Source organism: Onychomys torridus, chromosome 8 (genome assembly GCF_903995425.1).
Source record: "Onychomys torridus chromosome 8, mOncTor1.1, whole genome shotgun sequence".
Taxonomy (NCBI): Eukaryota; Metazoa; Chordata; class Mammalia; order Rodentia; family Cricetidae; genus Onychomys; species Onychomys torridus.
In genome coordinates, this window is record NC_050450.1 from 87,161,178 (window position 1) to 87,303,613 (window position 142,436).

A 142,436-nucleotide genomic window follows, 5' to 3' on the forward strand; every position below is an offset into this window, starting at 1 on the left:
AGAGAAGCAGGGGCATGGAGATAAAAGGGGTTGGTACTTCCCTTTCCCTGGTCGCCTGGAATGGACAGGGTTAGCTGGTGGAGAGTGGTAACGGGGAGGGGGTGCAGCTGTGAACATCCACTCTTGAGGCTTGGCTGAGCAGTCCTTACCTCATGGGAGCAACACTCCTTGTCCCTGCTCTGAGGCAGAGCTCTCGGCTGTGGGTTGCTAAGCAGGGAATGGCCACTCCTGTCCCCGGGTTCCCTGGTGTGGCTTCAAGGGCAGTCTCCTCACCCTTGGCCTCCTTAGCTCTGGCAGAGAGGTTCTGATACAGGGCGGGGACTGGGGTGAGCGATCTGGAGCCTAGTGCCTTCTCTCAGAGGCTCTCTCAGAAGCTTAGCAGCTACACCAGTGCTTCTCCATCTATCTGCTTGCCTGGAGGCCTTGAGACAGACGTGACCCAGCTGGATGTGAGCTGCTCAACACACTCAGGTTGCTGAGAGAGTGAGATACAGTGGCAGAACAGCTGCCCAGGCCCACAGCAGGGGGCTGGCCAAGGCAAGCTTAGGTGCTGGCAGATGGGGCTAGGTGGAGGAGCTTTTCGTGGCTTCCTCCTCCTCCTCCTCTTCCTCCTCCTCCTCCTCCTCCTCCTCCTCCTCCTCCTCCTCCTCTTCCTCTTCTTCCTCCCCTCCTCCTGGTGTTTGAGCCAGAACTTCCAAGCAGGAGGAGCTCGGAGGGGAGGGGAGTAGGAGCCTTTCTCCACCCAGGGGAAATTAGACCAGACTGCTCAGGAAATCAATGCAATTTTCCAGCATCATGGAAGGTTAGTTGGACAATAGTTTTGTTTTGTTTTTTTAATTAATTTTTTTTTTATAAAGAGAGAAATGCAATCTCTTTTGGCCGAGTTGTTTTTCGACTTCATTTCTCAGCCATAGCTGAAGGCTTCTCATTCAATGTGACATGTGACTGCTTGGTGACCCTGGCCTGGTCTGTGGCTGTGCCAGGGGTCAGGCCAGGCCAGTTGGAACCCATGCTCCCTGGGTCTGTGACCACCTCTTTCTCAAGAGTCTTACAGTGGGGTCTGTAGGAGCCTCTCAGCTGCTTGTCCTCAAAGGAGAGAATGAAGTCAGGAGCTGGTGACTCCTACATGCCAGGCATAGAGGGGTTTATATGGCGGTGCACGCCTTTAGTCCCAGCACTCAGGAGACAGAGGCAGGTGGATCTCTGTGAGTTCAAGGCCAGTCTGATCTACAGAGCAAGTTCCAGGAAAGCCAGAGTTACATAGTGAGACCCTATCTGGAAAAACAAAAACAAACAAATAAAAATGTCTATAAATTAGGGCCTTGAAAGTACTGACAATGCTCCCCCACCCCCCAACAGTGAGTAGGAAAGCAAGATTGCCCCCGGAATGCAAATGGTCCTTGCGGTTTTTCATGGAGAGTGTTCTTGGGGTCCTAAGAAGGAACAGACCCTGCAGGCTGAGGCAGGGCCACTTCCGATCCTACTCTGTACAGATGATGGACTTGTGGGGGACACAGGCAGCTTCAGGGAGAGCAGGGAAGTGTCACCACGTCAGAGAAGAGACAGCCGGGTGTGGGGAGGTGGAGCAGGGCCAGCAGCTCTGTCTAGCTTGGTAGCCAAGAAGACCAGGGCTGGGAGCAGCAGCCTACGTGAGCAGTCTTTTTTTTGTAGTTGAGCCAGAATGAAGATGGGTGGGGGTGGGTGGGGTGGGGGCTGGGCACGGACAGGCCTAGACACCTGCTCGTCTGTGCCACAGATTAGCTGGTGGCAGAGCAGGTGAGGACAGACACCCGGCCAGGCCGGCAAGGCCGGGCAGTATTCTTATCCCAACAACTCACCACGCGGCTGGAGAGGGGATCTTTGGGCACCTGAGTCAACAGAGTCACTCAGGCATCTGGAAGGCAGCACTGGCAGAAGAAATGACATGGCGAGCTGGAAGGGGAGGCATGCAGCTTCTAAAGACGAGCCATGACCCCACGTGAAAGGTTCTATGGATATGTGAGCCTCTGGGAGGTGCCTGGGCCACAAACCTGGGCATTAATCCTGGCTCTGATACACTAGGCTCTGAAGCAGAGGAGGGCATCGGGAAGGATTACTCTGACCCTGTTTTATATACATCCACAGGAGGTTCCCTTTGATTGCCCCAGGTTTCTCACACACAGTTCTCCAGCCTCTTGACATCACCCATGCCGACCTCAGGGCCTTTGCACGTGCTGTTCCCTCTGCCTGACTCACTTCTTTACACTATCGGCTGCTCACACATTTACACACATTCTGCTCAATGTCACCTCCCTTGGCAGGTCCTCTGCCACCTATGAATAGCACCCCCCTTTCCTTTTGTTCTTTTTCTCTTTATTTTGTCCCCTCCTTTCCCTCCCTTTCTTCCTTTGACAAAGTCTCACTCTGTAGCTCAGGCTGGTCTGGAACTTACTCAGTAGACCAGGCTGGCCCTGAACTCCTGATAAGCCTCTTTCTCTGGACTCCTGAGTGCTGGCTCTAGGCGCCAGGCACCATGAGGGTACAATTCCTCCACCTTCCTTTTCAATGTCTGTGTGTTTCATTTACCATGCTTTTTTCCCCCGAAAACACGCACTTCTCTGCTTACCCAAAGCACATGTGTTCTTATGTGTTTCCCCTTAGCTCTCCTGAGCCCGGCACACAGTAGATACTCAGTGAGTGTTTGCTGAATGAATAAAAGAACGATAAAAAGAGAGACAGCTGAGCAAAAGCCTACTGGTGGATGTTAGGGCAGCAGAACCAGGGAATTCTTGTCCTCTCTTCTCCTCTCCTGGCCCTGCTGGGTCTCAAAGACAGTTTTGGTGGCAGGAGAGTGTGCTTCCCTAGGGATTCACAGTGGAAGGAGTGTTGATGTTTGAACGCCCCCAAGAGTGGGAGGCTCAGGGGCAGATGTGCGGATTTCCAGGTAGAAATAGAAGGGGTGGGTTTTTTGAAACGTCCTGAGCAGCTAGAGCTGGTGACAGAGGGTGTCTGTCCCCAGCAACCCCATTTCTTCATTCCCTACACTAGAGCTCAGCATGCAGTATTTTTCATCCTTTGGTGGGTGAGACAGGGTCTCACTATGTAACCCCAGGAGATTAAGCTGGCGGTCAACTGGAAGTGGACCCTCCCTCCCTGCTTCTGCCTCCCTGAGTGCTCTACCCACTGAGCAACCTCCCCACCCCCAACCCGTGTGCACTGCCTGGCAGGACCAATGCTTTCTAAGAAGTGTGAATTCTCTCCCCTTCCTGCAGTCACTGGGATGAACCTGTGAGAGCACATGGTGAGGAGGCGGCTGTCTTTGAGGCAGGGAAGGTATCCCACAGAGCCTGGCCATGCTGTACCCTGCTCTCCCCACGTAGCTTCCAGGGTTATTGGAAGTCAGTATCTAATGTCTGAGGCCTCGCAATGTGGTAGTTTGTTATAGTAACTCGTGCTGAGGTGACAGGATCTCCAGTCTGTTTTTTTCCACATGGTCCTCCGAAATTCATGGAGAAACAAGGACTGAGGCCCAGACCAAGCGGGGTTAGAACCCCTCTTCTGGGCGTTTCTTCTCCTGCTCTGAACTCCGAGTTCTCACAGATCCCTTACCCTCTCACACGACTCACAGCCCTGGCCTCAGATCCTGTCTCTTGCCCCATAGCCATACTTCTAAAGCACAGAACACATAGTAAATCTTTAAACAAAACAAGACAAAAGAGGTTAGCCTCAGGACCACTGTGTACTGTTGATCAGGTTGTGCAATGCACAGGCATCACAGCAACGCATTTGGACTTCACCCTAGAGGTAACAGGGAGACATCAAAAGGTTTTTCCACCAAGAGTAATTACTTTCTTTGGCCCATGTGTATGTAAGTGTACTGCATGTGTGTCTGGTGCCTGTGGAAGCTAGAAGAGGGTGTCAGATGTCCTGGAACTGGAGTTATCCATGTGTAAGCTGCCAACTTGGGTCTTCTGTAAGAATAGCCAGGGATCTTAATAGCTGAGCCATTCTTTAAAAATGGGGAAAAATCCTTCCCTAGATCTTTTTTTTTTTTTTTTTTGACCAGGCACTGAAGGTCCTGGTGGCCCTGGACCTCCTTCATCTGCTCCTTGTGGACTTTATATGTAGCCATGTTGAATATAACATGTTTTCATACTCGTGTGCTTCATACACACACACACACACACACACACACACACACATGTTTACCTGCCAAAGAATGCTGGAGAGGAAGACTGGCATGGACCAGAAATTCAGTCTCCCTGCTACTTATTGGGCAGGTGACCTCCGAGCCTCAGTTTCCTAATCTGAAGAATGGGATTAAACACAAAACTCCCTCCTCATTGCAATGAACACATAGGAACCCTTCCAGTAAAAGGTGGTTTCTCAAGGGTGGCGGCGGCACATGCCTTTAATCCCAGCACCCCAGCCCTCCAGAGGCAGATGAATCTTTGTCTTTGTGAGTTCTAGGTCAGCCTGGTGTACAGAATTTCAGGACAGCCAGAGCTTCACAGAGAAACTCTGTCTTAAAAAGAAAAGAAAAGAAAAGAAAAAAGAAAGGAAGGAAGGAAGGAAGGAAGAAAGAAGAAAAGGAAAGAAAGTGTTTTCTCACAGCTGGGTGTGGTGGTTCATTTCAGACCATCCTGGGCAACAGAGTGAGACCCTGTCTCCAAAACAAAATAAAAATTTAACAGCAACAACAGGGCAAGGGAGGTAGCTTAGTGGATAAAGTTGTCATTATGCAATATTGAAGCCTAGAACGTGGGTCTCCAGGACCCACATAAAGCCAGATGCAGCAGTCCACATCTGTAATCCCAGCACGCCTATGGGGGGATGGGAAACAAAGACAGGAGGCTCTTGGGAAGCTCTTGGACAGCTAGTCTGGTGTACAGAACCGAGAACAATAGACCATGTCTCACACAGGGTAGAATGTGGGGATTCACATCTAAGATTGTCCTCTGACCTCCTCACATACCATATGCCATGCGCGTACCCATACATGCCCGAATTCACACACCCACACTATTAAAAACAACAACACTACCATGGGGGCTGGAGAGACAACTCAGTGGTTCAGAGCATTGGCTCAAGAAGTTCAATGCTCAGCACTCCACAGTGGCTCCTAACTGTCTAACCCCAGGGGAGTTCCAATACCTCTTCTGGCCTTAGTGGACAGTACATGCACATGGTGTGTTCAAGTATGTCCCTACACTCTGTTGGGTCTCCCTTTCTACTCAGGACTCAGGAGGTAGCTGAGTGTCCAGGACCAGCTATCATGCAAAGAAACTTTATTTTCCATGAGGCACATGGTGGGGTGGTGAGGGGTGGTGGTGTGTATGTGTGGAGGACTCCCCCGACTAAGCCTAGAATTGGGTGCTAACTGGGAAAACTTTGCTAATATCCTTCGGACCCTGATCTAATGCTAGGAGGGCTGGTCTTAGCCTGTACCTCTAGCCTAGCACCCCCCCACCCCGAGTCTGATGTGCTTTGCCTGAGTGGAAATCATAATCCCTCAGGTCTGACCTTGGCCAAAGACGATGGTGCTCTGTGGGCTGATAGGAGGGACAGACACTTGCTCCACATTGAGTTACAGTGGGCTTCTTCTGTGAGCTTCCCCTCGCATGCTGTGGAATAGTCTCCTAAGGAGGCAGGTGGGCTGGAGAAGAGCAGCACCTTTTGCAGGGCTGGCTGGGTGCGGGAGGGAAAGGGTCCAACTTCTCCAACCAGCTGGGGAAGCCGCCTCTGTGCATTCTTGACTCTCTGCTGCCCCCTTGTGGTTGTAAGGCTGGCGATGCCACACGGTGCAGGGGGCCTCGTGTGTGTGTGTGTGTGTGTGTGTGTGTGTGTGTGTGTGTGTGTGTGTGTGTGTGTTGGGGCTGGAGGACCCAGCAGAATGGAGCTGGAGCAGAGAGATGCACTCGTATCTCTACTAAAGCAACAGGGTTTCTCTTCCCCATCCATCAGATGTGGGTTACAATGTCAGTGATACCTGCTCTGGGGCACCTGCTTAGCCAGAAATTGAAAGCACAGAGGGGGATGGGGTGGTTTTGGTATTCATTTGCAATGTATTGGGAAGGAGGGGCTAAACAGTGAAACTATGAGTAGTCGAGTCTTTTCTGACTATGGGGACAAGGGTCTTCTATTAAGCTAGCCCCACAGCCACAGCCAAGCGAGCCTTCAGAATCCTGGGCCAACATCACAGAATAGTTGAAAGAGCCAGACACGCGCACAAGCTTGTAACTGTAGAGACCAGGGATCTCTTATTATGCTCTTAGGAAAAAGATCCTAAGACCTCTGTAAATTATACCTAAACTCAAAGGAATCCAGAAAGTTCCACCAGATGGCTAGGAGTTGATCAGACAGCAGCAACTAGATCTCAAGATGGGAAGACATCTTGAAGACCTCACTAGAGAGGGCCACACTGACAGAATCTTGATTGCAGAAGGGAAGAAGCAAGGGGTACAAAAACTCATCCCCTGTTCTGTACTCAGGCTCGACTCTGAACACTTTCGGACAGGCTGCCTCCGATGGGTCCCCCAGAGCATGCTAAAGTGGGTTGCATTGTAGGGTGCATGCGCCGTGGCTGCCAGGGCTGCTCTGGCTGAGACCCTCGACCCTGTCTCCTCTTCATCATAGATTTTGGACCTTGTAATCGCCTACTCTTCCCACAGCAGCTCTTCTTGGAGTGGTACACCCAGGCCCGAGTTGGAGTATGGTCTCCTCAGTGAAGGCTTTGATGCTCATCGGGTGAGATTTGAGAACTACTGAAACTCACCCCCCCTCTCTTTCTGTGTGTGTGTGTGTGTGTGTGTGTGTGTGTGTGTGTGTGTGTGTCCACTTCTTTCTCTCAAAAGAGTCTCATGTAGCTAGACCGGCCAAACTCATTAAGTAGCTAAGAATGACCCTGAACTTCTTCTGATCAAGGATTCACCGCTGTGCTTGGTTTGCGGTGTTGGTGATCCAGCCTAGCCCTCAGCCATGTCAGGCAAACACTCTATCAACTGAGTTACATTCCCAATCCCTAAACCTTTCAGTCTTTTGAAAACAAAAGAATCCTGGGCAGGTAGATCTCCAGCAAAAAGAGGAAAGAAACAGGTGTGAGGGAAATGGAATCTGTCCCCAAACTGCACACATCATTACCAGCTTCCAGCCAGGAAACCTACGGGTTCTAACCCAGCACCTGCTGTTTGCCATGAGGCAGGGGTCATAGGTCTCTGGCTCAACCTGCCACGTAGAGAATGTTCAAGCTAACAAAGCCAGGAGGTCGTTGCAGGCATTCTACACAGGGAGTCTTGGATGTGGGTGGGCTTCAGCAGCACAGAGGAGCACAGTGAAGGTTCCCAGTGGAGTCTCCGAGGAACAGCTGTCCTGGGGATGGGTCTCTTTTGATAACTGAAGAGACGGAGGCCCAAGAGCTGGGTGAAGTCACAGCAGGTTCAAAGGCTTCAACTTGATTGATCCTCAGGTCCAACAGTCAGGTCTGTCCATGTGGCCATAGCTCCATGTCTAGGGCAAGTCTCTTGACATGTCAGGGAAGGTACACAGGCAACTCCCTTCTCCTATACCCTGTCTGTGTCCTGAAGTAGAGCAGTCACCAGGCTGATGACCTGGAAAGCTGGCTGGGCTGCGTCGTACTCTGCGAAGAGGTGGCACACGTTCTCTTGTGGCTCTGTCTGGCTCTTGGCCACAAACCCAAAGATCCTGGTGAGAGAAGACAGTTTGTGGGGTTGTGGGCTAGTGAGGCATCATGTTGAGGGAGGGCTGGAAGGGAAGGACATTCAGCCTGAGCCTAACTGTCTCTCCCCAAGCCAGCTGGCTTCAGCATCTAGCATCTGTGTCTTGTGTGTGTGGTGTGCACCTGTTTGTGTGGACATGGCATGTGTCTGTACATGTGCGTGGAGGCTGATGTTGAGTGTCGTCCTCAATTGCTCCCTACTAATTCTGAGACAAGGTTTCTCATTGCATCTAGAGTTCATTGATTGGCTAGGCTGGCCAGCCAATGAGCACTAAGGAGCTGCTTGTCTCTGCCTCCCTAGCACTGGAGTTATAGATAGATACGCTGTCTGGCTTTTTACATGGGTTCTGGGGATCTGACTTCATGTCCTCATGCTTGAGTGGCAGGCATTTTCATCACTGAGTAATCTCTCCAGCACTTTCAGCACCTTCTTATAATGGGACAGCTAAAGGAAGAAGGTGCCTCCCCTGTCAGACTGGGCAATCACTTATTTTAGGCTTTGGGGCTCCATTTTGAATGAGGCTTCCTAAGGACAAGACTTGGAAGCTCCATTAGAGCAAGGATGTACTTGACCATCATCTATATATCTCTGAGATAAAACCTGTACCTTTGGCATGACACCTGTGACTCCAGACTAGGGGATCTTGTAAGAGCCATACTACAAAGGCTTTTATTTTTTTTTTTTTGAGACAGGGTTTCCCTGTGTAGCTTTGCCCCTTTCCTGGAACTCACTTGCTAGTTCAGGCTGGCCTTGAACTCACAGAGATCTGAGTGCCTCTGCCTCCCCAGTGCTGGGATTAAAGGCGTGTGCCACCACTGCCCGGCACCACAAAGGCTCTAAAGAACAAAAGGGAAACTCCCTTTCTTCCTCTCTTCTTCTTTTCCTCCTTCCCTCCCCTCCTTCCTTATTTCTATTGAGATAGGGTGCTGTGGAATAATCCTTTTGTACACTGTGAAGATGTGTTGCTCTCATTGGTTTAATAAAGAGCCAACTGGCCAATAGCTAGGCAGGAAGAGGTTAGTCAGAAGAGACAGACTGGGAGAATGCTGGGAAGAAGAAGGGCAGAGTCACTAGCCGGACACAGAGGGAGCAGGACATGTAGAAAATGAGGTAACAAGACATGAGCCATGTGGCAGCATGCAAATGAATAAATATGGGTTAATTTAAGTTGTAAGAGCTAGTTAGTAACAAGCCTAAGCTATCAGCCAATCATTTATAATTAATAATAAGACTCTGTAGTTATTTGGGAGCTTCCTAGTGGGACAGAAACCTCCACCTACAATAGGGTCTCACTATGTAGCCCTGTCTAGCTAGCCAAGAACTGACTACAGAGACAAGGCTAGCATAGAACTGACTATATAGACCAAACTGGCCTTGCACTCACAGTAATCCTCCTGCCTCTGCCTCCTAAATTCTGGTATTACAGGCATATGCTACCACACCTGGCCCACCCTCCTTCTGTTTAGTCTGGGTCTCTGGCACAGGGCCACCTCTTAGAGCTACTGAGTGGTGGGAGGGGCTTACCTGGAAGCCTTGTGGTACTTTTGCCACCTGAAAGAAAGGAACATGATAGGAGTGAGTGACAGGGCTCTACCCTGTGCCTCAGGACCCCAGTAAACAGTGAGATCTGTGTCTCCACCTCCACCATGCTCCACTGGGCCTGATTCCCGACCTCTTAGGGTTCACAGGCTGTCTCTGCTATTTCGATCCCAGAGTCAGCAAATACCGTAAGGCCTGGCACGGCCTTCTTAGCTCAGCTCAACCTGGAACTTACTTCCGTTGCTCAGGGTCCATTCCACAGAAGCGGAGGGTGGTGAGTGGATAGTGGCGTCGGAAAAACAGCCTGGGTGAATGCAGGAAGAAAAGCCAGGCTGGTGAGGGCCTATTCTTATGACATGCCCCCATTTCAGGATTTCTAGTTCCCCCAAAGCTCCCCCATCCTGTCCTCGTAGGGTCTTAATACCTGTATGCTTTCTCTCTGACTACTGGTACTGGGCACACAGGCTGCGTCTTTCTCCTTCCACGGACTACACCTGCCTTATATTCTTATACTGGGGTCTTCTGCTGCCCACCCAGCCCATGCCATTCACTTTTACAGCTTGGTCTACTCTTGCCCTCCTGGTTGAATAAGGGAAGGCTTTGGCTAGATTGAATCCCCAAATCCTGGGGTGAGCTCATTCCACTCTGTGTCTGAGGAGTCACTAGTGTCTGGCCTACACACAGACTTAATCAGTACCCAATGGGAACTGCCTAACTTCATCCCTGTTGGTCTCAAAGAGGGAGGCCTAGGGAAGGCAGGGATCTTGTCTGGTATCACCCAGCATTTGCCAGCCCTTTCAGATACGGGGCCCTGACCTTTGTCCCCAGTCTTCCCTCCAGCTCTGCTCTGTTAGCTTTGCAGCCCAGGAGCTAGTAGAGGCCCTTACTTCCTCTGGACATCTGTCAGAGTGATGCCCTGTTCAGTGACTTTGAAATCGACCAAAGTAGGTGTGGGGAGGACATCCCGCTCCAAGGTGATTGAGATGGCCTTCTGCACAGCCAGGGCTCCGCTCAGGGTCTCCACACTCACAGAGTTCAGGTACAGCGTGTGGCAACCTGTGGGATACAGATATTGAGCTAGGCCTGTAGCCGAGGTTTTATAGTGTGTGTATATCACTGGGCTTGGATCCTTCCTGTGCCCAGGGAGAGGAACGGGGCAGAGGGAATGCCTTTCTTCTTCAGAAATCCAGTGGGAGCCTCTTAGAGCCACCAAACGGACTGCGAGTCCAGGGGTGGCCAAAACGTCTTTCCCTTTACCCATGGCTATCCCACCCCCTTGACGAGAACAGGGAGAGAAAGAAGGGACCGGAGGAGGTGAGCTGCTGTGCTTTGAGGGAGGGGAGCACAAAGCAGGAGCCATCACTGGTGGCTTGGCCTCTGGAAGTGGGGACCTTTGAAATCCTTGAGATTCAGACCTCATCCCCCACAGAGGGTCCAGACCTGGAGACCACCACCAGGGCAGGAATCTCAAACACAGAGAGACCCTATTACAGATATGTGTACAATATGTGCAAGGGTGTCGGCTTACCAGACCCCCTCCCCGTGCCCAGTCCTCTCTCCTCCCCCCCTGGCCCACGGCGGCAGCCTCTCATCTCTTGGTTTATGAGGCCGAGGCGGGGTGTGTGCAGCAGGCTGTTAAAGCTGCAGAAACAAAGCAGTAATGGGAAGCATGTGTGGGCTTGTGGGAGTGTGTGTGTGTGTGTGTGTGTGTGTGTGTGTGTGTGTGTGTGTTCGGAGGGCTGGGAAGTGGTATCCGGGCGCTGTGAGCCTGGTGCCTCCCCCTCCCCCCCATACCACTCACCAGCTGATATCTTTAGGCAAGAGGTCTGGCCGTGTGTGGGGGAGTCCAAGGCTGGTTCTGCGCCTCCCAGTTCTGAACAGAGGCAAAGGAAAATGCCCCCAGGGGAGAGGGAGGAATGAGTGGACCCCTCTCAGGGGAACAGCCCTCAAGAATCCCTTTGAACACCTCCCGCAGCCGCCCCCACAGCCAGGAAGTGACAGGCTGGGAAGCCAGGTGTGAGTGCCTCAATTAGAGAAATGAGGACCACTTTGCCTAGCTTGCAAGCCTTTTGATCCCTTCCCACCTCTGCCCACCCGCCTCCCAGGTCTGGGCCTGCTGCTCTGACCTTGCCCTCACAAGCTCCTGACCTCTTCTTTCGGACCCCGCCCCCTACCCCAGGCTCTCTGTAGAGTAGGGAGGCTGTGTCTCCATGGCTTGTTTAGGGCTCTCCCTGCTCCCTCTCCACTTCACCCCTGCTCGACTGAGATAACGCCCTTGGTCTGGGAGCTTGGGCTGCATCTTATGGATGAGGCTGCTGACCTGAGCTTGGGGTGGACTCTGTGGGCCTGTGGACCAGCTACTTAAGCCCAGACCCTCATGTGTTTTCTTCCTTCCTTCTTTTCATCAGCCTTATTGTAGTGTGCTAACTGGACTGAAACTCACTACACACAGCCTCAAGTTCCTGCTCACCTTTTCTGAGTCTCCCAAGTGCTGGGATTATAGGTAAAGACCATGACCTCATCATTACCTACCTATGAAATGGGGCTATGGCTAAGAGTTATTAGGGTGGTAGTAGTGGTATGTGTAGGGGGAAATAATATCAGACTTGTTCATCCAAACTGTTGGATTTAAGCCCTTTAATCCTTTCAAAGAAGGCTGTTGACTCCCTAATGCAGTGGTTCTCAACCTTCCTAACGCTGCACCCCTTTAATACAGTTGCTCATGTTGTGGTGACCCCCAACCGTAAAATTATTTTCGTTACCACTTCATAACTGTAATTTTGCTACTGCTTATGAATTGTAATGTAAATACCTGATATGCGACTTCTGTGAAAGGCTCATTTGACCCCCACCACCCCCGAGGGGGTCACGACCCACATGTTGAGAACCCCTGGTCTAAGGTCGATTCTGGGCCAGGCACTGTGATGTAAGCCTTGCCTGAACAATCTCACTGAATCTGGGCGCTGACACTTTGGGTGTGTCTAGAGATAGTTGTTCTTATTTGTGTGTGGGGGGAGGTGGGGGACGAACAACAGGGCCCAGAGGAGCGAACCACCTTAAATTCTCACAGGTGGGAAATGGAGAGACACGGACCTAGCCCACAGCAGGCACTTGTCATACTGACCCTAAGAAAGTTCGTAAACAAGGTTGAAGTGGCCACTTTTAGTGAGAGCCAACGGGTCCGACCCGGCCACCTACCTTTCTGTGGGATGGTGAGTCTGCAGGGCAGGGCCAGGGCCATGATCGAGTGCTGGCACACGAAGGCCGAGAGGCTCCCTGCAAAGGAGCAGGAAGCCCTGAGTGAGTAAGGCTTTCCCAGGGTTTTTCCAAACCCCATTCATGGTGCAGGAGACCATGCCCTGAGGCCCGGAGGCGCGGGGGGGGGGGGGGGGAGGGGGGGGTTGTCTTACCAAAGTAGGGCTCCTCATCCGCTCCTTTCAGGTGTACCCCTTTGGCTGAAGACTCGACCAGGAAGTGACGTATAAGGTCAGCATTGTCCTCACCTAGACAAAGGGAGGAGTTTTGTCTCAGAGCCCAGTGTTAGCCAAAGCCTGGCCCACATGACCCGACCCACTTCTTTGGGGTCCATTGCGAGGCTCGAGTGCTAGCCTCTGCCACCCTGTGGAGCTGCACGTAGGAAGCATATGTTCATGGGCTCCAAGGTGGCAGGGCATTCGCTCAGATGAGTCTGTGTTTAGAAACTCCCCCCAGCCCATCCCAGCTGCCATTATTTCCCTTCAGCTCATCCCTGCAGGAGCAGGGCTGTCTTTGACAGGCATCAGGGTGCCCTCTGACCCCGCTGTGACCACAACTTCCTCCTCCATTTGAGCTCATTGCCTCTTGAAAGGCTTCCTTGAAAACCATCACCTGCCCCAGAGGTCACTGATCCCCCTCACTCCCCGCCCCATGCTGTGGCTGTAACCCATATTAAGCAATCTTCTACCACTGAGCCAATCCCCCAAAACCCTTGCTAAGAACACAAGGTTGGGTGCTCCATCCTCAATCTATGTCTTAATTCCTCCCCTGGGGGTCCTCCCCTGAGACTCAATCACAGTTATGCTTAAGTGACACCTTGTAGCACTGTCATAACCATACTCAGCTATCTCCCCAGTGCGTGACTCCTCTACATGCCTGATTCCTTACACAGGGTCTGGTACGTGGTCGACCAAGCGGAGAGGTATGTGCTGAGTTACCAGATAAGCACGTGAGATCATAGGACAGCAAACATAATACCACACATATGTTATTAGCAATTACACATGTGATAAGCTCTGTCACACAGGATTAGTTTTTTGTTTTTATTTTTAAGACAGAGTTTCTGTGTAGCCCTGGCTGTCCTAGAGCTCGCTGTGTAGACCAGGCTGGCCTCAAACTCAGAGATCCACCTGTCTCTGCCTTCTGAGTGCTGAGTTTAAAGGCCCCACCCAGCAGAATGAGCTATTTATTAAACACATGATAAATTATTACATGAATGATAAGATATAGGACGTGTGATAAGCTCACACGTACATTAATCACATTAGGTTCCTGGAGGTAAATCCAGGCTAGACAGGAGAGCCCAGAAGACAGCAGGCTGAGGAGAGGCTAGGAGCTTCCTTCTCTACCCTTCTTCAAGGGTGGATCAGGGAATCTGGGGAGGCAGGAGCATCTCAGCCTTTCAGAGATGCTCCTCATGGTGCCTAGGTGCTGGAGGGTGGCTAGGGGAGTTAGGAGGTGGACTCTCCTCCTGGGAGTCATCCTGATAGTCACTGTCAAGCCGGGACAGACTCCACCATGGTGAGAACTCTGAGGTGATCAGCAAAAGGTACGTACCTGGTCGGTTTGGGGCAGATGCTGGCGTCTCCTGTACCTTCAGGGCAAGACCGAAGGAGCCTCGGAAAGAGGAACTGTCTCTGATGACGAAAGCACCTGGCTTCTCTTTCCTCAGCAGATCGATTGCTGGAACAGTCTTTGGTTAGAGGCCGGACCACTCTACACCGACACTCTCTTCTCATCCATCCCCACAGGGTCCTCAGAGAGAAGTCACACCACCTCCTGTCCCCAGGAAGCCCTTTCTCCTGTCTACTCTCTGCAGGTTTTGCTTACTTCCTATTTCCTACTGAGGCCAGCAAGTCACCCACCCTTCCTCAGGACGCTATTTGCCACTTTCTTCATCACATGACCCGGGGCCCCCGGTCTGCCTGCTGCACAGTACAGGCCAGTCACTGGGTCACTTGTCCCCTACAGCACAGTGCTGGCTTTACCTTGCTCTCGAGTGATGCTTGGCTTAAACCAGTATTTTGATGTGTCCATCACGAACTTCATGGTGGGCTGTATGTCTTTGGCAGGACCTGGAGACAGGCAGAGAAGAGGCACTCTGTAGGCTAAATAGAGGGTGGCTGAGAGACCACCAGAGAGAATGCTGGAGGCCTGTCTTGCTCCTCTTCCCAGAGATCCTATTTCACTCATCCTTTCTGAGCCCATCTCCAGGGTCTCTCCAAATAGCCTAAAGGAGGAAACTCAACTGGAGCTGTAGCTCAGTGGGTAGTGTGCTTGCCTAGCATGTACAAGGCCCCAGGTTTGACCCCTAACACAACATAAAACCAGGAGTGATGGTTCTTGGCTATAATCCCAGGAGTCAGGAAGCTGAGGCAGAAGGATTGCATTGAGGACAAAGTCAGCTTGGCTACAGAATTAGACTCTATCACAAAAGCTGGAAACAGTGTTGGCAGGATGGCCCAGTGGATAAAAGCTCCTGGCATGCAGGCCTGACAACCTGAGTTTGATCCCCTGAACTCTCGTAAAGGTGAAAGGAGAGAACCCACTTTAAAAAGGGGTTCTTTGAGTTTCACATGTGCCCTGTGGCCCGTGGGCCCCCAGGTGATAAAGTCTGTTGTTGTTAAAGGCATAGCTGAGGTGTGGATTTTTTTCCTGTTTGGGTTGCTTTCAGGGCAGTGAGCCTTGGACTATAGTGCACAGCTCACAGACACAGGAGTCATCCTGGGAACCCCCGATGAGGAGCCAGGCTCTGCCTGCAGATGGCTGAGAGAGGAGAGTCTGGGACACCGTCCCTGGGTCTCTGCTCATGGGAGGTGTGTGCCTTGAGGGTGCTGCGGCTCAGCTTGTATTCACCGCTTTGGGTTCTCTGGATGTCTACAGTCACAGGCTCCGGGAAGGAGGATGTTTGCTCTTTTGTGGTTTTCAGCCATCTGTGTTGGGATGCATCGTCTCCACTCCCTGCTTGCCTCCCACCCCCTATGTTCTTGTCATTCATGAACGTCAGAGTGAGGAATGATGCACCCTCTGGCTTTTCTCCGGATAGCCAGTTAGTCACCAAGCCTCTTCTTCAGATGGCCTGAAGGTTGTCTGGCTCCGTTTCCTCCCTCACCCCAACTGCCCAGCCCTGGTTCTAGCCCGGCAATCCTTCTGCCACACAGATGCCAGGGTAAGCCTTTACGTCTATACTGCTGACCCCACCTCTTCTTCCTTGCTTTAGTTTCTTAACCATAGGTCCCAGCTATCCATGCAAGGAATGCCTTTTTCTCCTTCCTCTGGTTGCTGACTAGCTCAGACATCATCTCCTCCATTCTTCAAGTTGCCTAAGCCACTCCATCCATCTGTCACCTATGAAACGTCCATACCTCTGTGAGGACCCTACTCTACGGTAAGTCTTGGTTTGGACCACTATTTCTAGATTGTGTCCATCTGTGTGTCCCTGTGTGTCCTCACACCCTGGCACAATGCTCGGTGTACCAATATTGTGGTAGTCAATAAAAGTGGGTAGTCAATGAAAGTGTCAACTGGCTGTTGCCAAGTCCCCTTGGTCTTTGACTAGTCCCCTTAACTAAACCCTCTGATGCTGAAGATGTTGGATTACAACGTACCCTCTGGAGATGCAGTGAGAGGACCATCTGGTAGAGTCTGGTTGTGGCTCTTGGTGGCCTGACAGGGGTGACTGGGAGATGTAGCCCCAGGCGGGACAGAACCCTGGTGTCCTGGTGTCCGCTGGGCCGGGGGAGACTGTGGTTCTGGGCACCCATTGATTAGCACAATGGGTATGTCCACCATGGAGTTGGTGACAGATGGGGGGCAGCTACTGGCTTGCTCCCTGGCTACTGGAGGACAGTGGGCTGCTTGAGACTTGGCCGTGTTCGGTATGGAGTTGTTGCTGGGAACCTGGGCATCACTGGGTCTCACGTACTGAGACCCTCGGTCCAGGCTGTGGAGGCTGGAAGCGGAGCTGGCTGGACTTCCCAAGGATCTTGAAGATGATTGATAACTGGAGAGGCTGGAGTGGAGGAGGGACTGACTGCTGCAGAGAAAAGTAGATGGGAATTAGGATGTTGGGTGGTGACTCGGGGCCAGAGCTATGTTCTGGAATCTAGCCCTCTGGGGGCCCCATCTTGAGTCAAATAGAGCATTGCATATACCTTTACCCCAAACTCAGAACAAAGAGTACCCCCATCTGAATTCCAAGGATGGAGCAGGGTGCAGAACCTCCCTAGGATCGAAGGATCTTTTGTCATTTAAACTAGGCAGTGGGATTAACCTCCAGCCTGGATTTTCTCAGCTTTCCCAGACAGAGTGGTCTAACTGAACTGTCACAGACAGCAGGATCTCCACTACTCATCACTCTCAAAAGGCCTGCAGAGAGGCTGCAGCACCTGGGCTGGACATGTCTGTGGCTGGTGCAGGCAGAATGTTCTAGCCGGAGGAGGTAAACACCACTAGGCCAGCAAGCATGGTGGTAGGATCTCTGGCTCCTTTGCCAGGGACTGCCTTGGCCAGTGCCTTTGGAGTCGGGGTGTGGGAGGGACTGAGGTCTGGTGGTTTGGTCATCCTGAAGCAGGATGGGCTGTTGTGCAATTCTACTGTGAGGCCTAAGATCAGAGACCTGGGACCACTGAAAATAAGGTTCAGGAGGTTGGCCCCTCCTACCAGGTTTTGCCAGTGGCCCAGGAAGGGAGACTTTCGTTTCCCCAAGTCTGTGTACACCCCTGAGATGTACTTATTAATTTAAAGAAATATTTTATGTGTGTGAAGGTCTTGTCTGCATGTACGTCTGTGCTCTGTGTGTGTACAGTGCCTGCAGGTGTGAGAGGAGGGCATTGGATCTCCCGGGACCAGAGAAACAGATGGTTGTGAGCTGCCGTGTGGGTGCTGGGAACTGAATCCGGGTCCTAGGCCAGAGCAGGCAGGCCACTAGTGAGTGCTCTTAACCATTGAGCAACCTCTCCAGCTCCCACCCCTGAAGTTTAATAACCTTCCCTCCAGATGGGTCATGTGAGGGCTGGAAAGAAAACAGGTGTGTCTCAATAATGGAGTACTATTCTCAAAAGGTCAACGGAAGCTGTGAACACTGAAGTATGCTCTAAATGCTTTGAGGAGAATTTGAGATAGAAATGGTTGCGATGGTAGAAAAGACGTGTATTTTTTTTTTTTTTTTTCTCTAGATAGGGTTTCTCTGTGAAGCCCTGGCTGTCCTGGAACTCAGAGAGATCTGCCTGCCTCCACCTCCCCTGAATGCTGAGACTAAAGGAGTGAGCCACCACAGCCCAGACAACATGTATTCTTTTTTTTGGAGCTGATGATCGAACCCAGGGCCTTGTGCTTGCCAGGCAAGCGCACTACCACTGAGCTAAATCCCCAACCCAACACGTATTCTTTTAACTCTTGATGCCTGTGCATTTTGCTCACAGAACAGGGTGCCCTTCTGTTGTGTGTGTGTCCATGTCTACGTGTGTGCTGCTGTGCACGCCAAGTCATGACCACAGAACTTACCTTCCAAACACATAGCTGACATCTGACGTGGGGCTGGCTGACAGCACAGAGACCCTGCTGCCCCATTGTGGGGCCCTCGGCCCTTTCTCCCAACCTGGAGGAGTTGCCAGTGGAGAGCCTGAGGTCCTGCTTTCCCGGCCGGGGCTGGAGTTGCTAAGGGAAGATGGGGTGTGGGGTGAGGGACCCCTGCCCTGGTTCCCAGAGAAGATGAGGCTCTCGCTGCTGCCTCGGGTCTCTCGGGGGATGTCTCTGGAGAAAAGGAGGCTGCCGTTGCGTGGGGAGCCAAAGGGTGGGGTGGCACATAGGCTGGAGCAGCGTTGGGGACCCTCGAGGCACCTTGATCTGGTGGAGGTCACTTCGATGTACTTTATATCTTTAGCGGGGAGGGAGAGAAAGAAAGCATTGATGAAAGCCAGGAGCCAGCCAGGATTGATGGGTGGAACGCTGTCTGGTAAAGGTGGTGGAAATTAGGGGTACACGAGCTGTCCCCCCTCTAGAGGGTAACGAGTCCTTTCCATGGCTTCCCAGGATGGAAATTAGGGTAGGGCCCTGGAGAGCACTCAGTTTACTAAAAACAGCTCATTCCTCCCCTATTCAAAACGGTGCAGCCCAGCCTTCCCCGGGTACTCATGGTTCCTTCCGCTGAGCCTGTGATGCCTGAGCCCCAGGGTACTGGGTGGAAGTGAGCATTAAATCAAGATACACAGGGCTGGTGGGCTGACTCAGGCTTGCTGGTTCGGGGGATGTAGAAACAGCCTGGTTTGCAGTCACACACACTTGGGCGTGGATCTTGACGTCATCACTTTCCAGCCAGGAGGCACTGAGTAACTTTCCAGACCTCTCTTGGCCTCAGTTTCTTTATCTGCAAAGCCGTGGTCTACACCCAGCCTTCTAGGGTGGTGCTGAGGCTCAAGCACAGGATGAATGGAGCCTGGTTCGTGGTGGGCCTTCTAAAGGAAGGAACATTCCTACCAGCCGCTCTTGGTGGTCCAAAGGGAGCCCCTCACTAGCTGAAATGGGTATCTTTGCTTAAGAAATGGAGTAACAGAGGTATTGGGGGAACTACACTGTAGGCTCTGAGAGAGAGCTAAGGGTGAGATAGATTTTTCCAGAATGCTGGCAAGTTTCTTTACTGCACTTACAAACAACAACAACAACAACAACAAATCACTGGGTGGTAGTGGTGCACACTTTTAATCCCAGCACTCAGGAGGCAGAGGCAGGCAAATCCTTGTGAGTTCGAGGCCAGCCTGGTCTACAGAGTGAGTTTCAGGACAGCCAGGACTGTTCCACAGAGAAACCTTATCTCGAAAAACAAAATGAAACAAAAATCTTTCAAGAAACAATCTAGCCCCAAACTCCTTATGTAGCCCAGGATAGCCTTGAACTGCTTCTGATAGCCTTGTCTCTACTTCCTCAGTGCTGGGATCCCAGGTAGGAGCCACCACATCTAGTTTTCTGTGGCGTCTGGAGTACTGGGGATTGCCAGGCAAGCCCTTTTACTGAGCAGCATCCCTGGCCCCAACTTCTCTTTTTATAAAGACGTTATACTGTTTATGCCCATAACCACCTCTGACCCTGACAACGGCCCTTGGGCAGGCCAGACATTGTTTTTACAGAGGAGGTAGCTGGTGATTGGAGATTAAGTGGGAGGAGATTTGAGGCTTCTTGCCTCACTTTTACCGAAGACAGGCAATTGCTAGCACGCAACACAGCTGCTACCTACCTGTCCTGTTGTAGCAGCTCTATTGAAATGCCATGGATCCCCATGTAACCAATGCGAACTCAAGGCTCAGCTAGGCTGAGTGAGCTGTTCAAGGCCGCACAACTAAAGGAGTGGAGGGCTCTAATTTCTGCCCCTGAGCTGTGTTAGTGGCCTCTTCCAGGATGAAGAGGAACTCTTGGGGATCCCATTCCAAGGCCCTTCTGGTGTTGGTCTTGGTGTGTGGGTCTCTTGACCTGCTGAGGCTCCTAGCCCCCAACTTCATGGGTCATAAAAAGTATCTAAGACCTTGCCTGGGAGCTGAGCAGGGTGGGAGGGACCTGAGTTGTGAGTCACCCCCCTCTAGTACTGAGGTGGATATGGCTGGGGAGAAGGAGGCTTCCACCCCATCCCTGGGGTGCAGCCGCTGTTTACAGGCCTGTGGGGCAAGTCTCGGCAGTGTAGGGTGGATGCAGGCGCCAGCCGCAGGCCTGGCCGGGGAAGGGAGGGCGTGTGGGTGGGGGGAGGAGAGACGGTTATTAAACAGCCTGCCCTCGGGACTGGCAAACAGCCTTGCCTGGCAGAAACTGCTGGAAAATGAAATGTGAGGCCATGATCCAAGGTTGGGGTGGGAGGTCGCAGAGAGGATAAGGGAGATGGTGTTTGGGTCTAGGAGCCAGGATCCCTCTGGGATGGAGACTCTGAAGGACAAGTCTAAAGAAAAGTGAACAGGAGGCAAGGGGGGTGAGGGTGGGGGCTGAGTTTCAGCGGAGAAGCACGTGGGCTTCCTCTAAGATTTCAAATTCCACTTTAGGGAAAGAAACAGGGAACTAGGGCTTTAAGGATTCCTGATCTGCCACTTGGTAGGGGGTGACTGAGGACCGTGGCGTCCTTCCTCAACCTCAGTTAACATATCTATAGAATGAAATCACCATGGTTTTCTTCATAGGCAGATGCAGGAACTATGCATCACAGGAGTTAATCCCCACCAAAAAAAAAAAAAAAAAAAAATCTACGCAGCTGTGCGGGTGGAGTCAAACGAGGATGGCCAAGCTCCGTGGCTGAGCTTTACCGAAGGGGGAGAAAGGGGCAGGGTGAACCTCTGCTGCTTCCTGCTTCCTGATGACAGGGTCCCTCAAAGGAGGATGGATGGGATGGCAGGAGTGAGTACGGGGGAGTGGGGTTGTTGAATCCACACTGAGGATGTGAAGATGTAAGGGATCTCACCCAGAATTACCTGCAGTGTCCTGGACCGTGAGCACTTTCTCATCAGCAACAGTGGCCCACAGGACAGTTTGGGGAGACTGAGATGGGCACAGCGGGCATCTGCCACTCTTGGGGAGGGAAGACCAGTCCCCTGAGAGGATGCTGACTTGGTCCTGCTGTCTTAGGGGGAAAGAGTTCTGGGGTGTGAGAAGCATGTGAGCAGGGGTTGGAAGAGAGGACTGTTTGCTTCTTACCAAAAGGAACAAGGGAGGTGAGGGTGCCTATAGTCCAGCACTTCAGACTGAGGTAGGAGGCTGCCTGGGTTCTGGCTAGCCTGTACTACCAAGCAAGACTTAAAAAAAAAAAAGAGGAGGAGGAGGAGGAGGCAGCCTGGCAGAGGCTGTCATGACCTTGTGGCCACTGCCAGCCTTTCTGCATTCCTTGTTCCTCAGAGTTGGCTTCTAGTGGCAGGCTGTACCCAGAAAATCTGATGGGGACCACTGCCCCGGTCAGCCCTCTGCTCTTCACCAGCCCTTAGGTGGAGGAAAGAACTAGCTGTATTCTACCCCGCACCCCACCCTATGCATGTGGACTCCTAATACCGATCTTGCCCCAACTAGCCTTGGCCGGGTGGAATCCCTGCCTTGGGGCATGAACATTAAAACCCTGGGCTGGCTCCTGCCAATGGTAAATTAGGGCGGTTCCCCCCCCCCCCCCGCCACCCCGCAGTGATGTGGCCATGACTGGCCTTCAGCAGCAGAAGGCTACTGTGGGAGAAGACAGCTCTAGGCTTGGCGGGAAGAACGGAAGAGATGGGGGGCCAGAGTCCCCTGGCGAGTGCCAGAGGGCTTGGGTGCTGAGTTGGCTTCTATCTCAGAGCGCAAACCACCCTGGGGCTGGATGTCCAGCAATCCCCCACTCTATCATGGCTCAGTGCACCAAGACTTGTGACCAACAGGCAACAAGTCCTTTCTCTTCATCTCCAACGTACTCTTGGAAGTCAGAACTCTTATTTTGTCCACTTTATAGATGAGGAATCAAAGACATTAGAGGTGATGTCAATAGCTTGCATAAATAAGGTCGTAAGGCCAGCCTGAACCCAGGGGATAGGCTAAACTGGTTCTTTGTTCAAGCCCACGTTCACTTAGTTTTTCATCTGTAAAATGGAGTCAAATTCTCAGCTCGGTGGGGTAGCCTAGGAAGATTCCATACAAGTCAGGCATGGCAGTTCACACCTAGCACTTGAGAGGAGAAGGCAGGAGGATGAGGAATTCAAGGTTATCCTGGGCTACTTGACATAATTGAGGCCAGCCTGGGCTACATGAGATCCTGTAGAAGATACTCAGCACAGAACAGGGCCTGGCATGCAGTAAGTGCTCAGTAAGTGGATGTCAATCCTGGGTTCTGTGTGCACTTCCTGTTCCTGCTATCTGACCCCTAGGGACCTGACCTTTCTGTCTGCCCGATGGATGCATCTGCTCCTCCCTCATTCCCGGAATTCACTGGAGATTTTTCAAGTGTGGGGAACCGAATCGGCACCCAGGGCTTTCCAGATTCCCCTGGCTATGTGTACTGGTGTCTGCTTGTACTAGCTTGTTACGAGCTGAAGATTGCCGATTTCAGATGTTGTCTAGCTGGTTGCTGAACTTGGTCATTATTAACAACCGCATTCTGCAAACTGATAGTGAAGTAACTTACATTCAAAACAAAAGCTGACCAGTAGCAGTGTTCAGGAGGGGAGGTGGAGTGGTAGGAACTAGTCTGGGCTACACAGTGACTCTTGTCTCCAAAACAAAACAAAACAAAACAAAAACCAAACTTATATGGAAGGTCAGACACACTCAAAACCCATACATCCCTATTATTTTACTATTATGTGTGCTTTGAGACTTATGGCTATTATATTGATACAGTAGATTTTATTGTTTTCTTTTTCACTGAGGACAGGTTAGTTTATCACTGAGCTGCATTCCCAACCCTTCTTCCATTTTGGAGATAGGGCCTTGCTGTGTAGTATAGGCTAGCCTAGAACTGAAGATCCTCCCTGGTGCTGAGGTTCCAGGTGTGTGCCGCTAGCCCTCTGATGTACCTCGCTGTTCTGCAAAGCAGTGGACTTCACTTTCAGTTCTACACTTGGTGACGTCCTGTCAGTAGCTCCGAATTGGGAGAATTTACACCATGGAAATGGGCAGATGCTTCAAATCAGGTCTTCTGCCTCCCAAACAGGGAGCCAGCATCCCACTTCCTGTGTTCTGTGTCTCTCTCTCATCCCATCTATTTCCTTTGGGCCTTTCCTATGAAGTGTTCCCCTAAACAGGGATTAGGGGTTACCTAGAAGTCCTACAATAATTTCAGGGGACCACAGTTAGGCTATAAAGAGAAACATCAAAAACTTAAGTAAGGCTCAGGGACTCTGCATTTATGAAGCCCTTACTATGTGCACATCATTGTGGGAACTACTTACACAGGCTAGCACATCAAGTTCTCATTAAAATAAATAAATAAATAAGTAAGACATGAAACTAGAGTCTATCAGTTTCTAAACTCAGGGACCAGACAGAGTTGGATAATGAGGGAAATCTGTATACCTTTTGGACAGCAGAGAAATCAGAAAGGTTAGAAGTTTTTTAGGGCTGCATAATACTCCCCATAGGCTAAGGACCCCTGTGCCTCAGCTTCCACAGAAGAGCCCTTAAGCTCTGTCTCCCAGTTCCCCTCTTGGTTGTGTCCCAAACCCTCACCTACGGCTTCAGGCTCCTCCTTCTTGCTCCTTGAGGTGACGCTGCTGGTATGCTCAGCCTGGGGACCAGCAGTCCCAGAGGGAAGCAGCTGGAAGGTGGGGTCTAGTTCCAGGATCATCTGGTTGAGGGTCTCCAGGGAGATGTCAATGCAGGAGTCGAGGTCCTGTGAGGTCCCTGAGGCCTGCTCCCCAGGATGCTGCAGGAAGCAGGGAGCTTTGGCCTCTGCTTGCTGGGCCTGCTGGAAGCGGCTGGAGGTGCCTTTGCAGGGTGTGGGGGCCATCAGAGGCTGGGTTCCCCAGCTCTCAGTGGTGTAGTAAGGACACAGTGCTGGGAGGCCAGGGCTGGGGGCTGGATGCACGGCCATCCTGGATTCCTCATGGGGAGTCAAGCTGACCACGTGACCTCCAGCCAGCAGGGAGCTGGACATGATGGGGCAGAGAGTGTAGTGGTTTACTTCTGGGTTCTGATCAGCCTCACTTCTATCCCAGAGCTGTATCCTCCTCGTGGGAGCTCCAAGGACCTGAAAGAGGAGGGTGGGATCTGAGTGACCTCTGAGGTGAAGCCCCTGCCTGGCTCTTCAGTGAAGAACAGAGCAGCTCATTCAGTTAAAGACTCTGTTGGCTCCCTGGCTCTGACACTCACTAGCTGTGTAAGTTTGGACAAAGGAATTATTTTTTTTTTCCTGTCTTAGTTCCCTCTTTTGAAAAATGAGCTAACATTAATAATATGCTGAGGACAATGCCTGGATAGCTAAGCCTATGCAAGTGATGGTTAAATGACTTAAAAGGATGATTGCTAATCACTTATTATGTCATGTGCATATTTCTAAATGCATGTTAGCTGTTTATGAGAACATAACATAAATGCATGTTTATGAGAACTACCAGGTTCAGAGGCTCTGAGAGTGACACATAAAGCCCTTTCAGGATGTTATAACAACCTGATGAGGTAGGTACCACTATTATCCCCTTTTGCAATGAAAAGAACAGAGATACAGGGGGCTGGCTCAACGATCATGTAGGCAACCAATGTCAGAGCAGGATTGGACCCCAGGTGGCCTGCTAGCTGATGAATGGATAAGCAAAATGGATAAGCAGGCAGGCAAGCAGCTGTGAATAGTATCACCGGGGACTCGGGGACTCGGGGACTTGGGGACTTGGGGACTTGGGGACTAGGGGACTCAGGGGACTGCTGGGAAGGCCTGGGAGGACTTCTGTGGAGAAGGAAGAAGACATGCAAAACCAGAAAAGAAGGAGCTAGCTGGTCATAGCAGGTAAGAATGAGGAGGAGAGGCAGTGTTCAAAGCAGTGTTTAGCATGTGTAAAGGCCCAGTGGCCAGATGGGAAGTCAAAGGTATCCAAGAAACAGAGGCGCTTGGGATGGAGGGACAGGGTGGGGCAGGTGGGCTAGCTAGATTCTGCTGAGACTCTTAGGCTCAGCTCAGGGCTGACAATTCAAACCCTGGAGGTAAGAGAAAGCCACGAGGGTGTTTTTTTGAACTGGGTAGTGATAGGATCGAATGACGGTCACTCCCTGGGGGCTCATCCAGAAAAGTAAATGTCCTAACTTTCTGTCTCCTTTCCTGTGGAAAGTTCTTCCTGTTGTCTAACCTTGATGCTACAAACCTGTTTCTCATAGATTGTGTGGGGGAGGAGGAGAAAGGTCTCGAGACAGAGCAGTGAGAAAACTGGGTGGGACCGAGACACGCTGACCTTAGCCCTTCTGGCTAGCTGCTTGCCTCCCATGTCAGAGCGTGAAGCCGCAAGGTGCTGCAGGAGAAACCACTGGACAGTTCTGGAGATGACTTAGACATTGTGGCTTACAGAGTACGGCACCCTCATAAGGGGTTCCCAGTTACAGAGCACCCATTAGGCACTGGTCACCATGCCATGTACAGCTGCACCTGGTAATTCAGCCTTCATGTATCCATAGCCTGTCCTCAGTCCATTGTGCCCCTGAAGACACCCAGACTCACCAAAGTCAAGAAAGCTCTGGGGACTGGGTATGGTGACACACCTGTAATCCCAACACTGGAGAGGCAGAGGAGGCAGGGGGATCAGGAGCTGCACAGTGGTTTGGAGGCCAGTTGGAGATACAGGAGACCCTGTCTCAATCCCCTACCCCCCCCCCAACCAACCAAATAACAACAAAACCCCCAAAGGAACCAACAGAGGCTTCATCTCTGGGATTCAAATCTAGGCCTTGGCCCTTTGTGATCTTAACTTCTTCAGCCACATGGAGTTCAAAGGTAGAGCGGCCATGCTATGCCGAATGACAAAAAGCTAGGCCTGTCTGCACCTCCACCCCACCCCTGCTCCTCACCCCAGGCTCCTATGGCTTTGTTATCAGACTTCTCGGCTGGGTCCTGGGATGGGGGTGCATGCTGATGTGGGGAAGCGTATCTATAAATGGCAGTGGAAGGGAGCTGGCCTGAGCGCCTTCCTTGGGGCAGCTGAGGACAAGGAGCCCAAGACACAGCTTTTCCCACATAGTCTCCAAGAGTCCAGGGAGCCAGGCGGAGCTTGCAGGGTTCACTGCCAGGCCCACAGAGGAAGCTGGGGACACCGGGCAGAGCACACTGGAAGTTGAGTATCCCCCATGACCAGGACTCAAGATTGCCCTCATGCTTATCTGGAGGTGGCCTCTGTGCTCCTGTGGATAGGGCACCTTCCTCTCTGGACAGATCATAGTAGTTTTATTTATCTGACAGTGACCTGATAGTAACAGACACTTGACCCTATTTCCCAACAGTTCTGAGCGGGGAGCACTGACAAGGCTGAGGGGCTTGCCTGGGCTACAAGTGGGTATCCAGGGGTTCATGGTGGGTATTCTTGCTCTCTGTCACAGGTGGGTCTCTCCTACCTCAGCTCCTTTTGGGATTCTGGAACCAGCCGGTACTGAGCATCCATGGAGAGGCTGAGGACAGGAAAACCTTCTGCAGGTCCTCATTTCCCCTTTCAAGTCAGCCCACACGGGCTCTGTCTGACCCTCTGGGATGTTGCTAGACACTCCAAGCAACTCCCAGGAGTCTAAGTCTTAGGTCTTAGGCAGGAGCGCCTGGGCTCAGTGTGTGTGTGTGTGTGTGTGTGTGTCTGTGTATGTGTGCATGTGCATGTGTGTGTGTCTTAGGAAGGATTCCATTTAGCTCTGCCCTATTTACAGCTCCCTCCTACCTTCTCCTCTTCAGATTCTAGCTCTTGCTTCTTTCCCTTCTCCCTCCCCCAAACTCTTGGGGCAGGGAACTCCTGCGGCCCTGGGAAAGCCTTCCGGTCATACTTTGCTTCACTCTCTGCTCATCCTCTCCCTGTACAAGTCCAGGTAGGGAAAGCAGAGGATGAAATCCCAGATTTCTCAAAGCACAACCCTAGGATCCCCATCATTTAAGTTTACCTCCTGGTTGTCCCTTGCTTCCCCAAGATCCAGGAAGCCTCCCGTGGGGCAGCAGGCAGGGCCTGCCGGACAGTGGACACCTGCCTAGTCCTGCCCGTCTCAAAGCTTAGTGCTCTGCCTGGGAGTTAGGAAGCCTGGGTCTGTCCAGCCTCTAACCAGGTGTCCAAGACCCCAGGCCAGCTTCTCCCCTGCACCCTGACTGCAGCCTTAGATCTCTTTATGAGCTGGACTGGGTTCCCCTACCCCAGTGAGTAAAGGCACTTACCTATGCACGGCTCCTGCTGCACTCACTTATGGTTCCCGGGATCAAACTGTGCCGAGCCCAGGTAAGTTACAAGAACAGGCGCCAGCAAACCTCAGGACCCGCCTTAAGAACAGCCCGCCCTCCACCCGCCCCCCCCTTCTCCCCTGAGGCCCTACACGTGGCCTTGACAGTGGCCGGCCCCGCCCCAGAGGTGTTCCAACTGCTCAGGTGGGGCAGTCACAGGCTGGGAGGGGTGTGTGTGTGTGTGTGTGTGTGTGTGTGTGTGTGTGTGTGTGTTTGGGGGGGCGTTGAGTGGCGGGCTGGCCTGGCAGGCGCCGGTTAGGGTGTGTGTGTAGGGGGCCCCAAGCTCCCAGCTTGGCCCTTCCTATGTACCATGTGATCAGGAGGATGCCCAGACCAAGGTGTGCGGCAGGCTTCCTTCGCCCTGTGGTGAGGAAACCGTGGGTTGGCAGAGACAGTGAGAAGGGGGAGCTTGGGTCTTGGTAAACAACACTAGTGGAGACCCTTCCCCAGACCTATCCTGTGGATCTGGACGCCTCTGTTAGGTTCACATGCTTGCTATCTTTCCTAACCTTCTATCCTGTCAGAAGGCTACCTCTAGCCTGGGAATGAGGCTTCTGACACTGGGGAGGAAGCTGGAAGGCCCTGGAGGGCTTCTTGTCCTGCTTCTCGATGATTCACCCTCCTAGGAAGTTCTGTTAGGTGGGGAGGCGGGAAGTCACCTCCTCCTTCCCCATGACTCCAACTCCCTCTCTGACAGGGTCTTCAGGATGTTGTGAGGCAGTGTCCAGCCAGGATGAGTGGCAGAGCCCTATCTGGGCAGGTTCTGAGCCTGGAGACACATGGTGACACAGGTGGGCTGATCTTGAGAGTGAGCTGCCCAGCGTCCCTCTTAGGCTCTGCAGTCTGCTTTCTGGATTGCTTTCTGATGCCCTGTGGTTTTGCAGAACCACCTTGAGCCTGTGTGCCCGCCACAAAAGGAAGCTGGACAAAGTGGTACAAGGCTTCTCTTCTTAAAGAGTAGCATTGAAAGGGGCCGGCAAGTATCCATATGATCCCTCAATCGCCAGCCTTGGTGAATACAATGTATCTATGAATGAAGAAAATGGCGAACTGCAAGCCAAGGCAGCCTTAGTCTTTAGGTGGGAGGAACAAATGCTGAGATTCTTGGGTGGAAGGAGGGTGGGCTACATGGAGGAGAGGCAGCCTGGAGCTGTATGTAGCTCAGTTGATATATTGTTTGCCCAGCGTGTAGGAAACCCTGGATTTGATTTTTTTTTTCTCTCTCTGAAGTTAGCACTTTTGATTCACAGGCAGCCACTTCTTTCAGCTTAACTAGCCCAGAACATTGATTTCAGTTTCAGTTGCCCCCAGCCCTTGCCCAGCCCCTTCTGCCCACTCCATGCGTTCCACACAACCAGCATTCTGAAGGGGATGCTGTCTATGTATTGGTAACTGTCTTCCTCACTCTGCTGCCCTGAAGGGTTATGTTCTATCATCTGCACACCTGGGGTAAATTTCTTGTTATGCTGCTTAGCTCTCTTTGGATGTGATAGCATTTTGGTGAAGGTTTTGGCACCTGTACTCGTGAGGGAGGGCTATTGATCTGTCACTGTTTTATGCTTGTAATATCTTTGGCTTTGGCATGAGGGTGACACCGGACTCATAGATGGAGTCAGGAGAGACCCCTCTGCGGCCATCTTCTGAAAGTGAGTGAGGAGAATTGGTGTGACTTCATCTTTAACTATGTCGGATCCTTCCTTCTGCAGCAAACTGGTCCTGATGCTTCCGCATTGGGAGAAAATTACAATCACCTCCTCCCGATCCCTGGATTCCACAACAACCAACTGAGGATTGGACAAAACTGTATCTGTACAGGCTTCTCGTCAATATCTCCTAAGCATAACAACTATTTTAAAATTTTACATTATAGTAGATATAAGTAATCTACAAATGAGTTGATTATGTAAGAAGATGTGTATAGGTCCTACACAAGTACACTGTTTTATATAAAGGACTTGAGCATATGCAAATCTGGGTAAGGGGAGGGAGGGGTCCTATGACCAACCAGTTACCCGAGGGACCGAGAGACAGGGTGATATTTCTTTAATACACATACACAGATCTTTCTCTTCTTTCTGATTCCCACCCCCCTCTTTCTCTCTTTTAACAGGGTCTCACTACATAGACCAGGGTGACCTGAAGCCCACAACCTCCTGCCTCAGCCTCCAGAGAGCTGGTATTATAGGCATGAATCAACATATTCTGATTCATCAAATTTCTTTTACAGCCTTGAACACATTATCCCTCTGGCTTATGTTCCGCATTTACCCTTCTAACAGAAGGGATCCCCCAAGCAGAATGTTTAAAGATATATATTTTAAAAAAACAACAACAAAATCTTTACTCTTTTTGATGTTTTCTATACTTTCCTCATGAAAGAAGAGGGAAAACTGATTAAATAAATGAGCAAAATTTGTTATTTCTGATAGTTTTTTGTCTTGTAAGAACTCCATTTTGTGAGCATATGTTTGTCCCTTCGTGGGTGTGTCCTAGTTAACGACCGTCAACTTGACACAGCCTAGAATCACGTGAGGAAAACAAGTCTCAACTGACTAATAATTGTCTTTATCAGGTTGGTTCGTGAACACGTCTATGAGATATCGTCTTTATTGATGGAGGAAGGCCCAGCCCACTGTGGGTGGTGCTGTTTCTTGGGCAGGTGGTCCTGAGCAACTACAGAAGAAAATGAGCTAAGCATAGTCTGTGAGGCAGCCAGAGAGCCAGCCAGCAAGCAGCATTCCTTTGTTTCCTACCTAAGTTCCTGCCCGGACTTCCCTTCTGACGTGTAAGATGAAACAAATTCTTTCCTCTCATAAGTGGCTTTTGGTCAGAGTGCTTTATCACAGTGACAGATGCAAATGTGCGTGTGTGTGCATGCGTGCGTGCGTGCGTGCGTGCGTGCGTGCATATGTGTGTGTGTGTGTGTAGGTGAGAGATCAACTTCAGGTGTCTATCAGGAGGAACCATCTACCTTGTTTTTATTTTTGAGACAGGGTCTCTCTCTCTCTCTCTCTCTCTCTCTCTCTCTGTCTCAATTATGGTTTTTTCGAGACAGGGTTTCTCTGTGTAGCTTTGCGCCTTTCCTGGAACTCGCTTTGTAGACCAGGCTGGCCTCGAACTCACAGAGATCCGCCTGCCTCTGCCTCCTGAGTGCTGGGATTACCGGCGTGCGCCACCACTGCCCGGCTGCCTGAGACAGGGTCTCTCAATGGAACCAATTAGGGTAGGTGGGCTGGCCAGCAAGCCTCAGGGATCCATGTTTCATTACCTCCTCAGCACCAGGATTACACGGTCATGCCTCTGCACCCTGATTTTTATGTGGGTGCCAGAGACTGAACTCAGGTTTTCATGGCAAGCACTTCACTGACTGAGCTACCTCCCCAATCTCAGAGAACTTCATCCTTTATTCACTCAAATACATTCATTGAGCATTAGGCACGGGATATAGAAACGAAGGGACAAGGTTGCCAGACTCCAAGGCGCTCACTCTGAGGAGGGAAGGCCCCTGTCTCAGCCCGGTGCTAATCTCCCAAGGACCAGAGCTCCACTATCCTACCTGTCAGTCATCAGTCAGATGCAGCTTTTGGGTTAATCCACACTGAGCCGGGTTTTTGGGGTAAAACGTAATTCAGATGTTAATGGCTTAGCACGAAAGATGTAAGATACATTATTCATAATTAATAAACGTATCTACCTGTTGGGTGAGGTGGGGCAGGGCTTTGTGGAGGTCATATGCATGTGGAGGTCAGAAGACAGCTTGCGGAAGTCCGTTCTCTCCTTCCACCACATGAGATCTGAAGATCAATCTCGGTCGCAGGGCTGGGCAGCAAGGCCCTTTTCCCTCGGCTGAGCCATCTCCCTGGCCCTCTCACTCATAGTGTGCTTTATCTCGATGTTGTGTTGAAATGATGATGCTTTGTGGCTCTAGGGTTAAATAAAATAAATGGTGAAAATTAATTTCATTTGCATCAAATTACCACAAACCCAGTGATGTTAAACAACCACAATCTGCTGTCTCATAGTCATGAGCCCCAGATCTGGCCAGGACATGCGGCTTTTGGAGACTAGAGGGGAGAATCGAGTCCCCACCTCTTGCAGCTTTGGGAGCTGCCCCAGACTCCTTGAATTTGTGGCTGTACCACTTCCACCTCCTGTTGTGCCAGCCTCCTGTCCATCTTGTGCAAGGCCACTTGAGGCGGCATCTACTGGATCACCCAGATAATCCTGGGTGACTCTCCTCACCTTGAAACCCTCAATGACGTTGGCAGAAGTCCTTCCCCACAAATGAAATACTATTTAAAGGCCCTAGAGGGCAGGACCCAGTATACTCGATATGTTTGGGTGCTTGTTATTCAACCTACTCTGTGTGTGGCTTGCATTATATTTCTGTGGAGCAGCTTCAGCCCATAGTAACCCAGGAAGCTCAGGGAAAGTGTCATAGGTTCAAAAAGGGCAGATGGTTTGTTTTGTTTCTGGTTTATTATTATTGTTGTTGTTGTTGTTGTTGTTTTTAATTTCTCAAGACAAGATATCTCCATGCAGCCCTGGCTGTCCTGGGACTTGCTCTGTAGACCAGGCGAGTCTCAAACTCATAGAGATCCACCTGCCTCTGCCTCCTGAATGCTGGGATTAAAAGTGTGCACCATCACCATCCGGCCTCAAGCAGGGCAGATGGAATTAGAGGGGTGTTCCTAGGAACCCCCTTGGAATGGTTGCTGCAGTGAGAACACAGGGGAGCCTGACAAAATTGTTGAGAGAAGAATCTGGAAGAATGTGTGCATGATGTGGCCTCCACCTGACCTCCTAGTGAGCCTTTCTGAGCTACAGCCCATGCATGCCAGACTTCGCATTTCTCAGTCTCCTTTTCTGTTAGGATCTTGCTTATGTAGTCAGTCATGTCCACTGTACAGACTTGAGGGTAAGGAATTGGCACAGGAAGCATCTTCCTTCTGCCTTGCACCTTGCTGCTGTTGATGTGCATGCATGGTATGGACACTGGAACTTTCCACAGCTGACTTCTGGTATTCAGTCTCCAGTTTGGTGGCCACAAAGTTGTTGGAATGGCTTTTTGATCCCTTGATCCATTATGAGCATGGTTCTGGAAGTCAATGGTCCCTGAGTGGGTCCTCATTTTTTTTTTTTAAGTTCCCTGATAGCACAAGTGAGGGGCAGTTTCCCCAGGGATTCTTTCCAGCATGTTCTTCTGGGGTCTGCTGCAGGGGTAGCTGGTTTCTCCAATCCTTCCAGTGCATTTTCTAGCAAAGGAAAGCAGCATACAATTCTTTCTATTCAAATTAGCTAGGCTGGCCCCTGTCTTGGTTACTTTTCTATTATTGTGAGAAGACACCATGACCAAGGCAACCTAGAAAAGAAGGTGTCTATTTGGGGCTTACAGTTTCAAAGGGTAAATTCATGACCATCATGGTGGGGAACATGGCAGCAGGCAGGCAGACATGGCACTGGAGCAGTAGCTGAGAGCTCACATCTTGAGACAGAATCATGAGGCAGAGACAGCTAACTGGGAAGAGCTTGAGTTTTTGAAACCTCAAAGCCCACCTCAGTGACACACCTTCTCCAACAAAGCCACATCCCCTAATCCTTCCCAAACAGTTCCACCAACTGGGGACCAGTATTCAAATATATGAGCCCATCAGGGTTATTCTCATTCAAACACCACAAACCCTTTCTATGTAGGTGACTAATACAGAGGGCTGGGAATAGAGAACAATAGGCCACTGTAGGTTGGGCTAGGCAACTTGGATTTTCTGCTCTGAGCAATGAAAACACAGAGGAAGTCTGTAGGCAGGAAAAACCCAGGGAGGAAATGGGATGACACAGTCATGTCTCAGGAAAGTCTCTTTACTTCAGGGGAGGCTGAGCCACCCCACAGACAGCAGAAGTATGGGCTCTCTCTCTCTCTCTCTCTCTCTCTCTCTCTCTCTCTCTCTCTCTCTGTCTCTCTGTCTCTGTCTCTCTCTCTCTCTCTCTCTCAGACAAGGGTCTCATTACTGTAGCCCAGGTTGGCCTCAAACTCACAACCTTCCTGCCTCAGCCTCCCAAGTGCTGGAATCACAGGCATATACCATTATGCCTGGCTTGTGACCAACCCAAGAATTTAGGGAGGGGTATTCCTGCAACCAACTTGGGTATTTAGCCTCCTACACATCAGAGGCTTTATTTGCAGGATGCCAATCCGAAATGAACAGCAGAAAGGACTCTCCAGCAGAAACTATTGTGACCATCTTTGTAACCAAGGACCAGACTCCACATTAAGGTCCCGACAACAGAGCAGGAAAAGGCCACAGGCCAGTCTCCATCTGCCTGAATTCACACAGCCTCCACTGTCAGTCCGCTGCACTGTACTAAAAAAAGACAATGACTCTTCAGGTCCTTTGGAGTCCCTCTGAGCCTGGGCCTGCAGCTTTTAGGTCTTTCTCCTTGAGAGGGGAGAGTGAGGGGCAGAGAGAGAGAGAGAGAGAGAGAGAGACAGAGAGAGAGAGAGAGAGAGAGCCTTTTTTTTGTTTTTTTAAGACAGGATTTTTCTGTGTAGTCAGGGCTGTCCTGGAACTCACTCTGTAGACCAGGCTGTCCTGGAACTCGGAGATCCGCCTGCCTCTGCCTCCCGAGTGCTGGGATTAAAGGCTGCCACCACCGCCCCAGCCAGATCTTCTTTTTCTAGCTGAGGAGATCACGATCTTTACAACAGGGGGCAGCTCTTGGCCTTGGTTGATTCTTTCAGACCTGTGACTTTTAACCTATAATAACACACATGACTAAAGCCTTAGTTGATCCCTTGCCTCTGCAGGGTAGGCCAGGCCCAGTCCAAGGACATCTTTATGATGTGTGTCCACACCCAGGGCAGAGTAGGCCCCATGTTGTCTCTAGTGCCAGGGCTGGAGGGGCACAGGCACAGCCAACATCCTTCAATTCACATTTTATTGTTCATATAAACGATCAATAAAAATGTGGAATAGTCACGGAAGTTCCCATCTCTTTGTGATGTGCATACACAGAACTTTATAGAAACACACATGAGCTACACATGTGAATGTATATGAGTACTTACATTATAAAAACACATGTCCATGATAAAGTAGACACACACATATAAGTTCATACAGGATATTGTGCACATCATAAAACTATAGAGAGACCATGAAAAATAAAAAATGAACAATACCTTAAAATGATTCCATGGTGTTTCATTAGCTCAGACCCTTTCTGCTCTCACGATGAGAACAACGTGATTGAATGTGCTTGTTTATTTTTGAAAAATCTTGATTTTATACTTTGTGGAGCAGGGATTTGAATGTCTTATTTAAAATCTGGTTTATTTCAAAGTTCAGTTTTTAATGGCTGCCAAGGATGAAAAACAGGCCTCATGAAGACACCTAGATCCAGACGGACGAGGTGCATTGTGGGGCTCAGCTCAGGAAATCGTGACATTAATTCTCAATTTTCAATTCCATCCACCAGTTATGAAGAGGTTTTGTTCAAAACTGGCTTGCAAATTCTCATCTTCTCTCATGTCAATCAGTTGTTCTTACTGAGAAATTGGAATAATGTTGAATTTTAATACTTCCAGCAAATGGATTTTAACCCACTCAAACTCTTCATTTAGAAGAGTTGTTTTTTTTTTTTTTTAAGCAAATTAAAATTTTCTTTTCTTTTTTGTTCCTTGTTTGAAGGGCAGATATGAAAGATCTTGGAAATGCATGAGATTTTTAGCCGCTAAAAGCATGAAATAATGAGAACGCTTCTAAACTTTGTCTCCAAATTCCCAATGTGTTTACCTCCCTATCCCAGCAGTATCTTAGCTGATAACTCTTCCAACTTCACCTCTATGGAATAAAGATGTCCGCTACAGTCCACTTGATAGGCATAATTAGTTTTCCCTGCCATACGAAATTGTGTCTTTATTGGGGGAAATGCTGCTGTTTTTTTGTCTTGGTACAGGAAATCTCTTTCAGTCATTTGCCTACCTTTAAGTAAGTGTGTGTGTGTATGTGTGTGTGTGTGTGTGTGTGTGTGTGTGTGTGTGTGTGTGTGTGAGAGAGAGAGAGAGAGAGAGAGAGAGAGAGAGAGAGAGAGCGAGCATGCGTGCAAGGTTTCACTCTGTAGTCTAGGCTGACTCACTATATAGCCTAGACTAACTTGGAACTTGTAGGTAGGCGGTTCTCCTGCCTCAACTTTCTGAGTGCTAAGATTACAGGCATGAGCCACCACGCCCTACAACTGCTACTTTTTAAGGATTATTAATTTAGTTTAATCAAGCATTGTAAGCTGTGACTTCATTGGAACTGGGCACATGGCAGTATCAGCATGCCACAGTATATTAAAAGTAAGCAACAGAGCAAGGATAAGTCTGTTGAGCATCCCACCTAATGGAACATTCTCACTCCTTCCAGAAACTGACTCATACAGGGGATATGAGCGGCCAACAATCAGGAGGACGTGGGTCAGGTTAGATGCCAAACGTTAGAACTCTCGAGTTTCTTGCTTTTGGACAGAAAAATACATATATATTAAATTCTAACTTTCTTTCCCACATTCTGCACAATACCACTTGGAGGGCAATCTTGATGGAATATCAGGCCAGCTGGGACTGGGGCTAAAGACCCCTTTGACACCTGAGCGACAGAGTCAGGAAGCTCAGGACTTTGCCTTCTAGGGTTCTCTCTGACATGTGTGGATGTGGGGCAGTGGGTCGTGAGGTCCCTTCACCCCTATCCCCTTTACTTCACCCACACTGCGTATAGTCCTGTGGCTTCAGGAATGTAGCCAAAGGGATATGAGCATGCTACATTCCGGGGCCAGGGCTGGAATCCTGACATCTCTGCTGTGCTCTCCGAGGGCAGTCCTGGGTGGGCCTGAGGGTGGATGCCTATGTGCTGTGTATGTGCTTTGTTCTTTCTGCTCCTCCACACTTTCCCTCATCCCTGCTCTCACAGGACAGGCAGGCAGGAGCCACACACTCAGAGAGCCTCACTCAGATGCTCTCTGGACCAGGGAATCTGTATTTGGCTTTGAGAACTGATTTGCTGGTTCTTAGACCTGAGAGCTAGATCTAAAAGGAGAACCAGGCTCTGTGTCTACAAACAGAGCCCCGGAGTTGAGGGTAGGGGGAACGTCACTATCACCCTTGGGCCTGCCCTGCTTGGACTCCTCAGTCTTCCTAAAGGAAGTGTTGGGACGGTTTTGAGGGCATCTGTCCCTGACTAAGAGCTGCTGGACTCTCTGCCTAGGGTTGGCCAGGAGTGGGTATCCTTGGCTAGTTTATGAGCTATCCTTGTGCAGCCCTAGGCCCATTAGATGAGCAAATCATCCTGCTGAGTTGTCACTGACTGGAGAAAAAAAAACACACAAAAAACCATAAGGCGAGTGAGATGCTCAGTGGGTAAGAGCAGTTGCCGCTGGGTAAGAGTGGTTGCTGCACAAGCCTGAGGACCTGAGTTCAATTCCTGCAATGCACAGAGAATGGATTGTTGTCTTCTGACCTCCATGGATGTCACGGCATGAATGTCTGTACTCACACATGCGCACACCCCATAATAGCAAAGTGACAACAACCAGTAAAGGAAAAGTACTCTGCTGGGCATGGTAGTGGCGCACGCCTTTAACCCCAGCACTTGGGAGGCAGAGGCAGGCAGATCTCTGAGAGTTCGAGGCCAACCTGGGCTACAGAATCAGATCCAGGACAGCCAGAGCTACACAGAGAAACCCTGTCCTGAAAAACAAACACCCCCCCCCAAAAAAAAGGAAAGACAGAAAGGAAGAGAGAAAGAGAGAGAGGAAGAAAGGCAGGAAGGAAGAAAGAAAAAGAAAGAAAGAAATGAAGGAAGGAAGGAAGGAAGGAAGAAAAGATTCGTTGCTCTTGCTCTTTCTGGGCTGTCCAGGGAGCTTTGCTCTGCTGTGATCATTGCATTGGGGGGCCCACTACACCCCTGGAGCTATGAATCGTTATTGAACTATAGTATCTAACAGAAACAGTCTCAGAGGGTTTTGGGTCCGTTCTGGCAGAGATGTCATGGTATTGCATGATGGGGAGAGCATGTGGTAGAGGCTTCGCATCACAGGCAAGCAGAGAGCAAGGCAGAAATCAGGGTGCAGCTGGAGTTTTCCTGTGTCCACCCGGCTCCTGCAGCTGCTCAGATCCAAGTAAACACACAGAGACTTATATTACTTATAAATTGTATGGCCATGGCAGGCTTCTTGTTATCTGGTTTTTATATCTTAAATTAACCCATTTCTATTAATCTATAAGTTGCCACATGGATTGTGGCTTACCGGTACTTTATATCTTGCTTCTCATGGCGGCAGCTGGTAGCATCTCCTGACTCAGCCTTCCACTTCCCAGAATTCTCCTCTCTGCTTATCCCACCTATACTATACGTCCTGCCTGGCTACTGGCCATTCAGCATTTTATTTATCCATCAATCAGAGCAACACATTCACAGAATACAGAAAGACATCCCCAGCACCAGGGGATGGGCATAACCCTCAAGTACCCTCCTCTACTGACTTATGCTAACTATACCCAAATTCCTAAATCTTCTATGGTCTCTCAAAGTAGCATATTCCCAGTTAGAGAATAAAGGGTTAAAAGCGTGAACCCATGGAGCATGTTTAATATTTAAGCAACGAACTTGGCAACCAGTGTGCTGTGTGTTCCCCAGATTCAAGTTTCCTTTCCCTAGACTGTGTTTCTCAGTTTTCTCTGCAGTTAGGTGAGGTCATGGACTGAGTTATGGCCAGGATGTGTCCCAAAGGCTAGAAGCCATGCTGTATTCTGGTTTTGGTTCTAGAAAAATCTGCCTTGGCTGGCTCTCTTTCCTGCTTGCTGATCAGCTGGGAAAGATCCAGAAGAGCTCATCAAGACCCTTGCTGTGCTGGGATGGAGAGGAATGGGATTCCTGTGGACCTACCAGATATGAATGATACAAAGTTAACTGATCAGTTAATGAAGACATGCTCTTGTGTCAGGCGGTGGTGGTGCACGCCTTTAATTCCAGCAGCCAGGAGGCAGAGGCAGGCGGATCTCTGAATTCGAGGCCAGCCTGGGCTACAGAGCGAGTTCCCGGACAGCCACAAAGAGAACCCTGTCTTAGAAAGCAGGCTGGATGCAAACTGGAGACCAGATCCCTGGTCTGGGCATGGGCTGGCAGGGTGGAGTCAGTCCATCTGACTGAAAGAACTTGATCAGCCCTAGGCATGGATTCTTCCTCACAGCCTTGAAGTATGAGCCTAGCCTGGCTGACACCTGAACTTTGACTACGGGAGACCCCAAGCAAGGAACTCAGTGAACTCTCATGGGCTTCTGTCTTGTGTAGGTGTGAGCTAACAGGAAGGTGGGACTAGGAAGGTGCTCCAGTTGGCAAATGCTTGCTTGCCAGTCTGAGGACCCTCACTTTGCTCTTCAGAACCCATGTGAAAAACAAAACAAAAACCCTTAATTAAGAAGCCATCTGCAATTGATAACTTCTGGCCAAGGGAAAATCTGTCTTCTCCCTTGGAGTGTTACTGTATATACAAGCACACTCTAGGGCAAGCCCCATTTCCAGGAGTAGGTGACCCCACAAAATGAACTCTATTTGGTTTGTTAGCTTGTTTGTTTGATTTTGGCATTTTTTGTCTTTATTGTTGTTGTTGTTGGTTTAGTTATATTTACTTATTTATTTATTTTCAGTTTTTTGAGACAAGATTTCTCTGTGTATTCCTGCTGTGTATGTCCTGCTCCTCTGCTGAGATTAAAGGTGTCCACTACCACTGCCCAGCATTGGTGGTATTTTATTTTATGTACATTGATATTTTGCCTACATGTATGTCTGAGGGTGTCAGGTCCCCTAGAACTGAAATTATAGATAGTTGTGAGCCATCATGTGGGTGCTGGGAATTGAACCTGGGTCCTCTGGAAGAGCAGCCGGTACTCTTGACCACTGAGCCATCTCTGCAGCCCCTTGTGGTTATTTTTTTTTAGAGAGAAAGAACATAAAGTTGGATGGGTAGGGGGGTGAGGAGGATCTGGGAGGAGGTGAGGGAGGGGAAGCCATGATCAGAATATATTATATAATACCAAACCAACAAACCAGTCAACCAATCAATCTTGGCGTGGTGGTGTACATTTATAATGCCATCCTAAAGAAGCAGAGTCAGGTGGCTCCCTCTCTGCACCACCTGCAGCCTGTCAGCCTCCTCTACTTAGCAAGCTAATGAGAGATCCCACTTCAGTAAACAAGGTGGAGGCTCCTGAGTAACCAGTGACACCCCCCAGGTTGTCCCCTGCCTTCCACCTGCATACTCACACATGTGTCTGCACACACATGAACATGCTTATACATGTACACACATGCATGAGTATGTTCATACATGTGTGCGCACACATGAACATATTCACACATGTACACACACAAATGTGCTCACACATGCACACACACACATGAACATCCTCACACCCAAAATAAATGGATATTGGTTGAAGCCACTGAGTTGGTGTTTTCTTTTTGTTGTTGTTGTTGTTGTTACAAAGTAATAAAAGAAGAGTCCAAACCACAAGGTTAAATATTCCGAAGTCCTATGTCAAACTCCATCACTGTTAAAGTATGTTCTATCCATCTGTTGTGACATGTGTCTTCACAATAACCACAAAGGCTCGGGTCACGGTCAGAGTTCTCTGAGGATTTGGAGTTCTGTGCCAGAGGCGGCTGCCTGGGGGAGGGTTGGCCCCTTGGATCCTAGGCCTTGCCTGTAGTCTCATTTTTCTTATCATCTCATTTCTGTTTCCATCTTGGACCAGAAGATGCGGAGAGCCCATTGCAGAGAAGCCAAATTCCGCTCACTCTTCTGCAGACAGCTGGCCCTTGGGAGCAGAGTGTGGTTTGCCTTTGGTTTCCTGCCTGATTGGGGAGGAACACTGCCCAGATCTGTGTGCAAGGTGAGACCTAGAGAGGAAGGCCACGGCTCTGGTGGGCATGTCCACTTGGACTCGTCATCCCCCATGGGTGGCCAGAGCTGTTGGCTCCTTTACAGCTGAGGACACAAGGGAAAGGCCTTTCATGTCCCCATTTATTGTGGTAAAATGCATGTGCCATAACTTCCACGAGTGACATTGAATACATTCACAATATTGTGGGAACACTATTTCTATCTAGTTCAGGAACATTATTATTATTTTTCATTCCAAAAGGAAGCTCTTTCTCCATTAACCAGTCGCTCTTCTCCCTCTACCCCACTAATCCATGCCCCATCTTTGTGGCTTTATCTATTTTGGATATTGTGCATAAATGGTATCTATGTACATGTGACCTTGTGTGTTGAGATTTGTTCTCTGAGCATGACTTCAGGCTCCTCTGTGTTGTACACGGCTTCATTCCTTCTTCATGGCTATGTCCCAGGGCTAGACCATGCTAGTGTCATAGATGGCGCTGGGCTGGGAGTGAGGAGAAGCCTGCTGAGAGCTCTCTTTCTTTGTCCCTTTCTGCTCTGTGCATTTGGGGACCTGTCACAGTAGAATATGCTATTAAACCTGGGGCCCCCAGGAAACAGCCGTCTCGTGATGTCTCCTGGTCTCTGCAACCTGACCCTGAATGGTGCCTAGGGACATCAGCCACAGCTGGCCTAGACCTGTCCCGAGAGGTCCCAGGGACTGGTTTCCAGTTCTCTCTAGTCAGGGTGTTCCAGCTGAGTTCAGGAAAAGCCACAGCCTGTTTGTGGTGACAGTTTTGAGGTCACAGAGGGTGTCAGGGGAGGAGTGCATGGCCTTGGGAGTTGGGGTTGCCTCACTGCTGTGTCTGGAAGGCAGGGGGAGCCTGGCTTGGCACCAGGGAACGCAGTAGGCCTCAAGAGCGGCTTAGATCTTCACCAGAGGAGCTCATTTTTCCAGAGAAACTTAATCCCACTTTGTTTGTACTCTGCTCTGCAGACGCCTCAAATGAGGAAACCGCTGGAATCTTATTTGAAGGAGAATTTGGCTCCAGAGCCCCTTCCTCACTCACTAGTGGGACAGTGCCAAGACTTCAGTCCCTGCCACCAACTCCAGCAAACCCCAAACCACAGGAATGCAACCCGGTCACCTGGGGACAACGGAATGAGGTGGCCTGACAGCATGGGCCGCAGGCCTTCAGCCTGTGCTGTGTGGGTGGGTGGGTGGGGTTGTTTTGTGACAGGGGTATTTGGATTTGGGGTCCCCAGACCACAGTGTGGATCCAAGCCCTGCCGCTCTGGTCATGGGATCTTGGGTGGTCACCTCTGTGATCAGCCACACTCACCTGGCCAATTCGGCCCTCAGCCAGACCCATGTGAGGAGTTGACATTGGCCAGGAGAGAAGAGCCACAGCCAGGGATGATGGGAGGAGGGAAGGGTAGATTCTGCCAGTCTTCGGGCCCCATGGGCTGAGCTAGGGGGGCTCTTAGTGCAGCTGCTCAGGGTCCAGTAGAACATCACTCAGAGAGCAGACACTGTTCCAGGTACTTTCCAGATTTGATAGCTTTTCTCTTTACAGACCAGGAGATGGAGGGAGGGTGAGGGGACAGTGACAGGCACTAAGGACAGAAGCAGGGGGTAGCAGCCAACCCCCAAAGGGACGCTCTTTCTGCACAAGCCACTGGTCTCTAGTTTGGTGTCAGACTTGTTTCTTGGTAGGGTTCTGGCTAGAATTAGGGTTCCCCACACCACTGTCTTCTTTTTCCTCCCCCCCCCCCCCCCCCGCCTTCTGTCGTGTGTCTGTGTTTATGTGTGCATGTGCAAGCACACGTGTGTGGAGAGTGGGAGTGGCCGGCCGTGGAGGTCAGAGAACAAGCTCAGGTGCCCTTCCTCGAGTGCTGTTTCCCTTGTTGTTGACACAGAGCTCTCTTTGGCCTAGAACTCACCAAGTAGGTTGAGCTGGCTGCTCAGTGACCCTCAGATCATGCTTGTTTCCTACTACCTCAGTGCTGGTTTTATAAATATGCACCACCAGGGACTTTCGCATGCTAGGAAAGCACTCTACCACTGACTAACATCCCTAGGCCTTCAAAAGAAATGTTTCTTTCTTTCTTTTTTTTTTTTTTTTGGAGCTGAGGATCGAACCCAGGGCCTTGCGCTTGCTAGGCAAGTGCTCTACCACTGAGCTAAATCCCCAACCCTGAGAAATGATTTTTAAGACAGATCTTGCTAAGTTGTCTGTGCTGGCTTTGAATTTCCAATTCTCTCACCCACCTCTCAAGTAGCTTTAGATCCGCCTGGAATCATACTGGTTCTGAGATGGAATGGACCCGATATTAAATTGTCTGCTTAGAGATGAAAGCACCCAGTCTTAAATGGAAGCAACTCATCCTAAGTCATCTGGGCAGATCACACATCTATTCCAGTCTTCATGGACCATGGACTTTGTGCTCAGAGGAGTAGGGAGGCATGAGGGATTTCAAGCTGGGCAGCACCCACCCAGATGTGTGTTTTGGAAAATTTATCTTGACTCTTAGTGATGGCCTGCTAGAACAGGAGGGCAGCTGGAGGGCTGAGGGAGTGATGGGGTGAGACATTTAAGAGATGATAGCTTTGTCGAGCGATGGTGGCATACGCCTGTAATCCCAGTACTTGGGAGGCAGAGGCAGGAGGATCTCGGTGAGTTCGAGGCCAGCCTGGTCTACAGAGTGAGTTCCAGGACAGGCACCAAAACTATACAGAGAAACCCTGTCTTGAAAAAACAAAACAAAACAACAACAACAAAATGATAGCTTTAGAATGCCAGAAGGCTGCAGAGCTGGCTCAGTGGTTAAGAGCACTGGCTGCTCTTCCTGAGGACCTAGGTTTAATTCCCAGCAACCACAGGGCAGCTCACAACCATCTGTAACTCCAGCCTTAGGAGATCCAATGTCCTCTTCTGGCCTCCAAGGACATCAGGCACATATGTGATACATGGACATATATGCAGGGAAAACATACATACACATTTTAAAAAACTGCAAAAGGTTTGTTTTTAGTTGTGTGTGCGTGCGTGCGTGCGTGCGCGCGCGTGTGTGTGTGTGTGTGTGTGTGTGTGTGTGTGCTAGTTTGTGCACATTTAGGTGCAGGTACCTGTGGAGGCCAGAAGAGAGCATCATATCCCTTAGAGTGGAGTTACAGGTAGCTGTGAGCCCCCCTATGTGGGTGCTGGGAACTAAGACCTGGTCCTTCCTAAGAGCAGTACATGCTCTAAACTACTGAGCCACCTCTCTAGCCCAGTGGTTCTCAACCTTCCTAATGCTGTGACCCTCTAACAGTTCCTCATGTTGTGACCCCCAACCATAAAATTATTTTGTTGCTACTTCATATCTGTAATTTTGCTACTGTTATGAATCACAATGTAAATACCTGATATTCAGGATATCGGATATGAAACTGCAAAGGGATTGTGACCCACAGGTTGAGAACCACTGGTTTTGTTTGCTTGCTTGTTGGTTTTTTGTTTTTTGAATGCTGGCTGTGACTAACGGCTGGAACTACAGATGGTGGCTTGAAAACTGTCTAGACGCTAATGCTTGTGAAGTCAGCCAGGAGAATCGAGGCAGGATCACTTTTACTCACTGCCACGTCCCCAGGGCACAGCACAGTGCCTGGCACATGGACAGGTGCTCAATCAATGTTTGTTGAATGGTCCTCTAATACGCTCAAATACCAATGATTAAGTGAATCCGTGAATGAATCGCCTGCCCAACCCAGGCGGGGAAAGTGTGGCTTTGATCAGAGTCTTCCGTTTCTGAGAAAACCCAGCGGTTCCGGTGTCTTTGATCTGGAGCCTTAATTCTCAACTGTCCTGCCCCAGCCAACAGCTCTGGCTGATCATTTCCTGTTTTCTGACCACCTTATCTCTCTCCCCAAATAATCTTTGGCTTTCCCTTTCTAGGTGACTCTGCTCCATGGCCCCGCCCTCTGGTTCTTCCCTTCCATGTCTCTGGCACAAGGGAGAGCTGACTGCTTAGACTGAGCCCTCTCCAAATCTAAGCCTCCTGGGGTGCAAGGACTTTCTGGTTCAGGCTCTAAGGCTCTCATGGAGAGCAGAGGGCAGGACTAGTGTTGGGTATTGGTTCACATCGGGCTGGTGCTTATTAGGGCAGAAGAGGGAGGAGGCTAGGGTTGGAAGCTTGACTGTGATGGAATCATAGACTAAGAAGATGCTCGGAAGAAAAGGTTACATTTTGAAAACAAGGGGCCTGACTTTGGAGTATCCTCCAAATAACAAAAACCAACCAACCAACCAATCAACCAACCAGCCAACCAACCAACAAAACCCCCTGAAGATAATAAGTGTTAGCTAAGCAAAGAGGGATAAGGAGGAGTTTGCTAGTGGCAGCAAGTACATGGGCCAAGGTCCTGGGGTAGGTAGGAGCAGTGGTGACCTGCTTGAGGGGCTGTAGCAAACACAGTGTAGCCCACGCACAAACAGTGAAATGAGGCTAAGGAGGTAGCCTGGGGCTAGCCCCTGTGCACCAGGCTAGACATTTTGGCTTTATCCCAAGAGCAATGGAAAGCAACAGAACATTTTTGTTTTGTTTTTGTTTTTGGAGACAGGATTTCTCTGTGAAACAGTCCTGGCTGTAGACCAGGCTGGCCTCGAACTCACAGAGATCCGCCTGCCTCTGCCTCCCGAGTGCTGGGATTAAAGGCGTGCGCCACCACTGCACAGCTGCCACCACAGAACATTTGAATCGGCACTGATGACCCTGTATTTTGAAAAACCCTTTGCTGTGAAGTATGGCTTACAGACAGGGCAAAGGGTCAAATGAGGAGCCAGGTTCCAAGGCTGTAACTGCTCAGAAAGAGAACAGTGTCAGGGTGGTGGTGGAGGAATTCCAGGCACATGACTGGCTTGGAGCAATCCTGTGTTAGGAGGTCATGTGTTCAGTGGGTACACTCAGGAGTCCACCCTAGGGAGCCCCAGGGCATTGCTGGACTTTGCCTCCCATTGGCTGTTCTACTGGGGAGACAACCTAAAGGCAGGACAGACAAGTAGAAAGTGCAAAGTCCTGAAGTAGGTTCAGCCTGCATGTGCCGAAGGCACAAGGCTAGTGGGAGAAGTTCTCTCTCAAATGCACCAGTGAGAACAGGATCCTGGGAAAGCCGCCAGTAAGGTTTCCCCCACCACTGAAATTTGCAGGATTCTTGGTGCTGGGGATCTTCTGTGTATCTCCTGGGGCATGCCCCATGCCCTGGCAAAGGCCTCTTCCATAGGGCTGAGGGCTGTTCCTGGAGATCTGGGGCCACTGAATTGCCCCTGCCAGTGAGGGGCATCCAGACCTGGTCCCCCTTTCCTCTTCCTGCCTCTGACTCACATTCTGGGAAATGTATTCCTCTGTAACCTGATTACTCATGGGGCCTCCGCCCTTCCCACGCAGGCAGGCCCGCACCCTTCCCCGGAGGAAGGGCTGTTAGCGAAGCCCAGAGGTTGTGAATGCAGAAACCTATCAGCCATGCCCCCCACCCCACCCCAGAGAAAGGTCTGAGTCTCCCCTTTGGGGTGGGAGCTCTGCAGGCTTATGGATGCTCCATAGCTTTGGGGCTAGGAGCTCCTAGGAGCCCCACCCCCACCCAGAGTGTTTTGTGTGAACAATGTGAGGGTAGTAGGTGTGGGTGGGTTAGAGGACCTCCAGCCCTGGCCCTGATGCACTGTGATACTGTGGGCTGTCTGTGACTCTGAAGGGCTCACCTGTGGGGGACAGGGACAGGGCGGGCAGCTCTGGAATATGGGAGAGTGCTTCCTCATCAGAGCCCACCCTGCCCACTCTCTAGGTCTGATCTAGGTCAGACCTAGAGAGTCTGGTCTCCAGCTGTCTTTGCCTTTCCTGTCCACCCTGCAGGTAGAGGGTCATTCTCTTCTCTGGCATCTGGCTCCCCACTCAGCTTCATAGGCAAGCTTTAGGGATTGGTCAGCTGACCTTCGGGGAGGGTTAGGGTCAGAGAGAGGGAGGAGAGTTTCCAGTGACCAGCCAGGGGATCACCAGCCTGAGCTGCACACTCAGGGGACAAAGTTCTCCTGTTCCTGATCTTACTACATTTTCATATCTACCCACCCCCTCTACCATGGTTACAAATGCCCAAGAGAATCGAACAGCCACTCCAAGACAGTTCCTGACTGCCTGTGGCTCCTAAGTGTAGATAAGCAAAATGACCGAAGGGACCCAGAGGTGCACAAGAGGCCATGGGAAGTTCAGAGGGTATGGCGGCAGCTTTGAACTCTCTCTTCTAGAAGGACTGAGGAAAGTGAGTTGGACAGGGCAGAGCCACCCCGGTTGCAATGGAAAGATCATAAGGCTCAGATCACTAAGAATGGAGTGGTGATCAGTGGACGTGGCCTCAGAGAGAAGGCATGGCTTTAATCCATGGAGAGACCTGGAGTCTTCTCCTGCTTGCCCCAAGGACACAAGCAAGCAGAAGTTCTTCCCTTGGGTCTATACTGAGGTACCAAAATCCAGAGACCAGAGTCTCTTGGGGTTCAAGTCTCTCCGAGGCACCATTCGTGGGTGGCCGTCTACCCCTTTTAGCTGGACTGGTGGTCAGGTGTTACAAAAAGCCAGTAACCTGACCTTGACTCGCTTACAGGGTAGGAGCTTCTTTGGGACTGATGTTGCTGAAGCAGGACCACAGGAGACAGAGCTGCACGCTCTGTAACAACATCCTGGTGAGTGAACCCTACATAGTCTCAGATTGTCTGCTGTCCCTGGAGTCTCCTGGGCCATTCTGACCTTCATAGAGACTGGACACACTTTTCTTCACCTTGGGGATGCCTTACCACCCTCCTGAGCCGCCTCGGGATAAGTGGTTCTCTGTGGAATGTCCTCCAGTGAGCTGTAGGGATCAGGGGCCTGAAGGGAATTCCCTTTGGTCACTTTGCCTCCCTGGAGACACAGAGATACAAACACATGCACATCCTGCAGAATTGAGAAGAGTTCACCACACCCTGAAGGATGCTGCTCTCAGAGCATCCTCCCAAGCCTCTGAGTCACCATCCCCTTCACTGCAAATACCCAGAGGCATTGTGGGTTAGGGACAGGGCTGTCTGTCCTCTGAGTTCTAGCTCCCTGTGCAAATGTGGGGACACTTGTCCCCTTCTGCTCCTGGCAAGCTTTGTCCAAGGGCTCCTGGCTAGGCTCAGCCTTTCCACGTGTCAAGTGGGGATGTTAGAGTCACCTTTATACGGTGACTGTGGGGGACTAAACGGGACAATAGTTCCTGAGCAGAAGGGAAGTCGGCAGTGTGTGCCCTTCCTTGTCTTTCTTCTCTCTCTGCTCACTGGAGAACATTCTAGGATGGCTTACTCGGTTCTAAAAAGTTGATTGGTGTGCTGGTTTCCTCTGTGCTGTAAGGAAGGCGCTGATTTATTGGAGCAGTCCTTTGGTATCTCTGACATAAAACAGGGAAGAGAGAGAGGGAAGGGGGCTGGGGCAAGACTCAGAAAGAAGAGAAAGTAGGTCTCACTATGTAGCCCCAGCTGGCCTGCAATTTGCTAGGTAGACCAGGCTAGCCTTGAACTCACAGAGATCTGCCTGCCTCTGCTTCGGGGTGCTGGGATTAAAGGCGAGTGCCACAAGGCCTGCCTTGAGAGCAGTCTTGATGTGTGAAGGAAGCGAGTGGGTGAGGAAGGGATGTGGGAAGCGTCCCTGGGCCTTGTGAGTCTCTGGTTAGAGTTAGGAAAAATTCAAGGGAACAGTTTTGAAGGCACCACTTTCACGTTGCCATCCTTGGTAACTGACACACCAGGGCGGTGTCTCTAAGGGCAGACAGGTGGGGCACGCTCCGTGTGAGGGGAGCAGCCTGTGCTGTGGTTCCTGCTGGACGCTTCTGTGCGTGTCTGTTGCCTCCCACAGTCCATTGGTGTTTTCTGAGTGAAAGGATGGTCATGTGACCGTAAGAACTACTTGGGGAGAGACAGCTGGATCTTTGTGAGTTTAAGGCCAGCCTGGTCTACATAGCAAGTTCCAGGCCAGCCAGAGCTACATAGTGAGATCTTATCTCAACAAACAAAGAGCTCTTGGGGACCGAGGTCTGTACTTGTTATCTCTGCTCCCCGGGGCAGGATTGGAGGTTCCTTGATGTCAGGGACTTTGATTTTTTTTTTTTTTATTAGATGATGACTCCTGGTATGGATGGACTGGATTCTTTCGGACCTTGGGCTCTGCCTGAAGCTCCAGAACAGAATTCTCCTCATGGTTGGCTCCTGTCTCTGTGTTTGCCTGAGCCCAACAAACTCCCTTCGAGAAGGGAGGAGGAGGAGGAACATGGCAGGTTACAATCGTCTCTTGCCATGTGCTGCCCAAGGAGGTTGAGAGAATAGCAGAAAAAACAACCTGTTCCAGCCCAGCCCCAGAGCTAGACATGTCACTGGGAGCATGAAAAAAATCCTAGCCCCACCCAGGAGGCTCTCAGAGTTCCAGGTAAGCCCAGCGATCCTCCCTCCCTCCTCTGACTGTCTCATGGGGTAGGGCAGGGGCCAAGCCAAACCAGAGTTCTATCTCGTGGCAGCGAACGTGTTTGCTTGTGTTTGGCAAAGTGGCAGGGGTGGGGGTGGAGGTCACGATGACAGCAGCTCAGAAGCGTCTGCAAGAACGGAACAGAGTGTTCGCATTGTGGGCAAGTCAGGATCTGTCCGCGTGGGCCAGAGTTTGGGCAGCAGAGCTCACTGTGGCACTGGGGTAAGGCTGCTCATCCTTGGGATTCCATTCATGCTGAGTGTGGATTGGATGCCCATAGGCACAGGCTACGGTACATGTGGGGATGCACAACATGAGGACAAGGTCAGGACATTGTAAGAAATCCTTCTCGCTAGAAGTGCGGGCATGGACACCACTATGCACCATGCAAAGAGAGTGGAGTCGTAACTAGGGTGTGAGGAGGTGCTGTAGGAAGAGGGACACAGGGACGGAGAAGTTAAACTTCTCGAAGGTTGGAGAAGACTATTAATGTGGGTGGCCTGAATCTTGATGAATGAACACAGAGGTGGCTTAGTGGCTAAGAGCACTTGCTCTTGAGAGGATTGGGTTCAATTCCCAGCACCAACAATGGTAGCTCACAACTGTACGTAACTGTAGTGCCAGGGGACCTGCTGCCCTCTTCTGGCCTCCACAGGTACTACCTACATGTGGTGCACAGACATACATGCAGGCAAAACATCCAAACATAAAATTTTTAAATTAAAAGAGAGAGAGAGAGAGAGAGAGAGAGAGAGAGAGAGAGAGAGAGAGAGAGAGAGAGAAGCAGTGGTGGCGCACACCTTTAATCCCATCACTCGGGAGGCAGAGGCAGGTGGATCTCTGTGAGTTCGAGGCCAGCCTGGTCCAAAGAGTGAGATACAGGACAGGCTCCAAAGCTACAAAGAGAAATGCCGGCTTGAAAATAAATAAATAAAAAATTTAAAAAAAGGAGTGACTGAGTAGGGACTCAAGAGGTGGAGAAGTGGGGGTGCAGAAACAGAGCAAATTGGTGAGGGGGTAGATAGAGCAAGTAGCTTAGCATAAACGGTGGAGGGCGGGGAGGAGGAACAGGATTTAGTTTTTACTGAGTACTCAATAACCACCAAGTGCTGTGCTAGGTGCCTTGCCCATTCCGTCCTCTGGGCACTCTGAGCGGCTAGGTACCGATGAAGGGACTAATCTGGAGGAGGCAGATGGTTGAGCCAGGTTGCACTGGGTTTGTGTGATTCCGTTACACAATTAGGCTTTCTTAACCACACCAGTGGTGTCCTGACTACGTTCTACAAGATTTATATTCTATAGCAGTTTTAGGGTTCTGCAGAGGTGATTTAAGGACATGCTGGATTTTAGTCTCCTATTTAAAATACGATCAACAGACTCTGGAATGTGTTATGCAGCAAAAGGCATCTCCTCTGTGCCTGTGCTTATTTCTGAGTAATTTATAAATGCAACATTGATGAGAAAGGGCTGCACAGTCTGTTCAGGTCCGTAGGAAACCCCAGCAGTCAGAGCCGGGGAGATGGCTCAGCTGGTAAAGTGTTTGCCATACAAGACTGAGGACCTGAGTTCGGATCCCCAACACCTGTATAAGGAGATGGGCACAGTGGCATCTGCCTGTAATCATAGCACTGGGGAGTAGAGACAGGAGGACCCTTGAGGCTTGGGCTAGCCAGGCTAACTGAATCAGTGAACTCTGGGCTCAGGGAGAACACCCTGTCCAAAACAAAACAACACAGAGGAATCTGGGTGGCTGTGGAGGTGGCTCAGTGGTTAAGAGCCTGCTTTTTCTTCCAGAAGACCCAGTTTTGGTTCTCAGTACCTACCTAGGTGCTCACAACCATCTGTAACTCCAGGGGCTCCGAGACTCTCTTCTGACCTCCTGATGCAGTAGGCATGCACGTGGTGGTGAATGTATGTACTTGCAAGCAAAATACCCATATGCATAAAAAATAAAGATCTTTAAAATAGATCTCTTGGGCTAGAGAATAGGCTTAGTGGTTAAGAGCACTTGTTGCTCTTGCAGAGGACCCAGGTTCAATTCCCGGCACCCACTTGGCAGCTCACAACCATCTGTTAACTCCAGTCCTGGGAGATCTGATGCCCTCTTCTGACCTCAATGGGCACCAGGCACACAGGCAAAACATACTCACACACAAAAACTACCCCTAAAACTACAATGGAGGAAAATACCAGAAATCGACCTCTGGTCTTTACATGCACTTGCACATAGGTACACACATATATAGTGCACATACACATACATGAACATATACACATGTACTTTCACATGCAGAGTAAATAAATATACAAGTCAGCCCTCCAAGCCCATTCGTCTCCATCACAAGGCAGTTAGATTTCCAATCCCAATTCCGTCTTTTCTCTCTTCTTTCAGAAGCGCCTTAACAGTAAATAGTAAATAAGAAAGGAACTCCAAGGGGAAATCGGTTTGGTAGAGGATGGCAGCCGAGTGAGCAGGCCAGTGGAAGCTGCATTCTGACATGCACATGGCAGAGCTTGTAGCCGAAGAGGCTGCTGAGAGACGCTTAGCACTTTGATGGGCAGAGTGCAGCAGAGAGCGGCCTTTACTGAAAGTCTATAATGGCACATCAAACTTCTCTGACCCTTGAAGGCAGACTGCTCAGCCAGCCAGATGTTTTCTCTGCTCTACGTTTTGTTCCTTCCCCCACATTAGAGGATCGTCTTTGAAAAAAAATGGAATCGTCTGGGGGAAGATTAGGACAGCTGGGGTTTAAGGTGGCTCTTAGAACAAAGGCCATCGCCGGCTGGCACTTAGAAGTCTCCAGGCAGAGGGAACAGCCTGCTGGGAAACAAAGCCTCCTATTCATCTCCTCTTATCCATGTGCAGGGGCTTCCAGGAAACTTTGTACTGCTCCATTCTCAAATGTGAATGGACAGCCGTAAGCCAGGAGCTATTGAGGAAGCCTGAAATATGAACTAGAAAGACCAAGATAAATAAGCTGAAAATAAAATCTCTAAAGAAACAGAAACAGTTCATGGACCGGAAGGAACTTTAAAAGAAAGAATCCAACAAGATACTGTATCTATTAATCATGAGCAGTGGGGTGAAAAGGGAGCAAATAGCAAAAAAGTCAGATGAACAAATACATATCTATACCTTACCTATATCTACGCGCACGCCGCCCCACACACACACACACACACACACACGTATATGTAATTAAAATCCAGTGGAAATGTTGAAATAGAAAATAAAGCGAGAAGGGAAAGAATCAGAACTTTTGTTAGAGAAAAGCTAGAGATGTTAAAATCCAGTCACTGAGCCGGTGGCGGCGGTGGCGCACACCTTTAGTCCCAGCACTCAGGCGGCAGAGGCAGGAGGATCTCCATGAGTTTGAGGCCAGCCTGGCCTCCAAAGCAAGTACCAGGATAGCCTGGGCTGTTACACAGAGAAACCCTGTCTTGAAAAATGAAAAATCAAAAAAAAAAAAAACAACAAAAAACAAAACAACAAAAGCAGTCAATGCAAGATGTCTGAATTGGACCAGTAAGGATCATTTGCACACCCAGTTAACAAGGTGTTGGGGATTGAACCCATGACTTCAGGAATGCTAGGCAAGTGCTCCACCAACTGACCATCTCCTTTTTTTTTTTTTTTTTAATTAATAAGTATTTCAGGGAGAAGGGAGAAAGCAGGAGAGGATTTTTTTTTTTTTTCGACAGAACTTCACAGACTGCAAAGATTTGTGTGTTGGGACTAACGGTTTGATAAATCCCCACCATAAAAAACAGACAGGATTTAGAGATTGTGGAATGCCTGGGAAGATGAGAAGACTCTACAATTCCAGACAAAGTGAAGCCACCTGTAAAAGAACACAAACCAAGGGCTGCAGGGGTGGCTCCGCGGTTAAGAGCACCGACTGCTTTTCCAGAGGTCCTGAGTTCGATTCCCAGCAACCACGTGAAAGGATTCACAACTAGGGATCTGATACCTCTGGCCTCCTTGGGCACCTACACTCCTGGGTACAGACACAGACACATATAAATATTAAAAAAGGAAGTATGAATCAGAAAACACCAGACTTCTCACTAGCAATGGAGCAATGTGGCCAAAGTTCTGAGGGGACTCTGGGCAGATGAGATTTTAAAAACACTCAAGAACTAAGACTGTTTGCTCCCCACAGGTCTTAGGAAGGTACTGGAACATCCGTTGCAGTTAAACAAAGGAGCAAACAAGAAAGAGGGAAACGGGCATTTGCCAGCTTGTAAATTAATGTTTAAATGAGTGGCCTGTAATGGTTAGCTAATTGTGTTTTCTCTTTGTTAGGCTTACGTATCTCTTTATTTTAGTTCTGTAGTATGAGTTTCTGGGTTTTTGTTTTGTTTTGTTCTTAACATTTTGAAAGTGATTGTCGGGGTTGGGGATGTAGCTCAGTGGTAGAGTGCTTTGCCTAGCAAGTCCCTGGGTTCTGTCTTCAGCTGTGGGGGCAGGGTGGGGTGCGGTGCGGTGAGGGGAGAGAAAGTGATTGTCTAGAGATAACCTCTTGAAGGTGGGGTAACAACATCCCTAGACCTTTTAAAGAAAGCAGTTCTCTGACAGAGGTGGTGGTGGTGGCAGCGGTGGCTGCTAGCTTTAATCCCAGCATTTGGGAAGGAGAGGCAGATGGATCTTTGTGAGTTCGAGGCCAGCCTGGTCTACAGGGAGAGTTTCAGGACAGCCAGGGCTACACAGAGAAACCTTGCCTGGAAAAACAAAACAAAATCAGTTCTTTGACAATCATTTTTCAGTGTCTTCTCTTATTATCATGCCATGACCTTGGGAGCAGGTTCTTCACTGATTGATAGCCTCTTTCACTATCTAAAGGGATCGACTTGGACAAATTTCCAAACAAGTTCCAGAGTCTGGCTTTCAGAGCAGTAGTACAAGCGTGCCTGCAGCTAATGAGGTAAAAACACACCAATCCCGAGAGGTTTCTAGAAGGGCTCTAAGTCTCAGCTGTCCGTCTGTCCTCCCGAGGGAGCAGGGCCAGTCTGCTCAGAGGTAGAGGAAGGATGAGATAAAGCCACTTTCTAGGGTGGGGCCAGGCAGAGGAGCCGGGGTCCTGGTGATACCACGGAGCTCCACGGCGACCAGAACCACCCACCCTGGGATTTCCTGTTAGACAAGAAAAACATACCCCTTTGTTGTTTAAGTTACTAATTGTTGCGTTTTCTGTCCTTTGAGGCAGATTCACTTTCAATCGAAATACCCTTACACTTACGAGCTGCTTCCTGGAACACAGGTGTTTTTAGATTCTGTGAAAAGTACCAAGTGAATTGAAGGCTAGAATGAGGGGGACCACCCTCTCCTCTCCCGTTTCCCCATCCGCCCATCATCCGCCCATAAACAGGAACCAACATCCTCTTGGAGGTTTGGAGGAAAGAAATTTTCAGAGGACTTTCTTGGTGCCCTGACATTGATTCCACGTTGTGGAAGCAGGTGGGACCCCGAGTGTGGGATGCTGGGAAACGGAAGGGAGCCTATGCTCAGCCTGTCCCTGGTGCTTTATGCAACGGACTTAACTTGAATTGCATGCTCTCTATGCGCCTGCATCCTCCAGGCCTCAGCTCCAGGCCGACGCAGCTCCTGCCCAGGGAGACCTTCAATAGTCCAGCTGTTGGGCTGGGTGGGTGGGTTATTTCAAAGCCGGGGAGCAGAATAGGAAGCCCATTTGGTTTGGGTCCTAGCCATATCCTCCGGTCCATCTGGCCCCCAAAGAAAGCTGACATTTGAATCCCTGTGTGTCTTCTGTGTCTGTTCTCCATTGGATCAAAACCTGGAGAAGTGGGGGGAGGGGTGTGACTAACCAGCACCCACGAAACCCAACCTCTGTTGAGAACTTAGCCACAGTAAAAAAAAATCTTGAGATTGAAAGTAAACACTAGTTTTGAAATGTTTGATGATTTTAAACTCCATTGTTCATGTGTCTTTTGATCTTACCATTAGCTATATTTAATTTTTTTTTCTTCCTGAGACAGGGTGTTTCTGTGTCACAGTCCTGGAACTCACTCTGTAGACCAGGCTGGCCTTAACTCACAGAGATCATCCCGTCTCTCCCTCCCGAGTGCTGGGATTAAAAGTGGGTGCCACCCACCACCTGGCTGATATATTTAATTTTTAATTTAAATTCTTTTTTTTTTTTTTTCTTTAAGACAGGGTTTCTCTGTGTAACCTTGGCTGTCCTGGAACTGATCTACCTGCTTCTGTCAGGATTAGAGAGGAACATCACCACTACTGATAATTTAAATTATTTTTAAGATAAGTGTCTGGGCTGAGAACTGTTAAATCCTCTTGTATTACTAACTTTCTCTGTGGCCTGACTTGTCCAGGCTTTTGTTTTACTTGTTATAAAACAAGGGCATCAGACTGCAGGAGTGAGAGGCGCCATGGCAAGCTGTGCTAGTCTTGTGTTCACTCAACGCCTGTTCTTGAGTGCCTGTATCGTTGAGTGCTGTGCTGGAGGCTGGTCATACAAGATTCTATAAAACCATGCTGATAGCTGGGCGTGATGCTGCACACTTGTAATCCCAGCACTCCACATGCAGAGGCAGGAGGATTGCTGTAAGTTTGAGAGTGCCTGAGATACATAGTGAGTACCAGTCCAACCAGTAAGAGCTTGTCTGAAAAACAAAACAAAACAAAACAACAATAACAATAACAATAACAATAACAAAAAAACCCCCAAAAAACCAACACATTTGGGGATAGCTTAGAGGCTGGAGTCCCCAGGAAGAAACAGACCACACAAGAACAATCATAGGCGTCTTATTCTCTTAGTCACTGTCACTGTAAAAGAGGAACAGTTGGATTGGACACACATTCCTCCTGGTTCTCACTCATCCACACTCATGGAAAACCTTGCTTGCTGCCCCAGCAACCACCCATGGAGGTGCCCGTCACTTAAGCAGCTGTGTTCCAGCCACTGTGCGTGGGAAAGAACAGAGAGCCTTCCAAAGGGAGGGGCTTCAGATTAAAAAAGAAAGAAAGAAAAGGAAGGAAAGGCTAAGCATTTTTTTAAAAGTTACAAATTAAGAACATGTTTGCTCAAAGTTAAGCAATAAAGAAAGTTTCCCCTTGCCACTCCCCACTCCATGCTCACTTGGAAAACAGCAATAATGGGTAGATGCATATTCTTTGATTAGCTATGGGAGGCAGGGATGGGGTCTACCTTGCCTGTGATGTATCCCCGGTGTATGTCAAACAAGCATTTGGTAACTGAATTAATAATTAAGTAATAATCATGAACGAAGCTCCTATGTGTTTATTTCAATATTAAAATTTGTTTTTGCGGGCTGGAGAGATAGCTCAGCAGTTAAGAGCACTGGCTCCTCTTCCAGAGGACCCGGGTTCAATTCCCACACCAACATGGCAACTCACAGTTGTCTGTAACTCCTGTTCCAGGGTATCTGACACCCTCATATAGACATGCATGCAAGAGAAACATCAATTTAAATAAAATAAATAAATCTTAAAAAAAAAAATGGGCTGGAGAGATGGCTCAGTGGTTAAGAGCACCAACTGCTCTTCCAGAGGTCCTGAGTTCAATTCCCAGCAACCACATGGTGGCTCACAACCACCTGTAATGGGATCTGGCGACCTCTTCTGGCCTGCAGGAACACATGCACTGTATACATAACAAATAAATAAATCTTAAAAAAAAAAAGAAAAGAAAAGAAATTTGTTTTTGCCACTCGGTGGTGGCGTATGCCTTTGATCCCAGCACTCGCCAGGCAGAACCAGGTGGATCTCTGTGAGTTCAAGGCCAGCCTGGTTTATAGAGTGAGATCCAGGAGAGGCACCAAAACTACACAGAGAAACCCTGTCTCGAAAAACAAAAACAAACAAAAAAATGTGTTTTTATTATTTTATGTGTGTATGTGGTGTGTAAGCTACATAGGTGCAGTACCCAAGGAGCCCAGGAAAAGGACATTGGAACTCCTGGAACTGGAGTTAGGCCACTGTGGGCAGTCTGATATTGGTGCTGGGAATTGAACTCAGGTCCTCTGGAAGAACATTAAACACTCTTAACAGCTGAGCCACATCTTTAGCCTTTATATATTTTAATATTATAAGAGGACAGTGGCAGATTAGGCTTAATGGTGCATAGTTTTAATCCCAGCACTTGAAAGGCCAAGGCAGGCAGGTATCTGTGAGTTCGAGACTGGCCCAGTCAACATAGTATGTTTCAGGACAGCCAGAACTACTAATGAGACGTTGTCTCAAACAAACAAAGAACAAAACAAAAAACCAAACAACAAAAATGAGGACAAAAACCAACCAACATCCCCAAGCACAGACAAAAAAAAAAAAAAAGACAAAGTGATGGATGTTTTTCTCTTTGTACCTTATTCTACTCCCCCCTCCATAAATCTATTATGGACATCTCTCTGTATGTTGTTTTAACTTAGTCATTCCTTTTGTTATGGGTTGTATTGGGTCAGTCACCCTTTAAAAGGTACATTAAAGTACCCAGTTCCTCATGCTGATGAGTGTGACCATATTTGGAAGAGGGTTTTAACCCATATGATGGAAGTCAAAGGAAGCCTGACTTTGGCAGCCCCTTGGTTTCTCTGGACTTGTCATTGTCTGAATGACAAAAAGTCCAACCCGTTGAATTTCTGTTGTTTTAAACCAATTAGTTGTGGCCCTTTGCCCTGGATAAGGAAGCCATTCTTTTGGTGTATTTGGTAGTTTCCAATTGTTGAGCTGTAATGATGACACCTGCTGCCATTTTTCTGTGCTGCGTGGGCTGTCTGGAGCAGCAGCCCTAGAATTTGTTCTTTTCTCCAGGAAGCCTCTGGAACAATCACAGACCAAAGCCTGAAGGCTTTATTTAGCCCTGGTATACCCTTGGCTGTGTTGCCAGCTAACACTCGGGACACCTGTGTCCTATTTGGGACGTGCCCTCGACTAAAGAAGTATTTGTTGCACATTTGAAATGCAAATTTCATGGGGCTTCTGGAGTTTTATTTGCCAAATCTGGCATCTCTAATTCTCCCACTGTATCAGAAGGAGCCTTGGGGACCTTCTTTGTGTTGGGGCTCTTTGTTTCCTGACTGCACAGGCTTGGAGAAGAGTCTCGGCTCCTCCATGCTCCTCTAGTTCCCTGACTGTGCAGTGGCACCAGCCTCCCCAGGACTCAGCCCATGTCAAGAGCACTCTACTCCTTACCTCTGCACCAGCATTTCTGTTCTGAGGACTCCAGGCCTGCGCACTCGCACCTCCACTGCTTTGCAAAGGTGGGTGGGAGAGGAGGGCAGTGCTTCCTAATCTTGCCTTGGTTTAAGAATTGATTGCCTGAGGGCTAGAGGTGCTACTCCATGAGGCTGGAGAGTGGGCTCAGTGGTTAAGAGCACTTGTCGAAAAGAACCAGGCTTCCCTCCTCTGGCACCAGGCATGCGTGTGGTGCACAGATGTACATGAAGGCAAAATACTCATACATGTAAAGTAATACTAAAAAGAAATTAGCTGGGCGGTGGTGGCACATGCCTTTCATCCCAGCACTCGGGAGGCAGAGGCAGGCGGATCTCTGTGAGTTCGAGGCCAGCCTGGGCTACAGAGTGAGTTCCAGGAAAGGTGCAAAGCTACACAGGGAAACCTTGTCTCGAAAAAACAACAACAACAAGAAAGAAAGAAAGAAAGAAAGAAAGAAAGAAAGAAAGAAAGAAAGAAAGAAAGAAGGAAGGAAGGAAGGAAGGAAGGAAGGAAGGAAGGAAGGAAGGAAAGAAAGAAATTAATTAATTCAAAAAATAGATGCTACTGCTGCACTCCCCGTGGGGTAGTGGCTCCCACTTATAATTCCTACACTTGGGATTCTTGGGATGCTGAAGTAGATGGATGGTAATGAATTTCAAGTCCAGTCTGGGTTACATAGTGATTTCAGCCTTCCCAGGAGCTCCAGAGTGAAACCCTGCCACAAAACAAAAACAAAAACAAAAACAAAAACACCCCAGAAAACCAAAAAACCCAAAACAAAACAATAACAACAAAAACTAAACAACAACAATAACAAAACAGAGGGAGGAAAAACAGATTCTTTTGATTGACATCAGTCATTTCCAGGATGGGGTCGCTGTCCTGTGACGCCCCAGGTCCTGTCTGCAAGGAACTGTGCTCTGACAGTTCTGCAGTCTCCGTGGGAACCTGGCAGGAGAGGTTTTGAAGCAAGGAGAGGGAGCTCCAGGAGAAGAGGGAGGCCAAGAGGCCAAGAGCCAAAAAGGAAGGGAGAGCCTGGTGGAGTTGAGCTGGAATGCAGAAAAGAGAACTGCGAACAGGCTGGAGGAAGCTGAGGCCACATCTGCTTGGGACTTGCTGGCTGATTTAGAATTCAGCCTAAAAAGCAACAAGAATGGCCTTGGAGCAAGGGACCAACTGAGTCCTTTTCAAAAGTGAGCCTGGGGTTGCCTCCTTTCTGTGACACTTGGCTTCTGCAATGTCACACTGCTCCCCATTCAACCCCCCCAATTCCTGAATCTGGCGAAAAGCCACGCATACAGGCAGATTCAGCAGGGCCTTTGTGTGAAGGGTGGTGAGTGCTGGACATTTAATGCTCTCTGTGGTGCAGGGAGGGGACCGTGCTTGGGAGGCACAGGCATTCAGGCCAGAGCTAGAACATTTCCATATTAGACAAGTAACTTCAGCAAATATTGTTTTTGTTATTGAGACGATGCTATAAATGTTAGGAGTATGTGGTAGGCATACCACACGTCCTCCTGTGAGCTCCCTCGAGTGTGGGCTGGACTTGCTTCCTAATGAATAAAACATGGCAGAAATGAGAGATGTCCTTTTGGAGATTAGGTCCTGGAAAACGGGGACTCTCATCTTGCCCTTACTCAACTCCCCACAGCCTTCGCCTTTATTTGCTGTGACAAAGCCAGCTGCCGCGTGAGGGCCATCCCACGGAGAGGCCAGCGTGCCAAAGGCATGAGGTGGTGAGAAGATGGAGCCATCAATCCAACATCCCACAAGGAGCTGGATCTTGCCAACAACCATGTGTGAGATCTTGGAGGTGGATCCTTCCATGGCAGAGCTAAGGGACACCATGACTTCAGCTTTCAGACATTACACCTGCATCTGTCACCTACAGAAACTGAGATGACAGATGTGCTTGTTTAGGACACTAACCTTTGGGGTATTTAGTTCCATAGCAACAGGCAACTAATGCAAATACGATTTGGGAAAGGCCAGCCATACCTGTTCCATTGCCCCATGCACATTTCTTCCTCTTCTTCTTCTTCTTCTTCTTCTTCTTCTTCTTCTTCTTCTTCTTCTTCTTCTTCTTCTCCTCCTCCTCCTCCTCCTCCTCCTCCTCCTCCTCCTCCTTCTTCTCCTCCTCCTTCTTCTTTTTTACATTTTTTTATTCTTTTGTTTGTTTGTTTTTTGAGACAGGGTTTCTCCGGGTAGTTCTGGTGCCTGTCCTGGTCCTGGACCTTGCTCTGTAGACCAGGCTGGCCTTGAACACACAGAGATCTGTCTGGCTCTGCCTCCCAAGTGCTGAGATCAAAGGCGTGTGCCACCACTACCTGGACTTTTTTTTTTTGAATATTGTGTATGTTGTGGAGGCCAGAGACAGCAATTCAGGATTGCTGTCTTGTGGTTGGAAGGTAAGTAGGTAAGTGATTCTGGACTGAGAAATCCCCATAGCCCCTTGCATATACATTGTCATAAGTTGAAGCCATGGTGGGGGCAATGATGTGGAAGTCTTTGCTTACCAGTTATCATTAAAGGGGTAGGGTAACAATTAGACATCTCGGTTCATGATCTGTTTCTGGTGCTCTCAGGCTGCCATCAATAAATAGAAAATGTGCGTATCGGGCTAGCAAGATGGGTCGGCAGGCAAAAGCGCAGGCTGGAACCTGAGTTTGCTCCCTGGGACCCACAGTGGGAGAACAGACTCCCAAAAGTTGTCCTCTGATCTCAATATTGGTATGGTGGCACGCATGTGTCTGCAATCACTCACGAATATCACACACACACACACACACACACACACACACACACACACACACATGCATAATAAATAAAACATCAAAAAAGAAACTACCTGTTATCTTAACTAAACTTTACATGAACAGCTAGATTGCTGTTGGAAGGTGAAAGCCATTGATAATCAATAATCAAACTACCCTGGGAGAACTCCATGCCTTACCAGGACCCACGGCCCTGGAAATCCAAAAGTCAAGAATGATTTAGGTTGTTGTCCTTGTTTCCAGTTTCTCTCCCATTTCCTCGGAGCACGGGGGATTAGAGTCTATCTTGGACACCAGCAGAGAAGCCCCCTCCCCCACAAGCATAGTTGGTTGACTAGCTGGTTAGGTGGGAGGGCCAGGATTAGATGTATAGCAGGAATGTTAGCTCATTCCCGGCAGCTCCACAGCTGTGGTTTCCCGGGCTTGATTGCCCATTGTGTTGAAGCTCCAGTTTTGGAAACCACTTCCCTGTTTTGGTTCCCAGCTTTTGACCTTTAAAGAAAGACTTCCATGCATGCATTTATGCAGATTACTGCTTGGCTTCCATTGGAATTGTTTCCTTGGGATAAATTCCCAGGAATGAGCTGATTGGGTCAGAAGGGGTGGGTTGGGGGTGGGGTGTGGGTGGGGTGGGGGTGGGGTGGCGGAGAAGAGTTCTATGCCCCTTGCTAGGAATTGCTTTATTGCTTTCTAACAACATCTGAGCAGCTCGACAGCAATGGTTTACACACTGTGAGGGGTCAGCTTCAGGGCAACAAGCTATTCACACCCAGAAAACCAACTCCCAGGTCCTTCACGACTACCCAAGAAGAAGACGGAAGTGGGGTTCACTGCACAGAATTCTGGACTGGACCGTAGGATGTCAGAAAGTCTAAGCCCCAGGGAACAGAATGAATCATGTCCAGCTTGAGCTGTCAGTAACAGGTCTTGAGTTCGAATTACTCTTTCTCCTGAGGCAGGGTCTTAGGTAGCCCAGTATGGCCTCGACTAATAACTGATAGTAACCTGATCCTGCTGCCTCCATCTCCCGAGTGCTGGAATTACAGCCATGTGTCACCTCCCCTGGTCCGTTCTGAGTTAGAATTCTGACTTTGCCTCTGAGCATTCCCAGGCAAGTTACTTTAACTGTTGGAGACATTATTTTTTTTCTTTGTATCTCTAAGGCAGAAACTATAGTGATTCTGACCCCCATAAACATGAGTGAAGGGGCCAGAGAATCGGATCAGCAGTTCAGAGCATTCTTAACTCCTGCACAGGGCCCAGGTTTTTTCCCCAGCACACACATGGCTCACAACAGTCTATAACTCCAATGCAAGGGATCTGACACACCCTTCTGATGTCTGAGGGCACTAGACACGAATGTAGTGCACACTCAGGCAAAAACACCCCTATGGGCCAGGTGGTGGTGGCACTCTCCTTTAATCCCAGCAGTTGAGAGGTAGAGGTAGGCAGATCTCTGTGAGTTCAGGGCCAGCCTGGTCTACATAGTGAGTTCCAGGACAACCAGGACTATTGCACAGGAAAACCTGTCTTGAAACAAAAAAACAAAACAAAACAAAAACAACCATAACAGAACACCCCTACACGTAAAATAATAAATCTACAAAAAGATTTAAAAAGTGACTGGGAAACTACTGAAGTATTAATGTAGAGAAAATGACGGGAACAGGCGGTAAATGTCTGTCAGGATGCAGTGATTCATTTGCACCACATTGTGACTCAGCCTCAGTTTCCATCTCAGCCCCATGTGCCTCCTCTTCTGAAGTTTCCACAAGAGACACCCTCCCCCCCATCTCACGTTCTCCGTACCTCTTTGAGGCCAAACAGTAATCTTGGTGTTGTGATCTTGAGTCTGATAGTCTTTGGTGCCCCCTTGTGGACAGCTTTCATAGCCTCTCAGCTAAAGGTGTGTGTGTGTGTGTGTGTGTGTGTGTGTGTGTGTGTGTGTGTGTGTGATTTAGGGTGGGATAAAAAGATGCATGTGGACTCCAGATACAATAAAAAGTAGGGACTCCCCCCCATCTTCCTTGTTGGCTAAGAAAGGACAGCTCTCTAGACTCTCTAGACTTTCCTGTATTTATAGAATGGGAGCTGTGTGCTATGGGTGCATTCACATGTGTGCACGGGTGCACGCACACCTGATATCACTCTTCCTGTCTTGGAGAGCTCATGGGAATTGTTGATCAAGACCACTGTTACAATTTACTTCTGCTCCTTCAGATGGACGTTTTATTCCACAGACCATCCATTAAGTGCCCTCTGTGCACCTCTGAGAGGTAACAGTGACCAAGACAGAACTATCTCTGCCCTTCACTGTCAGATGAGACAGACAGCTGAGGACATCACTGCAACCCAGGGCCTTGTGGACTGCAGGGAAGCTGCCTGGTGGAGAAGACTGGGCTGATCCATGACGATGTGGATACCTTGGCTCCTCCCCAGCTGTGGGGCAGAGGCGCTGTATGGAGAGTGCTCAGTAAGGTTTTAGAAGGAAGGAAGTCCGGCCCTTCCTGAATTTCTCCTGGGGTGAGCCAGAGCCTTTGCCTATGATACCCACATTTCTATGGACTTTCATGTTTTCTGATCTTTATTCACTCATCCTGAGGAATCCTTTTTCTTCCCTCCTTCAGTCATGCTCCACCCACTCCCCTGAAGAAATGGAAAGCAGATTGTGTGGCTTAAGCAAGAAAACACTGGCATGCTCTCACAGGCCATGGATATATGTTTCTGGATTCTCACCCCTGCCCTGCTGGGAACCTCCAGCTGCCCAGGCCAGAAGTGACATGATCAAAAGGGTGAGGAGCTGAATGGTGGCCTTTCAGGGGTCACAGTGGGGAGGTCACTGGGCTTGTTAGACCTTGTTTCTAGTTCAGCAACGTGCACGCTCGCCTGACCTCGGCGGTGATAAGGTAGGCATATGAGAGGTGCCCTCGGCTCTGAAGAGGACCCAGGAAGCTCCTACAGAAAAGAAACTGAAAGGCAGCTACAATGAAGCTGTTGAATGCAGATCCGACACTTGTTCTGCAGGGGTGAAGGTGTGACCAGAACACTGACTTGCCCTTTCGATTGACAATAGTTGGCCGGGAGGTGTGTGGGGGTGTCAGTTATGTGTCAAAGGCCTGTGGGTGACTCTGCACTCGGTGATAATCGGAAAGCAATTTATTCACTGAGTGACTTTGGCCAAATGACCTAACTTTTCATTGTGACTTTTTTTTCTCCATATGGATGAAAAGTCTACCACTAAGCATTTGTAGTGTCTTTCTGTCTGCCTGCCTGCCTGTCTTCCTTTCTTTCAGATTTTAAAATAGAATTTTGCTGTTACTGAGGCTGGCCTTGAATTCACTCTGCAGCCCAGGTTGTTCTTGAACTTGTGATTGTCCTCAGGTTCCTGTGGAGGTACTCTGGGGACGGACTGACACAGGAAATGTGGAAGGTGTTTATCTGCAGGACGAGGTCATTGCTCTGATGGTGAGGCCCGTGTTGCCCAAGCATGAGAATCCACATGTAAAAAGCCAGGGTCCTCCCCTGTAATCTCAGTTTGGGGGAGGCAGGAAGGAGGCTCTCTGGGGTTGCTTGCCTCTGCCAGGCTAGCTGAATCAGTTCAGGGAGAGACCCTGTCTCAAAAACTAAGGTGGAGAGTGGTTGAGGAAGACACTCAATATTAATTGGGCTTACACACATGCACACATATAGGCAGCCACATAGGTGCACCCAGGTACATACACGCACACAGAGACAGACAGAGATAGCAGACAGACACACAGACACAGACAGAGATACAGACAGACAGACACCACACACACACACACACACACACACACACACACACACACACACACAGTTCCTAGCACTCAAGGAAGCACTCCCAAAGTTGGTAGCAGTTTGTATTAGTCTGGATAGGCTAACTGGTATAACAAACAGGCCCAAGAATTACTAATTGCTTAGGGACAATAGAGTGCTTCTTGTCCTATTTTGCTCTAAGGAAATGCCAGGCTAGGCAGTGGAGCTGCTCAGAGACCAGCTCGAGCTGACAGTCTGCCACCTTCACTGGTGGCTCCCAAGATGATGTTGGCCACGGGTGTCTGGCTAGTGGACCAGGAAGAGAGAATGAAGGCGTGCCAGCTTTGGCCCAGATGGGACACCACTGCTCACATCCCCTGGGTGGAAACTGATCATGTGGCTCCATCTTAATGTCATGGAGGCTTGGGAGATGATACGACCTTTGGCTGGGCACTGCATTCCCAGTGTCAACCGTAGACACTGTGAAGGGAAGCAGGAGTCTGCAGGAGACGAGGATGCCTACTTCCATTACCATTGCTACTTCCTTCCAGGGCAAACTGTCACAGCCCTGGGTGGCGGGCATGTGTGAATGTGGGTACAGGGGGGCCAATTCTAGAATAGGTGTGGGGGAGATGTATTCTGGTTGGGGATCAGGCAGTGCTGCTCAGGATGGTGGAGTGCAGGGGTTGGGGGAGGGTCCTTAGAGTCAGAATTTCCACTGGGTGACACAGCAGCTAGCAGGGAGGACATAGGTCATGGGGGTCACAGGACTCTAGTGACCAGCCAGGAGGCAGGAATGCGCAGGCCTGGAGAGTTTGTGGGGTGGAGAGGTGTGTTGGGGGCCCACCAGGAAGGCCTGGAATGTCAAGATAAGGGCATGGAAATTGGGAGTCATGCCTGCTCTTCGTGTAGTGTGGTCCAGGAGAGCGGGTGGTTATGGGAGGAAGAAACAAGAGATGGGAGAGGGGTCTGTGAGGACCAAGAAGGAGACATGAGAGAAGGGTGGGAGAGTCAAGCAGAGGAGGAGGAGGAGGGACAGGATGGGGCTTTGACCCGACCTGGTGCCCATCTTTCCCTCCTGGGCTCCCTAAGCAGCCACCTAGCAGGCCCCTTCCAGCAGGGTTGTGGGTTTGGGGCCCAGCTCTCTGCAGCCAGTCCGCCCTGCACGCAGAGAGAGGCCTTATCTCCCTCTGCTTTGTTCTCCCTCCAGGAAGGAAGTGGCTCCAGTGCCCGTGGGTGGGACATTCCTTGGCTTTGCTTACTGTTCCCAGATTTCTCAGGATTCCTGGTGACAGAGCTGGCATCTCTCACCAGCCTTGGAGAGGGCCAGAATCCTTCTCAGGAACACTCTGAACCCCAGGAAGCCAGAGTTTTCTTCTCAGCTACCCCAGATCTCCACCTCCAGTGGGGGAAGCCTGGGCTGGAAAACACACTGAGGGCTCAGCAGCTGGGGACTGGGGTGTCGTGACTGAGAACCCACAAACTCCAAGGAGTACCACCACCAAGGCACATACCTGCAGGGAACGGAGGAACGAAGGGAAATTTGCCATAAAACGTGGCTTGTGGGAATTGACATTTGTGTTGGATTGTGACGCACACAATTCTAACAGATGACGTTTGTAGGTTTCCGATGGCTGGGGTGGTAGGAAGAAATTGGGAGAAGAAATTGGAAAGTAAGGAAGACACGGACTTCCTATGGGAACATGAATTGGTGCAGATTTTAGCTGCTTAGATAAGAAGTTAAGGGGACCCTGCGGTGTTGGGGTAGCGGGTCCAGCGGAGGAGGAGGGAGAGGAGGAGGAGGAGGAGGAGGAGGAGGAGGAGGAGGAGGAGGAGAGCTTGTATAGAGGGGCCTGTGCTTCACTGGGCAGGCCGTCAAGCGTCTCAAGGCTTCTGAGCATATGCTGCGTCAGGGTCTCCTCTTTATTTAGCATACTTCTCCCAGCTGCCTTGACTCTGACAGGAGATCCTTTAGACTTAAGGGTAGTCCCTAAGGACACTTCCCATATCTGCACAGGCCACTAAGAGGCCAGAGGACTGGAGGACAGGAAGGTTCTGCTCTGGTCTCAAGAATCAGTTCAGGTTCACCTTAAAGGCTTGTGGTCCTGGGAGGTATCAGGCGAAGGCAGAAAGAGAACCAGGGAGCCTGGGGCTTGCCCTGCTTCACTGGCTGGGACCTGGGCACGTCAGTAAGCACTCTGGGCCTTGGTTTCCTCAGCGTGACAGAGGCTAGCAGCACTGTCTGCTAATGGTAGAATGAGGTCACTGCCTTGGCCTACTCACAGTTGTGCTTAATAAATGTTAGTTTCCCCCAAATTGGGATTGACGTGGGTGGGGAAGCAGGGAGGGTCAGTGATGCATGCTGCTGATAGCTCAGCTGAGGCGGTGTTGGGGAGGCAACTTGGATCCCTCAAACCTGGCCCAGTACTGTCTGAGAAGGAATACTGGTCCTTCTCAGGCCTCGCTAGCTCCCTTCCTGCCCCTTTGCCCTGATATGAGGAGGGGCGCTCTAGGCCTCAGAGTCCGTGCACTGTCGTGTTGTCTCTTCAGGTGCCGCACCCTCAACCTGGCAGGAGTTAGCTGGCTCTCGAGGCTGTGGGCCTCTGGGAGAGATGGGCTTGGCACCGGATAGCAAGGGAAGCCGGGAGAAGGGCCTCAAGCCCAGGCTGGCCCAGCACAGGGGCAGGAATCCAGGCCATCAGCAGGTGCTCCCCGCCTAATTTACCATCCCCCCTTCTTCATTAGCTTTCCTGGTACTACAGTGGACAGGAGCTGGTAGGAGAAAGCTCACTTGCCAAAGTACATGAGAAGCGGGTGTCCGGAGAGGGGGTGGGGGCAGGCTGGCTCCTCTGCTGTTCTTAAAAGGGGCCTGAACAGACTCTTGGCCTCCTGTCTCCAGACTTGGCAGGTAGCAATGGCACCAGACCCATCTTGGTTCTAAATCTGGCCCTGCATCTCATGGGCTGGGTGACGCTGTGTGTGGTACTAATTTCTTTCAGCCTCGATTTCTTCCAGCTCAGTTTCCTTGGCTGTAAAATGGGAATAATGTCATCAGTGTTGTGAGGATTAAATTGCTAATAGCTGCATAGTTGAGTGAACAGAGTGACCCACACAAATCAGGAGCCTCTGAAACATCGGTTACCCGCCCTCCTCTGTTCCCCCATCCCTTCTGCTTCTCATCCTCCCTCCCTCCCTCCCTCCCTCCCTCCCTCCCTCCCTCCCTCCCTCCTCTTTCCGTCCTGTCAGAGCTCTGAAATGGGAGACCTGTTGGCAGGGAGAGGCAGCCCCTTCCTTATAGAACCCCTCTGGACCCCAGGCCGGGAGACTGAGGCACAGTAGTGACTTGACTTCGGGGTGCAGATTTCAGTCTGGAGAAGATATCCACTATAGTACAGACCACCTCTGGGGACACTCTTTGTAACCCTTGTCTTGGGGCCTCAGTGAGACTGGGACAAGCCGGTTGGCCAGCCGGAATAGGAAGAAGGATGGAAACTAGCCGGCCTGGGCTTTTCCTTCCCCAGGACTAGTGTCTTCTATCAAAACTCAATAGTCTGGATAGCCCAGTTCACTCTGCCAGCCAGTTTAGAAGGAGCCAGGAGCTAATTCACACTCAATTGTTAATAGCAATAAATGAATCAATGATAGTCACTCCCAGGGGTGTTGATGGCTGTTAATGACTTTCAGGTTCTGCCAGCTGCTTTCAGAACAGCTCAATTCCCTTGAGCTACATCTGTCTTGGGCTCAGTCAGTGTTCAGCGCTCTCGGCACTTGCTTCAAGTGCAGAAAGATTTCAAGAATGCTGCCTCTCCAAGAGTGGAGGGCCCACACAGGTGGGCCTAGAGCACTAATAACCAGGGTACACAAGCCAAGGGGCGGGGCTGGGGCAGGAGCAGGTAACGCTGGTGCCAGTGAGGTAGCGGTGGGAGGCAGGGTAGAGCGTGGAGCCGCTCTGTCCATGGGGTGGGCTGTTGCTCGCTCCTCTTCAACAGAGGTGACATCAACATGGGTGACGTACGTTATGTCTGTCTCATCAGACTCTGGACACTTCAGATGCTTTTGGCGGGAGACTGGGTCAAGTAGGTTACAGCCTCCCTTGGGCATAGCTGGCCAGTCCTTGGGGCAGGACATTGCTCTTAGGAACACAGGCCTGAGTTGAGCTCAGTAGTGGGGCCCAGCAGTGAGTTTCAATTTTATTGGGCGAGGAAGGACCTGGGGGTTGTGTTAAGATGCAAGTTCTGGGGCTGGAGAGATGGCTCAGAGGTTAAGAGCACTGGCTGCTCTCCCAGAAGTCCTGAGTTCAATTCCCAGCAACCACATGGTGGCTCACAACCATCTGTAATGAGATCAGGTGTCCTCTTCTGTATACATAATAAATAAATAAATCTTAAAAGAAAAAAAAAGCTGCCAGTTCTGATCCTATGTGTGTGGAACCTGCGGCCTGCACTGTGTATAAGTTCCCAGATGATGGGGTCCCCAGAAACTAGTGGAAATGGCTGCCCAGCTAAGGAAAAGATGCTGCCCTGCCCCGAGTCCCTTCCAGCCTTTCTCTGGAGGCCTTCTCTTTCCTTTCTTTCTCTGCCTCCCTGGATGTGGACCTTCCCCTGGTCACTGGCTGTGGAGTTATGAGGACTGTGGCTGCCCTGCCCTTGGTAGCAGGGGCTGAGTGGGAAATGTGGAGAGGGCTAGTGACACCGGTGGGGGGGGGGGAGAGGGTGAGGACTGGGAGAGGGAACAGAGGACTATGGGCAGGACACTTTCCTCACTGTGACCTCAGAGGTCCCCCCTGGCTCTGACATGGTAGGTCAGGGATGAGTTCATTCACTCACTGCTGCTCTAACATATGCGGGCCAGTAGAGGAAGACAGTTAATCTTTAATGGTGGTCAATCATAAGATGAGTCTCCAGCCATTGAGAACTTCCTGTGAATGCCTCACTGCTTCTCCATGGCAGAATCTGGCCCCAGTGTGTGTTTGAGGCTGGAGAAACCCTGCATCTGGAGAGTTTGGGCATGGGAGATATTGGACACCTTTCTCTCTCTCAGACCCTTAGACAGTGATGAGACATTTATTAATTCTTTTCTTGGTCCCAGAGCTTACTTTGTTGCTAGACATGCCAGCTAGGGTACACCGTAACTGTGACGCCTCTGGCCAACCGCAGGTAAACATTTAACTTTGTACCTAAGAAGCAAGCTTCCCTCTCAGGGCTGGGTTCCTGTCAAGAAGAGAAAGTTTCCATCGAGTTGTGTGTGTGTGTGTGTAGCACCCACATGCTGGCGGAGGGACTCTTATCTTTTCCTTTTTGCAGAAAATGAGGTCAGTGGTTTCGCAGCTGTCATTGACCTCAAGGTATGGGAGGGAGGTGGCTCCTGCTGCTGTGGCCTGAGGGTCCCCAGAAACTATTGGAAATGGCTGCCCAGCTAAGGAAAAGATGCTGCCCTGCCCCGCATCCCTTCTAGCCTTTCTCTGGAAGGCTTCTCTCTCTCTCTCTCTCTCTCTCTCTCTCTCTCTCTCTCTCTCTCTCTGTTTTTTTCGAGACAGGGTTTCTCTGTGTAGCTTTGCGCCTTTCCTGAAACTCACTCTGTAGCCCAGGCTGGCCTCAAACTCACAGAGATCCGCCTGCTTCTGCCTCCTGAGTGCTGAAATTAAAGGCGTGTGCCACCACTGCCCTGCTTTTTCTCTCCTTTCTTTCTCTGCCTTCCTGTGTGTGGACCTTCCCCTGGTCACTGGCTGTGGAATCATGAGGACTGTGGCTGCCCTGCCCTGTGGTAGCAGGGGCTGAGTGGGAAGTGTGGCGAGGGCTAGTGAAGTAGGGGTAGGACCTTCCCTATGACGATGACGGCCGTGGCAAGGGTTCTGACCTTCTGATCACTTTCACACTTGTGTCTTTACCTTGCCCACAACACAAAGCAAGGAGAGGTGAAGAACAGAGGTCACAGGCGGTGTTAGCATGTGTGGCTGATGCTGAGGACAGTGGAAAGCTACTTCAAAGCATCCCAAGTCTCTCCGGGGCCTCAGACTCTCCTTTTGGACCCCTAAGGGCCCCTGGAATACCACCTCAGACACGGAAGGGGAATTGGTGATATGAATTCACAACATGCCCCCATAGTTGAGCATGCCTGGAGGACCTAGACACTTCTGCCTAGCCATTTCCAGGTCAAAACATCTCACATGACCATGACCCTGTGGCTTTGTGTGGTTGCTTAAAGCACGTAGCGCAACCATGTGATCTATGTGCATGCGTGGAGTAGCCACATGAGCCGGTGTGCACAGGTGTGGTCCAGTCTTTCTTTCTTTTTCTTTTTTTTTTTTTTTTTGAGCTGAGGATCGAACCCAGGGCCTTGCGCTTGCTAGGCAAGCACTCTACCACTGAGCTAAATTCCCAATCCCAGCCCAGCCTTTATAAGCCGGTGCCATATTCCCCGGCTTCTCTTTCCTGATACATGTGTGTTTTCCGCAGGCCTGTTCACATCTGTCTGTATCTTTCCTATCTTAATAAAATTCTTGTTAGTGGATTTTGTCGTGTTTCGTGACATTTCCTTTCAGGGTAACAGTGCCGCCAAATAACTAACAATTGCACCTACTGCTCTTGGTGGTAGCAAAGGCATCTCTAGTAGCACAATGTTGGACCTGGAACCAGAATGACCTAAGCTGGATCTTTTGGGTCTGGGTCTGTCACAGATGTCATGGTGACCCTTGTCGTCTCAGAACTGGATGATGCATGGACCTGCTTCCTAGGCCTAAGCTGAGTGCTGTGGGGGCAGGGTTGAACACTCTGTGGCTCTGGCAGCCCTCCATTCTCTCCCTACCCTGTTCTTAAAAAGGACATCGACAGCTGGGGGGGGGGGGGCGCACGCCTTTAATCCCAGCACTCGGGAGGCAGAGGCAGTCAGGTCTCTGTGAGTTCGAGGACAGCCTGGTCTACAGAGTGAGTTCCAGGACAGCCAGGACTATTATATAGAGAAACCCTGTTTCAAAAAACTGGGGAGGAAAAGAAGGTACATGGCCTCATCCATTGTCCACCCCCCCTACCCCCACCCTCTGGTTCTGCTTTTGCTTCCAAGCTGTTTCTCAGAGCTCAGACAATGGAGGCTGCTGATCTGATGGAACCCTCACCCCATCCAGCTGCTGAGGGCCTCCTTGCAATACCGCCCGCTCAGCCCCCAGCCAAGCCAGAAATCATCTGTTAGCCATCCAGAGCGCTGGCTGGATTGCTAGATGAGACCCTCCCACTTCTTCCTGGAAGTGAGCCCCCTGGCCCTCTACTCCCCGCCTCCCCCCTCCCCAGTTCTCTCTCAGGGAGGTTCAAGGGTAGTCTATGGGCTCTCTGGGTACCTCCTGGGTAGCCCCTTGCAGAGAGGAGGCAGGGCTTGGTGCCAAGGACCTCCTTCTGGGAGGTGAGTCTGGGCATGACTTCTCCAGGTCAGCTCAGTGGCCTGTGCTGGACACGGTCCAGAGAGTAGCCAAAGTAGCTAGCTGTGAGGTGATGAGGGTTGACACTGTACAGACCCTGCTGGAAATTACAGAGCACTGGGTAGGGAAAACAAACTGGGGTTTCAGTTCCCATGGAAACAGCATCTATTTGCATAGGTCCCTGCGTCAGAGCCTTGGACTCTGTTGTGTATGTGTGTGTGGGTGTGTGGGTGTGGGTGGGTGGGGGTGTTAGACCTTGGGGGCAAGGTCATCAGCTTACTGTCCAAGACAGTTCCAGCACAGCCTAAAAACAACAATTAAAAAAAGTCCCCTGTCTTTCATCCATGACAAAGAGGTCTCATACAAGGGCCTTTTGGCCTAGGTGTGTCTTTGTAGCAGAAGTGGGTTTTTTTTGTTGTTTGTTTGTTTTCGAGACAGGGTTTCTCTGTGTAGTTTTGATGCCTGTCCTGGATCTCGATCTGTAGCTCAGGCTGGCCTCGAACCCACAGAGATCCTCCTGGCTCTGCCTCCCGAGTGCTGGGATCAAAGGCGTGTGCCACCGCCGCCGCCACCACCGCCGCCGCCGCCACCACCACCCAGCTTTTTTTTTTTTTTTAATTTTAAATTTATAACTTAATATATAGAGGATGTAAGAAGACCCCAAATTCACCATTCTTACAGTTCTTAAACAAAGTGATGGTTTTACTTATTGACTTTGAAGCCTCCAGTGTATCAGTCACTGGGCTCTGAACTAGTCAGGAGTTGTTCTGTACTTGCTGAGTGTGGAAGGCACTGGACTTAGAAGGTGGCTCCTGGGTGGAGAGTGTCAAAGCACAGGCAGTCAGCGACACCACCTCCCCTCCTGACTGTCAAGGGGGCCAAGGTCTACATCTTACAGGGCAAAGAACAGCCCCTAAGCTGCCGAGGGAACTACCCGGTGGGCAGGGGAATTAAACTGGTTATGGTTTGCAGCCTACCCATCCCTGCTTTCTCCACCATCACGTGTGTTGCTAAGAGCTCTTCCCTCACTGCTCAGTCTCACAGAGCCTTTCAAGCACCGTGCCGATTCTCAAACAGGGAAACCAGAGCTGAGGATGTGCTTGTCAGGGCCAAACGGATGATAAATGAGGAAACCAGGATGCAGATTGGAGCCTAAAGCGCTCTCTCTTTCTCTGCTTCTTCCTCCCTGTCAAGGGGGCACCTGGTGACCATTCCTCCCACCCTGGCCGGCCTCCAGCCAGCCTGCTGCTGTTCCCCTTCCTCCCCTCAAATGGGAAGCAGCTGTGCTGGCGGGTGGGGGTGGACACCACTGTGCTGTATCTGGCTACTGTGTATCCGAGAGGTTGTGTATCTGAAAAACCACAGGCGCCAACTCTGATGTTCAGCAGTCATTGCATTCCTCAGTGGCTCAGGTTCCTTCTCAGCAAGTCCACAGGGGTGCCATGCAGAAGTCAGAGTGACCTATGCCCTCCCCATTTAAGAACTCTGGTGGGATCTGGTTTCCTGGGCCTGGAAGATGGCCCAGTGGGTAAAGGTGCTTTGCCTTGGGTTTCCTGTTGGTGGCCACTCAGGTGGTCTTTTGTCCTTCTGTGGGTGACCGGAAGTTTGTGTTTGCTTGTTTGCTAGCTTGAATTGATTGAAACGATTAGTCTCATGTAGCCCAGTCTGGCCTCGAACTCACTGCCAAGTCGAGAATGATCTTGAACTCCTGATCCCCCAGCCTTCATTTCTCAAGTGATTGGGGTTATAGGCCTTTAAGCACTGCACTAAATTCATGTGGAGCTCATGCATGCTATGCAAGCATTCCGCTAATTGAGCAACACTTCCCTGTCTTTTGTTTGAATTTTTTTGAGACAGGGTCTTGATCTGTAGCCCAGGTGAGCCTAGAATTCCATCCTCCTCCCTCGGCCCCCTGAGTGTGGTGGGGTTACAGATATGCACCATCACAGTGGGCTGAACTAAGTTGTTTTTCTGGGTCACTCTTTGAGCATCTGGTATCGCCTCACAGAATGGAGGGGCTTCGGGGGTGGGGAGGAAAGGGCAGTCTGGAACTGTTTCTTACAGGCAAGATTAGGGTTGCGGGTAGAGAGCAAGGGGAGAAAATACTGGAGGCCTTGGGGCCTGTTTGGCTTGTGGCTGGAGCTATGGGATCAAAAGACACTCAGGAACGTTGAAAGTCCCGGAAGGGAGGGTGGGCCTTGAACCGTGTCCACTTCCCAGGTTTGCATCTGGCTGGGAAATGATAGTGAGATGGCAGGAGACAAGAAATAAACACAGTTTGAAGGGCTGCTGTTAATGAGGGTCTGGGGTTTCTGAAGCAGGAATCAGATTGCAAGGCCCGGCAAGAAGGCAAGCTGTTGAGTGCTGGGAGAGCCCAGGAGACACATCCATACACACCACACAACCCTGCAACGTAGACAATGTTTTCTCATTCCGTGGAGAGCGAGACTGCGGCCAGGCAAGTTCAGTGGTGTGTCCAAGGCCACCTAGTTAGTAAGGGGGGGGCCTTGCCCCCACCTCTTGGAAAGGGGTTGGGTGTGCGTGTAAGAGAGGACGGGAGCTCTGACTTGTGTGGGTTCAAGACCTCCTAGGCTCTTACAGACCCTAGACGCAGGCTGTGGTTAGGAGACTGTCCTCACGCTGTTTTGGCTACTCTTCTTCCCCTCCTCCCAGGGGTTCCAACACTCCCCGACCTCTCCTCCTCCTTAGTCTCAGCTGGAGGGTAAGTGGAGGCCAGCTGTAACTGCTGAGGTCACAGTAAAGGAGATTAACCCCTTCCTTCCCACGCCACCCCCATGCCTTGATCTGTCATTGCCAGGGCTAAGTCAACCCAGTCATGTCAACGGGCTGCAGTTGAGGTCAAGTGGGTGTCCACATCCCTTCTGGGGAACGGTCTGTGCACTGCAGTGCACGTACCCAGACAGGTGAGGCCCTACAGTGGTGGTGTGTATGGGGTGTACAGGTTTGTTGTTGGTGTGTGCATTGGATGCATTTTTGCCTATCAGTGTTTGTATGATTTTTATTTAATTAATTTATTTATTTTTATTTTATTTATTTGGTTTTTCGAGACAGGGTTTCTCTCTGTAGCTTTGGAGCCTGTCCTTGAACTCACTCTGTAGACCAGGCTGGCCTTGAACTCACAGAGATCCACCTGTCTCTGCCTCCCGAGTGCTGGGATTACAGGTGTGCGCCACCACCACCCAGCTATGGCTTTTAAACATACTACACATGTGAATACTTATGAATAGATACTAGCAAGTTTGGCTCTGTAACTTGAAGGACAAAGTACAAAATACCCATGTTCAGCTCCTTGCTTAAGAAACATTGAAAACTTTAGAGCTGGAGAGATGGCTTAGTGGTTAAGAGCACTGGTTGCTCTTTCAGAGGACACAAGTTCGATTCCCAGCACCCACATGGCAGCCCACAATTGTAACTCCAGTTCCAGGGGATCGAATCTGGAAGTCTCAGGGCACATAGACATACATGCAGGCATAACATGCGCAAAATAAAATAAAAATCTAGAACATTATTTTAAAATACTGAACATTTTAGCTGGGTAGTGGTAGTGCTCACTGTTAATCCCATCACTCGGAAGGTAGAGGCAGATGGATCTCTGTGAGTTCAAGGCCAGCCTGGTCTACAGATAAGAGTTCCAGGACAGCCAAGGCCACACAGAGAAACCCTGTCTCGAAAAACAAAACAAAACAAAATAAAACAAAAGCCAACCAACCAACCAACCAACCAACCAAATAAACAACCACCCCACCCCAAAAACCAAAACCAAAACTAAAACCTGAACATTTCAAAATGGAGAGGACAAGCCATATCATACGACACACATGGCTCTTGTGATGTGTGTCACAGCTCATGAAGCTGGCCCTTTCTAGAGAAAGTCTTCCTCACGTGTTAATGTGTGATATGTGTATGAGTGATATGTGTGATGTGTGCAGTGGCGTTTCTTGTGTGATTGTTGAGTAACTCCTTATATGTGTTGTTTGTTTTGTGAGGCTGGTGTGTGTGTGTGTGTGTGTGTGTGTGTGTGTGTGTGTGTGTGTGTGCGCGCGCACGCTGAACTGAGGCATGAAATCAGAGCACTTTTCTCACAACCCCTAGGCAACTACCAGTGCCTATCAAAGGAAAGGTGTGTTTTATTTTTGGCGCCTTTACCACTGTTCCCATAATGCCCCAGGAGGCCTTTGTTTGATCGCCTTTGTTGGAAGGGTGACAAATACTTCCCTCCCTTTCTGTGGCCCCACCAGAAACCACAGCTGGGGGTGGAGCAGCTTCCTCAGCCCCTCACCCATTCACCTTGCACCCCTTCCAAGCATCAACATGCCCAGAGATGTGCCCCGGCTCCCAGACCACACCCAGTCAGTGTGCCCATTGCACATCAGAACTGGAGGGGGTGGGTGGAAAAAACATGGCCTGGCAACCTTCTCTTGCTCTGCAAGAGTGGGAGCAGGGAGATCATTTGCCCATGTTGCCCAGTGACTCCATGACAGAGCCAGGAGGCCTGAGGAGGCCTGTGTGAGAAGCAGGGCCCTGAGGGAGGAGTGATCAGCCTGTTTGGACAGTACTGCTTTGCTCCTCTGGGAAGGTGGAAGTCTTCATTATCTGACCGGGTCTCCTCCTAGGACAGAACTCGGCATCCAGCATGCTTTGAGAGATGCTGTGTGCGTGTAGTGCAATGCCTGGTACCTAGCTCCAGAAGTATCTGATGAGAATAAACAGCTGTGTGGTTAAATGCTGCAGTACGTAGGCAGACACAAGGCCTTCGGAGAGCAGCTAGGGCTGGCTGAAATCCTTTAGTGTTTTTATTGCTCTCTGGCACGTGCCCTCGCTGAGCTTTACTTTCCTGTCTGTAAAATGGGCCTCCAGTAGGATTGCTAAGAGAATTCAGTAAGGTAAGGTTTGAGTACATGGTATAAACAAAGCAGGTAATACGCTCATAACACAGCTGCTGCCTGTGTTACACCAGTCCTCTCTAATCCTTGGTTTCCTCGTTTGCCTAAGAATTCAGTGGGAAGTGGATACCTAGAATGGACACTCAGCAAATGCCAGCCCATCTACTTGCTTCCTCAAAGCCTCCCTTCCCTCCCCAGCCCTGCTGAATACCATTATCCCTTCCAGGCTGCCTCTCTCCCCACCCCATCCTCCGCCTGACACATTCAACAACAAAGCTCTAAAGTTCTTCCAGTCCATGGTCTGCTTAGGGTTGGCTCTGCTGGGGGTGCGGGGGAGGTACTGGTGGGGATGGAGTCACTGAGAGAGGCTGTGGGCAGAGCAGCCGTGAATTCTCTTTGTCTTCATCCCCTGACCCTGACTTTCTAGTCCAGAGGTTGCCAGCAGCACCCCAGCTGCAGAGGCTCTGTGAAGCGGGGTGTGAGGAGCAGGGCAGGAGTTAAACAGAGATGCCGCCAGCTCAAGCAAGATGGCATATCCAGCTGTCAGCTGTGGGGGCTGTATCGCAGGAGGTGAAGGTGGTTCCCGATTGGGTGACTCTTCCCCATCAGACTTAATGACAGGCCTAGAGGTAGCCAGGCTGCAGAGAACACTCTTGGGGCCAGAGGAAGACACCTCTGTTCCAGGCACTGGACTGCAGTTGCATAAGTCAGCCGTCCAAGACTGATTAATGTGCTTGAGTCCCCAGATGCTTTGTAACTTAGGGAAAGGGTTTGGGGGCAGTTCATCTGTCACATCTGTTAAACGTCACAATGGCAGATGTTTACGTAGGACAAATACAAAGCATTCTGTCCTAGGCGAGCTGTGACACTGAGTGAAGTCTCCTCACCTGCCCTCTTGATAGGGGACTTGGGTGTCCGACCTCAGGATCTACTACCTATAGATCATGGTGAGAGATGAGAAGGAGGGGCACACAAACTATGTGTGTGGGGAGTTACAAAGATACAGCAAGCCTGGCCAGTGAACTCCATGGGATTAGTGGGCAATCGACAAAATAGAGTAAGAGCCATTTTCAAAATGCACACAGGCGGGGGTGAGCTTGACATCAGCAGGGAAGTGTGACCAGGTCACACACAAACCAGAAGGAAGGACCTGTGGGCCACGTACATCCTCCCTTATCTGAGGTCGCAGGGCCAGTTGGCACGTGCTAGTCAGAGAAGCTCTGGTTGGAGCTGCTTCTGCTCTCAGTGCCCACTCTGAGTCCCTGGCTGGGATGGCTGCTGGGTGAGCAAGCTGGGTCTCAGACATCTGTTCCTGTGCGGTGGGTGTTGGGAGCATTTGTTCTGAAGCTAGATAAGTTGGTTTTTTGGGGGGGGGGGCGGGGAGAGAGTCCCCTGGACCATCACCCCTTGATTTTTCTAGGGAAACGTGTCCATTTTTTTTTACCTTTCTCCTGAAACAAACAAACATCCATGGGCTCACTCATCTTCTGGAAGATCAAGAGGCTTGAGTATGTGAGTGTGTGAGTGTGTGTGTGTGTGTGTGTGTGCGTGTGTGTGTGTGTGTGTGTGTAAGGGAGCATGCATATGTGTAAGAGAGGGTATGTGTGTGTGTGTGTGTGTGTGTGTGTGTGTGTGTGTGTGTGTGTGTGTGTGTGTGTGTGTGTGTAAGGGAGTACGCATATGTGTAAGAGAGGGTATGTGTGTGTATGAGGGTGTGTGTGTGTGTGTGCACACGCACTCACTCAAAAATCATCTGCCTACTGGATAGACTCTCCAAGTCTGGTCTCCCTTTGACACGCCCATCCATGTCCACTCCCCTCCTCGACCCCTGTCCTCCCTTCCCTTACCGCCATCACAGAGGCTTGTTTCTTCCCCCACCAACTCTATCCCTGACTGAAAAATGCAAGTTGAATACCTAATTCCCAACCAAGACGACGTACTTACTTTCTTTTCTCAAAGAGGTCACTATCGATGACGGCATCAATGACTGTCTAAGGGGCAAGAGAGGTTCTTACTAAGGATGGATGCTGACGGACTGGATTGAGGATGGATCTCTCAGGTGGTGGGTGGGGTTGGGAGTCAAGTGGACGCTGTGAGACCAAAGAGCTCCTAGAGACCTCTGATGAGGGACTTCCTTTCTCCTGTGCCTCAGCTGTCTCACTGGGTCACCTGGCCGGATCCCTCATCTGAAAGGTGTGCTCCAGCTTGTTGTGAATGGTATGTGAATGGAGACAGGACTGAGGAACTGAGCATGCTGGCCTTGAAGTTCGCCACATTTTCTTCTCATTGGGACGTCTTCCTCTGTTGCTCGCTGCCATTTACTCACTTATCCGTCTATTTCGTATTTATTTATTGAGGTGGGTCTCTTGAACTTGAAGTTTCTACTTCCAGGTAGACTCGGCTGACTTGAGGCTCTGGGATCTGCTTTTCTCCGTCGTCCTCAGCACCAAGCCTGGCCTTTGCAGGAGTGTTGTGAATCTGGATGCAGGGCCTCATGCTTGCAGAGCAAATACTTTTTACCCACTGAGCCCTCTCTCTCTCTCTCTCTCTCTCTCTCTCTCTCTCTCTCTCTCTCTCTGTCTTTTCTTCAAGATAGGGTTTCCCTGTGTAACAGTTCTAGCTGTCCTGGAACTTGCTCTGTAGACCAGGCTGGCCTCGAACTCACAGAGATCCACTTGCCTCTGCCTCCTGAGTGCTGGGATAAAAGGCGTGGGACACCACTGCTGGCCCTCTCTCTTTCTTTTTTAAAAAGACACATTTTATTTTATTTTTTTAAAAGATTTATTTATGTGGGGTGTGGTGGCACACGCCTTTAATCTCAGCACCCAGGAGGTAGAGGCAGGCAGGCGGATTCCTGAGTTTGAAGCTAGCCTGGTCTACAGCCAGGGTTACACAGAGAAAGCCTATCTGGAAAAAACAAATCAAAACAACAACAACAACACAAAAGATTTATTTGTTTTTATGTTATGTGTGAGTTCTTTGCTTCCACGTATGTCTGTGCACCACGTGTACACAGCGCCTGCTGAGGGCATCAAATCATCTGGGACTGGAATTGCTGACAGTTGATAGCTGCCATGTGGATGCTGGGAATGGAACTGGGTCCTCTAGAGGAGCAGCTTAACTACTAAGTCCTCTCTCCAGCCCTGTAATGTTTTAAAGCTATAATTTCTGAAATATCTCCTAAAAGATGCTATCGCTTGCCTGGGTGTTTCTAAGTATTTTACTTTTGTAGATGAATTTCTTCCTTACCTCGACCCTGGGAGCCTGGCACTACTCATAACTTCATTATGCAGATTTGGAAACTGAGGCATGGTAAGGGAGTCAGGATCTGAACCAGGCCATCTGGCTATGGAGTGGGAGCTCCCTACTACTCACTCAACATTCTGGGCTCTGCGCTAAGTGTTTACCCAAATCTTCCCTGTTTTGCAATTGAGAAATCTGAGACTCAGAGCAGTTGAGCAACAGCTTAAGGTCACACAGCTGGGGAGCACAGGGTTGAGATTCAGGGCCGGCTGGGCTCCAGGGCCTCTGTTCCGCATCCCCTTTGGCATCCCTGCCAGACCCTCAGGCTCCACAGCCAGCTTAAGCAACCTCCCCTCATTGCTGGGTCTCTCCGGGTGAGTCAGCTCCTTTCTCCATCTAGGGAAGGACAGGGGTCAGCCCCTGCCTGCATCCTGAGGTCCCCAGCAGCTTGTTGAGCCTAGAGGTGTGGTACTTCTGGCTGAAAGGGCAGCTTCGTGGCCTGAGAATGTCTTAGATTTGGCTTAAGGTTGCAAACAGGGAGGATGTACGTGTGTGTGTGTGTGTGTGTGTGTGTGTGTGTGTGTGTGTGTGTGGTGTGAGAGAGAGAGAGAGAGAGAGACAGACAGACAGACAGACAAGGGACTGTTGAAGAAGCAAAGGGGATTTCGAGCAATTATAGAATGAGGCACACACTTAGGGGGAGGGTAGTGTTGTACAAAGCAGATAAGAAGGAAGAATGAGAAAGGAGACCCGGGTGGGCTTCCTGGGGGTCCTTTTCTTCTATTCTGGAGAACACCCTTCAGCTCCAGATACTCACAAGAGTGCATCAGGCCAGGCCTCCGTGGTCAAGCCAGTTTAGGGCTGAGGTTAGAACCCCGGAGGCACAGCACTTTGGGGGATTAACATTGCTGGGGGTTGTGCTGTTTCTGTAAATATTTGGAGACGTCCAGTTATACTAGAAAAAATGTATTTGAAGCCAGGGCGGCGTGTTTGTGTGGTTGGCCCGGTTTCCTTTTCCGTGACCACTCTGTTACATTCCTCCCCTGTGGGAATATAGGGTTGTTTTCCCAACTGTTACCTCGTTAGGACACACACACCCACAGGCACTCTGGCAGGTCCCCCTCGGGGACGCACACGGTCAGTGGCATCGTCCTCCTGCCACATGCTTGTGGTCACGAAGGCGTGGCTGTCACGCAGGCGCGGCTGTGCCTTTTACTATTCAGTACCATCATCCCGAAAGCCGCTGCCCACTGACTGCCCTTGTGCCCACCTCATTCTCCCCAGGGTGCTGATTCCAGGCCTGGAGGCCGCCTGACAAATTGTGTTCAAATCTTTCTAGCCCCATGCATCCTGTGGAGGAGGGTAATGGCTGTGTTTGTGGTTACGAGATCAGAGAATGGGCATCATTATGGGGCAGGCTCCGTTTTCCTTTTGCTTGGGGAAATTGGAGTTATGTTTTTGTGCAAATGTCTCACGTCTCTCTGTCTCTGTCTCTCTCTCTTTCTTTCTCTCTCTTTCATGTCCCATCCACAGCTTGCCTCCAGGCTCAGAGTGTTAGGGTGCCTAACCTTCAAACACTTTCCTAGGCATCACAGGCTTGGAGCAGTTAGGGTTATGGTGGGACACTGGGGGACAGTGACAAGGACACGTGGCCTGTGGGGGTGGGGTGAGGGTGGACAGATTCTGGTCCTCTCCCTCTGCTTTCCACAAAGGATACCTACACTGCTATCTTTTGAATGTAGATATCCCTCCAATAGCCCCATGTCGGAACTTGAGCCCCATAGTGATGGGACTGGAGCCGTTGGGAGATAACTGGCTGGTCATGAGGGTTCCATCCTGATAAATGGGGCTAATCCCTTATATAAGGGCTTGAGAGAACTAGTGTGGGCTTTATGCTCATTGTCTCACTTCCAGAACGGTGAGAGACAGATTTCTATTGTTTATAAGTTATCCAGACTGTGGTGTTTTGTTACAGTCAACAGGACTGGACTAGGACACGAACTACAGAGGGCCACTCTTACTAGAGGCTGGGAAGGAGGATACTGAGTGGTTCTGGCTCTCAAGCACCCAGCAAAGAGTCCCATGTACAATCTGTCTCATCCTAGCTCTCTACCCTAGAATGCCGTGACCTCGGAGCTTCCCACCAAACACGAGTTCTCGGAGGGGTTTGGGAAAGTCCGAAGGTGCCTGACAAGGGTCAGGGCTGTCCCAGGCTGTTGTGGTACAGTAAACACACCAGGAGGCAGATCCACTGAGTTCCCAGGTGCAGAGGTTCCTGGGAGAACCTGGTCTTTGCACTCTGCTTAGAGTAGTCTCCCATGTGCATGGCTGCCTGTGCAGGCCTGGGCTCTGCGAGATGGACAGCCTCTCTTTCCACCTCTTGCAGCTTCCTGGGCTTGTATCTCTGGAGGCATTCAGTGACCTCATGTTTCTGAGTGCCGAGAAAGGGAGGCTGGGGAGGAGGGGTGTGGGGAGCCAGGTGGAGTGGGGGGGGGATTACCAAAGAGCTCACTCACTTGCCATTTACCGAAGAATTTTCCCCCTTCTTTTTAAAGTTGTTGTTTTCTCAAGGGAAAATTTTTATTCGTGTCTGAGTAAAATGTGTGCTCTTATAAATCGAAAGCAGAACGAACATGAGGAAAGGTTTCTGTTGCTGACAGAGAATAAAGAAGCAGCGGCTTGGCTTGCCGGCTTTTGTCAGCCAGCAGGGACACCTTTCTTCATCCTCCTGACCTTTCTCCCCGCCTTGTCCTCCCATCCCAGAGGACAGTGACCACATGCCATGGCCATCCAGAGCCCCAGCTGGGACTGCGTTAGGCTGATGATGCAGCCTGGCCTGAAGGAAACACCACCCTTTCCCTGGGGAGAGCTGAGGAGGGGCAGAAGGGAGGGGACAGTGGTGCTCTGAGGGAGCATGGAGACTGCCATCTCTCGCTGGCTGGATGACAGCGGAGAAGGAGGATGGAAGAAAGGAGTTAAGTCAGAGTTAATTAGACCAGTCCATGGCTCCCCTTCCTCCACAAGCCAGGGTATGATTCCGCCATCTTGGTTTTGGAGACAAAAACCTGGCTTTCTGGAATACGTGACCCCTGTCCTTGGTTCTGTGGAAATATCTTGCTAGGCTAGAAGAGGGTTCATGGAGAGGTCTCAGCAGCCTGCTTCCACCTCCAGGGTGCTCACCAGCCCCACACCCTTCACTCCAGAAGGTATGATGGCCTCTCAACTTTCACTTTTGTCTGTCAGTTTGGGCACAGCTGCCCTGGCTCGGGTATTAATTTCTCAGCCATGTCTCTTCCAGCCTCGGTTGAGGTAGCATGGGTTGGGTTAATGGTTTCTTAGGCCCTGAGGTCAACCTGACTGGCCAGAACTGCTCTTCCCTCAGCAGCTCTGTGGTGGGTTCTGAGTCCTTACGTATGTTCCCAGTGCCCACCTTAGGGCCCCTGGGAGAGTTCCTTGTAGTCCAGGCAGGGAAGCCACCTATGGGGAGAAGGTGGTGGTGGTCTCGGCCTCCATGCTCATGGAAGTGTGCCGCACATGCCTGCAGGAAGACCACTGGCGAAGCTGTTCCTGGCTGAGGCAGCCCAAGTCTTTGAAGAGCTTGAAGAGGTCACTGCGGAACTTGACGCCGATAAAGGCATACAAGAAAGGGTTGACGCAGCAGCGGACACAGGCCAGGCTGTAGGTGACGTCGTAGGCAATGTCGAGCTGCTTGCTGAGCTCACAGCTGCTGTTGGTGATGTTGAAATTGGCCACTGTCTTGGCCAGGACCACCCCATTGTAGGGCAGCTGGAAGACTATGAAGACCACCACCACAGCAATGATCACCTTGATGGCCTTGTTCCGCTCAAAGTTGCGTGCCTGGAGCAGGGTGCGGATGATGACAAGGTAGCAGAAAGTCATGACCACCAGAGGAACGACAAATCCAATAGCCATCTGGGCCACTTGGATGGTGATCACAGTTTCCACATGGTCAGGGATGAGTGAGCATCTCCATGTGTCCTCACTGACACTCTTCTGGAGGCCACTGTAGAGCAGCTCTGGAGTAGAAAGCAGCAAGGCCAACATCCAGATACAAACACAGGACAGCTTGCTGATGAGAAGCACCCGGGCCCGGTGGCGGTGGGCAGACACGGCCTGGACAATGGCCACATAGCGGTCGATGCTGATGCACAGGAGCAGCAGCATGCCGCTGAAGAAGCTGATTTTATAGACACCAAAGATGCCCTTGCACAGGTAGACACCAAAGATCCAGGACTTGGCTGCGCTATAGGCCCAGAAGGGGAGGACCAGGAGGAAGAGCATGTCTGCCACAGCCAGGTTGAGCAGGTAGGTGTCTGTCATGGTCTTGAGCCTCTTGAAATAGATGTATGTCAACACCACCAGCCCATTGCCCATCAGGCCCACGAAGCAAATGACTGAATACATAAGAGGGAGGAACCAGGCCTTAAAGTTCCGCACATCCTTTTTGAAGCACACCGACTCATACAGGGTATAGTCCACTGTGGTGTTCTCGCCAATGTAATCATCTGTGACCTCATCTTGGCACAAGCACACCTGAGGGGGGAAGACACACCTGGTTAGCCAGCAGTCCGCATCTGGCTGGGCCTCAGCCTGGAAAGGTGGTTCTAGCACGGACTTGCTACTTCTTGCGAATTCTGAGACCTTAGACCCATTTGAGCCAGCATCTCAGAAGGCAGAGCCCAGGAATCTACATTTCCCCCCTCCAATCCCAAGCAAGTCTGTGATTTGAAATCAGTGCATCTCAAGTGTCAGCATAGGGGGCTGGAGAATTGGCTCAGTGCTTAAGACCATGTGGTACTCTTGTAGAGAAGCCTGGTTTGGTTCCCAGCATCTACATGGTGGCTCATAGTTATCAGTAACTCTGGTTCCAGGGGATCTGATGCCCACTTTGGACCTCACCAGGCAGCAGGCATGCATGTGGTGCACTTAGGATGTATGCAGGCAAATCATCTGTACACACAAAATAAATCTAAATAGTGTGTTTAGCGTGTGTGTGAATCACCTAAGGAGGATCTTGTTAAAATGCCCATCCTGACTGGGTAGACTGGGGCAGGACCTGAAGCCTACATTTCTACTTATCAGCAGCAAAGGTCTGATTTTTGTCAACCCTCGGGATACCCTGTTTCTTGCTCACTGATGGTGGTGGACTGGAGAGCATCTAGTGCTTTGGGGTCTGCTGAGCCCTGAGTTGGAAAACACACATCTCTTTGTCTGTGAGATGGAGGCAAATCCTGACTCCATTGTTGTGAGGTATGGGGCCCCAATTCTGGTTCCCTTTTTGTCTACAGAGGGTTTATCTTACTGTCAAGCAATGTTGTGATGTTGGGAATGTGTGTCTTTCTTCTGGAGCCTCTTTTAGGTCCTGGTGGAGGTTTTTTTTTTGGGGGGGGGAGTACAAAATGCTTCAGCTTTTGAGGGAAAACCTTCTTGACCTGTGTTAGGGTCAAGATTGAGGAAGGTCTAAAGCAGGAAGAGAAGATTTCTAGGTAGGAATCAGTATCAGTTGAGGGCTCAGTTTGAGGAACGATTTTCATGGCTCCATGGTACCCACTACACTCACATATGTACACACCCTACACCCATACACAAATGTACCACTGGAAGGCAGGGCCTATGGGGCAGAGCTCCTGCTATGTGACTGTCTTCCTATGGGTGCTTGTGCCCTGGAAGGGAGCGGCTCCTTTCTCCCACTCTTCCTCTGTGTTCCCACCCTCTCCCCACATCTCTCTGCCTCTCTTCCGGCAGATCCCAATCAGCAGTCAGGGCTCAGCTGTTCTGGGCTTTTTTTAGCCCTTTTGCAGGGCTGCAGGGTGTGTGTGTGGGGAGGTTCAGTGAGGCTGTGATTTTATCAATGGAGGGGGCTCCTGCTGCTCGTGTGTGTGTGTGTGTGTGTGTGTGTGTGTGTGTGTGTGTGTGTGTGTGTGTGTGTGTGTGTGTGTGTGTGTGTGTGTGTGTGTGTGATGGACCACTGTAGATGGAGGTGGGGGTTGAAGGCCTGTTTTGGAAAGCTCAGGGTTCCTCCACTGGGTAGGGGGACTTTCAGCTATTCAGTAGCAGTCCACAGATTGCACCCTTACTGTAGGACCAGCCACAGGGTGAGGACAAAGTGGTGTCCGGGAGCCTTTTCTTTGGGCATTGCTAACTTGAGAAGAAAAGTCTGTAGCAACCTTCTTTCCCTGGTCCAGGTTCCACTGCAGCCTGGGGGCCCTGGGAGAGGATAGCTGTTCTCAGCTCCTCGCGAATGGGTCTGAGGCCCCTAGATTTAAGGGCCTTCTAGATCTTTTGGAGGACAGAACTCCCAGCTTCTATAAAGTGTGTTCCTAAACACATCCCCCATCTTGTCGTCTTCCCCATCCCTTGCTCCTGCTCCACACCCTTCCCCCAGGCTTGCCGCCTCTGCAGCCCACAGCCCCACCACATCCGGCCCTGTCTGAACCCCCCTTCCCCCAAGTGAAAGACAAAACCCAGCCACAGATGTCTCCCCCTTCTCTGGCCTTCCAGGCAGCAATACCGGAGGGAGTGGCAATGGGGAAGGGGCCAGGCTAAGGGCTACAGCCCAAGCTCCGGGGGCCTCTGAGACGGGGTTTGGGGAACAGTGCCCAGTGTGGGGCCTGCCTCTGGCCTGAGCTCCTGGAAAGCTGCCCCTCTGGCCTCCGGACCTGGGGGAGAGTCAAGTTCTGAAGCGCTGCTTTTCCAGCCTGGCCTTGGCCATCCCCTCCAGCTCCGGGGAGTTCCCACCCCCGCAGAGGAGACTAGACTCCAGGAGTTAGTTTCCCGACTCTGACTCTGGAGTTTGATGGGGTGCACCTTCTATCTCCTGGCAAGGACAGAGAATGGAGCCTTGGGAAGCGGGCCCTTTGCTCTGCAGAATTCAGACCCCTACATGTGTTCCAGTCACCATCCTTTCCACAGGGTCCCAGGCTCCACCTTTCCCCCTCCCTTCTCCCCATAGGCAGGCCAGATGGCTTTCTATTTTATGAGAGAATACACAGAATGAGGTTACAAGGAGAACCTTGGACTGAAAGGCAAGAGGAGACTACTTTGGGCGACTGGAGAGTATCCCGATTGCCAGACCATGGGTCCTTTTCCCAGCTCCCAGAGGGACGTGTGCCTATGTGCACATCAGGCCCCTCTAAGCTTTGTGTTCTGTCTCCTGGGCGGGGAGGTGGGAGGTGAGGAGATGAAGGTGTGGGTAGGTCTCTTCTCCCTGAGCTTTAATTTAATGGGGACAAAGGAAGTCCAGAGAAGGTTCGCCTCCCCCCACCTCCCCAGGAGGGAGGTGGCGTGGGCAGCTTAAGGAACGGTGGTGGGTTTGTGTCCAGTCCTTCCCTTCTAGCAAACTGTTCCAGTGTGAGCACTCCTGGCTGGGGAGGGACGTGGAGTGGGGGAAGAGCACTTCCCCTGGCAGGAAACCTCACCTGGAAAATAACGAGGAGAGCCACCACCAGCACGTTTTTCGTGGGTTTCCCTGGAGGAGACAAAGGAGGTGATGTTACTGCCTGGAGGAGACAACGCTCTGTTATTAAGGAAAGCGGGGAGGGGGGGTGGGGGGTAGGCGGGGGCACGGTTGGGAACTTTCATCCCAGGCTCCAGGCACCGCTTTTGCTGAAAGAGAACATCAGAACCAGATTGTGCGTTTGAACACCTGGCCCGCTGCCCAGCATCCCTGTCTTCACCTCCCTCCCTTCCTCCTCCACTCCCAGGTCTGGGAAAGAAGAGGAACAGCTCCCCCCCCCCCCCCCCACCCCCCACACCTTGGCCAGGCTAGGCTGTTGCTGGTTTGCAGAATCCGCTGTACCCTAACAACCCCTCATGACTGCTGGCTCCACACAGGGGCCTCAGTGCTCAGTGGCCCCTCTTCCCATTCCACATCATGCAGGAAGAGGAGGCAGGGCCCTGGGGTGGTCAGGGTGTATGCACAGATGTCCATCGCTGCCCTGGTGGCAGGATCCACTGGCCCGGAAGCATTTTTTTTGGTGTCCAGATGTATGGACAGCTGCGTGGGAAGCCTCACAGATATTCCAAGGGAGGTGGGCTAAGGAAATGGAGAACTGTTTTCTCTCCTTTAACGTGTCTTCGAATCCTCTGTACACAGAGACTCTTGGTTAGAACAGGCCTGTATGTGTCGTAAACAGCTCCTCATTCTGCTTGAGGCTGAGCCTTGGGCCAGCCTGGGCTGCCTGTTCTCCTAAGCAAGAAGACAGCTGGCAAAGTAATTGATGCAGATATCTTATCCTCCACTCCCACCCAGGGACCCTGGCTCTCTCTGCCTTCTTTGCCACTGAGACCCTTCCCAGCCCCTGAATCCCAGTTCCTCAGATACACAGGAGAGTCAGTCCCTGTGTGGATGGGACTTGTGAATGTCATCTAGGCCGAACCAGAGTAGAACTTTGCTCCAGGAATCTTCAGGAGGATGGGGGCCCTCTGGAGGCCGGGGAAACAGCACAAACCCAGAGGTTATGTGTCCTTGGCCACAGCACCACCTGCTGGAGCCTGAGCAACACGACACCCAGCGTGCCTCTCATGTTGCTCCAGGCTGAGAGTGCCAGGCTGGGGATTTTAAGCTTGACCACACTTAGAACAGGCAAGAAGGGCCTCAGGTCACCAGGTGAACATTTTCCCACCTGCACATCTTCCTTCACACCACCGAGGCACGTCTTACTAAAGCATCGCTCTGTGGTCTATCCCCACTGTGCCTCCCTCCTAAATCCCTAAGAGCTCTTCCTGGCTATAAAGATGGAGAGATCATATGCTTAGCACGGTGCTCAAGCCTCCAGCCATCTACTTGAAGTCCTTGCCTCCCTAGCTCCCTAGCTCCTTCCATCCGTTGTCTGGAGACAGACAGCCACTGTCCTCTAACTGTCAGCTTGTACTAGAACATTTGCAGCCAGCAGTGGGAACATCACCACGTGGCCTCTCTCTCTCTCTCTCTCTCTCTCTCTCTCTCTCTCTCCCCCTTTCTAACTGAATTACCCCTTGAGCCCCGTGCTCAAGGCCACGTGTTCACTGTTAACCACATTCTCTGCAGGGTCTGATGCACAGCCCTCCCTCCCCTGACTCATTTCAGCATTGGGCGCTCGAGGTTTCTTTCAACACGTCAACGTCTTTCAGTTACTGCAGAGAAAGCTCAATCTGACTGTCAGTGAGAGCGAGAAACCCCTGGGGGACAAGAACTGTTTCTGTTTTACTCTGTTCGCCCCTTCTCCTGGGTCCCATCCTGGTCCGTTTGCAGCCACTGTGGGGGAGGGGCTCTAGGTTGTGTGAATGAAACGGATTTCTCATTCCAGGGAGGCTGGATATGAGGTGGGGGTGAGGGGTTGGTGATCTAGGACAGGCCATTTTCAAGGCAGTTTCCCAGGGATCTTGGGGGAATTCGAATGCGCGGTGGCAGAGGGACCTGTCAGTGGCCGTGAGTCAGCCTGCTCCTTGTCTGTCCACAGTCATAAAGTGATCACTCTTGGGCAGCAGTTGGGAATGTCAGGGTCAGTGTTTCCTGAGTTCTTGGGTTTGCAGACTGAGGTATGATTAAGGAAAAATTCCCTAGCACTCCAGCCTAACACCCCAACCCCCGCCCCCACCCCAGCCCAGCCTGGGAAACCTTCTCCTCCTCAGGTTCTAAAACTCCTACCTGCTCATTCCCCCAGGAGACCATGGCTGCCTATCATCCGGCCCCAGAGACACCTCAAACATTTTCCTCTCTGGACCTTCCCAGCCACTGTAGGGACATGGGAGAGGGAGGAGGCAGAAGCAGGGGATTGGTAGGTAAGGAATCCAGAGAGCCAATGGGAGGCAGGGATGGGAGAGCTGATGGGATCTTGACATGAGGGGACCAAATCCTTCACTCAATGATACAGTTGGTACTGACTTTCAGTGTGTTGTCCACACATGGGCGCTCTCACCCCGACCTCATGAGTACCCTGTAAGATAGTCATGTGAGGAACCAGAAACACAAGGCTTCCCCAGGGTGATGTTGGCCCACTCACTAGCTGTGGAAACTGCACTCCTACCCCCTCTTGGTACATTTCTTCCCCTCACAACATCTTGGAAGCTACTAATTGTATTCCTTCTGTATTCTAGAGAATAGAGGCGCAGAGATGTTAAGCTGCTTGTCTGGAGTCACTAAAAAGTAGATCAGAGACGTGAATGAGACATCTAGCCTGGGTTCTCACGACTGAGTCATGAGACATTTCTGATGGGCCTCCAGTGTAGAGGGTCCTCCACAGATCAAGGCGACTCTTGCCCCCACACTATACTGTCACTGTCACGGGCTGTCTGTCTCTGTCGCTTCTACCCCTCTGTCCCTTGAAGCTGGTCCCTCCTCCGTCTTGACCCAAGGCTTTATTGTTCCTAGGGCTTTCCAAAACACAGATTTCATCTATTTACCCATCTATTTGGAAAGGAGGAAAGCTCTTTGCTGGCTCCCATCCCTTTTAGGACGATGTATGGACTCCCTGACGCTGTCACACAGAACTGTGAGGATTACCCTAGCCTGGCTCCCTTCTCGGCACATTCCCTACTCCCCTTGGCCTGTGCCTTTCCCAAGGTGTATGTGTGGGTGCATACCCATATGGTGGTCAGAGGTTGGCATCGGGGTCTTCCTCTGTTTCTGGCCACTTTCTTTCCTTCTTTTTTTGTTCTTTCCTTCCTTCCTTCCTTCCTTCCTTCCTTCCTTCCTTCCTTCCTTCCTTCCTTTCTTTTGGAGCCAGCAGGGTCTCTCACTGAACCTGGAGTTTGCCAATTCTAAAGACTAGCTGGCCAGCGAGCCCCAGGGATCCACTGCCTCTGCCTGCCCAGGGCTGCCATTGCTTGTGTGCACTGCTACCACCAGCTCATGAACAGAGGTCCTGAGGCTCCATGCTCAGGTCCTCATGCCTGTGTGTCCCTCAGTTTCCTGACTGAGCCGACTCTCGGCTCCCTCATTTACCTTGTTGACTTCTGGTGGCTACAGAGTCTGAAGTTCCTGCCACATCCTGGGCCCTCACGTCTTCTTTATTTGGCTTGACAATTTCTACACACCCTTCACAAATACAACGTAAATGCTGCTTCTCTGATCCAGGTTCACAGTTTTGTTTTCTAATCTTGTCCTCATGCCCCAGGGAGTGCTGTATCTCATGTTCACATACAAGTTACTCTCCCCGCCAGACCGACTATTCATAAAATTCTCAATGAATGACACAGGTGACCGGAAGAAAACACCTTACAAAGAGGAGAGTTTTCTCCTAGCTACCCCGGGCTACAGCGTTGTTCTCCACAGCCAGGTTTCTGGAGGTCCGGGAGGGACTGACCCTGAATCCCCTTCTGACATCTATGGATCAACCGTGAGACACAAGTCTCTCATGGGTTCATTTTTTCTTATCTCTACTTTTGAGAAGTTGTGCTGAGATCTGTGGTCCCGTTTCTGAAGATGGGGAGGGCACTTCAGGGCTGTTCATTCAAATCATGAAAGAGGCTGGCTCAGCCCTGGCTTGGAGTTTTTCATTTTGTATAACAGAAACCTGGCCTCCTCACCCACCTCTTGTCTCTGCTGGGCAGATGGAGAGTGAAAAACAGATTCTTTGTGGCCCACCCGCCTTTCCAACGGTCCTGGAGCCTGTTTTGAGCAAAGGTTTTGAGCAGTTTCCCCTCATACCAGTGTTTCAGGGTTAGCTGTTGGGTGCTTTTGAGTTGAGTGAAAAAGCAAGACTATCCTTCCTTCAGGACCAGAGGTTGTCCTGCCCACTGTGTCAAAGCCACGAGTGTAGCATCCCCAAACCTAGTCCAGGAGAGACACTTTATGATGTCCCAGTTCCTGGAAGGCAGGTGTCCACCCGCTGTTTGTATCAATTGTTTAGAACCTGAACTGACCAACTGGGATGGGAGAATTTACACCATGGAAATTAGCAAGCGCTATAAAGTCAGAACCTTTCCTCTATCCTGGGAGTCACTTTTCAGAGGTTAATAAAGGGAAGGTAGAGAAGGTCTTTGGTGGACAGTGTGGGCACTCTGGGACTATGGCTGGCAGAGGTAGATACCTGGGGAGCAGGCTTAGAAAGCAGGCTGGGGGCAGGACAAGCTGGAATAGACAGATATTCAAAATCTAAAACCTTCTTGGAGTGATTGATTTCATCCATCTATCCATTATCCATCCATCCATCCATCCACCCACCCATTCATCCATCCATCCATCCATCCATTCACCCACCCATCCATCCATCCACCCATCCATCCATCCATCCATCCATCCATCCATCCATCCATCCATCCATCCATCCACCCACCCACCCATCCATCCATCCATCCATCCATCCATCCATCCATCCACCCACCCATCCATCCATCCATCCACCCATCCATTCACCCACCCATCCATCCATCCACCCATCCATCCATCCATCCATCCATCCATCCATCCATCCATCCATCCACCCACCCATCCACCCACCCACCCACCCATCCATCCATCTCATCAACATTTTCTAACTATACCCTAAAACATCTGAGAGGCAGAGGTGTAAGACTCAAACTCTGCTTCCCCTGAGTTCCCAGCCAGCAGAGGTGGTCACCACTATGTACCTTCCACAGCTGGACCCAGACCCAGGGTGCAATGCATGCTGGGCAGGGGAGGCAGAGATAAAGGCGCTGCTGGCTGTGGTGTGGCAGGGAGGGGTGTGAGGGCAGCACCAGGGAACCTTCACTTTTTAAAGTCAACCCCTTGTGGCTTTGAGGCCACAATGGTGCTTTACTTGCTGATGAGCGGAACCCTCTAGGAACCTGGCCCTTTTAGCCTCCGCGGGGTCTGACTCTGCAGCCGAGATTTAAGATTTGTAACTGGGGTGTCCGGAGGCGGTCTACTTACTTAGGGCCTCCTGGGACTTCCCTGGCACTTTGCTATAGTAGAGATGGAGGCTAGGCTAGAAGAAGGACTTTTTACTGACAGGAGCGGTCTGCTACGGTGGGGTTTGTTTAGGGGCTGTGCTGTTCTCTATGTGGAATACCCCACCACCACCACTCAATTTCATGTTAATCACTGGTCCTTTAAATTTGCAAGAGGAACCAAACTAATGGGATATGTGGGAAGGAGGGAGAGACAGAGAGAGAGAGACAGAGACAGAGAGACAGAGAGAGAGACAGAGAGAGAGACAGAGAGACAGAGACAGAGACAGAGACAGAGAGACAGAGGCTGCAGCTTGCATTTGTATTGCATGACACACAACACTGTCCCCTTCAATTTACTCTTATAACCCCATAGGGTTGGGGATTCTAATCCTGGTTTAACAGGAGAGAAACAAGGGACTCAGAGAGGAGGCAGGGTGTCCTGAGGTGCCAGAGAGCATCGACTATCACTTCCCAGCCCAGAGCAAGTTCTATCCAGGTCAATGAGGTCAGCCTGCCACAGCCTGCATTCCCTGCTTTAGAAGATGCCACTTGATCCCCCTTGTCCCTTCTGTTATGTGTAGCGGCTCCCTCCCCTGGGTCTGAAAGAGCAGGTACACCCTCTCAGGGATCGCTAGGATGGCATTATCTGAAAGCAGCCACCAGTTCACACCATCTGCCCTGATTTCTCTGGTGGCTCCCCTCAGGACCCTTGGCCCTACCTCCACACTCACTGACCAGATTCTGCTTTAGTGTCCAAAGTCGGTTTCTTCTCCCCGTGAGGAGGTTTACTCACCCAGGTCCATGATGCTTTCTGGGTGGCTGAAGTCACACAGGAAGGCTGTACTTTCAGTCTCTGTCTCTAGCTACTCCTGTCTGGGAGGAAGTGGTGTGAGCGAGCCCCTTTTAAGTTGTGAGTGAAGCCACCCTCCTCCCTGCCCCTCCCACCCCTGCTCCTCCCTCTTCTGGGACCACAGGGTATGAAAAGGGTGACAGCCTTCCCCAGTGGTCACAGGATCCTGAATCATAGGTCATTTCATTCAGAAAGCTCCTGGTAGCACCTTGTGGAGCCTCTGTCTACCTCCTTGAGTGCCTGGCTGGCTGCGGGGTGATGCTCAGGAGTCAGGGAGGGCCTTCACCCTGCTCTTTGTTTTGAATGAGACTCTTTTTAAATCGGCATAAACTTGGTCAACAGCTGCTGTCCCAGCATCCACCTGCACAGCTAGTGGGATGTCTCTTGAGTGGTCCAGCCATCAAGGACAGGCTGGTGAGCTTCAATGACAAAACCACAAAGTGAAAGTCTAAGGGTTCGTTTTTTTAGATGATAGATATGAGAGTGCCTGTAACCCCCAGGCTCTCTCTACCAACACAGAGGACATAGGAGCCTATGCATTTACCGGGTCTAAGCCATTATCCAAACTGGCTCTGTATGGAGAACTTTTATTTTATCTTTTATTTTTATTTATTCTTATTTTTTGAGACAGGGCCTCATTTATCATATAGCCCAGGCTGGCTTCACATTTGTAACGTAGCTGAGGATGACTTTGAACTTGTGGTTCTCCTGCCTCAGCCTGCCCTGTGCTGTGATGAATAGGCACGTGCTACCATGCCCCATTTCCCCCACAGGGAGACTGATAATTAGTGTTTTAAATGAAAAGATTATTTGTATTAATTTTATGGCTGCGTATGTGTGTATGATATGTGTCCACAAGGGTCTGTGTGTATTCGTATGCACGAACATGGGGATTTCATGCCATCACTGTGTGTGGAGGTCAGAGGGCAATCTCTCTTTCATTAGAGGCAGAGTGTTATTGTCATGTTCCCTGTGGCCATACTACCAGTTGAGTTGGCCTTCAAGCTTCTAGGGACTCTTGTCTCAGCTCCTGTCTCATTGGAGGAATGCTTCTTATGTAGGTTCTGGGGATTTGAACTCAGTTCCTCATGTTTGTGAGGCAAAGCTTTTTTATCCACTGAGCCATCTCTCCAGTCTAATTAGTGGGTTTAAAGTTAACATAGAGACCAAGCTGGGCCTGTTAAGTGGCCACTGTGTTCTAGAGCAAATATCTGAATATTCTACTTCCAGGACAGACACCTGTACATTTTTATCTCTAGCCACTAACTGTAGCCAATTCAGTGAAGGATCGTACCTGACATGGAGTTCGGAATTACTTAGCCTTGCTTCTATATTAAATAGTTAAAAACAGTTGCCATGGCAACTTCAAGCACTCACTTGATCTCCTTGTTCTGTTCAGCATATAGGGACTACATTTCCCAGACTGCTTTCTCTTCGGCTTCTGGGGAGAATTGGCCATTGACCCCTAGGGATATACCAGGATATCTCTTTTTCTTCCTTCCTTCCTTCCTTCCTTCCTTCCTTCCTTCCTTCCTTTCTTTCTTTCTTTAAAAAATAAAACATGCCCGGCGGTGGTGGCACATGCTTGTAATCCCAGCACACGGGAGGCAGAGGCAGGTAGATTTCTGTGAGTTCGAGGCCAGCCTGGTCTACAGAGCTAGTTCAGGACAGGCTCCAAAGCTACAGAGAAACCCTGTCTCGAAAAACAAAACAAAGAAACAAAAATTAATTTTTATGTGTATGAGTGCCTGAATGAACTTATGTGTACCACATGTGTGCCTCAAGCCTGTGGCGGTCAGAAGAAGGCTTCAGATCCTCTGGAACTGAAGTTACAGGTGGTTATGAGCTGCCACGTGGGTGCTGGGAACTGAACCTGGATCCTCTGCAAGAGCATCAAGTGTTCTTAACCGCTGAGCCATCTCTTCAGCGCCAACATTTCCACTGTGTCACAGAGTTTATTTCACCACAGTAAACTTTGAATAATTTTTAGTCTCCTGCCATTATTACCAGTGATTCCCATTTCTTTTCTTCCCATACACATAGCCCCTCATAGCCACAGGTCTACTTTCTTCTGTAGATTTACTTCTGATGGTTATCTCATATAAATAGGCATATGCCATGTGACCTTTGCATCTGTCTTCTTCTAATTAGGTTATTCTATGTGTAGTATGTTTCAATTCTTCATTACTTTCTATGGCTGAATAGTATTCTATTGTATGGATATACTACATTTGTTTTATTCATCATCAGTTGGCTATTTGGATTGTTTCTACTGTTTAGTAGAAACAACGAGTATTGTTGCTATGGATATTTGTATATAAGTCATTAGTCTTTTTTACTTTTCTATTTCTGTGAAGAGACACCATGACCAAAACAAGTTATAAAAGAAATCATTTAACTGGGGGCTTGTTTACAGTTTCCAAGGGTGAGTCCATGACCATCATGGGAGGACATGGCAGCAGGCAGGCAAACATGGCACAGGAGCAGTAGCTGAGAGCTTCATGTTGAGATAACTGAAAGAGAAGAGCGAGCGAGAGAGAGCGAGAGAGAGCGAGAGAGAGCGAGAGAGAGGGAGGGGGGAGAGAGAAACTGAAATCAGTGTGGGCTTTTGAAAACTCCTCCATCAAGGCTACACCTCCTGACCCTTCCGAAACAGTCCCACCAACTGGGGACCAAGTAAGTATTCAAACATATGAGCCTATGAGGCCCATTCATCCCAGAAGTTTCTCTCTCATCCTATTTATTATTATTACTATTTTTTTCATCTCATTTACTAAGCATATATGTTACATCTCCAGTGAGACATTGAAGCTGGGCCCTTGAGACTGCTGCCTTGTTAGATCAGGAGAACTGAAAAGTCAAAACAGGAACTCTACAACTGAAGCTCTTATGAAAGCCCCTGGTACCCTGAGGACCACTGTGGTCTACTCTGATGAGCATGTAGTTTGTGTACAACAGTGGATTCTATGGGTTCTTAGTCTCCAACTTCAACATCACAGATGCTCCGATGGATTATACGAAGGCAAGTCCACAGGAGAAGCCAATTTTAAAAAAGTACCCTGGGCATCTCTGCACAACTCCATCTTTGGCTTTTTGAAACTGACTGCTTTGTGGAAGAGGAGGCTGTTTGATAATGCACACTTAAGTAGCAGGTGCTTAGTGAGCAGTGGGTTGATGGATGGGGTGACTTCAACTTTTCCCGGAGATGGTGCCCCTTATCTTCCTTATTACTCCTTTATTAAAAACTGACTACAGGAGCAGGTCAGTGGTGGTGCACGCCTTTAATCCCAGCACTTGGGAGGCAGAGGCAGCTGGATCTCTGAGTTTGAGGTCAGCCTGGGCTACAGAGCAAGTTCTAGGACAGCCAGGGCGATACAGAAAAACTGTCTTGAAACATCAATAAACAAATAAATATAAAAAAAGAAAAGAAACTGACTACAGAGCCCAGTTGAAGCATTAGCATGAGTAGAATTTGTATTATGACAAAATAGATAATCTTGATCTCAGGGTACAGATCCTATCTGATTTTCAAATATTTTAAAGCATTTATTGAGAGAGAGAGAGAGAGGTGGGGGAGGGAGAGGGAGAAGGAGAGGGAGAGGAAGAGGGAGCGAGCATGCTTGTTGAGGTCAGATGACATCTTGCAAGAGTTATCTTTCTCTTTCTAACATGTTGGCTCCTGGGATCAAACTCAGGTTGTCAGGCTTGGCAGCAAACACCCACTAAGCCATCTTGCCTACCCCAGAACCCTATCTGATTTGTTTCTGTAATGACCTCATTTATTCATTCAACAAATATTTGACATAAACTTCTTTGTTTGGCATGGTAATGAACTACACTGATCCAAAGTCAAGCCTACATCATGATCCTGGCCTTGCTAAGTTGACATGGTGTGTGTAGTTTATTTGGATTGTTATAGTAAAATACCACAGGCTGGGTGGCTTAAACAACAGAAATGGGCTGGGTGTGGTAACACACGCCTTTGATCCCAGCACTGGGGAGGCAGAGGCAGATGGATCTCTATGAGTTGGAGGCCAGCCTGGTCTACAAAGCGAGATCCAGGACAGTCAGAGGTGTTACACAGAGAAACCCTGTCTTGAAAATTGAAAACCAAAAAACCAAGAAAAAAAAAAGTCCCACAACAATAGAAATATATTTCTGCATGCTTTCAAGGCTGGAAGTCCCGAGTCAAGGTCCAGCAGGGTCAGTTTCTGGTGACGGCACTCACATACCCATCCTACTAAATCCGGACCCCACTCTTAGGACTCTGTTTAATTTTAATTACTTCCTTAGATGTTTTAATCTTCAAATCCACTCATTTCAGGGTTAGGACTTCAACACAGGATCTTTTTGGGTGATGGTGGTGGGAAATATCCAGTCCACAGCAAGGACGATGGACAAAGATGTGATTATCAACTGAGGATTCTGTAATCTGCACACTCAGAGGCTGAGGCAGAAGGATTGCCCCAAGTGTAAGGCCAACTGCAGCTGCACATAGAATACCAGACCTGTCAACTTTATAGAGTGAGACTCCATGACCAAAAAACCAAGCCAAACAAAATGAGACAAATAAGAAGACACAATTATTCCCGAGCAATATGAGAAAAGGAGAAGTACCCATTAATCTGTCCCCCAAGTTAGGGGTGGGCTCAGAAGGACATGAAGGTAGAAAAGACTTCTGGGAGCTTAACAAATATCAATTTGCTTGTGAGGCACCAAAGTCTTCACCGGATTATTTTTATGGCTTTATATACCATATTTCATGGTATTTAAGAAATAATGAAAGGCACCATTGACTACAACACGGCAAGAATTATCTAGGGGGACAAGCTTGATATAGCATAGGAGTGGTAGGAAGCCAATTAAGATGCCCGCGGGAGCAGGGGTAGCAGGAGGGGTGTGGAGTGGTCCAGGAGAGGGAGGAAGGTGGTAGTGAGTGGTCAGAAGAAACGTTCATAAGTCTCACTTGCTCAACTTCAAAAGGGTTGCTGAACTTGGTAGTTGGGAGGGCAGAGAAAGCCACACTGTTTAACTTGGCCTCATTTCAGTGATGTGGCCACTGGGCCAGATTTCTGGCTTTGATACCTGCTCATTGGCTAGGCTGTGTTTGGCATGTGAGACAGCTTTGGTTCGTGTGTTTGAAATGAGGCTCTGTGTTGCTGTGAATGTGGTGGCATGCGAGAATTTTCTTAGGTACCAGTCCGTGTCAGTCTGTCTGCCCATCCATCCATTCATCCAGCAACCATTTACTAAACACCTACTGGTGAGGTTTTGGGGGTAGTTACTCAGACTCTAGGGTCTATCAGGAATGGTCTGAGGCTTCTAACCAGTGACAATAACATCTCCAGGTTTCTCTGCAGCTTCCATGTTTCCAAGCACATTCTCGATTGCCACAAGTTCAAGGCCAGCTTGGAATGCATATAGAGTCCTAGACCTGCCAAGTTTACAGAGTGAGACTCCATGACCTTATCTCATGTAACACTCAGGTTGTTGTGTTTGGTAGGTTTCTATTCTGTGACTCCAGAAACTGAGACTTAGAAGTGATATGACCTTTAGCTCCACGCTAAGGGGCTTTTCTCCTTATGTCAAGCTAGCTCCTGGTGATGCAGGGCCTGGCCTTCAGGGACTAAGTCCACGACCAACTCTCACCACTCTGCCTGGAAAAGATTCCATCACACAGGGCTTGTTGTACTCTCCCTGTTCTCTGAGAATGCGTGTCATTGTTTTTTGGGGGAAGTTCTGCCCAGGAGCAAAGGTTTCAGAGTGTGAGTGGGAACCAGGACCTGGAAGTCATCTTTACAGACATGCCACCCAACCGCCTCACTGATGACTTGGTTATTTGCAGGCTAAAAGGAAACTTAACGGGGTTGGGGATTTAGCTCAGTGGTAGAGCACTTGCCTAGCAAGCACAAGGCCCTGGGTTCGGTCCTCAGCTCCAGAAAAAAAAAAAAAAAAAGGAAACTTAACTTAGTGTGAAGGAACACAGCAAGCCTTGAGACCCCTGGAGAAGGTCCTTGACCTCAAGAGGCCCAGGAGAGGAGCCAGAGCAGAAACTTCTGGATGGAGCCAGGTCTGCAGAAGCTGCCTGTTGTCTTTCTTGCACAGGGCATGCACACTCAAGCATGCACATCTCCTAGTGTATTCCAATTCCCCCAGGCTTGCAATTCAATGAGTACAGTCTAAGATTATATCTCTTAACCTGTCCTCGCCCCCACCTTCAAGCTCTTTTGGATTTCCCTTGGGAATGATCAGTGTGCTGGCTAGTTTTACGCCAATTTGACACAAGTCATTTGGGAAGAAGGAACATCAGTTCAGAAAATGCCTCCACCAGATTGGCCCGTGGGCAAGACTATGAAGCATTTTTTTTTGTTTTTTTTTTTTTGTTGACTGATGTGGGAGGGTCCAGTTCACTGTGGGTGGTGCCGCCCCTGGCCTGGTGGTCTTGGGTGAAGGGTTAATGATGTACAAGCCTCAGGTGAGCTGAGCTCCTGATGGAAAAGTTGACACACTGACAACATCTGCCAGCAGTTAGGAGCTGGGACTCTGCTGACAAGAAAGTCAACATATGGATAAGAACCTCCCTTGGTATTTACAGCTCCCAGGACTTCAGGGACCACATCTGCAGATGGAATTTTCCAACCTCAAGAGTTTCCTTTTCTATAAAACCCTCAAGCCCCCTGTGCCTTGGTGCATGGTTCTCCCCCTTCCTCCAGAGGGATGGCTGCCCTTCAGAGTCCTAACAAAGGACCATTTGCTTCTGTTGAGGTACATCTCCCCTTTCTTCCCTTTCCACCTCACCTTGATGAATTCCCATCTAACACTGGGCGATATTCAGTAGCAGGCTCTGCAAGCCAGGAAGCAGCACTCCTCCATGGCCTCTGCACTAGTTCCTGCCTCTAGGTTCCTGCCTCCAGGTTCCTGCCCTGACTTCCTTTGATACTGGACTGGATGTGGAAGTATAAACCTATTAAACCTTCTCTTCCCTAAGTAGCTTTTGGTCATGCTGTTTTATTTGGCAAGAGAAGCCTTAACTAAGACAATCGGCTTGGCTTCAGGACTAGGCAAACCTCACAGGCAGATCTGGCAAATATTTAGGGACATTCAGAATTTGAGAGTCGGTCATCTCAGATCTTACCTAGAATTTTGTGACCCAAAGAGCTAAGGAACTTGCTAAATTTCAGCACAGGTGCAGTTTTGTGTTGCCTGGCTAGCATTAGGAACTAACTATACATGGAAGATTTTTTTTGGGGGGGGGTTTCAAAGCCTTAATCAGATCTTTGGTCTCCAAGAGGAAAAGGACTAAGAGATGTGAGCTGCTAGGCTGCAAGGAGGAAATATAAGGGTTTTGTTTTCCTGATGTTGTGATTAAAAAAAAATACCCTGACAAGAGAAATTTAAAGGAGAATGGGTTTATTTGGCTCACAGTTCCAGCATACAGTTCATCATGGCTGGAGAGTCATGTTGGCAGAGGCTTGAGGCAGCTGGTGACATTGCATCAGTAGTCAGCAAACAGAGATGGACACATGCAGTCGCCAACTTTCTCTTTTTTATGCAATCTAAGACCCAAGCTACTCACTTGTGGCGTGAGCCTTCCCATCTCAGGTAAGGTATTCAGGACACTCACTCACAGGCATGCCCAGAACATCATCTCCCAAGTGATTCTAGACCCTGTCAAGTGGATAATCAGTATTAACCCTCACAAAGAGAACACTCTCTAGGAGGAAGGAAAGGGAAGAAGGGCTGGGCACAGGCTGGCGGGAAACCTAGGGTCGCCCCGACACCTGTTGCCATGGCTGGGTAGCGGTTTCCTGTGCTTGTCGACACGTGAGCAGAGAGAACACAATAGGTTTGCCTTGGCAGGAAGAGGCTTCCTGTTTTGCTGTGAGGGCTCATTGTTGGACTCTGAGAGGAGGAGGCGTGTGTGTCTGTGTTTTTCAAGTTGCTAAGGTCCCTGAGGAGTGGGATAGGGACAGGTGTGGAAGGGGTCTAAAGATGATAAATAAGAAAACGGGTGGGGTCTAGTCTTTCGGAGTTACTCATCCAAACCTCATGCCATTTAGGAGAGGGTAAGTCTGGCTATGCTGTCCTGTTGTCATGACAAATCCAAACTACAGCCCTGGAGGCTCCCCTGAGGGTTGTCTCAATGCCTTCTCATCCTCTCATAAGATTCAGTGTTGATGTCTGAGGTGACCTTTGTTTAAGAGAGGTAGCAAGCCCCTTAACTTGGAAGCTTGAACAGAAACTCTTGTGAGAATAATGGAGGCAATGATGGGATTGGTCTTGTGGCAAAGTGATGTATTAGAAAGCCAAAGTGTTTACTCCGATCTCCGCATGCCCATCTGCACACTTAACAACTGATTTGGACAGCCTGAATGTCCTGATGCTTGTGCAGGCTTGGCGCTGTCTGCTGTAGTGAAGAGGTTCAGGGTCTCACCTCAGCTGGCTCAGCCAGCTCTCTGTTGGTCCTTTCCTCTCACTTCCTCATCTGCGGATTAGAATAGGGACCACTGTCTGTCTTTCCTGTCTTGGTCTCACCTTTGGGGATCCCACTGATCATCTGCTGGAGACCTGTGGGCTCAGGAGGTCAGTGATGCACATTTAGGACATCTCAGTAGAGCTTTGGTCAAAAAGAAAAGATGATGAGGGTCCTGACCCTCCTCCCTCCTCTGTGGTAGCTTCAGGGGTCAGCATCTACTTCCTCCTCCCGCAACTGATCACTCCAGGCCCCTCTCAGCCTCTCTCAGCTTGAACACATCTGAGCTGTCTCTCCCAGCTTCCCGCCTGCATCTGTCTGTGCTCTGACTCTTCCAGGGCAAAGCACTGGGTTCCTTCATCTTTCTGGAATTTCCCACACACTTGCCTCTCAGGTTCCTTCTCCCTCTGTCAGATTTGAACTTGTCATTCAAGATTCTGCTGAAGGGGGCTGGAGAGACAGCGCAGCAGTTAAGAGCACTGGCTGTTCTTGCAGAGCACTTAGGCTTGGTTCCCAGTTCTTGCAGAGCACTTAGGCTTGGTTCCCAGCACCCACGTGGCAGCTGACAGCTGACAGCTGGCTGTAATTCCAGTTCCAGGCGATCCGATGATGCCCTCTTCTGTTCTCCACAGGCACCAGGTATGCTCAGGGTGCACGTGCATGAAGACAAAACACTCATACACATATTTTTTTAAAAAAAGTTCAGTTTAAAGAACTCCCAGTTCCAAGAAGAATTTCTGGTGGCCTCAAGCCTGCAGAATGCTGTTGTGCCACAGGCTGGTCTAAGCATTTTTCCTTGTCTTTACTGGGTACCTTATCTATTTCTTAACTAGTTAACACAACACTTACTATATTCTTTGTGCTCAACCAAAAGGCATCTAGAGTTAAACTGAAACATATTTCTATGGATTTTTGACCTCAAATAGGTGTCACTTAGAGCTCACAAAAGACTAGGGAGGAAGTGGGCAGAGGGAAACTCAGTGAGGCGTATTTCCATGCATGGTAACTGGCCCCTGCTTCCAAAGGTCAGCATCAGTTTCGGCTAATGAGCACAGTTTACAGAGACTCTGCAAAACTGTCCAGGCTTGGATGAGGGACCACAGCCTGGCCTTCAAGGAGCCTCCAGACAGAGAGGCAGATCACCCATTTCCTGGATCTGAGAGACTGAGCGAGGATGGGAGCTAGTACTTACTTACTTACCTATGGTCGCCCAGACCCCAGATCTCACGTCATTTAATCTCAAGTCAGTGTTGTGATGCGCATTCTAAGAGATGAGGAAATACAGAGTTGGAGAAGTTGAGGACTTTCCTAAAAGAGGCTCACAGCCAGCAGCAACGGGCTGAAAATGGAACTCCCCATCTAGGTCTTTCCCTTACACCACTGTTGAACAAGGAACTCAGTTTCACCACTGCTGACCATCCTAAAGTCAAAGATGTCTGCTGTCCCAATGCCAGTAAAACAGGGAAGTTCTGCGCAGCCCTAGTGTCCATATCTGTAATTCTCCTTTCTTAAGCAAATCTGCATACGTGCTTCTGATTGGTGGAGGGTAGGTCACGTGCCCATGTTTGGACTAGGAGGTTAGGAGTTCTTGACTTCTTGGTGGGGCAGAAGAAAAGCAAGGGAATTCCCTCCAGAAAGGAGGCTAACTGAGGAGATGCAGGCCGGCCACAAACATGACAGATGGCTGCCACACAGTCTCCCCCTAAATGTCACGTCAAAGGAACTTAATTTATAAGCCTTAATATACTCCCTTGTGAAATTCCCACAGCTTTCTTAAAATGTGGTTTGAAGCCAAATATATATATATCATGACGTAATTTTAAAGTATAATTTACATATGCAAACTTCAAGCATATAGTTTTAGGGCTTCTATCTCATCTGTCCCCCTCTTCCCTCCAAACACTTATAATTGTCTAAACACTCCCAGAAGCAAGATGCAGTTACGTAACAGCTTCCTTACCTTGCCCTTCCAATTTCCCTTGAATTCCCTCTGAAGTCCACACCTTCCTCCGTGCTCTGCCTTTGAGAACCACCCATCTGTTTTTCTATCTACAGTTTTGGGAACAAAGGCTTTTGAAGCACAGAAGAGGAGCAGCCGTAGGGATTCTCTGTGTAAACACTAGTGTATGGGTCTTGAAGCCTCTTCTTACTTGGCCCCATCTTGGAGGTGGGAAAAGCTGATTATTGCAATAGATTGAATTGATCAAAGGTGTAATTTATGCAAGCCTGGTGGCACAGACCTCTACTTTGGAAAGCCGAGGCAGAGGGATTGCCAGAACTACAGAGTGCGTTTAAAGCTAGCTTGGTCAATTTAGTGAGACCCTGTCTCAAAGTAAATCTATGAAGAAAGGGGGAATTATAGTTCAGAGGCAGAGCACTTGTCTAGCGTGCGCAAGACCTTGAATTCAACCTCCAGTACTAAAATAAAAGGGAGGTATAATTTCCTTTCAAATATTATGTTTAAGGTTTAACACAGATGTCTGCTGGGGCTCCAGCTCATGGTGTGAATTCTCATTTAAAAGGGACAGGCGGGGAGAATGGGCAATGGATACTCTACTGGGTTCAGGTTTGATAGAGGGACCCACACCTTTGAGGCAAAGCTCCAGTTTTCTCTGGACAGCCCTCTCTTCTGACAGGTAGAGAATAGGCCCATGTCTTCCTTCTATGCCCCACCACACCCCAACACCAGTTCTTCACTCAGATTGCCCTGAGCTCTCTTCTGGCTTTCACAGGAGACAACACAGCTGTGGTGCACACTCTAGACTAAGCTGTGGCCTGAGGCTGCTGTTTATGAAAGCCAGTCACAAAGCTGAGGTGCATAGACTGCTGGGTAGGAAGAGGGGACCGACTATCTATCTATCTATCTATCTATCTATCTATCTATCTATCTATCTATCTATCTATCATCTACCTATCTATCATCTACCTATCTATCATCTACCTATCTATCATCTATCTAGCTACTATCTATCTATCTATCTATCTATCATCTATTTATCTATGTTCTATGAATCATCTATCATATATCTATCTATCATCTATCTTCCTACCTCCAAGGAGTGATGGTATATTCTAAATTCAAGGGCCTGGGAGATGGCTCAGTGATTAAATGTCCCTGTTGCTTTGCAAAGGACCTGGCTTCAGTTCCCAGCACCCATGTGGCAGCTCACAGCTCTCCATAACTCTAGTTCCAGAGGACCTGATGCCCTTTTCTGATCTCCCTAGGCTCTAGGCACATATATGGTGTACATACATACATGCAAGCTAAACACTCACACACATAAGATGAAAGTATATATATTTTTAAAGTCTGAACTTATATATGGCTCCCCAGATAATCATGAAAAAAAATTTCTGCAATTTTGGTATTTTTGTGGGTATTTTCAAATGCATTAGAACCCCTTTATGCAATAATTGATTCGATTGACAGATAAGATGACCATTGGAGACAAGTGATATGAAGGCCTGTTTGTGCGCTTGCTTGGGCCGTACAATGTTTCAGGCAGGTCTAGATGAATATGAGCCAGTCTCTTCTGAGAGAGTTAGCAAATTCCCCTTCAGTTCAGCTCACCTTTCCAGGCTTAGATCACTCCCAGGCAAGGGAAAGAGGAGGAGACATTTTTAGGGTGCTTGAATCTGACCTCGGCCTTTTCTTTCATGTTGTCTTTGATGGTTAAAAGTTGCTGTCAACTTTAGAAACACCTGAGAAGCTGGTGGGAAACACCTCTGGGTGTGTCATCGAGTATGTTTCTAGAGACGATTAACAGAGAGAGGAAGACCCACCCTGAACATCAGCATCATTTACAGGCTGGGGTTCCTCCCCACAGCTGAGGGGAGAGAAAGGAGGAAAGTCAGTGGAGGGCTGACATTCCCACCCCCCACCCTTTGCTTCCCTGTCAGCCATGAAGCAAATAGCTTGTTCTTTGCCACATGCTCCTGGCACCATGATAGTCTGCTCAGGTACAAGGATGCTCAGGTACAAGGAGCCGAGTGACCTTGGGCTGAACTCTCCAAAGCCATGAGCCAAAATAAACCCTCTCCTCTTGAAGTTATTTGGCTCAGGTGTTTTATCACAGTGACGTGAAGACTAAGATGTCGTTTCTTCCGGTCTCTCAACCACCCTGCCAGATGGGCATCTTGTTGCCAACTGGTAGGTGAGGTAGTAGCCACTTAGTGATTTTTAATTCCTTAATTGGAGCAGCCCAGATCCCAGCTGAGCCCTGTGTAGCTGCAAGGCCAGTGGGCATCTCCTTTGCCATCAGGGAGTTCTCACTTCATCCCCTTTCCTAACAGGATCCCTAGGGGAAAGGAGCCAGGGAGGGGTGGGTGGCAATTAAACCAAACCTTAGAATTCCAGAGCCTTCTGGGATTGGTCCTGTTTTATTTCAAAGAAGGAAAAGACAAAGTACAAGAGATGGTTAGCTGTGGCAGAGTTCATGAAAACCCACGGGGGAGAAGGTACAGATGAATTCAGGTGCGTTTTAGTGAGCTAGGTTTTGGAGAAGAGGTGGGGTAGGGTGTGAGTAGGGGTTGGGGCCCAGCAAATTGCCCCCTTTCTAAGTGTGTGTGTGTGTGTGTGTGTGTGTGTGTGTGTGTGTGTGTGATGCTTACATGCCACAGCTCAAATGTGGAGATGAGAGGACAATTTTCAGGAGTCAGGTCTCTCCTACTATGTTGTTCTAGGAGTTGAACTCAGGTCAACAAGCTTGGGGACAGTTGTCTTTACCCATGGAGTCACATCTCATCAGCTTAGCTTTGGCTTTTGGGTCAGGCCCAGTTTAAATCCAAGTTTCCACATTAGCACTTGACTTTGACCAAGGCACTAACTGCACAGAACTTCAGTTTCTGTGGGAATGTAGTCCAGACTAAGACTCCATCTTCGAAACAGCATAAGGATGAAGTGAAGCGGGGCTAGGGGGTACCCCGCCTGGAGCAGATTGTTTACAACATCCCCTCTCTCCCTGCTTCTTACTTTCCTTGACTGGTTCCCACAAGCTCATTTTGCCACTTTGTAGCAACAGCTGAGAAGTCCAAAAATAAACTTGAATTAAAATTAAGATAGGTTCAGTGCTGAGGTCCCTAGCAGGCACCTCTGAGTAAATAGCAGAAGTGAAACAAAACAAAACCAAAAAAAAAAAAGCAATTTCATTTCTAGCATTAGAAGCAAAGATCCCCAATCGTGTAAGCCAGCCATGGTTGAGGGAGTGGGCATGACCAGAGGGAAATTTGGTATTTTTCTTTGTTGTTTTTGTTTTTGTTCTGTGATGATGTCGGGGTGTGTGGGGGGACTCTCCAGGGACATCATGCGTCAGAGCAGGGAAGAGGGGGTGGTGAAGGCTGGCACAGGCAGGTAGGAGAATGTCATCTTGTCATTGATGTCATACGGCAGAACTGGGGAATAGAGGTCAAGTCATGGAAAGGGTCTGGTGACTGTCACGCCCCTCTCACCTCCTGCTCCGGGGACACAGATGGGCGAGTTCCTTAATTCAGCTTTCAATGAGCTTCTGAAGAAAAAGGTCACCTTCGAGGGCTTGTGTTACTCCTGAGAGGGCAGGGCTGCTGAGACTCCCTATGAAGGTGTGTGTGTTTGGGGACACGGGGACTCAGTGAAACAGAAGCCAAGGGTTGCCTCCTGTGACCACAGGCCATGAGCTGGTGACAAGTTATTACTGTTGCTATTACCCAAGTCCTTTGCTCCTTCTTCTACTCCCATTTTCTGCACTGTACTCTGCAGGCTCAGCAAGATGAAGGGGATTTTCCCAGGGGTCTCTGCAGCAGGGTCTTCAATTGGCTGCTTCCTTTGTGCAGGGCTGGCACGGCTCAGCAAGGTGGGCTCGGAACTGGAGGCCTGGAGAATCCAGCTCTCTCTTGCTTTTTACCCGATCTCTGATTTCTGCAACTGTTTTAATTAATTAATTATCTATCAAACAAGCATTACAAATCACTTTTAAGGAGGAGTGATTAATACAAAAGACACTCGATCTATCGGTACTATACCATGCTTAGCATCTCAGTACAGCAGTCTCTGAAGGTGACTTTATGTAGACTGTGACCAAGCTGACTTGTGTCCCATTACAAAAGATCATAGAAGAGATTCATGTTGCATGGACGTAAAGAAGAGCTCCCACTATATGGAGTTGAGTGTGGAAGCCACTGGAGGTAAGAAATGATGCCCTTCCCACCCCACTGCCCCTCCAGCCCCTTGTCGGTGTCTACACTTCACTTCTGGAGCCAGCTCAGGGGTTGCCATGGCTGTCTTTCTTTCTCCAAACCTTGTTAACTTTAAAGAATTCAATCTCATCAGGTGGGGGTGGCGGCAGCGGTGGCGGTGGCAGTGGCGGCGCACACCTTTAATCCCAGCACTTGGGAGGCAGAGGCAGGTGGATCTCTGTGAGTTCCAGGACAGCCAGGGCTGCTATACAGAGAAACCCTGTCTTGAAAAACTGAAAAGAATAAACAACAACAACAACAACAAAAGAATATGAACAGGTTCAACTTTTCTGGAGTGATTTAGTAAGTATTCAGAAATCTTAACATTTTGTACTGTTTTGATCTAATTCTTTTCCTTAGTGGATGGTTTTTCATAAAGATATTGATATTATTATATTCATAGCAATTTTTAAAAATGAGACCAAAAATTGAGGCAATATTATTGTAGACTTAGATGAATAAATTATGCTTTCTATACATAATAGGACACCATGTACCTATTAAAATTGATGGTGAAAGAATACTTTTTTGTTTGTTTGTTTGAAACAGGGTTTCTCTGTGTAGCCCAGGCTATCCTTGGAACTTGCTCTGTAGACTAGGCTCATCTCGAACTCATAGAGATCCACCTGCCTCTGCTTCCCGAGTGCTGAGATTAAAGGTGTGCGCCACCACCACCTGGCTGGTGGAAGCATATTTGTTAATCAAATGAAAATGACAAAAAAGCAGCCACAAAATAGTGTACGAGGTAGAGAGTTGGCTCAGTGGTTAACATAGCTTTGGTTCTAAGCTCTTAACTGCCCTAGCTCCAGCTCCAGTGGGGTCTGACACCCTCTTCTGGCATCTGAAGTCAACTGCATACACACACAGACACACACAAATAAAAATAAATATAAGTTTTTGTTTTGTTTTGTTTTTCGAGACAAGGTTTCTCTGTGTAGCTTTGTGCCTTTCCTGGAACTCACTTGGTAGCCCAGGCTGGCCTGGAACTCACAGAGATCCGCCTACCTCTGCCTCCCGAGTGCTGGGATCAAAGGCGTGCGCCACCATCGCCCGGCTAAATCTTTTTTTTGAAGTATAATTTTTTTAGATTTATTTATTTATTATGTATACAGAAGAGGGCACTAGATCTCATTACAGATGGTTGTGAGCCACCATGTAGGTGCTGGGAATTGAATTCAGGTCCTCTGGAAGAGCAGTCGGTGCTCTTAACCTCTGAGCCATCTCTCCAGCCCCCCCAGCTGAATCTTTTAAAAAGATTTATTTTGACTTTTTGAGACAGGGTTTCTCCGTGTAGTTTTGTGCCTGTCCTGGATCTCGCTCTGTAGACTAGGCTGGCCTCGAAATCACAGAGATCTACCTGGCTGTGCCTCCGGAGGGCTGGGATTAAAGGCGTGTGCCATAGCCACCCGGCCTAAAAGAGATTTTAAAAATTCAGTTTCTTAGTCACGTTGGCTACCTTTAGACCATTCAGTAGTTGTATATGGTTAGTGGCTATGGTATTGGATGGGGCAATTAGAGATGAACCCCTCAATTTTCAGGCAGGGGGAGAAACCAGAAAGCCTCCTTGCAGGTGGATCTCCTCCCCTTGGCAGTCCCCAGGCTCATTCATGCTTATTCTTGCCAGCAAAACAAATCTGCTGGGACCGGTCATCCAGTGTTAGAATGACTGTGTGCCTAGAAAGCCCCTTCTGCTTTCTTGCCTCTGTCCTCTGCCTCAAACACGGGATGTGGATATTGAATGTTTAACTTCAAGGATGCAGCAGGTCCAAGCCCTCTCGACCTCTTCAGCCTGTCTAGCCACCAGGCAAGCTGTTTACAGGGAATCCAAGCGCTCCGCTGGGGGCAGAACACGTTTTTCCACAGAGTGAGTGGAGGCAGCATAACAAAAAGCCACTTCAAAAACACACCAGAAGAAGTCACAGAGCTGAAACAATCACAGGTCTGAAACATCCCCTCCTCCCAAAGCCCTTGTAAAAACAAGTCACAGGGGAGCCTGGGCCCTGCTGGTTTGGGCCCTGCTGGTTTCGGGCCCTGCGTGGTGGTTGCTGACTTGAGAATGGGCCTGTCCCTGCACTTCTGAGAGGAGCCAGGACTTGAGGTTGTGGGGGCTCAGAAACGTCGCCTGAGTTCTGAGAATTGTGGGGCCTGGTGGGGGACAGTCCCTAGGTGCTCAGTGTCTCTGGGAAGATGAGGGGAGAGACTGTGGGAAAGGCAGGGCCAGGATGGATGGGCACAGGTGTGAGGGCTCCTTCTGTCCAGAGAACAGCTGTGGTAAGGAAGGGGAACCCTGTCTTACCTCCTGATTCTGAGGAACCTATTGCCCCAGAAGGTGAGGCATCCACAGATTTAGCATGTCAGGGGTCTAAGGGCATAAAGTCACTCATATCCACAAAATTCTTCCTCAGGGACCTAATGCTTCTCTCTCCAACCCCATTCTCCTCTGTAGGGCAATAGAGCTCAATGAAGAGGAACCTGGAGTTGATGGTATTGGCTCAAGGTTGAGATCTTAGGTTACTTAGGTAACACTCTACTAAATGAACTATCTGCCCTGCTAAAATGAAGGAGAGTATTGGGAGAGGCTAAGTTCTATGTTTTTTCTTTCTTTTCTTTTTCTTTCTTTGTTTTATTTGAGACAGGGTCTTATATAGCTCAAGCTAACCTCTAACTCACTGTGTAGTTGAGATGACCTTAAATGTGTGCCTTTACCTCCCAAGTGTTGGGATTATAGATACGCTCAATTAGTTTGGGTTTTGCTTTCTAGTTTGTCCTTCCTCTCTCTCTCTCTCTCTCTCTCTCTCTCTCTCTTTTCCCCTTGTTTGGGAACAGGGTCTTTCAGTCTCAGCCCCTCAAGTGTTGAGTACAAACATGCACCACCACGCCTGCTTAGACCTTTGTCTCTTGCCCTGCACAGTGCAGCCTTAGTTAAGGTGAGTTCTCAGCCCTGGCAGCATGTTGAAGTCACCTGGGAGGTTCAACAATCATCAATCAATCAATCAGTCAATCAGTGATTCTCATTGTCCTAGAATGTACCCTGGTCAACAGTAGGTTGTTTGTTTGTTTGTTTGTTTGTTTGTTTCGAGACAGGGTTTCTCTGTGTAGTTTTGGTGCCTGTCCTGGATCTCGCTCTGTAGACCAGGCTGGCCTCGAACTCATAGAGATCCGCCTGCCTCGGCCTCCTGAGTGCTGGGATCAAAGGCGTGTGCTACCACCACCACCCGGCTCAACAGTAGTTTTTAGAGCTCTTCAAATTATTCCAATGTCCAGACAAGGAGTGTGGTCCTCCCAGAACTTCTCAAAGCTTGGTGTGTGCAGGAATCACCTGGGTTCTTAGAAACCCCAGCTGGTCTGGCAGAGCCTTCTGACAGCCTGTATTTCTACTACACCCAAGGTGATGCCCATGGCCCACACCTGGAATCATAGCTGTTCATGTCTATGTTCCTGTCACTGGAACTGAACCAGGAAGCTGGGCGCTAAGCTCCCCAGACTCAGGTCCCCTCCGATAACACCATGTTTGTAAGTTTTGCCCTCCCTTTCTCCTTTCTCACAGGCACCTCGCCCACCACTGGAATTCTCATTCAATGCGGTGGGTCTGAATCAGAGAGATAACCCCAAAGGCAGACAATGAAAGATAAAGCCGGACTGTGCTGTGCCCTCAGGTAACAAAGAAGCCATTTTGAACTGAGAGAGCCAGAAAGATCCACAGAGCATAAAAGAACCGCTAACAAGTGCTGATGTGCACCCCATCCCTCTCATCTCTTCGTGTCCCTTGGCAAAGGTTGATAATGTCCCCAAGCCTGCAAGTGGGAAAAGCCAAAGTTTAGAATTAGAGACTTTTCCAAAGATGACATGTGTTACCAGGCCTTAGACTCTGGTCTCAGTTGAGCATGGTGGTGCACACTTGTAATCCCAGCACACGGGACGGGGAAGCAGGAGAATCAAGAGTTCAAGGTTATCCTTACCTGCATAGTAAATTCAACACCAGCTTGAGCTACTACATGAGATTGTCTCATAAAACAAATCACAACCAGCCAAACAGCACAAAAACAAACATTTGGTTTCTGTGTTGACCATGTAGGACTGGGTAGTATCTGACCTTCATTCCTGGCCTTACGGGGCACCAGACCCCAGCCTTTTAGAATATATCAAGTCAGACCCATCTTTTAAATTCAGTTGTGGCATACACCTTTAATACCAGTACTCAGAAGGCAGAGGCAGATGGATCTTTGTGAGTTCAAAGACAGCCTAGTCTACAGATCAAGATCCAGGACAGGTAGAGCTACACAGAGAAACCCTATCTTAAAAAAACAGAAAAAAAAAAAAAAAAAAAAAAAAGAATGTACCAAGTTTTGCTGTGATGGGATGCATCCTGTAGGCATTATTTAGGCGATCTGTTTCAATCCCTCCACTGATCCTCCATGACTTCCCAGCCAGAAAAGGACAGTTTCTACTTTTAGCTTCTTGCACAGGCCTCAGGATCTTTGCACAGAACTTGGAACAGATCATACTTTCCCTCCATAGCTGTCTATCAGAAGCCCATCTTCACTGGCCTGCATCTTCCTCTTCTGACATCACTTCCTTTTCTCTAAGGGTAGCTAGCCTTGCTAGGAGCATGACCTCAAATAGTGCTACATGGACCTTACCTGGGCCCTGTGGCTACCAAGATGGCAGTAAGTCCTAAAGCCCTCTAATAACATGGGACCCTTGTTTTTAAATGGCTGCCAACTGCCCACCCAGTATTTTTTTCTTTTCTTTTTTCTGGTGGGGGGGAGTTGAAACAAGGTTTCTCTGTGTAGCTTTGGAGCCTGTCCTGGAACTCACTCTGTAGACCAGGCTGGCCTCGAACTCACAGAGATCCACCTGCCTCTGCCTCCCGAGTGCTGGGATCAAAGGCGTGCGCTACCACTGCCCGGCACCCATATTTTTTTTTTTTTTTTTGCTGACTTCACCCAGCTTGTCTTACCTACTGATACCAGGGCTGTGTGATAAAGGCGGAGATCAGAAAGAAAAGATGGCATTGTCCCTGGGCCCCTACTAGACTATAAGTTCCTGGAGCAGGGTCTTTAGCTTCTCATTTAAGAGTCCTCAGTACCAAAGACAGAGGCAGGATAGATGGCTCTCCATGTTTGGCAACTGAGTGAGAGGCGATGGCTTGAGAGCTTCTCTTGTTGCCTTGATTGAATGATAGCCGAGGTAGCCTGCCTGCATGGCCCTCAGACAGTTCTGCCTGGCGCCAACTGTAGATCCTGCAAAGGCCTCAGAGCCCCATGGGTGTGACACATGGGCAACCTTTCTCTTTTTACCCCATCTCCCCAGAGTTGCCGAGCCACTCAGGAAGGTGAGGTTTTCCTGCAGAGCCTGGGTGCCTTGCTATATCAGGTGAGCTGTAGGACTGTAGACTGTCAACTCAGAGCTCCCCATCAAGGAAGGCCCCAAGGTGCCATGGGAGGCCCTGGGAAGTAGAGTGTGGTACCTAGCAAGGAGGAGCCCTCTTCCTTTTCCCTTCTAGAGAGTGGCCATCTAGTGCAGCAGACATTCTACAGTTGTGTTTGGGTCTCTAACTTTGGGGCCTGGGATGAAAATGGTGAAGGGTTTGATCCATGCTGAAGGTGGATTTTTCTCTTATCACAACAAAAACAAACAAAGGCAAGAGACAAAATTCATACCAAGATGGTGAGATTCCCCAATGATGTTGTGTCCCACAGCTGGACGCAGTCATGGAGAGGCGCTCATGAACATCCTTGTGTTCTTGGGTAAGAAAGTAGAACTGAGCTTGTTTGTGAAGCCTACCTCTTACCTCATGGGTTTTAAAGAAATAGGTCAATGAGTGGTTTTCCCTGTTCCTGAGAGGACTGGCCAACAGGAGAGGGCTCAGGAAGAGGCAGAAGTTAGGCCAGCTTTGGATTCAGGGGGGTGGGGTGGGGCTGCCATTAAGACTACTGCTATTGACCCAACCTGAGGGATTTTTCTGCTAATCCATGTATATTGACTTGTCTGAAAATGCTGTCCACTCCAAGAGTGAAGGCCAGGGATGGTGGGGTGTAAGCTGCCCACTGGAGTTATCATTACTTCCTCCTTTGATACAAAGGCTGCTCTTCTCTGTCAGGGTTAGGTGTTTTGCTAATAGGGCTTGACCCTAGAGCCTTACGCATCACCCTGGGAAGATGTTGTACCACTCAGCAACATCCCCGGCCCTGTTTTGTTTGTTCTTTAAGATGAGGATTGCTGGGGCTGGAGAGATGGCTCAGTGGTTAAGAACACTGGCTACACTTCCAGAGGACCCAGGTTCAATTCCCAGCACCCACATGGCAGCTCACAACTGTCTGTAACTCCAGTTCCAGGGGATCTGATACCTTCACACAAATGCATATAAAATAAAGTTAATATTAAAATTATTAAAAAAAAAAAAAAAAAAGATGTGTTTTGCTGTGTCTCAGGCTGGTCCTGAACTTACAATGTAGCACAGATGGGTCTTGAACTTGAGATCCTACTGCTTCAGCCCCCTCAATGCTGGAATTGCAGGTATATATTATTACACCCGGAAATAGGTATAAATGGCTGACGATGGCCCCAGGTGACGTCCTGCAACACATCCTTCTGTAACTCTATTTCTAATCATGGAAGTTGAGACCACATGATAACCTGTAATTTGCTTAAACCCTTCATAGACATTAGTGGTAGGACTGAGGGCTTTCCCCTCTAAGCCCCCGACAGGACCTTACTTACATTACAGTTTTATGTGCCAGCCTGCCTTCCTAAGGTGAGAACTTCTGGTTGAGCAGTTTCCTCTTCTCCAACTCTCAGCCTGCCAGCCCAGTGGTTGGCACATGCTGGGGACTTTTGAGGAGAGAGGGGAAGAACACTGGATGGCTGAATCCAGTCTGAGATCCTTCACTGTGAACAGCACAGAGTGAGGCTCGTCCTCTGCATTCAACAGACTTAGATCTGACCTTACTTTTCTAGGCCAACTCAGCCTGCTGAGTCCTGGAGCAACGTGTAATTGCTCTGCACAGTTGTTGGCCCTTCTTTATGCGGGGAGGGGCCAGCATGGGGCATCAGTTCTAAGTGTGAGCTGTGGATATGTAAGCCTGGGCTTCTGTCTCAGCTCCATTCTTTATTTTATTTTATTTTATTTTATTTTATTTTATTTTATTTATCTATTTGTTTTTTGAGACAGGGTTTCTCTGTGTAGCCCTTGCTATCCTAGAACTTGCTCTGTAGACCAGGCTGGCCTTGAACTCACAGAGATCCACCTGCCTCTGTCTGCTTCCTGAGAGCTGGGATTAAAGATGTGTGCCACCACCGCCTCCTGGTTGCTCCTGGGTGACTTCTCTGGCCTTAATTTCTTTATTTATGAAATAGACCTGGCCATCTTAACTCCCTCAGATGCTCACTGTAGAGATAGGGACAAGGCATGTATGCAATTTGGGGTGTTGCTGGGCACTCATACATTCTAGTTACAACTATCACTCAATGTTTGGTACCCTACCTTCTGTGAGGATGCTTACCTCACCTGTTAACCGGGGGGGGGGGGGGATGTACGCTTGGTAGTCTGCTATGACAGCCAAAGCAGAGGATATGTATGAAAATGCTTTATAAACTGGTAAGGTTCGAGGGTGAAGTGTGGCTGCCTCTAAGATCACTCAGTGGGTAAGAGGTGGCACCTTCCTGGAACAGCACCCTCCCCCAGTGCACACGTGCCTGCATGCCACTCTTATACCCACATGTGAACATATGTAGGTATGCACATGCATGTGCATATACACATACACACAGGCAAGCTTACCCTCAAACACATGCCCCTATGAGCATATGCACACACGTGCACACAGACACCACCAACACGAGCACCTGTGTCAGTAAACAGTTGAGTGGTTTAACCCAAGGAGTGCCCTAGGAAAGCCCCGTTGTCCGTGATTCAGCATCCTGTTCCTGAGCCCTCCTGGCTACCTGGGCAAGCAGGGGTGGGAAAGAAAAGTCTGAATGAGACTTGAATTCAGTCTTAAGGAGCTTAGCAGGGAGAGGGGTAAATAGAAGTCATTCTAAACACTAACAGTACAGTGACAGGAACCTGAGACTGGGAAGAGGGGATGTTTGGGGTTGGTTGGGGGCAGTTCCCGGAAGGGTTAGTATTCGAGCTAGCCTTTGGGAGGCAGGTAGTGGCTTTGCTCAGTCACTGTAACAAAGTGCCACAGGCTTGGGTCTCCGACAAAATAGTTCCGTTGGCACAAAATCCAAGGTCAAGGTGTTGGGAGTACTGTCTGTTTTGAAGGCTTCTGTTCTTGGCTGTGTGTTCATGTCTCTGCTCATGGCTCATGTCATCTGAGGCCCCATTTCCTTTTCTTTTTAAAATTCTCATTTGTTTATTGAAAGTTTGTGTTTGTATGGATGTCTGTGCTGTGTTTGAGGGTGTCTGCAAAGTCAAAGAGGGCATTTGGATCCCTTGGAATTGGAGTCACAGGTGGTTGGGAACCACCTAATCTGGATGCTTGGTACTGAACTTGGGTCCTCCATAAGGGCAGGATGCACTCTTGACTGATGAATTCTGTCTTCTCTTCCATGAGGACACTAGTCACATGGTGTCAGGACCCTGCACTTGAACCCATTCTGCCTTTGTTACTTCCTTAAAGGTCTGGCCTCCAGAGGCAGCCACAGTTAGAGAGTTAGGACTTCAACACACAAATGTGAGGAGGAGGACCGCACAGTCCACAGTCTAGCCCCTAAAGGCAGGATGTTTTCATTTGGCATTTGTTTAATGGCAAAAAGTTATTGTAGGATGTTAGAAGGCGAGCAGAAACCACACACAGATGACCATTTCTATCCAGTATCAATATATCTTTAAGACAAGTCTGTGCTTTGAGGTACTTGCTGGCTTGTGGCCTGATATCTTCATGTAACAAAAGCATCTGGAACTTTCCTTCTTCCATATTCTTCTATAACATCATTTTTAATGGCTGCACAGTAACCTATTATGAAGGTGTATCTAACCAATGGATGGGGGCTTTTTTACTTTATTTTTTTAAAAGATGATGGGGTTTTGATTGGCTGAGATGGGAAGGGTGGTTAGCAGTGGATGAGAAGGAAGGATACAACCTCCAGGGTACCATTGTGGTTACATGCTGTCTTACTTTTCTATTGCTGTGACAAAGTGCCATGACCATGACAGCTTATAAAAGAAAGCATTCACTTTGGGGCTCACAGTTCCAGAGGATAGTAGAGACCATGATCATCATGGTGGGAAGCATGGCTATAGGCAGGCAGGCATGGTGCTAGAGCAGTAGCTGAGAGCTTGCATGTTGAAATAACAACCATAAAGCAGAGAGAGAGAGGGAGAGAGAAAGAGAGAGAGAGAGACAGAGGGACAGAGAGACAGAGATATTAGAGAGAGACAGAGACAGAGAGAGAGGGCAAGCCAACTGGGACTGACACAGGTTTTTGAAACTTCAAAGCCCACCCCAGTGATACAGCCCCTCCAACAAGGCCACACCTCTTAATCCTTCCCAAACAGTTCCACCAACTGTGGACCAAACATTTCAAGTATAGGAATATAGGAGCCAGTAGAGGCCATTCTCATTCAAACTACCACACATGCCAGTAAATGGGGACCAATCAACTGAGTTCTCAGAATCAGGCAGATCACACTTGTAAGTACGTGAGTTAGGGGAGGGTGAAGGGAAGTCGGCTGTGGAGGCTCCTGCTTCTGAGAAGTCATGAGATGTCCCAAGAATAAGCTGCCTTCATACTTTATGTCTGACTAACTAGAATCTCAGGTAGATCTTGTAAAGTCACTGACATTCCAAACATGACACTGGAGAGTGAGGCTGATCTTGATGAAAATATCATAGCTTCAACAGCAATGCTGGTGGTGGTGGTGGTGGTGGTATGTGCATATGTATGCACATGTGTATGGAGGCCAGGGGTCACATTGTGTGCCAGTCTTCAGGTGTTTTGGTTCACCTTGCTTTTGAGACAGGCTCTCTCACTGAATCTAGAACTCACCCATAAAGCTAGGCTGTCTGGCTAGTGAGCTCCAGACATCTGGGCAGGCACACACCACTGTGCTTGACTTTTTTTCATGGGTTCTGGGGATCAAACTCAGATACTTGTGCTCGATAGGCAAGCACTTTTCTAAGTGAGCCATCCCCCACCCTTGGCATGCTGCCGCCATACTAGATGCTTTCTGTGACCAGTTGTTATTGCTTTTCCATCTTGCACTGCCTGCTCGTTCTCCACCACTCATCCTGGGTAAGCCTTTGGTAAGCACAATGAAGGAGATGGGGAACGCCTCAATGCAGTGCAGGGAACATTAACAACAGTTAATGTCGCCTGGCAGTGGTGGTGCACGCCTTTGATCCCAGCACTCGGGAGGCAGAGGCAGGTGGATCTCTGTGAGTTCGAGGCCAGCCTGGACTACAGAGCGAGTTCCAGGAAGAAGGCACAAAGCTATACAGACAAACCCTGTCTTGAAAAACCAAAAAAACAACTAAACAAACAAAAAAACAGCAGTTAATGTCAGCATCATGGGATGTAGAATTACGGATGAGATAAGTCTCTAGGAGCATCTAGATTAGGTTAACGGAGGTGGGAAGATCTGCTAGAAATGTGTGGTACCATTCCATGGGCTGGGGAGCCTGTCTGCGTAAAGAGGTGACTGCGGGCTGAGAACGAGCAACCACCTCTCTTTGTTTCCTGACTTCAGATGCAAGTGACCAACCAAGCCCATTGCCATGCTGTCCCTGCCACAGGGACAAGGAAGGCACCCTTGACCATAAGCTGGAATAGATCCCTGTTTCCTCACGTAGCATTTGTCAGAGATTGTATCATAGCAGCCAAAAAGTAACAGGAACTTTTTAGAGATGAATTTTCTTGTGGAAAATTCAGTCTGCAGGGTCCCTGCAGAGAAGTTTGGGCTGAGCTGGGAGAGCTTTGTAGGGAAGGAAGAGATGGAGGAGGGGGTGGGGCACACGTGAGAATGTTCACTCTTCACCAACGGAGGCTGTTGCAGCCGACTGTCTGGTAGGAAAAACGTGCTTAGCTTTGTTCAAGAGTGGAGCCTTTCAAGTTGTGTTCGTAAAGCTGGTGGAATCACACCTTCTCTTGTGCAAAGTAGAAGATGCTAATAACTTGTGGCATAGAAAAAGAGGTTGGGCAAGGTAGCTCAGTGGTAAAAAGTACTTGTTCTGCAAACTTGGAGACCTGAGCATGGTCCTGGCAACCCATGTAAGGGTGGAAAGAGATAATGGACCTGACTTCTACATACATCCCACAGCATGTGCACACCCATACTCAGACATGTGCACGTGTGCATGCACACACACAATAAGAACTCAAAATGTGAAAGGAAGTACAAAGAAGTCAGCTACAATGTCGTTTCTACAACAGCCCATTCTCAAGGGAGAACACAGGTCAGAATTATAGGCGTGTCTAGGGGTGCTTTTTAGGGGACCTGGCCACCATTTCAAAAGTTGTAGGAGTCTCACAACCCTTTAATTTTTTTTTAAAGCCAGGCTTAGGAGCACATGCCTTTAATCCCAGCACTCAGGAGGCAGAGGCAGGTAGATCTCTGTGAATTGGAGGCCAGCCTGATCTACCTAATAAGGTCCAGAGCAGACAGGGCTACATAGAGAGACCCTGCCTCAAAAAACAAAAACAGCATAAAAACATTTAGCTACATCCATCATCTATCTATCTATCTATCTATCTATCTATCTATCTATCTATCTATCTATCATCTCTCTGTCTGTCTATCATCTATCTCTATCTATGTATCTATGTATCTATCTATCTATCATCTACCATCTACCTACCTACCATGTGTTTGTGTGTCTCTGTGTGTGTGTGTTTGTGTGTGTGTCTGTGTGTGTGTGTGTGTCTCTGTGTGTGTGTCTGTGTGTAGTTGCCACCGTGTGCTGTGTGAAGGTCAGAGGACAAAAAGCTTTGGGAGTGAGTTCTCTCTTTCTACCAGATTGGCCTGAGAACTTGAACTTGGGTCCACAGGCTCGGCGGTGCGCACCTTTCTACAATGAGCTGTCTTGCTGCCCCATCACAATCCTTTTTGTTGAACAAATGCATCCAAGAGAGGACAGATTTATTTTAACCACGACTCACTGGGAACACTGATGAATATTTACGAGTCCACATATGGCCTAGAAGACCAAGATATATATGATTCTGGGCTTCTTTTTTCCTGTGGAGTGGCTCTTCTCCCCCAGCTGCAGGGGAGAGAGAGGTCACCCTCTGTAGCCCCTTCCGTGATGCTTGAGCTGATGATGGTTTGCATTGGGGAGGTGATTTCATCAGCTGGCATTGTAAGGAAAACAGCAAGGCTGCCGAATTCAATTTACTGGCAGAAGCAGAAGAGGAGGAAGAGGAGGTGACTTTAACCGTGCAACAAGAGCTGTGGAGTGATTTTTGTTTGGCAATGCTATCCTTTGAATTTCTGGTGACTGCCGAGCTGTGATGCTTCCTTCTGGCAAGGGCTTTTATTGGCTCCCTTCTCTCATGTCGTGGGTAAAGGGTTATGTAAATGACTGCCATTTTCAGAAGCCACCAGTCCTGTGCCCCCTCCCACCCTGCGCCCCTAGCTTTGGTGAGGACACTGGAAAAGTTAACTCAGGAAAGATGCAATTCAAGCCTTCAACCAATCCAAGGTCTGACAATCTAATTAAGATCACTTACTAGACACAATTTACTGTGCCATGATTTTAAATGGCAGTTTTCTCCTGCAGTTTATAGGAATTGTTTTCCATGGGGTTGTGTTGCATGCCCACCTCTGTAGAAAGCCACTTTGGCCAGGCTGGCACATGCCCCCTCGTTCTATGTGAGTACCCTGGAGTCTTTCTTGCAGCCCTACTCTCCATGTCTGCTGAGAGTCATGCCACCCAGGAAAGTGGATGGCCAGCACCCACACTCCAGGAGCCGCTCAGCCTGGCAGTGCCCCAGTCTCTAATCAGTCCTTGCAAAAGGTGGTTTGTGAGTGTTATTGATTAAGCAGTGCAACATTATTCATTAAGTGGCGCTGTTTACCATGCAAGAAAAGCCACAAGGTACAACAAAACCCACTATAAGAATGTATTAGGGGAAGGGAACAGAGGGGTGTGCTTAGGCCTATCAAATGACTGAATGACCATGCAGGAAGAGGTGGGAAGGAATAGGTGGAACTTGTTTTTTTTTTTTTAAATGATTTATTATGTATACAATATGCCTGTATGCCAGAAGAGGGCACCAGATCTCATTATTGATGGTTGTGAGCCACCATGTGGTTGCTGGGAATTCAACTTAGGACCTCTGGAAGAACAGCCAGTGCTCTTAACCTCTGAGCCACTTCTCCAGCCCAGAACTCGCTTTTATAGGTCCGTCTGTGTCCTCCCCCACCCCGCACATGCGCATATGGGCTTACCTAGCTACGTGACCATGCTGCATGCAGATTATGTAGGACATAAGGCCCTAGGATGACTAAGCGTCTTGCCTGGCTACTGGACAGCATGTGTGTGATCATGTAGCTGGGGTTGTGGCTAGGAATTCTAACAATGAGGACTAAATGATTCCAGGGGGAGAATCAGATAGCCAGAGTTACAAGTGACACCTATGAGGAGGAAACAGGACGATGACAGAGGGACCAGTGTTGGTGAGGTGCCCAGGGTGAAGGTGGCTGTCAGGACATCCCTGCAGCTTTTAATTAGGAAAGCTGCTCCCACTGAATACTTTAAAAACAACAAATGGAATGAGGTCAGCTCCACTTAATGGCAGAAGACATTGTCAAGTGATGAGAGTGGGCGGTCTGAATGAGACCAGCCTCAAAAGGCTCATAGATTGACTCTTGTTCGCCAGGGAGGGCCGCTGTTTGAAAGGATCGGAGGTGTGGCCTTGTTGGAGGAAGTATGTCACTAGGGTTGGGCTTTGTGGTTTCAAAATGCCTATTTCAAGTCCAGTGTCTTCCTCTCTCTCTTCCTGCGGCATGCCGGTGGATCCAGATGTAGAACTCTCAGCTACTTCGCCAGCACCAAGTCTGCCTGCATGCCGCCATGCTCCCCACCATGATGATAATGGACTCGACCTCTGAAACTGTACACAAGATGCAATTAAATATTTTCCTTTATAAGAGTTGCCATGTCTGTTCTTCCAGAGGTCCTGAGTTCAATTCCCAGCAACCACATGGTGGCTCACAATCATCTACAATGAGATCTGGTGCCCTCTTCTGGCCTGCAGGCTGAACACTCACTGTATACATAATAAATAAATAAATCTTACAACAACAACAAAAAAAGAGTTGCCATGTGTCATTGCTGTGGAACAACCCTTTTCTACACTGTGAATATATGTTACTCTCGTTGGTAAAAAAAATGCCAACAGGTCGGTAGCTGGGCAGGGAGTTAGGTGGAAAAGCCAAACTGAGAATAATGGGAAGAAGAGCAGAGTTAGAGAGATGCCAGCCATAAAGCAAGCAGGACATATGGAAAATGAGGTAGCCAGGCGACGGTGGTGCTCACCTTTAATCACTTGGGAGGCAGAAGCAGGTAGATCTCTGTGAGTTTGAGGCCAGCCTGGTCTACAGAGTAAGTTCCAGGACAGCCAGGACTGTTTCACAGAGAAACCCTGTCTCAGAAAACAAAACAAACAAACAAACAAATGAATTAACAAGCCATGAGCCATACGGCAAAGCATAAAGAAAAATATGGGAGGGCTGGAGAGATGGCTCCAGTGGTTAAGAGCATTGGCAGCTCTTCCAGAGGTCCTGAGTTCAATTCCTAGCAATCACATGGTAGCTCACAGCCATCTATAATGTAATCTGATGCCCTCTTCTGGCATGTAGGTGTACATGCAGATAGAAGACCATATACATAAAATAAATCTTAAAGAAATATGAGTTAATTTAAATGTAAGAGTTAGCTAGTAACAAGCCTGAGCTATCAGCCAAACATTTGCAGTTCATATTCAGCCTCTGGGTTGGTTGTTTGGAACCAGGCAGTGGGGACAGAAAACATCCATTTACAGGTCATGATGTCTCTTTACAAGCAATAGAACAGTGACACCAAGACACAAAGGTACGATGTCCTCCAAATTTGTCACAAACAGCTGAAATTGCCCTTTCATTCTTTTAGTTATGTTTCAGGGCACATCCATCTCTCACTGCTCTTTTTATGGTATGAGGATCAGAACTCAGGGTCTTGCACAAAGCATGCTACCACTAAACTGCTCCCTCAATCCTTCATATTGTTGAAGAGCAGGTTCTTGAAAGAGAAGGCATCACTAAAACTTTAAATCCTGGAGGTAGGTGGCTCAGGCTATAACCACTTGGTTATCTATACCTACATCCATCTACCCATCCATCCATCCATCCATCCATCCATCCATCCATCCATCCATCCTTCTACCCATCTATCCATCCATCCATCTAACCATCTATCCACCCATCCATCCATCTACCCACCCACCCATCCTTCCATCAGGCATTTCTGCCGATTCTGTTCTTTAAAAATGATGTATATTCATCATTGTGGACACAAGGATAGAAATCACTAAAATTTTTCCCCATGCTTGCCATAAGCCAGGTTATGGGGATGTGTATTGACTCAGGTTGGAACCACATCTTTGGGTAGAAGACACAAACAGGAAACATCTCTCTGTAGTTGGAAGTAGAGGTTTGACAAAGCGTTTGGTTACATCTCAACATCAGGGTAAACGTTCATCAGATTGTGTTGGTTTGTATCCAGGCAGAATATCGGCAGGTAATGAGGGCCAGAATCTCTCAAAGGTGAGCCAATGCAGCCCCACACAACTTTGTACTCATGGTCTTTACAGTTCCCAACCCCTTGGAACATGTTCTGTCTTTTGCTTTGTTTTGCCTTGAACATCCCCAGCTTTGCTCACTCTGGAGAATGGGTACCAAAGTAAATGCACAGCATGGCTGTTATGATTCTCAGTAGCTGGGGAATTCTTCCCTGAGCTTGATGATGTCATTGGTGACAATGTTGCTGGAGTTACAGAGGATCCTTATTTTTTTCTTATTGATTCCTTAGTCTGATTTCCCTGGGACCTGTTGTAAGGGAAGCAGGCTGAACAGGATGAGGGCATTCCTAGGCTCTCTGTGTGACTGAAATGCTAGCACAGCTACACTGAGAACCAGTGGATGGTAGGCCTAGGTGGTCAGCCTAACATGGGGACCAAAGTCTGTATCAGGCTGCTGGAATAGGTGGTCACTCTCCCCTCTCAAGGGGCATCTTGCACAGGGCTGTATGCTGGAGTATTAGACTGGCAAGCATTCAGTTTTCTTCTAACAGCACGACTTCTTAGGATTCAGTGATTTTGTTTGTTTTGTTTTGTTTTTGAGACAGGGTTTCTCTGTGTAGTTCTTGCTGTCCTGGAACTTACTCTGTAGTCCAGGCTGGCCTTGAACTCAGAGATCTGCCTGCCTCTGCCTGAGTGCTGAGATTAAAGGTGTGTGCCACCACTGCCCAGAGACCCAGATTTTTAATGGCCTCAATCTAGAACCCAGTTATATGGAGGCTGTAAGAAAATATTGGGGGAAATGCAACTGTAAAGTGTTGTTTAGATTCTGATCCGTAGGATTTTCCCCTTCCCCGGCCTGAGAGAAAGAAGAGGAAGTGAGAGCAGGAGGGGAGAATTCTCCTCCAGTACCTCTTGCCTTGTAGACAACAACCAAAACCCCCCTTGAGTTTGAGGAGGGCTGCAGACTTTTCTGTAGCCTGTTTCCATTCACTGCCTCTCTTGGTCCTTAGAGCTCCCCCAGGTGGAAGGTAGACGTCTGATCTGCCACCAAGTTTAGTCTTTTTTTTTTTTTTTAATCAGACAGGAACATCCCTGAGGCTGTAGGAGAGAGGTCCAGGGCAGGCAGTTTGGGAAGGACTGAACACTGTAGTCATTCTGGGGAGATGCTGGAGTTCCCGGCTGGGCTGATTGTCCATGTCTGGGGCAGAAAGTTCTATTATCGCAGGGATCTGAGTCAGTTCTCTTCTGGGTGGATGGAGAAGAAGGTTTCCTGAGCTCTGAGTCACCATCATCTGCTCTCCCCTCCTAGTCATTGGGACTCCCCTGGCTTCTGGGATATCCCGAACCCCAAGCCCAATGGTAGTGTCCGCTATGAAGACAGGGTGTTTGTTGTCCCTCAGGTCCAGTGGGCATTCTTCTAGCCTTTCTGTTGTCTGGTTTTTGTTTTTGTTTTGTTTTGTTTTGAGACAGAATCTCTTGTTTTCCAGAAAGCTAAAGATGACCTTGAACTTCAGATCCTCCTGCCCCCACTGTCCAAGTGGATAATGAGCATGCACCACTACACCTGTCGCCTTACCAGACATCGTTGGTAGTTTGGTATGTGTGGTCAGGCTAGAGGTGCAGAGGATGGAGGCAACCAAGATGGATACAGCCTTTGTTCTTCAGAGACTGCAGAATTCTGGTACAGACAGGGACAGGAACTCAACAGAAGGCAGAACAGCAAGGGGCCCCAAAGTGGAGGAAGTGCTAGGCAGGACCAAGCTGGCCTCAGAGTTGCACACCAGAGACTGGGGCCAACTCCTAGGGCAACCTCTCCCAGCCCAGGGTCCATTGCTGTTGTGGAATGATAGCTGAAGATGTGTTACATTTGTTTATGCTGTGGAGCATTTGTTTTAATGATGTAAAGATGTGTTACATTCTTTCATGTTGCTTTTGTTTAACTCTGTGAAACTGTGTGTTACTTTGCCTGTCTAAAACGCCTGATTGGTCTAATAAAGAGCTGAACGGCCAATAGCGAGGCAGGAGAGAGAAAAAGGCAGGGTTGGCAGGCAGAGAAAATAAATAGGAGGAGAAATCTGGGAGAAAAGATCAAGGATCGAGAAAAGAAGGGGCTAGCCACCCAGCCAGACATAAAAAGGAAAGAAAAGAAATAGAGAAAGGTAAAAGCCCAGAGGCAAAAGGTAGATTGGATAAGTTAAGAAAAGCTGGCTAGAAATAAGCCAAGCTAAGGCCAGGCATTCATAAGAAAGAATAAGCCTCTGTGTGTTTATTTGGGAGCTGGGTGGGTGGGTGGTGGGGTGGGAAAAAGAGCCAAGAGTAAAAAAACAAAAACAAAAACCACCCAACAACATTTTGCTTTGCATTAGGAAAGAGTGATGCAGGATCAGAACAATGTGGAAGTCCACAAGGCCTCGGGGGAGGGATGGATCAAGGACAACAGTATGCTTTTATACATCCCATGGTCACAGTTTGGGAAAGACTGTGTGTCGCCTAGCTGCATTGAGAGTAAGGGTCTGTGACATGGATTTTTGGATGGGACTGGCTGGGAAGGAGACATAGAGGTGCCTTTTTCCTGCTTCCTGTGGTCTTGGGCTTGGCTGGGGTTTGGAAACCAGGGCCTAGAGGGGAAGCTGGAGGTCAGGGTGTCAGATGCTCTGCTGGAAGAGATCAAGCGCTGTGCCATTTGGCACCCATTCGGGGCTAAGGGAAGCTACAGGGGCATGGTGCCCAGGGTTGCTCTCCCACCCATACTCCAAGACAAGGCCTCTGGGCCCGCCAGGCGGGACGACTGCTCTGAGGCCCGGATTCAGTCTGGGCTGAGAATCAGAACCCTTCCCAGGCTCCTCCCTACCAGTCCTCTCTTTCCATTCCAGCTTAGGCTTCCCCAACTCCTTCTCTCCTTTCAGAGGTGAATTTTCAGGGCCCAGTTCTACAAAGTCTCCCCCAGCATTCTCGCTTAGGAGTGCTCATCCTCCTAACACACACTCTGGCTCACGGGCTCATAACGTGTAATAGCCATCCAAGGTTTTTCCATTTATTTCTTCAGTCTTCAAGATTCTAATTCCTGAGGGCGGGGTCGGCGGCTCCCACTGCTCAGAGTCCGACCCTTTACCTGGTTCTGTGAAGCTGTTAGTAGGACCTAAATGGATACAGTGAGGGGCAAAAACTTCATTCTTATGGGCTGGAGAGATGGTTCAGAGGTTAAGCGTACTGATTGCTCTTCCAGAGGTCCTGAGTTCAATTCCCAGCAACCACACAGTGGCTCACAACCATTTGTAATGAGATCTGGTACTCTCTTCTGGCCTTCAGGGATACATGCAGGCAGAACACTGTATACATAATAAATAAAATCTTTCTTTCTTTTCTTTTCTTTTTCTTTTTCTTTTTCTTTTTTTTTTTTTTTTTTTTTGGTTTTTCGAGACAGGGTTTCTCTGTGTAGCTTTGTGCCTTCTGTTTCTCTGTGCTGGAGAAGAGGGTGAGGGTGAAGGAAGAGGTGGGAGGGCACTGTCATGGCAAACTCCTCCCAAGGGTCAGGCTTATGGAAGCATCTGTTGTTTTGGGCCTTACACAAATGCTCTCAAGCCTTTTGTGAAGCATCATGAAAGGGTTGGTGGAGCTGCGGTGTAGGGCCAGCTTTGGCTGGCATTGGGTCTGTCCTGGTGGCCCCTCTTCCTCTTTAGTTATCTGGGTCCCATCTGCGTGCTGATTGGCTGCTACCTCTTTATGTAGAGGACACCCTGGGTTTATGATCTTGCGATGATCTCCCCTTGGTTGGACATGGCCTCTTCTCATGTGCCCTGTCAGCACGGACACACAAAGCCTGGTTCGGAAGATAGTATTCTGCAGATCCACATCCAGCTCTACTCCTGGCCTGGGTGATCTGATGTCTTCCCTAGCACCGACTGGTCTGGGAAAGAAGCAAAAGAATTGAGCTTCAGGAGTCAAGCAGAATTACTTTGTGTGAATTCCCCCCCCCTTGTCTCCCCCAACTCCACCCCCATCCTGGGGTTCTTCAAAGGACTGCCATTTTCCCTTTTGTAAAAGGTCTAATTTATGGCAGTAGCTAAAAAATATATTTATATTTTTTATAAGCTGGGTATAGTGGCACACACCTGTAGTGGGTAGCCATTCCAGCTTTGATCTGAAGGTTCCAACCCCCAATGAGGCTTTGGTAACTGTCACGCCTACAAGGCGGGGCAAAGGGAGGACCCTGAAGACCCCAGATCCGGATGCACTGGCTCTCTTGGTTCCTGGACCCTGGATGCTGGAGGAAGACCAAGCAGAGTTTTCCAGAGAACACTGCCGGACTGTACCACACCTTTCCCAGTAAGCTATCCCTTCACTTGTAAGTTACCCCACAAAATAAACCTCCCTTTTAACTACATGGAGTGGCCTTAATAATTTCACCAATACACACCTTTAATCTCTGCTCTCAGGAGGCAGAGGCAGGCAGATCTCTATGAGTTTGGGGCCAACCTAATCTACATAGTAAATTCAAGTGGTATACAGTGAGACTTGATATCTTAAAAGCTGTTTAAAATGTACATTTAATAATTATACACATGCAATAGTTTTTTTTCTCTCTGGGTGTACATGTGTCCTGTGTGCACAGGTGTGGAGGTCAGAAGAGGATATTAATATACAAAGCATGTTTAGCATCATCTTTTACTTATCTAGGTTCTGGTGTCTGGAATTCAATCATGCTTTTAAACAAGACATTTACCTGTCTGTTATGGGTTACTGGTGCCTGGGGCCAGGCAGAGATGTTCTTCATCTTTGGAGCTGGGTTCAAATCACCCCCCTTTGCCTTCATTTCGACTCTGGGCTGACCCTCATTGGATGTGTCCCATGTGGCCAGGTGCTTCTGTCTTTCTTTTTAGAGACGGTTTCTCTGTGTAGCCCTGGCTCTCCTAGAACTCACTCTGTAGATAAGGCTGGCCTCGAACTCACAGAGATCTGCCTGCCTCTGTCTCCAGAGTGCTGGGATTAAAAGCATGCACCACTATAGCCCAGCCCTTTTAAGGTAAGGACATTTCTAGGGCACATCTGTGGGTGCATTTACCCATTGGATGGAAGTCATATGTGTTAATATTCTGATCTGCCCTTGAAATCCCACCCTTTGGTCCTGACATAAAAGCCTCAGTCTAAGGAAAAACTCCCCCCTTCTTCTCTCTTCCACTTTTCCTCCCATGAGGTGCGCACCTTTGATCTCTCTCTCTCTCTCTGTCTCTCTTTTTCCTATATCTCTTTCCTTCATCTCTCTATTATAATGAACTCTATTGGCCGCCAGAGCTGCCATGTTTGCATGGTGTGCATCTGCCCAGCCCGCCTCATATTTCCCTGCATGTGTGTGATACCCTCGGGGGTCCCCCAACCCCCATGCAATAGTTCATGACTATGCATAATTAGCTCTTCAACTAGACAAAGTCAGGGATCATGTTAAAATAAATCTCATATTATTGGTGTCAAGTAAGGCCTTGACAGACAAAAGGTACATAGTAGTCATTTGTTGAGTGACTGAAAGATGAGTTGGGGATTTAGCTCAGTGGTAGAGCGCTAAGGCCCTGGGTTTGGTCCTCAGCTCTGGGGGGGGGGAAAAAAAGAAAGAAAGAAAGAAAGAAAGGAAGGAAGGAAGGAAGGAAGGAAGGAAGGAAGGAAGGAAGAAAGAAAGAAAGAAAGAAAGAAAGAAAGAAAGAAAGAAAGAAAGAAAGAAAGAAAGAAAGATGAGTGATTAATGGCTCAAAGGAAACTTGTGAGTTGCTGGCCTCTTGGCTCAGCCTGTGCTGCAGAGTTTGACAAGTGGTCGTCCGATGACTCTGACTCAGAATTTCCCTTTCTCTTCTCATTTCAACCGCAGCTTGAGGAAGGTGGGACAGCATGAGTCTGTCCGACTCCCTGCACACCGTTTCAGCTTCGCCTTTATTTAGTGAGGTGACCAACTTGTTTCTGTTACCCAGGGACTTCCCCAAGGTTGTGATGAATGCCCCTACCCAGGCCCGGGTTAAATGGAGTCGGATTTTGTCCTAGCTCTGGGGCCAGTTCTCACCGAGCTCCTGGAGAGGGCGCTGGAGGCCAAGCAGAGGAGGCGGCGCCAGCGTGTTCAGATTGACACTTCCGGTTCTGCTATGACAGTGCCTCGCAGGCACCAGCAACGTTGGGATTCTGTCGTCGCTCCCCTCCTTGACCCTCCCGCCCGGCACTCCTGTCAGAGAGGACGCTTGTTGGAAAAGACGCAGCAAACCTGAAGCCGTTAAACCTCTCTCGTCCCTCCTTTTGTCCTTCCCTTCATTCTTTTTTGTTCTGAGACAGGGTCGCGCTCTGCAGGCCAAGCTGGCTGCAGACTCACAGCAATCTTCCAGACTCAGCTTCCCAGTGCTGAGATCACAAGTATGAGCCACGAAGCCCGGCTTACTTTCCTTTCTTGATCCTAATAAAGCTAATTGCTTGTAAAAAAAACAAAAACAAAAACAAAAACAAAAAAACCAACCAAACAAACAAACAAACAAAAATGGAGTTGTTACAGGCTACCAGGCTTCCAAGTGTGTTCTTGCTCTCACTATTCCGATGGCAGGGCATTCCAGCAGCATCAGCTAGAACAATTTAGACCAGAACGGGGGGGGGGGGGGGGGGGGGGCTGATTTTATAAGCACGGGAATGTCCCCGACCCCGCGCCCTTTAACCCTTTTGGGTTCCTGTCTGGATTTTTGTAACATGGAAAAATTTAAAAGTTTTCTAGAACAATAGAACCTTATAAGCACGCCCAGCCCATGACCACTCCTTTGAGGGAAAGGTTTTTTATTGTGAATAGGAGAGAAATTATCCAGAGGCATCTGGAAGAGTCCAGAGCAGAGGGAAAGAGAAACAGATTGGACAGGGACAGCGTTAAAGAGCTGAGAATAAAGGAGGGAGAGAGAGAGGGAGAGAGGAGGGAGAGAGAGGAGGGAAGCCTGGAGGTGAGGAGAGACAGCATGCAATTGTGGAGACTTTTCGATGTATAACAACTACTTGTGAGCAGGGACTGAGAAGCTGGAGGCCAGCACAGGCTTTGATATGCGATCACAGGTGTACCTTAATGTGTGATCGCAATGTCAAAATACTGGAACTTTGTCAAGCAGCAAGCCCTGTCCCTTCTGCCAGAGACAAGGAAATGACTCCTTTTGGGGATGGAGAAGCTGTTTCACAAGTTCCTGAGCTGGCCTTCGTCTAACCACCAGGAATCCCTCCCAAGTCCAGCTTGACCTCATTTCTAGACACGTGGACTGCCTTGAGACCTAACAAAGACCCCAAGAAACTGTGAGCAAGTGTGTAACAGGTTGATGGAGAGTGCTTCCACATCCCACAGCACAGAGGGAACTGAGGGGCGCAGGAGGAAAGCTGGTCTGCTTGGTAAGGCCTGTCTAATCCCCTCCCCATGTTCCCTTCCTGAGCCATAGGGAGGGCACCTCTCAGAGCAGTCTCAAGATTCAGTTCAAGAGGAGTTCAGAAAGTCCATTTCTCAAATTCCTCCCACTTAAAATATTCAGTACTCTGAGAACACAATGTTCTAAGAAAAAGTTTCTTGTTTTTTTGAACTCATATGGAACACCAATGGCTCCACCTGGATTGTGATAATGCTAATTAATCACTGCAAAAAATGGCCCCAAACTATGGACACTGTTGGGGTGAGTGCCCTACTCTGCATAAGTCAAAGTGGGGTCAATTGACCGAGGTTCCTTATCCACAGGCAAATCTCTCAAACCTGGGTCTGGCAGCCAAAGGCTGATGCTGCTCTGTATGGCAGATTAAATTCTGTTTTGTATAACAGCCAAAGACTGACCACTGTCTCCAAATAGGCCATCGAGACCATGGAAGCCTAGGGCAACTGTCTAGGTAGAAGGTTAGTCTCTGTCATTTTAACCATTTGGTTTCTATCATTTTCCTTCTCAGGTGGAGTTGACACCTTCCCTGACGGTGTTGACGGCTAACTGTAGCTGCATAGTTGAGCAGCAGCTGCCTGGTCACTGCAATTCACACATGAAAACCAGGCCTTACTTTTCTAGAGCTATTAGGTCTCCTGATGAAAAAGACAAACTCACACACAGGTTTGCCTCACCCACAGGCTTCGTATTAAAGGATAAACAGGTTTCAGGTCTAACTTTCACTATTTAAAGGAACTTGCTTTGCAGAGACTACTCTCAGTAATTAACCACTTATATATGTCTAAAGACAAATAACTGGATAGAAATTTTAAGGTTTACATAAACCATGAAAGTCTAAAAATAATTTGAATTATAAACATCAAAGGATATAAAGTCTTAATAAGTTATGATAATCTAAGAAAATGATTTAAGGTATATAAATACAAGTTACTCTATGCTATTATTATACTAAGATTTCAAAAATTCAAAGTTTTAACATTAATCAGTAGAGTTCTAACAAACTGGTAAAGTATATTATCAGTCACAAAATCAAGATTTTGGATTCCCTCTGGTTGTTTCTAAATGTAGATTAAAGATGCTTCTCATCATGCTGAAAGCACCTCTCTCCAATTTACATAGCCAGCCCCCTGGAGAGAAAAAAAATGTTCTTTTTAACCCAAAGCCATAGCTTTTGGTGTGACTCAAAGACATGACTCTGCTCCAGCTGTTTTACAGACACTTGCTGGCTGCTTTGTCTACAATGTGGATTTCAGTGCAGATTCCAAACAATGGGAGTCAAAAGGTCTTAAGATGAGTCCACCTCTCGCAGGTCAAATGTGCTCTGGACAAGTAAGTACTCCTGTCAATCAACAGCCTAAGCTTCCCTGCATTTTGCCTGTTCCTGAAGGGGGAAGCTCTACATGTAAGGACTTCCTTTAAGTTCTTTAACATCTGTCTCTAGTCTGCATCTGTCTTGGCAGAGTTCTACTCAGCTGGTAGACAACACCATCCAGAAATCAGCTGCAGACTAGAAACTGCTCCAAAGGTGACCTTAGTCACACCTGCCCTAGGTAGTCCTACAAAACCAGAAAGCCCTGAACTTGAAGAAAGCTGATGTAAACCAGTCCAGTCAATGTGATTATTCCCTGTCTCTTCAGCTCAGTCAGCTAACCAGATACTTCTAATGAATACCACATTGCCCCAATCCCCTCCTGGACTTTGGCTAATATTCCAGCCTTCCTGGACCCTGTCAATGGTGTCCTAATTTCAGCAGGAAGTAGTTACAGAGGAGAATATGTTGCCCCTTGTCATTAGGTCCAAGGGAAACTCATTAGCAAATACCTATCGATATACCAAGATTATATTGCTTTAAAATTTTTGTTCTTTTTTTGATGGGCAGTGATGGTGCATGCCTTTAATCCCAGCACTCGGGAGGCAGAGGCAGGAAGATCTCTGTGAGTTTGAGGTCAGCCTGGTCTACAAAGTGAGTTCCAGGAGAGCCAGGGCAACACAGAGAAAACTTGTCTTGAAAAACCAAAAAAAAAAAAAAAAAAAAAAAGTTTTTTTATGCTAACCAAGCAGATATAATTTATAAATGGACCATGCATATTTCAATGAATTGTAAATTTTGTCGTCCCGTCCCGTGTCGTTCCCCCCACCCCACCCCCGTTAAATAATGCTAAGACTCTCTCAAAGATTTGACAGGGACACATAAGACAGGGGAGGAATGATGATCCAGGCTGCCTCCATCTTAGGCTTGAAAGCCATCTTATAGTAAAGACAAACCAGGCTCATTCATGTTTATAATTAAACCTTTGTTTCTCAAGAATTGGGCCATGCCCCACCTGTAACCTAACTACAAATGGTTCCGTACCGCCTGCTACAGGAAAGCCCATCATGTCTTTGTTTCAAAACCATCTGACAACCCTACCTTTGTTTTGAAAGGTTGTTGTGACTACCTCATTGTGAACACCCTGTAACCACACCTTTCTTCCAGGAGCTTGTAGCATGGATCTTTTTTTCCCCCCCCGAGACAGGGTTTCTCTGTGTAGCTTTGCGCCTTTCCTGGAACTCACTTGGTAGCCCAGGCTAGACTCGAACTCACAAAGATCTGCCTGCCTCTGTCTCCCGAGTGCTGGGATCAAAAGCGTGTGCCACCACCGCCCGGCTTTTTTTTTTTTTAAGATTTATTTATTTATTATGTACACAGAAGAGGGCGCCAGACCTCATTACAGATGGTTGTGAGCTACCATGTGGTTGCTGGGAATTGAACTCAGGACGTCTGGAAGAGCAGGCAGTGCTCTTAACCTCTGAGCCATTTCTTCAGCCCATGTACCATGAATCTTATTAATAAAATCAAACCCAGAGCCAGGTGGCAGATAGATCTCTGTGAGTTCTAGGCCAGCCTGGGCTACCAAGTAAGTTCCAGAAAAGGCACAAAGCTACACAGAGAAACCCTGTCTCGAAAAACCAAAACCAACCAAACAAACAACAATAACAACAACAATTCTAGATAATCTGGGCTGGTGGTCTTTCTCCTTGTCTCTTTGGGATTAACAGTGAGAATACATCTTTTGGAAGTCAGTTCTCTCCATCCTGGGTATGGGTCATGGGAATCTGGCTTAAACCATTAGTCTTGAGAGCAAGCACCTTTGCTGCTGTGTTATCTCACTAACCCCACACCATGTTTTGGGGCTGGTGTTTCCCAAACCCCATCACCTTTTTCTCTCCACTGCTTCTTCTCAGGTTTAACTGCCTCACTTGGGAAGCTGGGTGAGTGGGAAAAGACAAAATTTATTTTCACAGTGGGTAGAAAGAGTGGGGAAAAAAAAACTTTTAAAATATAATTCCAGCAAGCAAGGAGACACACACAGATCTTTCTTTGGGCACTTTGGAGACCAGGCTGGCCTCCAACTCACAGAGATCTGCCTGCCTCTGCCTCCTGAGTGCTGGGATTAAAGGCGTGTGCCACCATTGCCCGGCGGCGAGTTTTTATTGATAAAGAATAATTAGATAAACTCATCATCCACCCCCAGCATCACTGCGTATTTTGTGCAGCTTAGGTGCTCCGATGGATTGTGAAGTATTTAGGGTAGATAGCCTCATGGTTGGATCTTTCATAGGCTCTTCCATGCAGTCTTTGTAGTTAAAGCCTATACATTCTGTATAATAATAGCAGCTGGGTATGCTGGAAGAGTTTCTCTGCAAAGAGGACCAGGCTAGAAACACCCACAAAAGGCTTTCGAAAACACACACACACACACACACACACACACACACACACACACACACACACACACAGCTGCTATTTACCACTGGGGATGTCGTCTGTGTTTTCGTTTTTTTCTTTGCTAAGCTCCTGGAAGTGACTGTGGGATAAGAGTGTCTCTTCCTGTTCAATAAGGAGACGTCATTTGTAAAAGTCATTCACTCTCTGTCATGACAGCCCTCCCAGCCAAGCAGCTCCATCTTAGCGATTCAGCTGAGCCCCATGCAAAAACATCATCCCAGCTGGGCTTGTTGAGGCTTACACTCTGTCTTAGGGCTTCTGTGAATAGACGCCATGGTGGGAAGCATGGCAGCAGGCAGGTAGACATGGTGCCGGAGAGGTAGCTGAGAGTTCCTGTATCTGTATCTACAGACATTGGTAAAAGCAGGTGAGTTACTGGGCCTGGCTTGAGCTTCAGAAACCTCAAAGCCCACCCCCAGTGACACACTTCCTCCAACAAGGTCACACCTATTCCAGCAAGGCCACACCTCCTGATAGTGCCACTCCCTGTGGGCCTTTGGGGGCCATTTTTTATTCAAAGCACCACACACTTCCTTCTGGAGGGCTGGGGAGGGTCTCATGAGGTACCCTTACCTGATGCTGCTGCTGGGAAGCCTCACCCCTGCTTTCCAGGTGTGGTCTGATGTGGGGGGAGCACTCACCTCCCTGTAAGTAACCCTCTGCTCCACAAGGGAGCCCGATAAACTCATTGGTTTCCCAGAGTGAACTTCTGCTTGTGCCGTGATTTGTTGATGGAACCTTAGGAGAAGTGGTAGATGTGTTTCCCCCTGGGGAAGATTTTAGCAACACACTCTTAACCTTTATTTTATTTTATTTTTAAAGAATTAGAGGGCTGGAGAGATGGCTCAGAGGTTAAGAGCACTGCTTGTTCTTCCAGAGGTCCTGAGTTCAATTCCCAGCACCCATATGGTGATTTACAACCATCTGTAATGAGATCTGGCGCCCTCTTCTGGCCTGCAGGGACACATGCTGTATACATAATAAATAAATAAATCTTAAAAAACAAAATTAGATAGGTTGACAAAGAGTTGATGGCTTTAAAATATGTACATTATTTTGTTGCTTATCACTGTGTGTATATAGGGTTGTTTGTTTTGTTTTTGAGACAGGATCTCACTGTGTAGCCCTGGCCTGGAACTTACTATGTAGACAAGGCTGGCCTTGAACTCCGAAAGATCCATCTTCATTCGTCTCCTGGGTACTGGGATTAAAGGCATGTGCCACCTTGCTTGGACAGATGACAATTTTGTGGAGTCAGTTCTCTCCTTCCAATTTCTTCATGGATTCCAGGGTTTGAACTCAGGATGCCAGGTTTACATGGTAAGTACCTTTACCTGCTGAGCCATCTTAATAGCCTGGTTGATGGCTTTTGCTTGTTTGAGACAGAATTTCCTGGCCTGGAACTTACTAGGTAGCCCAGGCTGGCCTCAGACTCATTGCCTAGCCAAGGATGACCTTGAACTCTTATCCTCTTGCTCCTACCTCCCAAGTGACAACAGGCATGTGCCATCACGCTGGGCTAGGGGTGGGATTTTGAAGAACTTCAAAGAGGAAAAGGAGTTTGCTATCATTCTGAGTTTGTCTCTCACAGCAGGACATCTATGGTGGGAATTTGGCATTCAATATGAGTCTTAAGATCTTGGACAAGTTACTTGACCTGACTGAACCTTGATTTCTCTATCTGCAAAATGGGAATGATATTCACAGTCCACACCATGCTAAGGTATGGGTAGGCTTCCACGAGATAAAGCCTGGGACACGTTTGGGCCATGGCTGGCACCTGCAGGGGTCCAACAGCAATGTGAAAGATGGAAATGCTTCCTTTTCCTAACTCCAAGCTGACTGTCCGTCCTGTTAACCCAGTGTGGCTCAAACTTACATTGTGGTAGATTGAGTCACAGCTTTTCTTGGTGGCATTTGGGTACATCGATGGATGGTGTGGATATTTCTCGAGTTTTCTCAGGAGCTCTGTTTTGAACTGTCACCATCATCATCACCATCACTGTCCTTGTTTGCTTTGTCCTGTTGCTGTGATAAAACGCTCTGGACAATGCAACTTAAGAGAGAGGAAAAGTTTTATGTCATCTTACAGGTTGCAGCCCATCCTTGAAGGAGGACAAGGAGGCAGGAGCTCTGGACGAACCCTGCTCAGAGGCTTCCTGTCTGGCTTAGTCAGCCTTTTTTTACAGGACCCACCTACCTAAGGATGGTGCTGCCCGTCGTGGACTGGGTCCTGCTTCATCAATCATCAATGAAGACAGTGTCCCACAGATATGTCTGCTGCCTAATCTGATCAAGGCAATTCTTTCACTGTGGCTCCCTCTTCCTAGGTGACTCTAGATTGTGTCAAGTTAACAAGAAAGACTAAAATAAAGCACAGTTGTAATAATCCACAACAGTAGCAATTCCAGCTAAGGGCCGCCCAATGTCTACTTTATTTCAGGCAATGGACAAAGTGCTTTCTACACCAGCTCATTTTCTTTTCACAGCCACACTAAGAAACAGATACCACAGTCATTTTTCTCCCTTGTGTACATGAGGAAACACAAAACTCAGCTTGAACTAGAAATCATACTATAGGTGGAAGTTCTTGTCCGGCAAGCTGTTTCCCAAATAACTGACACAGAGACTTAATATTAATCGTAAATGCTTGGCCGATAGCTCAGGTTTGTTACAAGCTAACTCTTACATTGAAATTAACCCATATTTCTTACCTATGCTTTGCTACATGGCTTAGTACCTTTTTTCAGTACAGCATGCCCATCTTGCTGGCGACTCTGCTGACCCCGCCCTTCCTCATCCCATCATTCTCAGTTTGGCTTTCCCACCTGACTTTATCCTGTTCAGCTTTTGGCAAGCCAGCTTGTCTATTAAACCAGTCATAGCAGCATATATTCACACAGCGTACAGAAGGATTATTCCACAGCACCCTCTGAAGTCTGTGTCCTTGACCTGAGCTCTTCACTGCCCATCCTTATATAGTCAAGCATGGATTGTATCTTACCAGTTCTGCTCTGGAAATCTCAGAAAACTATGGTTTCTGGCTGCTGCTTACACCTGGTTTTGGGTGTTTGTGGACACTGGGGAAGGAAATATGCTGTCACCCGCTACTGGAAAGCAGCTGTACACTGTTTTGGGGAGGAAACATTCAGAAGTCCCACATGCTGGAGGATGTCAGGCTCTTGGCAGAGATCAGCATGGTCAGGTGTGAACACATGGTTCTTGCTCTGAAGATGTTCTCGCCCCAGGGGAAAGAAGCCAGATAGAACTAGTCTTGGCTCTGAAGTAGTTGGATTTGAGAAGAGTCACTCACATCTTTTCTTTGGGTATTGATTTCCCCTTTGTTAGGATGGGGGGCTTTAGTAAAATCAATGTGTTAGGTTCCTTGGCTCCATCCTGACCACCTTAGATGCAGTAGTTGTGGGTGGGGCCCAGGCATCTTTCCTAGATAAATGCTGACCTACGTTCAGTATGGGAACTTGCCAAAGAAACTGCCACTGCCATTAAAGCTAGTATCTCAAAAGATAAAGTGGAGAGAGGTCACGGAAGAAGGCCTACCCAGAGCTCACCCAGACAGGAAAAAGTAGGTCATTTTTATTTTTTATGTTTTTGTGACAGAGTCTTACTCTGCAGCCCAGGTTGACCTCAGACTCCAGATCCTTCTGCCTCAACCTCCCAAGTAATAGGATTATAGGCATGGGGAACCCCAAGAGTGAAGATTCACAGGAAACCACAGTAAGGGTAAACACACAAACAAAACCCACATTAAAAACTACAAAGATGGTTGTCTGGTTACTCGTCTTGAATTCTCCCGGCTTTCGGAGCTGTGTGCTTCCGTCCTCTGTGTGTGTGCACTTTCTTTTCGGCAGTACAGACTATACTGGAGGGCAGGAGATTCAAAAGGGAGTTGTTTTTACAGGTGCCCCTCCCAGTTTTACCTGAGAAGCTCGGCTGGGGGTGGATTTGTTTGCCTTGAATCTTTTGAACAGTGACTCACATCTCCTGTCACTTAGCACCTTGTGCTACAGCCTGAGGCTGTTTTCTCTCTTTCTCCAGGAAACATGCTTTATAGGAACTCACTTATCAACTCAGGCCAAAGATTACAAACATAGATTGCCTTGGTAAAGTGATTCATTTGAATATTCGCTTCGGGATTCAGACACTGAGTCAAAAGGGCCGGGAGGTGACTCAGTGGGTAAGACTGTTTGCTGCGCCAGTGGGAAGGAAGACATGAGTTCAAATTCCCAGAACCCTGGTGAAAGGCTAGGTACGTGTTGTGGGAATTCATTCCATTCAGCCAATGGCTTTGAAGTGCAAGCCCCAGGGCGTGGCTCTGTCTGCGGGTGTTCAAGAGAGCTGGGAGAGGAGTCTGCTCTCCTGGGTGGTCGAGACTGGGTCAGGCAGCCGAGAGTCACTTGCATCTGGTCCCCATTGGCCTTGAGCAGAATGGCAGCTGGATCGGCAGCGGACCAGCAGCGTGTCTGCCTTACTTTGTATTAGTGAGTTTGTATTCCAATTGCACCCCTTAATAAATTGAGATAGAGACTTTGGTGGGCTCTCGCTTCAGGTGTGGTCTCATGCATGAGCTTGTAAAACTATCGGTGAGGCAGAGGGGCAGAGACAGGGGGATCACTGGAACTTCCTGGCTGTCAGTCTAGGCCTGGGTTAACTGAGAGACCCCATTTCTCCAAGGGGCAAGGCAGAGAGTGACAGAACAGGGCACCTGCCACCCTTCTCTTGTTTCCTCTGGCCTACATGTACATACATCAAACCCACATACATGTGCAGGCACACAAAGTAAATCGTTTTAAAAAGCCAAAACTGGTGCATGCAGTGGTGGCGCATGCCTTTAATCCCAGCACTTGGGAGGCAGAGGCAGGCAGATCTCTGTGAGTTTGAGGCCAGCCTGGTCTACAGAACGAGTTCCATAATGCTACACAGAGAAACCCTGTCTCAAAAAAAAAAAAGTTGTTTTGGGTTGGGGATTTAGCTCAGTGGTAGAGTGCTTGCCAAGCAAGCGCAAGGCCCTGAGTTTGATCCTCAGCTCCAAAAAAAAAAAAAAAAAAAAAGCCAAAACAATCAGACATTGCATCAAAAGCTCTCGAGCACAGAGTAAGCACTCATGTTGGCTCTTATTACTATTAGGTGGCTATGAACGTAACTTCCTCTGATTGACCCAGTATATTAGTTATGTCTCTCATTCATTGTGTACCTGTGCCATGCCACCCATCACACGGGCAAAACCCAGGAATGGAATCCCTAAACTACGCTCTATTCAGAGAGCCAGAAATCTGGGGAGACAACGGATCACTATCCCAAAGAGCCATCTTCCACCTTATCTACACACACAGATTATGTGGGGAAACAAGCCATCTATCACTGAAGCCCAGGTGTGGCCTGCTGTTTAGCTGATCAGCCTTGAGGCCTGTGATGTCTTCGTCTCTCTCCTTATTGTCACTTGTATCCTTCTCTCATTCTCTGCCCATCAGCCACTTTTTTTTCCCCCCGAAACAGGGTTTCTCTGTGTAGCTTTGCGCTTTCTTGGATCTCGCTCTGTAGACCAGGCTGGCCTTGAACTCAGAGATCCACCTGGCTCTGCCTCCTGAGTGCTGGGATGAGAGGCGTGCGCCACCACCGCCCGGCGCCACTTCTTAATAGGAGGAGGATGAGTCTAGTTAGTGTCTGTCAATATCAACCTTGTGCTTCTCCAGGGGCGTGTGGCTTGAGAAGGGATTAATTTAGAACAAACAAACCATTAATAGTCTGTATGAGCTGGACTGGGGATAACATGTAATTGCTTCCTTTTTATGGCATGGAGCGTATGTATGCCTGTATAACATAGAATATGAAAGCACCCCTATTAGTTGCTGTGATTGAATCCTGACAGAGCAATTTAAGGAAGGAGGGGCTTATTATGGCTCACAGTGAGTGTGTAGTCCATCGTGGTGGGGTAAGACGTGGAGACAGGAGTGTGGAGACGCTGATCATATGGCATTCAGTCCAGGATCCCAGCCAATGGAGTGGAGCCATCCATATTTACGGTGGTGCTTCCCACTTAACTCCTTCATACACACACCTAGAAGTTTGTTTCCATGGGGATTCTGAATCCCATCAAGCTGACAATTGAGATTAATCCTCAGGAACAATATTGTTTTGAGATGGGGTCTCAGCTAGCCCAGGCTGTCCTGAAACTCACCAAGTAGCCAAGAATGACCTTGAAAGATCTTCCTGATTTACCTCCCAAGTAACTGGGATTACAGGTATGTGCCACCAAACCCAATTTTATGCAGTGCTAGGAATGAACTCAGGACTTCTTGAATGCCAGGCAAATACTCTACCAACTGGGCTACATCGCCCAGGCTCAAGGGAAGAATTTCTAAGCAGACAACATTCCTGCAACCCTAGCAACTTTAAAATAGTAGATGTTAAATTTAAATACAATTCCTAACATCTTTGTGTTTAAGATGGTTTTCTTTTACACAAAGCAATACTTTTGTATTTGTGCTGACTGAAAACTTCCCCTTAAAATAAAGAAGTAGGAGAAGCTAATTCCAAGAAGGCTGTTTAGTAATAACAGTAGAGGTGGTACCTAGAAATGCTACGAATGTGATAAAAGTATGAAAATGACTGAGCTTCAAGAAGCCCCAGCACAGCATAAACAAGGTGTGGTGTATTCCAAATCCCAGCACTTGGGAGGGGCAGGAGGAGGATCAGAAGTCCAACAGCATCCTCTGCTACGTAAGGAGTTCCAGACCAGCCTGGGATATGTGGAGCTCTGTGTCAAAATCACACACACACACACACACACACACACACACACACACATCAAAGGAGAGAAAGAAAGAGAGGGAGGAAGGAGAGACAGAAGGAAAAAGGAAGAAGTACTGAACTAGTAAGTTGTATCTGTATGCTCTCCATTTTGCTACTTATGAAAATGCCCATCAATATTTACGGTTGGTTCTATAATATGGCTAAAACATTTTTTTTGTGTGT

The 142,436-nt window shown here is 49.0% G+C and overlaps 2 protein-coding genes and 1 long non-coding RNA gene across 3 annotated transcripts; 1 reads left to right on the plus strand and 2 right to left on the minus strand.

The window, feature by feature from the left end:
* Positions 1-6,831: 6,831 nt before the first annotated feature.
* Positions 6,832-27,356, minus strand: Tns4 (tensin 4). The gene is made up of 13 exons (XM_036197583.1): positions 27,319-27,356; positions 23,664-24,183; positions 18,015-18,387; positions 16,118-16,545; positions 14,498-14,584; positions 14,067-14,192; positions 12,665-12,757; positions 12,453-12,530; positions 11,056-11,127; positions 10,142-10,310; positions 9,490-9,558; positions 9,240-9,266; positions 6,832-7,680 (listed from the first exon to the last, which is right to left on the minus strand). Exons 2-13 carry the CDS (start codon positions 24,088-24,090, stop codon positions 7,539-7,541), a joined length of 2,091 nt encoding a protein of 696 aa, XP_036053476.1. The 5' UTR covers positions 24,091-24,183; positions 27,319-27,356; the 3' UTR covers positions 6,832-7,538.
* A 21,225-nt stretch (positions 27,357-48,581) lies between these two features.
* Positions 48,582-63,980, plus strand: LOC118588400. Its single transcript, XR_004945592.1, has 3 exons — positions 48,582-48,765; positions 63,030-63,312; positions 63,417-63,980. It is a non-coding gene; the product is annotated as an uncharacterized LOC118588400 (long non-coding RNA).
* Positions 63,981-82,715: 18,735 nt separating this feature from the next.
* On the minus strand, positions 82,716-93,847 carry Ccr7 (C-C motif chemokine receptor 7). Its single transcript, XM_036197584.1, has 3 exons — positions 93,791-93,847; positions 87,561-87,610; positions 82,716-84,675 (listed from the first exon to the last, which is right to left on the minus strand). Exons 1-3 carry the CDS (start codon positions 93,798-93,800, stop codon positions 83,599-83,601), a joined length of 1,137 nt encoding a protein of 378 aa, XP_036053477.1. The 5' UTR covers positions 93,801-93,847; the 3' UTR covers positions 82,716-83,598.
* Between the last annotated feature and the right edge of the window lie 48,589 nt (positions 93,848-142,436).

Excerpts from the sequence above, each read along its gene's own strand:
- Tns4 (XM_036197583.1), bottom strand. The coding sequence starts at position 24,090 with ATGTCCAGCTCCCTGCTGGCTGGAGGTCACGTGGTCAGCTTGACTCCC. Across the intron at positions 16,546-18,014 it reads GTCAGCTATGTGTTTGGAAG|CAGTCAGTCCCTCCTCCACT; the intron begins GTAAGTTCTGTG and ends TTTTCTCTGCAG. Across the intron at positions 9,267-9,489 it reads ATGGACCCTGAGCAACGGAA|GTGGCAAAAGTACCACAAGG; the intron begins GTAAGTTCCAGG and ends CCTTTCTTTCAG.
- Ccr7 (XM_036197584.1), bottom strand. Across the intron at positions 84,676-87,560 it reads CTCTCCTCGTTATTTTCCAG|GTGTGCTTGTGCCAAGATGA; the intron begins GTGAGGTTTCCT and ends TTCCCCCCTCAG.